The sequence below is a fragment of the Mytilus edulis genome, chromosome 10, assembly GCF_963676685.1.
Source record: "Mytilus edulis chromosome 10, xbMytEdul2.2, whole genome shotgun sequence".
Classification (NCBI taxonomy): Eukaryota; Metazoa; Mollusca; class Bivalvia; order Mytilida; family Mytilidae; genus Mytilus; species Mytilus edulis.
The window spans coordinates 51,224,882-51,369,060 of record NC_092353.1 but is presented as its reverse complement, the minus strand read 5'-3'; the positions used below and the strand labels follow the sequence as shown (position 1 = coordinate 51,369,060).

Sequence of the window (144,179 nt, the reverse complement as noted above, 5' to 3'; positions counted from 1 at the left end):
GATAAGACGTGTCACAGTACTTGTCTATCCCAAATTCATGTATTTGGTTTTGATGTTATATTTATTTTTTCGTAGGATTTTGTCTGATGCTTGGTCCGTTTCTGTGTGTGTTACATTGCAGTGTTGTGTCGTTGTTCTCCTCTCATATTTAATGCGTTTCCCTCAGTTTTAGTTTGTTACCCCGATTTTGTTTTTTGTCCATGTCTTTATGTGTTTGAACAGCGGTATACTACTGTTGCCTTTATTTAACAATTAACTTCGCCACGGCAAATAAAAAGGTAAAATGACAAACAAGACCACAAAATCCTACAAAGAAAAGAGAATTTCGCAATGAGGCGGAATGGTAAGCTGATCGTGCTTCACTAGTAACACCGTCGTGTTGATTATAATATTATAGGAGTTCAAACGGAACTAGCTAGTTCATTTGATATACAACTTCCAGCTAACATTTTCCTTTATTTTCAATCCCCGAATCATTTTTTTTTATCTAGTCTTGTATTTTGGAAAACACTGTTAAAGTATTATTTAATGTTTGAACCAACATACATGTAGGTCCTCAATGCTCAACTTAAAAAAAAAACTTTATTGGATTTGCGCCTCATTGATGAGTCGTTTGTAGACTAAACGCGCGTCTGGCGTAAATACAAAATTTAATCCTGGTATCTATGAGTTGATGGTTTCCTTGGAAGTCCTTTCTCCTAATTTTTTTTATAGACCATTTAATTATTAAAAGATCATGGGCACTATCTGGTACATCATCCAATAAACCAACGATTGAAAGCAAAACACATCGAAGTTTTTTTTTCACCCATTATGACAGAATGAATATGTTGTCGATAAAATTTTAGTTTGAAGCATTGTCAAATTAACAAAAAATATAGGCAGGTCCTGCAATAGTGTCTTATCGTGATGAAGAGCGGTCGATTGGAACTTTCTCTAGAAAACTACTGTATATTGTATAGGGGCAGAAATTAAGCATTACCACAGACCTTATATTGACACCTCATTAAGTGTTTGCAGGATTTATTAAATCTGCAGAGAGCGCACATGGTGCCTCATCTTCACAAAACAAGCATATCACAACTAACTTAACGAATACCACACGTTTGGAAAGGGTTTGGAGTTTTAATTTAATAACCTTTGGTCCATGTTTAATTTTTCAAGTTTACTGTTTAGTCCAGTTATAATTAATATGAGGAAGGCGCTACCTTAAATGCCAGCTTTATACTAAGACAATGTCCTATGTTTTGATTAGTTGTTGGCTGTTTAACGTCCAGTGGCAAATATTTCATGCATGTTCAGAACAAATGTCCTAGGTTACATGTCTAAAATGAAATTATAAGTTCAGATAGAAAATGTTTAGGGAACGAACATTGAACTTGAAAAGGCATGAGGGGTTATGGTATTTTTCCTGAAAAAATATTCTGGTTCATAAATTGATGAATAAAAAATCTGTTCAAGCATAGGACAAAAAAAATGTTTTTAATCCAGATCTTCACCAAAAATGATTTTATCTTTCAGATATATATGCAAATTAAATTTAACTTTTATATATATCTTAAAACATAAAAACTTCCCAAACCTCCCAAACCGCACATGTAAGTCTGTACACAGTAGTTTTTTAGGTGATAATAAAGGCCGTATAATAATTAGGCCGTATTTGCCAATTTGTTATGATAAACATTAATACTAGTGTTAAATTTTGACCAAATAATTTTAGTTGAAGGGCTTCGTTAAAAAAAATCTGACTCAAATAAAATACAATTGTGTTTCTGATCATCTTCAGTTTGTGAGTTGTATATGTTCTACATCAACTTCTTGTACTAATTCAGAGTCAGCTTTATGTCTTTTTTTGCAAATATTTTTTGTATAACATGCACATGATGTAGCTTACTTTTCAAGTTTTTATATGACAGCAAAATAAAATTGAGAATGGAAATCAGAAACATAAGCATGTAAAAAATTTGCTGAATGATGTCATAGTTGTTTTCAAGTAGACGCATTGGTTTCAAGACAATAACTTGAGTATAAGTAAATGGATCTCTATGAAATTTTACTAGAAGATTCAATACACAAAAGGAAGATTATAATTGATTTTGGGGTTATAGTACATCATTATTGGGGGTGGTTTTTTTCTTCAAAATTTTGAGTTTTTCTTCCAAAAATTACCTTATTTACATTAATTATACTCATCTAGTATATATAGATTCAACAAATACTGATTTGGCAGGAGATGCACTCAAAATAGGGTGTTTTAAATATTTTATCTGTAGTTTTTCCTATGATTTGTACTTCTTGATAATCATGATAATGTTGATGTGAGTATCATGATAAAGAAAATATATTTGGTAACTGTAAGTATATATTCACAATTGACATGCACCGGAGCAGGAAAAGGATCTTCTGTCCCTTTATTTCCAAAAATGCACATGATTTTTTTTCACAGAAACACAAGTTATTTGGTAAATAAAACATGTGTCAATGTTTGAAATTTTCAGCAATAAAAATTCAGTATAGCTTGTTTGAATGTTTCACTGATTGTATGAAAATTTTAACAGCAATGTACAAAACACTTGATAAAATTGCATTATCTGCAGAATTGTTGATAACTTTCCTCACAATAAATTCACAAGGACATAGAACTAACACATTGCCCATGCTATTCTGATCTGAGTTTTATACATACATATACTGGCATGGCTGTGCTGTTTCAAGTTGTCTTCTTTTTCTGTTTCCTAAGAAGTATTTGTTTAACCTGTTCAGTCACTATAAAGTGTTACAATTCTTATTTAGACGCAACACATAAATAGTGACCAAAAAGGTACTGCTTTCACATGAGAGGAGCTAGAAAAAAAATTAAATGTACACATTTTCAATAGTTTGTAGGACTTACTATCATATGAAATTAAGGAGATATGTACATGTAGTTCGAGACTTCTGCTGAATAGAAATATGTGGGTCTACCTGATTCCTGTTTTCAAATTAGTCCATATTGAAGGATCCGAAAGTAAAATATGTTTGATTTCAACTGACATAAAAAAAAAAATGGTGTTATTTATATGCTCAATATACATCTGCGGTTGTATCAGGCTGTACATGGCAAAGCATTTTATTGCCTTTAGGTTTGTACTTTTTTTTTTTGGTCATGAAAATAAATTTTTAAGTCTGTTGTGAAGTTGCTAACATGAGAATACTCTAATTTTACCTAAATTGTTAGTTTTTTTACCCAACTTTTTTATGTACCAGACAAAATAAAATTGAGAATGGAAATGGGGAATGTGTCAAAGAGACAACAACCCGACCAAATCAAAAACAACAGCAGAGAGTTTATTCTGTGCTTATTTTGTAGACTTCCCTTGTTTACAATAGAGTTACACCAATTTAATTTTGAGTCCATGTAGAGTCATTGAAAAATGAGTTTGAAATTACATCCAAACAATCCATGATCCTGTAATGAGACCAGTACCCAAATTCCATACATCATTACATGTATGGTTAATTTCAAATCCTTTAAACTGGGATATAAACAGAGATTTTGTTTTATTTCATGCTATAACTATTATTTTTGGAAGAAAAGGATATTCATGGTAACACATCTAATTTGCTCATTTTATTGAAACCCAATTGAACCTTTCCATAGATTCACCTGATAGTGACCTGTCCATTTAAACTTTTTGCAGTTCTATTGTCCCATTGAACAAATACAACAGGTATTGTTCTCTGTATAGTTTATAGTCACTCAGACCTTTAAATTTCTTCTAAGAGAAATCTATCACTCATTAATTAATCTACCAGAGTAAAAAGAAGATAATAAGATAATTGCACATGCAGGTATTTTTTGTTGAAAAGGTGCAATTTGGTTACTGAGTACAATTTTGGTACTGTGATGTTATATCATAAGTGTGTATTGCTAAATAGGTTGAAATGTGAACCTGATAGTGATATAGTGATAAAGTACTTGGTAGAGTAAAAATGTTTTGATCAGGGATAAACTGATGCATAAAATATGCAGGTGACTGCTGCAGCTTGAATTTTAAAGGATGTAGCCCACATTCTTTCAAGTAACATGCCCTGTATATACCTATCATGGACAGTGGTTTATTCTCATGGGTTATCATATTAATAACTCCATCTTCCCATAAAATCCAATTTTGGACAATATTGAAGCATACAATATATACAGTAGTCAGTTCTAAATGTACTACTCAGACTCAAGTCTCCTTTTATGATTAAACTTAGAGAGAGAAAACAAAACAGTTTCCATTTCCTGGGACTGTATAAGGTGTGACATAATCAATGAAAAGATGTCTTGAGAGTTTGCCATTTAGGAAGTACAGAATTAGAAGATTGTGAATTATTTGAATGTTTTAACTTTTGTTAAGTTTTGAATTAGTCTGTGGGCTACCATAGGATCCAGAGGGAGACCCTTTTCTTGGGAAAAAAATGATGATTATAGGGAATAACTGAAGCATGACTGGAGCGCACCGTCACCCTCCCCCCCCCCTTTTATGAAAAATGCTGGATTCGCCATTGACTACATGAATAACCGTGATCACATTCAACTGTATAATTATCACTGTTCCTTGGTGTGGGGAATAATGATATGTGGCAGATGAACATAAGGAGTCATGGTCAACCAGTGCACCGGAGTTTGCCCGGCATGGCCAATTTGTAAAAAAAAATGCGAAATGTATTGCTTGTAGAATTTTTTTCTTTGTTCCCATGGCTGGACGGAACTTTTACGCTAAATATGTTATCGTTAATTATGATTTTGTGACCTTTGAATGAAGTACCTGTGATTATTTAGGACATTTGCTTTGACCTCACTGATAATGGAATGTTGAAGCAGACGAAACATGGCGTCAGATGTTGTTGTCATAACTTCGGTAATTTCCGTGGTACAATAAAATTCAAATAAGCTACACAAGTAGCCAACATTTCTGAATTCTTGTTTTTGAAAACAAATAAAAATTCATGTCGTATTTAACATAGAAATTATTCCGATCTGTCCCGTTTTTTCAAGATCGCGTTAAAACGTTAACTTCGGCCGCCATTAAAAAAAATAATCGTACGAGATTTAGCGAGAGTGACGAAACTTTTCAGATGGGTCGTCTAGAAAGAGTTATCGTTCTTTGTCCCAAAACGATGCTTCTACCATAAGTGCCAGCATAGCTGGCATATAAACATAACATGCATGTAATCAGTAGCTCGGTACTTATACATCCCGCCAATGTGTATTTGTGCTTTCATGGTAAATTTTAAAATATTGTTTATCATTATTTCTTAAATATTTTGTCTGCATGCTATTTTGTGTTTCTTTTATTGTGAGACAGTTATTTGTTTTTAAGTTTTTAAGATTGAATTACAAGGTTGTCTGCTACATGTATACCACATCTTTTGACATTTTCACCTTTTACGTCTATTTGTTTTGCTCACACATTGATGTCAATATAATCAAATTCAATGCGACTGTTTCATTAGCGAGAGGTTAACCTCGCTATTCTAGATTTATGCAAGTTAAGAATACTAGTATCATTGTATCAACTCTTTAAGGGGTCTGTTCTTGATCTGTTACAGGGCATGATTTCTGTCCTTGAGCAAAACACCATCATGTCCCAGCCGCAGCCTAAATGTGCCAGATCTTCATCCATGATGGTCTCTAATAAAGTATATACTTATTATGTTCATTGTTGAATTTGTTATCGTTCTTCTTTCCAATTGCACTTTTCAAAATTGGCAGATTAATGAACCTGTTTCTTTTTAATTTTGAAGCATGCTGAACAGATTTAAATGTTCGTTCCAAAATGTTCAAAGACTGATGAACAAGATGTTCATATTTTGTCAAGCGTTTATCAGAGATGATTTGTAATATATATGCACTTTCTTTTGTCACCTCGCTGTTTTTTAATTCATAAAAGCAAATATGACAATCCGCTAAAATGACTACTGCTGTTGCTATTAATTTATTGTTACAAAATAGACCTGGCAATAGTGACTGTTTCGGTTTGCTGAATGTAAATACAATTCTAATGCAATATATATGTAACAATTTTTTTCATTGGCTAAAAAATGCCGTCAAATCCACAGTTGACCAGGCGTAACTAAGGAGGGACAACCATTTTGAAATGATTGAATCAACTAATGTTCGATAACTACTATATAATCGAAAATTAAACAACACCTACCTCGAATTTGCCGTTTTAATGTTATTTTATCCGAATTTGAAGCGTACATGTAACGCAATAACCTCCAGTTTGTAAGTTTTCATTTGTATGACGTCTTTACGCAAAAGTCATTCATGAAGTTTCGCGGATTTTTTTTATTTGTCAAATTAAGACATTTTTTCAAGTTTTATCGTATTATTTCATTTTGAAATGCATTAGAATCGGAATAACAGTACTGTAGTTGAAGAGTTGCCACCGTCAATTTTGATTTGACGGTCGCAAATCTCCGTTTTACTGTCTCCGCTACGCGTCGCCAGTTAAACTGCATTTGCGACCGTCAAATCTACAATTGACGGTGACAACTCTTCAACTACAGTACTGTTATTCCTTAATTAGCCATGTTTGTGTACATTTTAAACGTTCAAAAACATCTTATAGCGAAAATATTACACTCGATGAACATTAATTAACATTGCTTATATACATCGGTATACTACTGTTGCCTTTATTTAATAAACGTTCAGTGGCAAATCATAATATAGTTATAGAGACAATAAGTTTATACAATATAATATACAGTGCATGTATGAGGTAAATGATATAATTAACCAGGAGGAGAGACTTTTTGAAATTATAAATTTACCTCAACAGGAAATATTAAAACACTCAGTCAGATGAATACACATACACATCAGCATTACTACGATTGACAGAGGTGAGATTTGTAATATATTATATAAATAATAGAGAGAAAATAATAAAACTTCTTGATCAGCCAAAATGTACGCTTATGGAATTTTAATTTTCATTATTCTCCCCCGTTTTCATTTTTAACAATTATATGTGTGCTTAAAGTAATAAAGAATTGAAATGATATGTATATTTATAAATATAATAAGCCAAGACTAATTAACAATCGTTAACTGTACACGCGACACGCTGATTGCGGTTTTTCAAAACCAGAACTTAAAAAGAAAGGTTTCTAACACTCCAGCCCCAATCATGCTTGCGCCATGCTACCTCCACTGGGACGGTTGCTTCCACTTACCACCGATTTTTTAGCCACCTCCAGTGCTTTTTGGACGATATTCCTGGAGCACAGATTAGTGGCAAAAGCCTTGTTTTTGGCTCGGACGAAGAAAAGGCTTTGACGAAAGCAATACAGAAGTGCTTTCCAGATTCCCAGCAAATTCTTTGCACACGTCACATTGAGGAAAGTTTTAAGAGACATTTGCGGGAAGTCATTGACGAAAAAGACCCATATTACAACACTGTGCTCAACGAGGTTTTTGGCGTAGATGGTCTCCTCTCGTCTCCTGATGATGTAGAGTTTGACCTAAAGGTAATGGAGTTGGAAGCGAAGTACGAGTACAGTGTTCCCGCGTTTCAACGTTACTTTAGCAGTAGTACATCATCTCTGAAAAACTATGTCTGGGAACCGCCACAAAAAGACATTGCCCCAATTAACTGGAAGAACAATTCATGCGAATCGATGAACAATATTTTAAAACTATCTACAAATTGGAAAGCTCCCGGACCTTATAGGCAAACTACACAAAATTGTTCAATTACAATATCGAGATATACGACGAGCATTACATGGCCAGGGGAACTATGCGTTGGCTCCTTGGGCTAGAAAACTTCAAGTAACAGAAGTGGTATGGTCGTCGAAATGTGCAAAAGAAAAGGACGCCATTTTTAGAAAGTTAATGAATCTATGCAAACCTAGAGACAATTTTGTGGAATCATCTGACGGAAAATTAAAGATTCCTTAAATTCCAACCACCGCAAGGAAGCCAAACCAAAAGAAGCGTATTTGTAGCAACAAGACCACTACCTTGAAATTTTCAACATAACTATTAAATGTACATTGTATTATATTTGTTATGAACAGTAATGTAGTTGACAGTTAGTATGAATAGGTGGTAAGACGCATAGTGCTTTACTTTTAGTGCTTTTTAATAATTCAGTAAATGTTTTATATGCATACGCTGATATAGATTTATTATATCTTTTTTGTAACCTGAAACTGTTTAAATGGCTTTGTTTATCAGTGTTACTTTTTACTTTAGTGCTTTTTAACAGTTTGGTAAATGTTTTATATGCATATGCTGATAAAGAATTATTATATATTTTTTTTTAAACTGAAACTGTTTTAATGGCTATGCTTATCAGTGTTTTAATATTTACTTTTTACTTTTAGTGCTTTTAAACAATAGTAAATGTTTTATATGCAGATGTTGATATAGATTAACTATTTCTTTGTTTTAAAACTGAATCTCTTTTAATGGCTATGCTTATCAGTGTTTTAATGCTTAGTTTTAAAATTAAACCCAACTCCTGCTTTTTATACCATTGGTTTTGCTATACGGTACATGTATAGTACTGCTTTATTTGCTGATTTTTTTTTATGTGTAACTATTTTAATTTTGTATAAAGTAATATCTAACTGTGAATTTTAAAGTTTTCATTTTGATATCGTTTTTGAAAAACATGTCTTTTGATGTCTTACAATATATAAATCTTCAGCATTAACTGTGATCATTATTATCTGTCTTTCGAAATAGTAATCATATATTATTGTTTAAATTGAAACATTCTTAGTTGTGTTTGTGCTTTATTACAAATGTCTATCATCTTTATTTGCAAAATACTTGTCTAAAATTAAAAAAAATCAATTTGCATAACTTATTTTATCGTCACAAAGTTGTCTCATGCCAATTCAATAACTATTTATTTTCCCCGGGCGCATTTTAGTAGGATCCGAAACCGTGATATATAAGGAGACGTGACGCGTTTATTGCCAATTCTTCAGCGGTTGGCAAAATTATTACGATAGACATACTTTGGGAGGATTGCTTCGGATAATTCCGACAACAAATGTAGGCATGTTATACACCATTGTAAAGATAAATCAATTTCGATTTACGATATAACCAGTTTTAATGGGGCTGACTATTAAATCAAAACCAATCATATTATGTACTTTGTTTAACCTATTTTTAATTTACTTTACATTATGTCTGAAAATTATATTCTGATTATTCTGCTCATTTTGGGTGCATATGTCATTATGCTATATTTCTATGATGAATTAGGAAATACACGTTGAACCACAAACGTCAAAATTATTCAATCGCGTAGTGTGGATTCTTATACATTTTATATAACTTTTGGACTATTTTAAATCTCGGTCTATTTCTAAAATTAATTCTTACATAATTGGATATTTTAACCCTGTATGCTAACATTGCCAATGTGAAATTTTTAAATTGTTTGTATATACATTGAACGACAAATGTATGCGTCGTATAAAATTTTCTGACGTCAGACACGCGAATCAATGAATGTGTTTGTAGATAGATGTTTTGTTGTGTTCTGTTAAATTGTTCCTTTTATAAATTGTTATACGATGACGACTGCTGTACCCATATTTTGACTATTTTATTTATTATGTCTGTTTAGTTCACGCATCATTGTAAATATAACGGAATTTGATGACGATGAGTGAGAGATTTAGCGCTTTAAAACCAGGTTTAATCCACCTTTTTCTATATTTGAAAATGCCTGTACCAAGTCAGGAATATGACAGTTCTTGTCCATTCGTTTTTTATGTGTTTTGTCATTTGATTTTGCCATGTGATTATGGAATCTCCGCATATCCAGAAATCAACGCCACTTTGCTTATTTGAATATTATACTAAAGAAATCGGATACGGGTCACGGAAATTCCATAAAAAAGATAGGGAATTTTGAAAAAATGTCTGTTTTAATTTTAATTTAAGTGATAGACAGGTTGCCGGGGCAGAAAATGAATATACACAACAATATACACCATTTAAACGAAACATAATGACTGTTGTTGCAAAAATACCGGGTCCTGAGCTATTTTAAAAATCGAAGCGAGAGGCTTTTAACATTGCAGTGTAAAATACAGGCTAAAATGGCTGAAACGTCAAATTTGCAAACTTCGTGTTGAAAATTGGCTTACAAGGTCATTACAAAAACAGGTTGCCGGGGTGAAATATGAAACTTGAATTTCCAAAGAATAAGCAAGTCCAAACCTTGTATGTGTAGTCGTTGAACTCTAGGTTCCCACGTAAAATTAAAATGTCACTATTTCAAGAAGAATAAACTCACGAAAGCACGAAAAATTCATTAAACTCGCGTTCATTGTTTTGATTTTGACCGCCTGACAACTTTACGGAAATATCAAAGTGATTGTAAATAAGGACTCTGTGACGGGCAACTTATAATATCCGTGTTTTAAAGATTTTAATGATATCAAGCCTATCAAGCCAGTCCAGTTCAAAGTACTATCACGTGGTACAATTCTCATTTACATATTATGAATATTAATTAGCAAAACCACTACTAATTTCTGGCTATGGGTTGGATTCTCCTCTAAGTTCAGTATTTTTGTAATTTTATTTTTTTCACATTAACAGCTTTAATATATCGACATAATTTCTAAAACTAATATTATTTGAGGAAAACAGATTACATAATTTCAAGGTGTTTGGATCATTATACGTATTACATAATTCCTCTTCATATCGAGCATCAGTACAATTTTCAAATGCTTTATTGATTATATTCAAGATCTAGTTGGTTAATGTTTAATACAGAAACAAAAATAAATTGATACATTTGATAAAACCCAATATTTTATTCTAAAACTGATAATCAATTGATGCATTGAATATAATTTTAAAGACAATTGAAGCTGTTCAAACCCATCAAAACCGTAAAAAAACCCGGTATCAAATTTACACAGATAGTTAACATCATGATAACCTCGACAGGAAACGGAACAACTCAATGATTAAATGACATCTTTCATAACAATTAAATGGTATATTTGTCATATGTCAAGCTATAAATTCTACAGTATGTTAACAAAGTTGTAAACAAATTTAACAGAAACAATTCTTCGAATGACGATATACATTTATTGTTCACATTTCAACCCGAACATGCATGAAGTATTTGCTGCTGCACAAGAAGGGAAGCGAAACATATTGAAGCCGAAAACAAACAAACAATGCCGTGGTAACAGCCTGATCGCTGCAGAAGATCATATCATATATTTTTATTATGTTTTTCAATACATGGCATACACATTTCTCTTTACTGTGAAGACCCATTGGTTGCCTTCGGCTGTTAATTGTCTCTTTGACACATTCCCTCTTTCAATTTTCAATTTTACATGTACCTACTGGGTAAATGTGATCTCCGTAACTGCAGTTACGTATATCCAAACATGGCGGACGACGTTGCTGGTCAACATGGTTAGTGTCGATTATGTAATAACTATGTACTATTCTTAGGTATTTTGTGTCTAATAAGACTAACTTCCTGAATTTGAAACCGAAATACTATGAGTTTGTTCATAGTTCAACTTCTAACAAGAGAAATCGGTCGTTCAAAAAAAACCGCGATGATATGGGTAACTGAAAAAAATAAATTGCCGTTGATATACGTAACTGGAAATATAGATTTCCGTGACTGATTTCATTTATATACATTTGTCCTTGTTTGAAAGTACAAAATGTATTTAAGGAATTGGCAATATGTAATTACAATCTCTAGCACATCAGACTAATTGCTAAGAACTGTCATAAAATTATATTCCTGACTTGGTATAGACATTTCCTTATGTAAAACATGGCAGATTTAACCTAGTCCTATAGCTTGCAAAGCCTCTCACTTGAATGACAGTTGCCTAATAAAACATTATATTGACAACACTGTGAGAAAAATGAACACGTACATGCATGTATAACGTGTAAAAAATTGGGGTACAAGTCAAAAATGGTGTACAGCAGTCAATATTCTTTTATAATCTAGTCAACCAAGAAAAAACAAAAAGGCATATAGACCATGAACATGAGCGAAAATGAAACAGACGAGCATTTTAACACAATAGCGGGATGTATAGGTACCAAGCCACGCCAAAAGAATCTCCCTAAAAAATGGATCAGCCAGTAAAGGTTAAAAATATTCCGACAGACAAAAAGTACACTATAACACGTCTTTTAACTTGATTTGACTGTCCCTCTGATATCTTTCGTCCTTCTTTTAAGTGATAATCAAAGTCGGTGTTTTAACCTATACAACAAGACCATCATGTATTTTGTTTAAGACGTCTCAACACTAAATGCATTGGATGTATGATGATTAATGATGGATAGTTATAAAGTCTTAGATGCATGATATTATTTAAAAGCTGTTAATTTCCTTGAACAAGCTGTCAGTAACTATGAGTATTCTTTTATCTGTTCTTGGTTTTCATTTTGTTGTTTGGATGTACAAGTACCCTTCCACTTTGTGTTTTTGTAAGATGTATTTTTATTTGTATCTTTCTGATCATTTTAGGTTTTTTTTAATTGATTTTTATAGTACGTTCTTCTGTTGTTCTGTTACACCATTATCCCAGGTTAGGGGAGAGTTTGCAACCCGCCAACGTGTTTATTCCCGCTACATTATTTATGTGCTTGTTTTCAGTCAGGAGGCTTTAATTCAGTGGTTGTCGTTTGTTGATGTGTTAAATATTTGTTTTTCTCGTTTAAATTGGTTTTTGTCATTTCGGGGCCTATTATTGTTGATTATGCTGCATGGACTTGGGTCATTGTTGAAGGCCGCACAATGACCTATAGTTGTTAATTTCTGGAGAGTTGTTTCATTGGCAATTACACTTAGTTTTCTTTTTATACTTGGTCGATCATTTACGCAGTTTTTCAACTTATCTTTCACGCAGTTGTTCAACTTAGGAATTCGACGTTTACTCAGATACCCGATTGTTTTGACATGAATTCCTTAAAGAGATGGTATATTATTTTGAAATTTCAAACAATCGTCAATAAAGGCAACAGTAGTAAATGTATACTATATTTTTACCTCATTTTGAAGGGATGATCTTGCAAGGTATATGGACACATTTTCAAAACTTTTTTTCCATCTCTGAACACTTATTGAGCTACTGAACATCATATTGGACTTACCCTGTCCTCTTTGCGTCTACACCATAGTGATTTCTTAGTTAGTGTGGCAGTTTAACAGTTGTAAATTTACTTCCCATTTCTTATGATAGAAATAGCAATTTGCTTCTAGTAAATGCGGCAAAGAAAATTCTTTTTCTTACAAATACATTCTAGATCATCGTGTAGACTTTCTTTTATGTTTTAAAAGCAGCTTTATGTTCCGTCATATTTAAAGTATCATATGCAAGCTAATTTTTCTAGTTAACCATATGGTTAGCAATGCATGCTGAATGATAGTGGCTTATCCTACCAATTACTGTACAGAGTCAACGTACCATTGAATAGTCAGACTTGTCATTTCCACATTTAAGATATTATCGGTACGCTAAATAGATTGGACTAGCCTGTATTGCTCATCTCTTGTTTGCAGAGCATTGGTCTTTTCTTAATTGAAATCAAGTCACAAACCTTAAAATAATTCAATTTACTTTTTAATAAACAACAATATAAAAAAAAAAATATTTATGTGACCATCTCCGTTACCTGTAGAAGACGATTCGTGTAAACCTCAATTTGACAATCGATTAAGCTCTCCACCAGTGTATTTATATACTAGTATATTTAATCATTAATTATCCTAAAGGATATTTGTATTTACCTTTAATTTCAGAATCGACTAAGCTACCAATGATGGTATTTATATTTAAAACATGCTTTAGCCCTGGACTACACCAGTCTGTATCATAGTACATTATGAGATAATCGTTCAGTTAAAAGGGTCGGCAAGGGGGAATTATCCTATGTGCACCCCCTCAATTACAAGAGTCAGTGTATCAATTAAGTTACTTAATTAATTGAAGAATTTTTTATTTTGTTTTTTTAGGTTTCCTGCAATTTTTTACCTTTGAGCTTTCAACCAAACTACAGACAAACTTAGAAATTAATGATTAAAGATTTTTAAGCTCTATCTTTTTTAAACGTCTGTGTTTTAAACGGGACGAATTACGGTATACTGTTTTCTGATCGTCTCTGTATGTCGTTAACGTGTTGTACATTAACTGCAACCTGCCTTCACGATTTCCCATTAAATTTTGGTGAATTGTTTATAACTTTGGATGTAAGCTCCCTCTCGATTTTTATAAATTTCAATTTAACGTTTTGGAGCAATAAATGGGGGAGGGGGTTACAGTTTTTCGAAAATCAATCACTGTTATTTAAATATTAATCTAATTGATATAATTACAATAACTGTCGATTTGCTTTGAAGTAAAATTGAAACAGTGCTTCTTTCAAAGCGCATAAACCACTTTTGCATGAAGTTGTACATGTCACTGCAATACAATGAATCCCTGATACTTATTTAAATCTGATAGTCATCACTGCAATTTATTAGTATAAAAGAATAATTTACTTTGTAAACAATGAATTTAACTGAACAAAATTTACTCTTTATATATGCTCTAAATATGCATGAAATATTTGCGACTGTACATCAAGGAATCGACCAACAAAAATTAATGTATGTGTTATTATGCTAAATATATATAAACAACTGACTTTGAACAAACTAATGTTAATAAATGACCACGTAGTTTGAGCATTGAGAAAACTTGCACTATTCTATTAAAAACTCTCTCGCTTTAGTTTGCTTCATTCAAATGGTATGAAACTTGAATGAAATGATTAAACTTATTACCACAAATTACTGATGGTGTTTGAATTTAGGTGGCCTCACTTTTACTGTTCTACAGTTATATGCCCCTTTACAAATAGAAAAATTGCAGAATTTTGTTTTTTGTTTTTAAAGTTTTACCCAAGCAAATGTTATGAAACTAATACAAAACGCTTACTACCACAAAACACAGATTAAGCACACATTTTTGTAGTGTCGCATTTATCGGTATTGAGTTATGAACTGTGTATCTATAAACTCGTATTTATCCAAATGGAGGCATCATCTGTGTCCAGACTCAGCACACATGTTCGTAGTGTAACAATTACCGTTCTTGAGTTGTGTACATTGTGTATCTTTATATTCTAATATCTCAACGGGGACTTCATCATGTGTGTCCCATGTTCACATTCCCTATTTATCTTATTATGTACATAGATACTATTGGAAGAAGGTCTTCCACAACGGTGGTAACGTCTTTGCTATTTTCAATTATTTCAGCATTCTGATTTCCTTTCTTCGTATGTTCTATCCGCTCGGAATGTTTTCTGAGTTTTTCCTCTGTCTTTCTAATATTTCTTTTGATGATTGCGTCTCTTCTCGCAATCACCTGCTTCCTTCGCTCTTCCTTGTAGTATTACCTATGAAAAATAAATACGTAATTTCCGGTAATTCAATATTTTATAAATAAAGAAATAGAATGATAGATAAGTAAACGAACTAATATCAGCAATGTACATTTTCTGTTTCTAATCTTCACATGCCCTAGCAAAGTTTATTTCTCATGCCAGAACTTTAAGATAAAATATTTTGAACTACCAAAAAATTGTACATGCAGGGGCTCGGTTATATACAAAAAGAAGGAACATACAGTTTAATTGTTTGTAAAAACACGGCAAATCTGAAGTCAGTGGAATTTAGATACAGGGAGCGCAGCACAACTTATTGAGGTGAAAATTGAATATTAAAATTGCTGTATAATGAGTATTATAAAAAGGCTCGAAGTATTAATTTAAAACTTTCTTGCATATTAGTTGTCCATTATTCCTTGTTAAATTGACTTTTGGTGTTAAATATAAGAAATGTAATACATGTATACTTTAACGTACAGTATTAAAAAGATTGAGAAAAGGTCACATACAATTGAAATTAGGCCAATTCATTCAATATAATTGTTTCCATGCTATTAAAATTGAACTCCTTTTATAGCTTACTATGCGGTATGGGCTTTGCTCATTGTTAAAGGCCGTACGGTGACCTATAGTTGTTAATGTCTGTGTCATTTTGGTCTTTTGTGGATAGTTGTCTCATTGGCAATCATACCACATCTTCTTTTTTATACTTGCATAAAACTGTTTCATTTAATAACTTTTTACTGATATCTTAATCTGGAATAATGAAAACAACCCTTTTATATCGAAAACGAAATCGGACTTCATCGCAATATGTACATAAAACTGATCCGCTGGAAAATTCTGCAACACGACTAAGATGAAAGTATAATGTTAACTCTAACTTCATGTGGATTTTTATCTTAACAAAACTTGATATCTTTGACACCTCTTTAAAAGGTGTTGAAACACGTTTCAGATTTTAAACTAATAAGTCGTATTGTGACCTATAGCTGTTTATTTCTGTGTCATGTTAGTCTCTTGTGGACAGTTGTCTCATTGAATTGGCAATCATACCACATCTCCTTTTTTTTGTACTATGTGTCCATCCAATGGCACTCTATAAAACGTAAATGGCCTTTTATAACTACTAATCATACTATAGATATTGTTAGAAATAATGACAGAATAGAGTGACTATGACTGGTTGGATAACTTCAATTATAGGTATTCATATTTGATAATCAATACATAAATGTTAGTTTCATAACTTTTGAAGACCGTAAATGATGATTTATAAGAATACAACTACAAATTTCAGATAATAATTGAAGGCTTTGTGACCACTAGACGAATTAATAGCTCGTTATATCACCCTCTTAATCAATATTGTATACTTGAGCTCTTTCATAGGTCTATTATTTAAGAGCAATTCTCCGTAATCAACAAAAATATTCTAAAGGGGTCTATTTTAAACACGCATCGTGTCAGATGTCGATGAAAGGAAACTACATAAGAACAAACATGGACAAAAGTACTGTGTCCTCATATTGTCACGGTAACCACGAAACCAGATTTATGTAAAATAAGACGCTACCCCATCAAAACAGTGGGCGGAAGTTTAAACTTTCAAGTCGCAGAAATTCCAGCACCTCATTTCTTTAAAAAAAAAAAAACTATTTGAACTGTCAATTGTTTAAAATAACCATAGGTTTAAATTGCAAAAGGTCTTGTCATGAGTGGGAAAAAAAATCAATTTGAGGGAGAAATTGCGGATGGTACTAATTTTAAATGGTAATTATTTGAAAGAAAGTAAGTTCTGTGTATAACGTCATTAAAGTTCTAGTAAAACAATATTCAAAGGACAAATTGTATACAAAAATGATGTAAATACACCAATCCAATCCTGATTTGAATAAATATATCTAACGAAATGGTGAATATGGTAACCAAATTTGACTGATAAGTAATTCGACTTTACTCAGAATATCAAACTGAAGCTTCCAATTTGTTTACCTTGGTCACACAAAGCAGTCATATTAGACTCTTGTCCATATTCCTGACTTGGTACAGGGCATTTTTAAAGGAAAAAATGGTGGGTTGAACCTGGTGCGGACAATTCTGTGAAAATACCATTTCAACGATATATTCGAGGCATGTTTTGCCTTATGTTTAATGTCGGTCATGACACTAAACGAGCTTTTGCCATTCGGTTGGATACCTTCTTTAGAGGACAGCAATCATCACTGTAGTGTTGACAACCTTGTTCTGTTTTTCTAGCATATTAAACCTACAGTTAAGTTTAGCTGCCATCCACAGTTGGTAGAATTTATATACATCTTCAAAATTATATGTTGAGTCACTTTGATTGCGGACATGAGTTCTGAAACCGTTTTATAAGTATATGTGGCAGTCAGTTCTGCAAGTTTGTGTACCAAGACCTAGAAATATTAATCACCTGGTACTTTTACTCTCTTTGTACCATTAGTGTTACACCTTCAAAAGTGGTAAACACTAAGCATCGTTCCAATTCTATGGTATATAATTTATTGTCCAAAATCTATAGAACTTTTTTTATGCATACGCATAACTGAGCAAATTATCTATTTAATTATTTATGCATGTTGTGTTGTGAGCTTGTACATTTTTCTCACAAACTAATCACTTTAAAATTTCATCAAATTCTTTAAATATTTAATGTCTGTATAAAACTATTTACGAAAGTGAGGACGAGCCTTGTTTTAATCAAACTTTAACCACCAGCTGAAGTGTATATACATAACATCTCTCCATGTTGTAATTAATCGTCAGAGATTTCAATATGAATAAGTTCTTATTCAGATTAAAAATTGTCAACCTCACTGTCTGGCTAAAAATTCTGTTTCTCAGGATTACTAGAATATTCAGGGAGACTGAAGTCAAATGCTTGTGTGGGTTAATTTAAAAAAAAAATGACTGTCCCTAATCAAACTAACTGGACGTGTCTTTGTACTTGTACATTTCGCGATAAAAAACGGACGCCCCACTTTAACAATGAATTTCTTGCCAATCTGAAAACCTCTTTTCCCCAGTCACCCTTTTGGAGAGAGTAAATACCGTACCATAACTTTTTCAGCAGTTTTTGGTTTTTATCTGGAATACATGTATTGTTATAGATGATTGGATAAATTTCAAACAGCAGCAATGTTCAGGAAAGTAAGATCTACATGACCCCTTAAGGAGTTATTGCCCTTGATATTTAATTTATAACTTTTAGGGGTAAATTTTTGTGTTATTTTACACAAATCTTCTCCAACTTTTCTATCGGGGCTAATAGAATCGAAGTGAGCCACAGTCTTCAGTAGGGTATCTTGATTGAAAAATGTTTCGAACAAGACTTGTTTTCCTAGACACATTTCTTTTTACAAAATTAGGAATAATTTCTATTTATGGAGGGAATTCAGGGTCAAATTAAGGGGGATGGCTCAGGAAATCCTTATGAAGCCACATATGTGGTTAATGCATACAGTCCTTGGATGGTGTAAACTTCCCACTAACACCATACACCTTGTATCATTACACCATACACGTTACACCTTTGCACCATACACCTTACACCATGCACCATTCCCCATTCTATCATCACGATCCGAAATTACCCATAATGCAATTAATTTTCAAATATTAAGATTATTATTGTTTAAGTTTACAATTTGAAAATATAAAATAAAAAGAACTTGTTTTTCAACCAAAGAAATGTCGTACACCATCATTCACACCATTCTCGATCGCACGCACAATCACACCATTCCTCAAACACCATTACACCATTCCCCTTACACCATATGCCATACACCATTACACCATACACGTTTTTTTGGGAAGTTTACACCATCCAAGGGCACACCTTTCATTTAATGAATGACATTTTCGAACTCACTTTTTTAGAGATCAAAATCATTTGTTTTTTTTCAGTTATGTATGGACTTTTAAATAATTGATCAAAATATACAATGCCGATTAAACCATTAGCAGAATTATTTGTCCCACGTCGGAGGTAGATCCGTAACTGATGTAGGACTGGAGTTTAAAAAAAAGAAGAAACACATGTGCGAGACGAATCGGAGAGGAAAAGACAGTTAAATCATAGACTTTTTATAAAGTCGTTTGTGGAAATTTAAGACATAAATGGGATTGTACAACAAAACGACGATTGGAAGCTGCTTTTCCTATTGAAATAACAGAAGTTCGGTCACAAAATTATACCATAGATATTGATGAGTTAGCTTAGGCATTGAGACTAAGACATGTTCAATTTTGCAACTTTAGAGCAGTAAAAACAAACTGGAGATGGGAACTTGTTTTTAAATACACGAATTTTAGAAATGACACAGTTGTTTTTTTTACTTTCCTCGATATCTTTGTCAATACAAAATTAATAATCAAGCCATCTATTTATGTTTAACTTATTACCCAAATACGTTTTTCCATAACAAAATACATTAAATGAGGTTGTTGCTTGCAAACTAGTCAAATTATGTACAACAGTTGGACATTATTGCATGTGTTGACAATAAAATCAAAGTATTGTATTACATTTCACCTTATGTTTTTGGCAAACATTCCTATAGACATCATGCAATTTATTACCTATAAATAATAAAAGTACATATGTAATATTTGACCAGTCTGAAATTGAAACAATACGCTAGCAATGAACTGTCTGTTTAGTTTAATCCTGATAGGAACATTTGTGATGTATTCCGAGGTTGGAGCAGGCGGTTCACGTTTGCGACTTGGTAAATATTAAACTAGCTTAGAATTTAAAATATAATCTTACTTCATATCGTAATCCTGTATGCGATAAATAAAAAAAGATTGCTTAATTTCGAGTAGCATCCTTTTGTGTATATTTATGAAGACACATAAGTACGCAGAAAATTGTTTTACTTGATGGCTGAAATAAATTCTTCAATAGTCAATTTTATTTTATTCAACATGATTTATATGCTTTATGCAAACTAACAAAATATATTGAATAGACTTGTTTGATAAAAGGATTTCCTTATCAACATAATAATGGTAAATTTAGAAATAATCGCGTGCGTTTATTACTGTTTTACGAAGAATGGACACTAATGCGAGGTTAATTATTGCGACTTCAGGAAATTTTGCATACGGATGGATTGATCAAATATCTGAATGCGAATTCTTCATATATTGCGATACTAAGCCATTCTCACAATTAGAACTTGTAAAAACCTTGTAATAATATCTGAATTTTCAGTATGCAATTGATAATGACAATTAAATTTACGCAAATATGCAGAATTTCACAAAGACACATATTGAACATGTTGTAGATTAATATTGAAGGTTAAAAAGGGCATACTTTGATCAATTGTTATTTGGATGGAGAGTTGTCTCATTATCACTCACACCACATATTCCTATATCTATGTATATATACAATAAAATTCTATAAGAAACCATAGTATGGACAAAAAGTTAATTACTGAATGCATTTCGTCAAGTTAATCAAGAACCTTTTGTTTAATAGTTTGTTTTCACAAATATAGATGTATATTTAACGACTGGTTATTTTATTTTTTTTTTTTTTATAGAAAACAAGATCTTTGACAACCTATTGGATATGATTGTTGCCATTAAATCTGGATCTACCAATCAAGGTAATGTTAAATAAATCAATACATATCAACCTACAATAATGTATCAAAATCTTTCCAATATATAACTTAATAAAATTTTATTGATTTAAGAATATTTTTTCAGTTATTACAAGTCGTCAATTTAATATTTTGTGTTTTAATTTTATTTCAATAAAAGGCAACAGTAGTATACCGCTGTTAGAGATTCAGAAATCGATTGAGAACCAAAAAAAAAAACAAATCAGGGTCACAAACTAAAACTAAGGGAAACACATTAAATATAAGAGGAGAAATACAGAAACACAACATTAAAATATAAAACATACAGAAATGAACTAAAATGTAACAATGGCCTTTTCCTGACTTGGTACAGGACAATTTGATAAACAAAAAATGGTGGGTTGAATCCAGTTGTGTGGCATGCCAAACCTCCCGCTTTTATGGCAATGTTAAATATAACATTAAAATGACAACCTTACATGGAAAGACTTAACTACAAATAAATGGGAGAACATAAAGGACAGAGAAACACACGAATAATAGGAAACAAATGGTGCTTGGTTTAAAATTTAAGACGCCAGACGCGCATTTCGTCAACATACATGCATTGTTTCACAGTTAAAAGTATGTTTATAATGGATATAGGAAGTTGTGGTGTGAGTGCAAATGAGACAACTCCCCATCCAAATAACAATTTACTAAAGTAAACCATTATAGGTCAATGTTCGACCTTCAACACGGAGCATTGGCTCACACCGAACAACAAGCTATAAAGAGCCCCAAAATTACTAGTGTAAAACCATTCAAACGGGAAAACCAACGGTCTAATGTATATAAAAAAAACGAGAAAAATGGTTTATTTGTTAAGAAAAAATAAGCAAAGTTGAGAGAACATTTCTCCTTCTAACTGCAATATAATTCTTTACATCTCTGACCATTTCAGGTGGAAACAATAGACCCGCCTTCACAGCAACTCTTAAAACACACCCCCTGACGTTGAGTGGAAATAATGTCATTGCTAAGTTCGATAACGTAATTTTGAATGGTGGTAATGGTTATGATCCGAAAACAGGAAAGTTTACTGCTCCAAAGTCTGGTCTGTATCAGTTTTCTTTCACAATAATGTCGAACAATGGAGCTGCGTTGCATATGGCTGTGTCTATAAATGGAAAATCTATAATGAGGCTGTATGGATCGAAAATCCATGGTGGGACGGAAACTGCAAATCCAGTCCTGGAGCTCAAAGAAGGAGACAGCGTGTATTTGACACATGGGACCTCTACATCTCAGCAAATGGTTGGTGATAACTATTCTCATGTGTCTGGATATTACATAGGAGAATGAGATAGGTTGATCACGGTTCAAATATTCAAAATAAATGTTTAACTACTTATGTTTATAATTTATTAATATTCAATATAGAATTTGATAGCTAACATATTCCATTCAACAAATATTCACATTAAGTAGCTATCTCAAATTTAATTCACATTTCTTTTCTGGATTCAAAAGTTGCTATTAAAAAATTGGTGTAGTTAGTTCTTGTTTATGTAAAAAGTGAATTATCAGTTCAGTGCTTAAACTGACATAATTGATAATACACCTTTATCAAGTTCCCGATCATTTACCTATCACTGTATAAATCATAAGGAAACGCATTGGCCAACGCAGATAAATTTGCCTTGCGAAGATTTGTCATTTCCTTTTAAGTTATGCGTCTAGCTTGCGGGTCTTTATATCTATGTTATCAAATATGTAGGCCAGATGTGAGCGGTCCTGGTGACACTTAATCAAAAAATGCTCTTCAGACTGAAATCATAATATAAAGTCTTAGTTTTATTTTCTAATGCTTAGGTATATGAATTACATGTACAGATTTTTTAAAACTAATTTTCTTTTTTTTCTTTTATTTCATAATGTATAAACATTGGAAATGATTTGAATTTTAACCAAAGATGAAGATCACTGTATAGGATACCTAAACAATATAAGTGTCCTTACAAACAACGGTATATTGCTGGGTCGCCCAAATGCTCCACGAAATTTCTTCCTTAATTATTAACGTAATTTTTCTCAGCAGTCAAAGCCGGAAATCTTCGACACAAAATACATACACACTAAGACTCTTTTATCTAGCAATAGTAATAAAACATTTGACTTTTCAACACTATACACGCCAAGTGTTCCCCATTCCAGACTTAAATACAAATAAAAAAGAGTGTTTATTGATTTGTTTCATAAAAAAAAACACAATGGCCAACGTAGAACAGGTATAATGTTTAAGTATCATTCGAGCAGCGTCTGCATACGGAATATATATCTCCAAATAATTAAAGATGTTTCCGGGCTTGTATACCATTTCATATTTTTCTTAAAAGAGGATTCAAAAAGGAAAGTCCCAAATCAAATGGCAAAATCAAAAGTTCAAATACATCAAACGAATGGATAACAACTGTCATATTCCTGACTTTGAGTTCATTCTTTCGTAAATTTTACGGACGTCATCACGAGTTGGTTGTCCGTTATGGAATATCAGTTTCTCAGATACTATCTAGTATTTTCCGTTCCCTTTAGACAAATGTGATCTACCGAATTAGATTGTTTACCGCGTTTGTAATAACATGAGCAACAACACGTGTGTCACATGTTAAGCAGAATCTGCTTACCTTTTCCGAGCACCTGAGATCACCCCCAGTTTTGTTGGGTCCGAGTTGCTTGGTCTTTATGAAGTGTCTTGTATACTATTGTTTTTCTGTTTGTCTGTTTCTTGTTTAGCCATGGCGTTGTCGGTCTATTTTCGGTCTATTATAAGTTTGAATGTTTCTCTCGTATCTTTCTGTCTTCTTTTACATGCTTCTGACTTGCACATATGAATATGATAGGTTCACACACGTAAGCAGGCACCCAAACCTCTCCTTAAATGGAACAGTACAACATAAGAATAAACTATTCAAATCAATTGAAAAAGGTAAACTCATCAGATGGATACACATAGAAATACATATAAAAAACTCATCATAGATACCAGGATTAAAATTTCATATATACGCCAGACGCGCGTTTCGTCTACAAAAAGACTGATCAGTGACGCTTGAATCAAAACAAGTTTAAAAGGCCAAATAGAGTACGAAGTTGAAGAGCATTGAGAACCAAAAATTCCATCGAGTGGACGTGGATAGGTACTTGCATATCACAACAAAAAACACGAATAGCAGATTGGAAACTTCTTTTAGTTATTGCCAGCTAGTTCAATGCCAAATAAATCCACTATTACAAAAAATCATGCATCTGAGACTATGTTATCAATCAATGCTGTCCCTCGTCCCCCGAGTACGAAGTTGAAGAGTATTGAGAACCAAAAATTCCATCGAGTGGACGTGGCTAGGTACTTGTATATCACAACAACAAAAACCACGAATAGCAGAACGGAGAGTTCTTTTGGTAAATACCAGCTAGTTCAAAGTCAAAAATATAACTATTTAAAAAAAACATGCATCTGCCAGCTAGTTCAAAGCCAAAAATACAACTATTACAAAAAATCATGCATCTGAGACTATGTTATCAATCAGTGGGGTCCCTCGTCCTTTTTATAACAGTGCAACTTCGGTTGTGGGAGTGATTTACGCTTAATTTTGAGAAAAAATTAACAGTAACTATAATAGGTAGGTCCTGTAAAAGGGGTCCTCCGGGGTAAGATTGGTATAAAAAAAGGCCTTTACTGTTGAAATTAGAAGACCTAGAGTGACGATATGTTTATTCCCCAGATTTCATTCAGGGAAGTGCAGGAAAAAGAAATGCAAGTAATTATGTAGGAGTTGGAATTATGATACATGTGAGACTCCAATAAATTCTTATCAATTTCGTACTTTATTTGGCTTTTCTATTTTTTTTTATTCGTAGGTCTGTGACGATTCTTTTGTAGACGACACGTCTATTGCAATACTAAATTTCAATCCATGTATATATATATGATGAGTTTTCAAAGAGAAATATACCAGAGAAACAGTCAAACTCATAAATTCGTTCCGATGAAAATTCAAATGATTTAGGTGCGGAGACAGCTGATCCCTAGAGGAATTAATAATTGCATTTCATCATTTATTTACTTATAATAGTAGTATAGGGTAAAAAACATCTACATTTTAACAAACCCTCCTCTCAAACAAACCTACAATGACTATAATTATTAATCATATGTCTGTGACGTGCAAAACTACAGAGTATGTTACACAAATAACAAACATATATGAACGTGTACACAGAATTAAGCGCCTTTAAAAAATATTGTGTGGCTAAATTGTTTTTTTTCGCATAATTAATTGCCAATTAGGCACAAAACAAGAAAAGTTCAGATTACTCATTTAGTAACCCTCAATGGCATGTCGATATCACAAAATATTTGCATGCGAAATCTTGGATACTTTTTCCATCTGATGTTATGTTAGTATTGTGTTCCTAATATATGATATAAAATTTTGAATAATTGTCAAAATTAAGTGATGTATATAGAAGTTGTTTGGTAGCTGCATACCGAGTCAACACTTGAGTTTGTGGTATACATTTTAACAGTTTACAAATAATTCAAAAAAATTCTATGAGTTGGATGTAAAATGTATAAGGCTGTGGTCGCTATTCAGTGTCCCTTTCTGAAAAATTACAAGATCCCTTACTGAAAAATCAGCCTTCTGGCGAACTGTTGCGGCAGATTTGCCGCAAACACTGCGATGAGGTTGATGCAAATAGTTTGCGGCAACTTCACCGCGACTTTTTACCATGCAAATGAAGGTTGCGGCAAGTCTGCCGCAAAGTTTGATAGCCTTATAAAGTTTGTCGTGAACTTCTGGCGAATATTTGTGGCGACCCTCTGGCGAACTCTGATAGCCTTGTATAGTTTGTGGCGAACTTCTGGCAATTTTTGCGGTGAACTTCCGGCAAACTTTCAAAGCCTTATATAGTTTGCGGTGAACTTCTGTCAAATCAAGTGATAATGATGCTCTATGACTACCTTTATATGTTATTTTTTTTTTCAAAACTGTACGTCTTATTCAAAATGATGCACATGTGGATCAAAATTAATTATTATGACCAATAACTGATATTTACCTGTTCACCTTCTGTTCAAATTACTTTTTTAAAGAAATGTGAAAGAGCGAAATAAAAGTTGTGACCACAATAAAAACAATGTAGGTACATACATGTATATTTATTAATTTACTCAGTGTATAATTCAGAATGAGCTGATTAATTTCTTAACAGATTCATATGTATGAAAAAAAAACCAAGAACAGATCTGTCTTTATAAGGCCAATTATAAAGAAACTGGGATTAACATGATTAAGGGATTACAACATTAAGCATAAAATCATATCTAAAATATAAATCTGACGAAAGTGATTAAACAATATAGAATTACAAATTGTTTTGAAGACCTTTCCTGCAAAAAATCATTATCCACAAAGTTTAAGATTACAACTGTAATGATATTTCTCTAAGGGCAGTAAGAGTGTATAACACAATCTTTATTTCAAAATGGGGGTTCTTTGACATAATTTTTGTACCAATAATAGCAAATTAACATGCAAAAACTGTCTAAATTAACTTACAAAGAGATGAAGAGATGATCAATGATGCAAGGCCTGTTCCAGGAACTAATTGAATCATATATAACTCAGACATCTATCATATATATAACATCCATTTACTTTTAACATGAAAACACCAACATTAAAAACTCCCTTCGATTTCAAATTCAAAGAAGCAGGAAGTCTGATTTTAGTACAGGGAGCATGCTCAGAATGCTATAAAGTTTGCGGCGAAGTTCCAGCTAACTTTAGGACTCCTTTAAAGTTTGTTTAGAAATTTCCTTCAAATTTAAGAAAGTTAAGAGTTTGCGGCAAACTTTTAAATATGTTTGCCGAAAGGTCGCTGCTAGCGGCAAACACTGGTGAACAACTTTCAGGTCTTCTGGCGAACTAAAAAGATTGCCGCAAGGTTGCAGCAATGTTTCTCTTTTCATAAGGAATAGTCTTACATTAAAGATGCTAGGCGCTGATGTTGTATATCATTTTATTTACTTCACAGTTTCCTCTTGTTTGTATTTGTACCTTTACGACTCTGTCTTTGTCCATCCAAATGTTGGCTGTTCCTGGGTCCAAAATGTTAGATTCGGACTCTTAAGATTTATCCAGTGTTATTATTTTACTTTGTACTTAATCGGGAAATGTGTACATTTGTATTTTCGAAATGTGCTGTATGTGATTAAATTGAGAAAGGAAATGGGCAATGTGTCAAAGAGGCAACAGTCGGACCCCAGAGCAGAATGGGATGTATGCTTACACAGACAGTTGCGGCTGTATCCATATTATTGTTACGTTATCCGTTTAAATTGTGGCTATACAACATTAACAAACTGAGATTTGGTTGGCTAATAAACAAGAATCAACAAGGTTTAACCCTTAGTTTGTTTCAGACAATAAAATGAAGTAAGGATAATGCCAATTGCTTGCCATTTAACCGTTAGTTCAAATAATCGAGCGTCTAATTTTGTTTGATTTTCTAAACATTCCTTTTTTTTTTAATTTACCATCCATATTAAAAACCGTTTTTTGCATTTTGTATTCAATTTCTTTCTTTCCCTTTCTATGAATTTGTCAGATATAATGACATAACAGAGTGGTTATCAATGATTTGGTTTACTCACTCATAGGCATCATTATCTGTAAATGAATACATAAAGACTGGTTTCATTATTACATAAGTCTGTAAATGATGATTAATCAACATACAAGTGCAGTTATCAGATAATAATTAAAGGCTCGGTAACTTCTAGACAATTTAATATACCGTTTTATCACAATGTCTAAATCAATTTTGTATACTTGAGCTGCTTTATAGGTCTATTATTGAAGCGTTAAAACGAGGTATTTTCGTACGTTTGATTCAATAATAAACAACAGATCTATGTGATGTGACTTGAATTTACCCTTGAAACGCAGTTTTATTAAAACATGTGGGAATATCGTTTCTTTGAAAAGACAACCCTTTATGTATCCACATCATCAGAAAAGTACTGCTATTGAATTATCTTGCTTCACTTTTTTTGCCGACTTCTTTTCGTACTAAGTGACCTTTTTTTTAATAACCATGACTTTTTCCGATAGAAATTAAAGGAGTAGGTCCGGTAAGGACCGATTTTAACCTCAAATTTCAGGTTCATCTGACGAAAGATGTTGACCACTTTTTAAACACTTATGTGTCTATTTTATTTGATTCAATTAATTTATGTGAAAGATTTTAACTAATTTAGCCATTAAAAACGCTCCGATTCAAGCTCATATATGAAAAATCTACCAAATATGCTGAAAAATGTCACTTTTGAGATGGTTTTTGTCAAAAATGAAAGTGGCCGCATCCGTGTTCATCCTCAACCTTTATATATGTTATGTATTATCATCAAATACAACTTACATTTAAATATTTTGGATGAACACGAATGCGGACACTTTCGTTTTACACGGAAACCGTCTAAAATTTAACCAAAATGTTACAATTGTGAAGATTTCAGTAATTTAGCATGACTGAATGGTGCTAGTACTCTATATATGAACATCGTATTGTCAAAAACAGCCCATATTTATGTAGCAGAAGCATTCTACTGTCCAATAAATAACTAAAAGTATACATTTTAACAACTTTGTAAAACTGCTATATTTTGGGGCCAAAAAGGGGTCTTACTGAACCTACTCCTTTGACAACCGCAGAGCTGTTGTGCAAGTGAGTACTTTGTAAATTATAATATTTGTATATTCTGAAATGTAAAATCAAGAAGAAAAAAGGTTATACATTAAACCATCAATGAAATGGTGTTCATGCATGTAAATGTATCAGAATATCCTGAAATACACGTCTATATATTATGTCCCTAGGGAGAGAAGCCATACCTGAAAATTACAACGTTAAATGGCATATTTTTTTCACATTTTCTACTATCCAGTATTGAAAAAAGTAAGCTATCAATACTGAATATATGAATAGTTGCCACCATCAATTTGGGATTTGACGGATACAAATGCATTTTACTAGAAACATGTGTTAAATCCTGTGAAATATATATTTACGACTATTCAATCATTTAACTAATAACAGTTCCTTATTTAAAGGGTGAACGTTGCCACTGTGAATTGAGATCTCAAAATGAAATATTGAAGGGAATTCAAGCCGAATCAAAAATATACTTGTAAAATTGAGGAATATAAGTCATGTGGTTGAAGAGTTGCTGTCGTTAATTGACGATTTGGCAGAGAAAGTAAAACAGATATAAGTGACAGTTAAATCAAAATTGACGACCATAACTCTTCAACTTAACTTTTAAATAATAAGGCACAAGTCGAATTAGTTTAATAAAAAAAAAGTCAACTTTAAAATCTATTCCTTCTTAATTCTGATTTGAAGAGTTGTTATTGAAAGACAAGAAAATCTGATTTGTAGAGTGGTTATTTGAAAGACAAAAATTTATTTAGGACCTTGGCCGAACCAGTTTAGATGAAACCTTGAGGGATTTTATGCTGAGGTCAGACGTACTGGCGCCATCTTTAATTTCAAGGGTACATTCGTTGGAATAAGTGCATCCATCAACCGGCATTTGAGAGCTCCCCTTGTTTATATCACCTATGCACTGATGGACAGAAATCCATTGAAATTTTAGCTAACCGAAACAAGTGTTTGCAGCAATTTTAAAAAAAAAGCTTCAGCACGAGAGTTAAGATAAAGCCAAACATCTCCCCTCTATATCTGAAGGAGATTTACAAAAGATCAGAGAATCAGATGTCTTTTAAATGCAAACTCCGGAAGGTTTATAAAGGAAAGTTTGGTTTGATATATATTATGTGTTGGTCATCGTAGTAGAGAGAATCAAAGACAATTGACTGACGATACACTAGAATTAACAACTGATGACCGTGGCCATGATTTTGCACATAGTGAAACAACAAAACATCACGTGGAGATGTTTCAGATGATGATTTTGAAACAAAATCCCATGTATAAAACGTACAAACCCGATTGTCCTGTTCAAGCAGTAAGATTAAATTTGTCAAAAAAAAAATTCTACTAAATACCATTGATGAAATATGATATCTGTCAAGGCCACTTGGCGAAAAGATGTTAAATAACTTGATGAGGGAAATGTCAAAAGTTGCTAATATGTCCGCCCACACTTATTCCAATCATTATGTTTGGGCAACAACTATAAATATTTTTTACACATGCTGGTTATGAGACAGAGAGATCATGAAATTACAGGTCACAAATGAGAGACAGTTCTTTCGTCATACCATGAATATTTTTCTGACAAACAAAAAAGAAAGTATTCCGCTCTGTTACAAGGTCTTGATGAAACGCCTACTGCTTCAACAAATAATGTGAAGAAACCGAAATCAGGTACTGGATCGTCAAATACATATCCTTCAACAAAGATGGGTACAGCAACAGTCCGTGTACAAAACAATCATGTGCACCTTCGATAGTTCCTCTGTCGGCCTCTCAGTCAAATTCGTACCAATTTAACACACTTCAAAACAACATAAGCAACCTACCTCCGTTATACAACAAACAGTTTGAGACAAAAAACTCCCCAGTTCAGATTTACAACTACATGTACCTATTGCCACATTCTGAATGTCAGTGAATCTGTCATTCAATGCATTATTATTTTGCCGCTTTGAACTTCGACAGACATCGACACTTTTTGTGTGTAGATCGATTTCATAGCTGACTGCACAGACTAGTTTGTTGTTAAAACTAAAACCAGTGTAACATTGTAAAGCAATGTGAACAAGAGGCTGTCACAACGACAGCAAACCGGATTTATTAACATTTATTTGTATCCTGCCAATATTACAAGAACCATAACTGATGAACGGTGAAAGTGAAAATCGTCAATATCAAATTAGACCTCCATTTTGTCATCAGTATCAACATGTGAAAATTTGAAAAGTTCCGGTTGAATGGTTCATGAGTAAATGCATGGACAAGACTGGAAAAGCCATTTTTCAATCGTTCAAGAACCATAACTCCTGAACGGTAAAAGTCAAAATCGTCATTATTGAACTTGACCTCCATTTTGTCATCAGTAACAACATATTAAAATTTGGGAAGCTTTGGTTGAACAGTTCATGCGTAAATGCACGGACACGACTGGAAATGCCATTTTTCAATCTTTCAAGAATCATAACTCCTGAACGGTAAAAGTCAAAATCGTCATTATTGACCTTGACCTCCATTTTGTCATCAGTAACAACATTTTAAAATTTGGGAAGCTTTGGTTGAACAGTTCATGCGTAAATGCACGGACAACATTTGGTTTTATGTGTACCCATTATAGGTCATTAACTTAGTGTGTCGGCTGGAAATTTCATCAGAATAGAAATGACAGTACTGTATTTGAAAAGTTGTCGCCGTCAATTGTCCGTTCAGTCTGATTTCTGGAATATCTATTTGACATCGCTCGGTACATTTGTTTTTAACTTTATACATCAGGTCATTTTGTTATTGTGCTATAATGGTATCTTTTTTGTATTCTTCTCGTATGTTTTGTACATGTTTAAGGTTTAGCCTGATTTAAAACCAGGTTTTATCCAAATTTTTCTACTTAAGAAAATGCATGTACCAAGTCAGGAGTATGACAAGTTGTTCATTAGTATAATGTATTTTAGCTTTTGTTTATGCCATTTGCTTATGGTATTTCCGATAAGAATTTAATATTTTTGTTATTTTACTATTGTTTTAAATACATCAATCTAATCATAATAAAAAAGAATTGAAATTAATTCTTAGAAGAAAACAACATGAGATATACAGTGAAACTTGTTTATACATAAGCTTTTGTTCGGTTTCATCAGGTTCACAACGAATTCAATTTTACATGACGGTGCTTAAGCATATGTTTGGTTTATTCAAGTTATCGTTTTATGCAGGGCTCGGTTTACCGAGGTTTCACTGTAGAAACAGTTCATGAACATTATAAAGGCAAGTTTACAAACTGACCATATCACGATATTTCAATGGCGGTATATATCGCACCTGGGGTAATTAAAAATGTAATTGCAATAAGATGTAATTAATTTTGAATGTAAACCAATGTCATGTATAACATGTATAATTGAGCATATTTCCAATTACATGTAATTGAAAATAATGGACTATATTGACTTTTTGCCATGTAGTTATGAATTACATAAAATGGAAATTTAATACATTTTGGCTCTTCTGGTGTAATTGTTTTTTTTTATGTCCATCTATTTAGTTTGCCTTGGTTACTTTTATTTTTCTTCATTCTGGTACATTTGAGAACTGTTTTAAACATTTTTCATGATAAAACCCCTCATCATTCCTCGATAAATATTATTGACCATTATAGCATGTAAATTAATCTTTAACAGTTTTAAATTCACTAATTTTTTCATGTTTACATATAAAAATCTAATAATCGAAAAAAATACCAAATTAATAAATTTAATTTGTTATTTTGTTGTTCTAACAATAAACTATAATCTTGGCCTCGGGTTATTTATTTTACTCCACTAATCATTGAGTACAAATTTGTTCCTTGATTAAAACGCAAAATGCTAAGGTTTTTTTTTTTAACCATATTATTATATGTTAGAATGTATACAGATGGATATTATTTTAACACTTTCTATAAAATTTTGATATACAAGTCAAAACATACAAAATTGGAGTCCAATAAATGTCTTGTAAAAGCTATCATTACTCTTATGGGATTTTTTTTTCTATCGATTTACGAGTTTTGAACATCGGTATACTACTGTTGCCTTTATGTAATAAAAATTGAATCTAAAGTTACTTAAAATTTCACAGAAGGTACGATACATCAGAAAACCATTGAAATATAAAATATTTTTTTTTAAAGTAGAAGCTTTAAAAATCATATATATATATGATTTTTTTTTTAGTTTCTACTAAAAAAATATATATAATTGAATATTTATTTTTAAAATGTTTTCCTATAAAATAATAAATCTAATGGTGATTAAATGTTTAAAATAGGGATGTTAAAAGATCTGAAATTTAATACTCGGTCATGATACTCGAGTACTCGCATGAGTCTTAAACGTCTATTGAAAAGTCTAGACTTTAGGTGGGATGCAGCGTTTTGTGTTTACCTTTCATAAACATATTAACGGAAGACAAACTTACTACAAACATGGCTTTTTTTTTGTGTCTATGTTTAGCCATGACATGGTCAGTTTATTTTCGACTTTTGGGTTTGAATGTTGCCCTTGTACTTTCGCCTATCTTTAAATGGTAAATGAAACAATTATAGTTAAGTTTCAAATACAGAGAAATTGAATTTAATTTTAATGTACCAATCATACCAATGACGTTTACATATAGTTATCAAAGGTACCAGGATTATAATTTATAATCGCCAGACGCGCGTTTCGTCTACACAAGACTCATCAGTGACGCTCATATCAAAATATTCATAAAGCCAAAAGTACAAAGTTGAAGAGCATTGAGGATCCAAAATTCCAAAAAGTTGTGCCAAAATACGGCTAAGGTCATCTATGCCTGTGATAAGAAAATCCTTAGTTTTTCGATAATTCAAAGTTTTGTAACAGGAAATTTATTAAAATGACCACATTATTGATATTCATGTCAACACCGAGTCATATATAGTCATATAAGTCTTGACTAACAATCAAAGGTAAGTTTTTTACGGCTTGTGACGAGTAAATTATTAATCCTTGAAAGTGTTAATTCGTGTACATACACCGGTAACATATCTTTAATCAGTTGTTTAGGGTTCACGGCATGTCACTTTGATTTCGTTCTTGTTATATTATTTAATGATTTTATGATTTCAGACAAAAAACTGTTTGAATTTCGATTTTGTTACAAGTAAAGCACATGAATATATTCCCTTCGAAGGAAAGAACGTTGCTGATACTAGTATAACAAATAGTATCTTCATGATAAACATATTTATGTTGTTAATTGATTTTATTTAGTATTCACGGCCGACACGCGACTAACCGAAAGATTGGTCGGTTAATCTATATTGAGTATGCGGCTATATCGGCGGTTGGTCTGTTTTAAAATCGGATTGGCTAAAGTCTGTTAATCAGATGTTATCGAGAAAATCATTGAAAGTTCAACATGTTTCATTGTATAACTTTTAAAATATATTTTTATCATAAAAATTATTCATGTCTAACAAAACAATTCAATGTACTCAATCCAGTGGTGTAATTTTTATTTTGTTAGCTTCGATGTACGATCTATAAAATGAAAAGGCGGGTGACTCATCAATAAATTTATATATATTTTACACACTCAAAATGTACACAAAATGACACGTTTGTTGAATTTACTAGCATGCAATATTTTGAACATCGCAAAAATACAGGCATTATGGTTGTTTACTATATTAATATCATTGTGTGAAAAATCTACACGAAAATCTATTTTGGTGACATAAATAAATCTTTATTTAAAACCTGGTCTGTTAACACATGAGCAATGAAACATAAAATATACGGAAACAAGAATGTGTCCATAGTACGCGGATGCCCCACTCACACTATCATTTTCTATGTATAATGGACCGTGAAATTGGGGTAAAAACTCTAATTTGGCATTTAAATTAGAAAGATCATATCACAGGGAACATGTTTATTAAGTTTTAGACTTATATTTTTTAGAACCAAAGTACTATTTTGTGTCCTTTAAAAGATATCTAAAATTATTTGTTTCGCCTTTTATTAAAAAAATTGCTATGCGTATAAGCATAAATACTACATACTTGCGCGACGCCTTTTAGTTTTACTGAAAACTGTTCAGACTATGAAATGTTTTTTACAGGTGGAAAATGTTCTATGATAGATATCATTTTGCCAGACACTTTTCTTTTTATTATTTGGTTCTTATAATATGCAAAAAATATGTATATTTAATATAGTTTAGCATTAAATTGTTCGTTTTACTCTTAACAGACGTATAACACACCCGATTAACAGACCAATCGCCCAAATAGCCGCATACCCAATATAGATTAACCGATCTACGGAACTAAAGTGAGTGGACATGTGGAGAGAAATATCTCAAAATGTATAACTGGCAAACGAGTATCCGAGTACTAAAACTTCTCGAGTACTCGGCCTTCCGAGCGAGTACACGAGTACTCGTTACCATCCCTAGTTTAAAATGATGTTAGAAGTTTTAATTTTTTTTTCTTAACAAATCTTGTTCAAATGTTTTAATTGTAAACAAGAATGTGTCCTCAGTACACGAATGCCCCACTCGCACTATCATTTTCCATGTTCAGTGGACCGTGAAATTGGGGTAAAAACTCTAATTTGGCATTAAAATTAGAAAGATCATATCATAGGGGACATGTGTACTAAGTTTGAAGTCGATTGGACTTAAACTTCATCAAAAACTACCTTGACCAAAAACTTTAACCTGAAGCGGGACAGACGGACGGACGGACAGACGCACAGACCAGAAAACATAATGCCCCTCTACTATCGTAGGTGGGGCATAAAAAGTGAACACACCGGTTTATATGTATAAATACATTTGAACATGTTGTAATTTGATTCGAGTCTCGAAATGACAAATGAGACACAATTTAAACGAGAAAACTAACGGCCTTATTGATGTACAACACAATTAACGAAAAAAAAAACGACGACCATGATGCGCATTATAAATAAACTCAACATATATACAAGGATTCAATTTTTAATATTTACGCCAAACGGGCGTTTCGTCTACAAATGACTCATCAGTGACGCTCGTATCCAAAAAAGTTTAATATACTAGCTACAGTACTAACACGAAGAGCAATGAGGACCAAAAATTCCTAAAAGTTTTGCCAAACACAACTAAGTTAATATTCCAGAGGTAAAAAAGCCTTAGTATTTCAAAAAATCAAAAGTGTATTCATAACTATGACCATATCAATGATAATTCATGTCAAAAAGTGCTGAATACTGGGCTTGTGATACCCCCGTGGAACTAAAACTCCACCAAAAGTGGCATCGACCCAGTGGTTGTAAATAAACTCATTATTGATACCAGGATTACATTTTTCATTTATTTTGTATTTGTATTTTGTAAACGACAGTAGCAGAAGATAAATTTGTTAAGAAAAAAAAATGATGGATTAAACCTTATTTTATAGCTAGCACTCTCTTGGATGTATGACAGTCACGTAAAATTCCAGTGTATTGACAAAAATGAGCGAACAAAATAAACAGACATATTAGGTAAAACTGTAAATAAACTCATCATAGATACCAGGACTAAATTTAGTATATACGCAAGACGCGCGTTTCGTCTACAAAAGACTCATCAGTAACGTTCGAATCCAAAAAAAGTTAAAAAGGCCAAACGATACGACACAGCAATTAACATTGTGTTACAATGTTAACCGCAATGAAAAGAAACAAATACATTTGTATGTAACAAAGAAGCACAAAAAGCATACAGACAAAGCACATGGAAAATGGAAGACGAGAACACAAAATTACCATAGCACAATAACGGAATGTATAAGTACAGATCCACGTCAAATGGATATCACAAAAAAACTGACTAATCAGAAATAAAATTTATACATGTAATCATAAAGACAAATACAAGAATACTATAACACGTTATTGTGATGATTAACAACGTCGTTATCCAGAATCTATATTTCTAGACCATCGTGTATTATTTGTAAACTTTATCAAAAAAATGTTCTGTTTACCCTCTCTTTCACTCTATGTAGTCGTGAACGACAGCATGTTAACGTAAATAGTAACTTTTAGTACATTTTAGTACAGATGTATGTGAACAAACGGTTCACGATGTGGGAAATATAACTAAATGATGGCCAGATTCAGGGTTGACTGAGACAAAGGAATCAAAAGATCCGGTAAATTCCGACTCGTTCGCAGTATTTAAAGAGCTTATGGAGTTATCTAAATCTTAAATCATTGATACAGTTTCAGTCCCATGAAAAATCCTCTCCTCCACAAACACTTCAATCGGAAAAAACCAAAAGCAATCATCAACAGAAAGAGGCCGCAAAATATGTCTCCATTGATGAAGCAGGGTTGATATTTTATAACAAATCATGAAAATAAGGGTACATCAAAGAAGAAAAGAAGTTAAAGAGAAATACGTTATATTCAAACAATATGCTGAACAATTTTCTCAGCCAAGTTTTCCTAATATATGCTAGGAGAAATATTGAGAAAACTATGAACTATCACCATTGAAAGGCAAATTCTGTAGTTTCAACAGCTATATTCCAAGAGCGCTGTGATTATGGATATAATCTAACCAAGAGAATATAATTCTGCAAGACAAGATATACAGAAGCTGCTAAACAACCTTACAAAAAAATGGTAAGAGCAATGGATCTGGAAAGGTAAATGTATTAACTGATGCTGATGTTAATACCTTATTCAAGAGTGAACAACTGAGATGATCCAATCCACCTGCATTGGTTCTAGATTTGTTTGAGTGTACCTTTGGTATCTTTCGTCCCTCTTTTTTTAAACTGTTTACTCCGGGTATCGTGGTGGAACAGAACACATCAGATTAACTTGGTGATGGAAAATTTTGTAAAGATCACCAAGGCAATACATATGGGGGACATATTGACAAATGAATGAAACGAAAGCAAGAGAAAAATACCGAGAGAAGAACATGTAAAAAAATAATAATAAAAGGGAAATACCTCAGAGATCTTGGATTAATTTAAATGACCAGTCAAGATATCCCATCGGTAAAAGTCCAAGAGTCCTTCAAATTCGTCAAAGCTGACGATCCATTCAACATTCAAGAGAATACCTGCCTAAAATATCAATCCGTTGGTACAAAAGTCAGACAGTTAGTGTTAATAAAAATGAACATGTTTATAATATAAATAAAGAAAACATGCAAGGATTTTATCTAGTGCATTTTATTTTGAGTATCATTTATTTGAATTCCTTTTCAAGTTAGTTTTGTTTTCTATAAACTGTCTAACGCCTGCTTTGAGATGGAATACTAGTCGGCTTTACATTTGAGTTCTTCTATTTTTATCCTCAAGGATAAAATCGCCCCTTTCCCCTTTGCTTCGATGACCAGAACTTAAAAATGTTTTTTTTTTTTTTTTTTTTTTAAATATGAATGGACCATTTAAATAATAACTCAGAAAAAAGAAGTTGCTTTTGTACTTTTATGATTTCGTTAAACACATCCTCTCAAGTGTGTAATATAATGCCGATATAATCGTTTATTATGGAATAGTTATTGTTTGTCAGACAAATATGATTGAACATGGAGTGACTTGCTCTTCCGGGCCAAGTTCGACCTCTAAAGCTGCCAATTTTCTTTTAAATCCGTCCTACAAGGTGTTGGAAGTGTTCATGTCTAGACATCCGAATCAGTTTAGCGCTTTAAAACCACGAGTATACCCAGGTTGATGTTCAAAGCGCCTTTGCGACCTCGACCGAAGTTGACGAGAAAAAATCCAGAAAACGTAATGTTTTTTTGGACGATAATAACTTGACAATCGGGAGGGTTTCAATAGGATCAAGAGAGCTTTGGCAAACGAAATCTTTTTAAAAAATTTTGCCAATAGTTTTTGTTTACAATTTTGTAAAATAACTGATATTTTTTGAGTAATTTTAGAAAGCCATGAAGATTGGGAGGGTTCCGGATTTAAAAACAAAAATGTTGCTGTATTCGGAAAAATATGGAGAACGGTTTTAGTTATACTTGCAGTACTCTTATAATTAAAATTAATTCTGCCAATTTCGAGAAAGAATTTGGTTGTTATCAAAAAAGTAAAAACGTAATCATCTAGCGGTATGGGGTTTTCAGTATTACTTCAAAAGTTAAACCAATTTATTGTGAAGGAATAGCTTCGCTGTGCCGAAATATACGGATCGGTTCCACTAAGATGTCTTCTGTTAAAGCAAAAAATAATTAAATAAAAAATAACGACAAAAATGATCAATTCTAATCAGCATTACGTATATGTATTTGTCAATTGGTGTAAAGGCAGATTGGGATCTATTGGTACTGTATTCACGGCGAATGCGGTCGGTGGTTCTCGATTAATCTTCTAATAGGGTTGTTTGGACTATAAATACATTGCTCATTTTAGAGCAGTTTTTATTTACATGAGGGAATTAAATCTTACCATATATACATGTACACCGAGATTTCTGCTTTTTTGAGCGGAAAAACATGAGGTCGTTTTGTCGGCCTAACGTTCTGTTATCCAGCTGTACGCATCCTTGTCGCTAAAATAACACATCAGTTCTTGTTGATTACTTCTCAGTTAATCGTCTAAGCAAGCAATACACCATAGGTTGAATACAAATCCTAGTTCGAAAAAGATATAACCGTGTCGACAGTCCCTAATTTTCGCATATCTTCCTGCTTACCCTTCCAGAGCATTTAGTTTTTGGTGGTGTTCCTGTTGTGTTTTCTTTAGTTTTCTATGTTGTGTCATGTGTACTATTGTTTGTCAGTTTGTCTTTTTCATTTTTAGCCATGGCGTTGTCAGTTTATTTTAGATTTTTGAGTTTGACTGTCACTTTGGTATCTTTCGTCCCTCTTTTTTCTGATGTTTATGCATTTTCTTTGAACTGAAGAGCTTCTTAAGTAGGAGTTCATAATTACAGTAGGCGTGTCTAAAAAATTAAAACACTCATCAGAGATATATTAAATAGGATTGAATTTTGTATTTGCTCCAGACGCGAACTTCGTCTACAAAATACTCATCAGTGACGGTTAAATCCAAAAGGTTAAAAAGGCCTAACAAAGTTAGAAGTTGGGGAGCATTGAAGACGAAATACGTAAATAACTACCCTCGGTAGATACTGCCTTTGGATGGTTAGCTCTTAAGTGTCTGTGTGAAGGAATACGGGAATTGTCACTTGAAAATGGCGACAATTTTTATAGGGCAGAAATTTAGCTTTGCACCAAGTCCCCCTTAGATAATGTATGCATCATCATTAATGAACAACACTTGTAGCAAGCTTTACTGCAGGACGTGCAAATTCTATACTATCCATAATACTATATCTTTAACTCTAGGTGGTTATAATGTTCGACTTTTGTGGCAAAAAAAAAGCTTCATTATACCTTAGGTCAATTATTCTTCTCAATTGACTATTTTGAGGGATGTATAAGTACTTTGCCACGTCTCCTCCGATTGTTTGTTATATGTATATCTATTTTGAATTGATCTGATAAGTTAAGTTCTCTCAACAGTTTACTGATTTTCATAGTTTGTTCTAGTGCTGTAGTGTTACTGCACTGTCGCATGGTTAAAGCACAGATTGAGTAACTAGAGTAAACATTTTAAAACAGTTATACGACTGTATCATATATCATTCGATTCGAAAACATGTGTACTTAAAATTTAATTTGGTCATCAAAACTAAATATAGTGCAGGTTTTTTTCAATCAAGATGAAAGGGCAACCACCATTTTCCATACAAAATTGCAATGAATATCTAATACAAACTTAAATGCCTTTTATGGCGAGAAAAAATTTAGCAAAACAGCATGGCCTGTTTTCTCATAAAATGTTCTATCCCTAAAATTAAAATTCACCTTAAAGTAAACTGTACCGATAAGGTAAAACATTTAAAAAAAGTGTTGGTTTTATCTAAAAAAAGATTTTTTTTAAGCAAGTAGTATTAATATTACGAGCATGAAAACCATAATAAATGAATAGATAATACGAAAAAACATGTATGCTTGAAGATGAATATCTTTAATTGCCCAAAATTAATTGGACATTTAAATGCTGTATACTGGTGGTAGAATTGGTACACGACAAAGTTGCAATACAGAACATGTGAACAACTGAAATAAGTATTTTGGATAAATAGAACCAAATGTAACTGTGTGAAACTTTCAAATTTTAATAAAGGTCTTAGTGATACAATGTCAGAAATGCACATTCAATTTGCAAATCGCACCAAAACCTTACTGACACTTAAAATGTAGTTCGTAATTATACCTCTTCTGTAAGGGCATGTGTATAAACGTTCTTGCAGAATTCTGGTCCTTAGCCGGAACACAAGTCGTAATATGAAAGATTTAATTTGTTCGACACAATCACCAAACCTTTTACATTGCGTTTTTCCCTTACACGAACACACAAGACCATGAAGAAAAATTGCTGACATGGACCTTCAAAGTAAACATGATGCAATGAATCTTTGATTGAACTCCATTCGTATTCCAATGATGAAAGCAGGGGTAGTTTTGTAAGGCAGGAAACATGCCAAATTTTAGTCTGAAATGAGACACGAAGGATATGCTGTCGAAAATAATTGAAGTCTAAAACAATATCGATATTTGAGTTATTATATTGTATTTAAATATTAAATTCTTTTGTGATCTTCCCTTTGTAAAAACTACTATCTTTATTTTTTCAACATTCACCTTGAGTCTCCATATGTTACAATATTAAATTGATCCAAGGAGGCCTGGAGATCAAATTATGATCGTGTCATCAGCATAAAGAATACCAAATTATTTCAGATAAATATATAACTTTGTTTCAATGTCTTTGCTTATTGTTTGTAGATTAATCACATGTTCTTTGCATAGGACATTTTCTAAGTCATTTTAAAAAAAGTGAAATTAAAAAGGGGGATAGAATTTCTCCCTATCGAACAGCATTTTCGCATGGAAAAAAATCTTGATTATTTACCATTCTTTAATAAACTTGATTTTATATTTTGTTACCTATTAAAGATTATGTTGTACATGTTGCAATTTATATTACTTTAAAGTATCACAGAGCATCCTGTCGAACAGTGTCAAATGCCTTCTCAAAATCAACAAATACACAAAAGAGCTTGTTTCTTATTTCTTAGAATTTCAAAAAAAAGAACGCAAAACGAACATGTAATCAGTTGTCGAATAATCTTCACGAAAACCAAATTGATGTTTCTTAATTAGCAATGTTTTTCCGAAATTTTTTATTAGTCTTTTATTAAAGGTTGAAGTAAATAGTTTTCCAAAAAAGCTTACAATTGTTATTGGGCGATAAGTTTTAGGGTTGTATTTATCACCTTTATTTTTTTAAATGGTTTAATGGTCCCAATTATCCTTCATTTAGGAATTCTCCCCGATTCAAAGATAAGATTGAACAATTTGACATTAAGTTCCATATGCTGACCAAGGGAAGATTTTATGTACTCGTTGATAATTTTATCATCTGAACAGGCTTTGTTTTTCATTTTTTTAACGCACTTTATAAAATTTCATCTTCAGTTATCGGCACATTAAGGCTTTGATTGATGTTATTATCGAAATCGCAATGAGCTAAAGAAAAGTCTTTTGTATCATTTATATTGTCTTTAGCTGTATTTGGTTCTTTCAAAAATGTAAACAAATTTTCAAAATATATTTTTGGTTATTCAGAATTTTCCAGTATTCTTTCAGTGAATTCATTTTATTTCTAATTTTTTTCCTGTATTTCTTTTGCGCTTTATTCATAACTTTTTATATTGCTTTTAGCTTGCTTTTGCGAGGTTGTAGTAATGTGTAGAAAGATTTTTTTTTAGTTTAAACTTCCGAAATTTTTGTCTTGCCTTTTAGCAATCAAAATCAAACCAAGGTTTGTTTTGTGTGCCTCGTTGGTTTGTTGTTATACTAGCTTTAGAAACGGCCTTTTTTTTTTAGTACCAAACGTCTTTATAGCCTAATATAATAAGGTATTTCCTATGTTATATACAATTAAGTATATACTTAATTTAGTTCAAGTTCTTAATGTCATTAATTCTTTCATTAAGATAGCTACTATTTCCGTATCAATAATTTCTTCGAAATGCAATAATTATCTAAAATTTAACACTTAATTGATAGGAGTAAAGGGGAGGGAGTGAACATCCGAAAATAAACTGGAAAAATGAAGGCAACAGTAGTATACCGCTGTTCAAAACTCATAAATCGATAGAAAAAAACAAATCCGGGTTACAAACTAAAACTGAGGGAAACGCATTAATTATAAGAGAACAACGACACAACATTAAAATGTTACACACACCGAAACGAACTAAGCATTAGACAGAATCCGATGAGAATAACCAACATAACATCTTAACTAAATACATGAATTTGGGATACACAAGTACCGTGACACGTCTTATAACAATGTGAATTCACACTCAAATATAAGAGGAAACAAACGACACAAAATTAAACAAATACACAACGTTAAAATGTAACACACACAGTAATGAACTATAATATAACAACGGTTTTTGCAACGGTCCAGATCCCCACCCCTAAACCATATATATTCTTGAATGGGACGATAAAACAAATCAAATGAAATTAAATGGAAGTCCCCGGGGGTCAACCCCACCCCGTTCAATTTTAGAATGTGCTATTATCTTGTAAACGGTCCAGATCCCCACTCCTAAACCATATATATTCTTGTAGGGGACAATAAAACAAATGAAATGAAATAAAAGGAAAGTCCCTAGGGGTCACCCCACCCCCTCTGGTTTGAAAACTTGTAAACGGTCAACATCCCCACCCCTAAAATATATATATTCTTGTAAGGGACAATAAAACTAATCAAATGAAATTAAATGGAAGTTCCTGGAGGTCAACCTCACCCCGTTCAATTTGAGAATGTACTATTATCTTGTAAACGGTCCAGATCCCCACCCCTAAACCATATATATTCTTGTAGGGGACAATAAAACAAATGAAATGAGATAAAAGGGAAGTCCTGAGTAGGTCATCCCACCCCCTCTTGTTTGAAAACTTGTAAACGGTCAACATCTCCACTCCTAAACCATATATATTCTAGTAGGGGACAATAAAACAAATAAAATGAAATAAAAGGGAAGTCCCGAGGGGGTCATCCCACCCCACTCTTGTATGAAAACTTGTTAATGGTCAACATCCCCACCCCTAAACCATATATATTCTTGTATGGGACAATAAAACAAATCAAATGAAATGTAGGTAAAGTCCCTGGGGGTCACCACCCTCCCTCCTGTTTGAATACTTGTAAATGGTGGAGATCCCCACCAGTAAGCCATATATATTCTTGTATGGGACAAAAAATCAAATCAAATGAACATGGGACCATATGAATGGCGAGTTATGGGAGCTTTGTTTGGGAGACTTCGTAACAACATCCTGTTACAATTACTTCTTGTTTTCTACAGGATCCTCTTTCAAGGATTCTCTCGATTCATCCTACATATGGGTTGTTAAAGTAATTTCCCCGTTTTCATCTCCGACGGAGTAATTTTTCGAGCGTTTAAATCGACGTGGTGTAATTGGTGGGAATCCTTTAATTGCGTGAGGAGAGTTTTTGACAAGAAGAACATCCATTAATTCTGTTTGTTTGTTGGAGGCTGTTGTGTTATTGTATGGTTTTCCATTAATATGAAGCTAGTCTCGGACAAGCTTCACTTTTTGCCCTCAACTTTTGCCTTCGTCATAACTGGGTTTAATTTTATTTTCAATTTCTGGTGGGAACTGTTCGCTAATACCAAATGTGTTGCTTTTTAACTTTTAAGTTATGCTAAGGACGTGTTCGATTTCTCTTCGGTAAATAAAGCGTGTCAGTAAAAGGCGGACTCCATTTAGGCCTGGTTTGTCAAAGCGGTGAACTTTTCCAAATGATACGCGGTAGTTTATTCCTAAATCTTCTAAGAAGTTCTGAATTTTCGCATCACATATATAATTTTGTTGGAAATCTACTCAAGAAAAGATAAATTTTTTATCATGCTTCTGCATTTCAAATTCGTGATCGTGTCTTGCATTTGTCTGATTGATTCCTTTTGTTCTGATTTGCCTTTGGTTTCTATGGCCAGGAGTCTTTCTTCAATATTCATAATTGAGTCCGTATTTCTATCACAATGGTTTAACGCAGTATTTACTATTTTCCTATACTTTCGACACTTTCTTCTACTACTTTGCTGTTGATTTGGATGTCATTCAACAGCTCTTCGTACTCTAGTACTCTTGATAACATTTTTGTGTTGATGTTTTCCATTTTTTTAACATCTGTCTCGATTACTTCGATTTTTTCGTAAAGATGAAGTAAAGTATTCAATATTGCAATCATCACCGTTTTGTATCGATCTGATCAGTTTTTCCTAATAGCGTTGACTTAATCTTTTGTCGATCGAATATTTCGGTTACATCGTCCATTTTGTTTTATTTGGGTTTTACATACGACTCGTTTGTTTTTTTTTTGTTTATTCTAGCTCTTGATTTAAAATTACTGGCTGCATTGATTGCAAACCCTTAAGTGTTATATTACTGCTCATAACAAGGAGGATTAACATTGGCCTTGTTGCGATTGAATGACAATAAAAGGCATATTTTCGGGTATGTATAAAAGAAACTTCTCAATGCCTGTGTTACTTAAATAAATCAGCATTTATGAAACCACTTTGGAAAAAAGCTGTATTTATGGAATTGAGTCATTCCACAGTAGTGGTATGAAAATGTGGGACAGTGTTGTTTTTTTTTAAAGTGATAGTATCATGCAATAACTGGATATAACAGATAGTTTAAACATATAACTACATGATATTGATAATAAAAAGATAAAATAAGGCAGATAAAATGCCAAAAATGTGCTTCTGAAAAATGACTGTGGGAAAGTGACGTAGGTTACATTGGTGTCCAGTAAAATGATTTAAATACACATATTTTGTAATCTGATTCAAACAAAAAATTCTCTGAAACCGATATTATCAAGATGCTTGATTTCTTGATTGACAACATATTTGTAACGTTCGGAGGACGTGTTTTTCAACAGACTGTCGGCATCCCAATGGGAACAAACTGTGCCCCTCTACTTGCCGACTTGTTTCTTTAATATTATGAGGCTGACTTCATGCAGGAACTTCTGAGGAAAAAAGATAAGAAGTTAGCAATATCCTTTAACTCTACTTTCCGCTATATAGATGACGTTCTTTCACTAAACAATTCAAAATTTGGTGACTATGTGGAACGCATCTATCCCATCGAATTGGAGATAAAGGATACTACAGATACAGTTAAGTCGGCTTCATATCTTGACTTACATCTAGAAATTGACAATGAGGGTCGGTTGAAAACAAAACTTTACGACAAAAGAGATGATTTCAGCTTTCCAATTGTGAACTTTCCATTTCTAAGTAGCAACATTCCAGCAGCACATGCATACGGGGTATATATCTCCCAATTGATACGATATTCCCGTGCTTGCATTTCCTATCATGATTTTCTTGATAGAGGGTTACTGCTCACAAGGAAGCTATTAAACCAAGAGTTCCAAATGGTGAAGTTGAAATCATCCCTTCGTAAATTTTACGGACGCCATCACGAGTTGGTTGACCGTTATGGAATAACCGATTCACAAATGATATCGGATATGTTCCTTACTTCGTAACTACAATCCCCTTCCCTTTCATGAATGTGACCTACCGAATTAAGACTATTTACCGGATTTGAAATCACATAAGCAACACGACGGGTACCACATGTGGAGCAGGATCTGCTTACCCTTCCGGAGCACCTGAGACCACCCCTAGTTTTTGGTGGGGTTCGTGTTGTTTATTCTTTAGTTTTCTATGTTGTGTCATGTGTATTGTTTTTCTGTTTGTCTTTTTCATTTTTAGCCATGGCGTTGTCAGTTTGTTTTAGATTTATGAGTTTGACTGTCCCTTTGGTATCTTTTGTCCCTCTTTTCGTAACGGTGACTATTAAGTTTATGCATTTTCAGTTCTTTCCATTGAACCTAATGCACATTTTCTCTGTTTAGTGTCTCAAGACTATTGTTTGGGGATGTTTGACTCTACAGTTTTGACCAAGCCTCAGGAAACATCCTTATTCATGTTTAACCTATTATAAATTAACACAGAGACAACACAATATCAACTGCCTTTTGAAAACCATTTAAAGACATAGTTTTAGTGAATAATATATGAAAAGTTATTTTTTTATGAGTATGGAATAAAAAAAATAAGAAAATTTGTAAAACATGTAACGATCATTACAATGGACACCAAAAATTGTGTCAAAAACTAATATCCTAATAAAAAAAGTTTTCTTATATTTTGATAATGAATTTTATATAAACTCCATCAGAATAGTTAGACAAAGAATAGATATAACATCTACTAATCAAGAGGATGTTGAAATTCAATAAAAGTCTAAATAGTCCATGTAACAATCGTCACAAAATGTAATTGAACAGCCCCCGTACAGTTATAGAAGCTGTATGTTTAAAAAGTCATCTGAGTTTTGTAGAAAGCATCCATTGACCTATAAATGTGTAGAACTCATTAAGAAATCTTTCTTTTCAGTCTAAATCTAGGTTATTTAGACAAATTTTGGGCGAACCAAATGTCTGTTATACATTGAAATACCATTTGAATAAATTTAGTAATTAATACATTTAAACACCATAGGGGGTCTAGTAATTAATACATTGAACACCAAAGGGGGTCTGTTTTTTTCTGTGTTGAGTTTTTTAATGTTGTCTCTATCTAGAATATCTCTTTTGCTGTATTGATTGGTTGGTTTTTGGTGTTTTAATCACTGCATTTAGGCTTTTTTGTTTGTTGCTGCCAGTCTTTATTGGAGGACGACGGAGTGCCCAGAGAAAACCACAGACCTTGGAAAGGATATCTGACAATTTGCCTGTACCAAGTCAGAAAAATAACAGTTCTTGTCCATTCGTTTTTGATCTTATGAAATGTCAGTTCATAATTTTTTAAGGTGGGCAGTGATTTGCATTGGTCAATAGCATGGAACCGCTGGGAGGGAGTTTCGGTAAAATGAAATCTTGAATACAGTTTTAAAATTGATTTTTAAAGGGCTACCCAGAACACATGTACATTAAAAGTACTAATTAAAACCATGAAGAGATGCCAACACAGGGAATCAAGAATAAATTATCAGTAGTTAAAACTCAAGCATAAAAATGTTAACCAAATATTTTATTTGACATAAAACTTGGAACACTCTCTGGCACATATTCAGTTCAAAGATCTGAAAAAGAGGAAAATGGTACAGCATTAACTTTTGATATTAACTAAACTTTTCATCATAGTATTCATATATATATATATATATATATATATTACATTTTGCTATGATACTTGTGTGGCAAAATATCTATTGTAACCAAATTAATAAATGTATATGAATAAAATAATATTGCTCTGTGTGTGTGAACATATGAACTTTTAAGGTACATATATTCTTTCATTGTACAGTACAAACAATGTACATATTTCTTGGTTGTTCTTGGAAAGATTTATAACTTTATTTACATGTACATGTACTATGTACATGAATTTCCACATATTTTGGTGAACAAATGGCTCCAAAAATGTACATTCAATTGAGGTATTTGTTTCAATTGGTATCAGCCAGGACACAAATTTACACATTCAATATATATATATATATATGTCAATGTATGTGTAATAGATCATCTTGAATTTAGTTTAGGGTATAATTCAGAATCATCACTGAACATGTTTTGGAATAATAATTTATGACTTATTCTTTTTGTATGTGTGGACTTGGCCTATCACTCAGAAACATGTGACGTGAACTACTTTGTAAACGGGTGATCTGAGTTTAAACACTGTATTTTTTTATATCTATATCTTTGGAAAATGTAACCTATGTTTAATAAATAATCTCATATCTACCTTTAAATTTGTACATAAATCGTCTAGTTCCAATCAAACAGACATCTGGCGGGTCTATTGGTTTAACCACCTCTGATGAAATTATGGAATGGCGTATCGATGCACTTATCCACAAGTCCTCCTTCTTGTGGGTGTAGAAATAAACATAGGACCACACATCAACCTAAAACAACACAGTATTGATTTTTTATTGTTCAAAAAGGTATAAAAAATAACAACCACTTCTATATCGATACCATACAGTTCAATTTCATCAGACATGTTAGATCAGCAAAAAGTTAAAGAAACTGCTTATTACAACTGTAGGCTGATGTTGCAAACACCAATCACAAATAATTATGATATGTGTAAACTAACTATTTATCCCTCTAAATTTGTGTATTAAATTTAAAGTTACATTTTAGAAATTTATGTAATTATATAGAAATTATAAAACCGACTACATGTATAATATCTAATTATTTGAACTGAAGATCAATCAAGAATACAAGAACCCTTTATTAGAATTCAGGGAATTCAAACGTTCTACAAAAGTATGATACAAAATAGTGGTTAATTATACATTTAGAAGTTTCTGCAAAACAATCCTAGAAAATATAACAGTATAACATAATAAAACTTTAACTTAAACTGAACAAAACTGCAATACTTACAACAGCAGGGTATGTTTTTGTCCCTTGGGCAATAAGCAAATACTGCCCACTCATATAACTAATACAATGTAAATATAACGTTGAGTAAATTTGGAAAGCTGAATTATGTTATAGATAATGCATATTTTAAGGTTTTTCTTGTCGTAAAACACACCGAGGGGTGTCAGGATTGATCAAATGAAAGACCGACCGGAGGGAGGTCTTTCTTTGAACAATCCTGATACCCTGAGGTGTGTTCTACGACAAGAAAAACCTTAAAATATGCATTATCTGACTTATATACCGTCAAAAAAATATTAATTTTATAAAGATTGTAAAATTTAGTATCTTATTTTACCGACAACACTAAAGTGGGATATTCCTTTCTAATATGTTCAGATTTTAATACGCCCTGCGGCTCATTTAGGTATGTGAAATAACACTCACTAAATAATTTAGATATAAACCTTTTAAAAATAATTATCCATACATAATAAAAATATTATTTTAACTGCATGAAGTAAGACACAAATATATTGTTACCATCCGATAACGGTGTATGAAAAATACAAGACACATTGTAAGTACTTCATTGTACCACTTAGCTTATGGAAAAGGGGGAGGGGGTATTTTTTTTCTCTATTTGTTATGTTATTTCTATCGCGGAAAAGTGGTTACGTTTTTAACAATTTTACTTGAATAAAATGAAAAATTCAGAAAGATTGTCTTTTGAATAGCAATACATTTTATTAAAAGATAATCATAATTATATATCCTCCGCACCCGACCCTTTCGTGAGTTACGTTTATGTTATTCAATAGAATATAAGATTATCTTATTAGTCGATCATTTGATAGAGTTAAAGGTATACATAAATTTTAAAAAGTTAAGAACTGACACGAAGACGACTATTCAGTGTGTATCGTTCTGAACATGAATGAAATATTTGCCACTTGACGTTTAACAAGCAAGAAAAATCAACCTATTCAGTTTAACTCAATAAGATTTTCAAAATCTTACACACGAATATGTTAAATCTGGATTTATTTTATGAAAGTCTACATTAAAATTCATCTGACATATATGATAATGTTTCTTTATTGTAGCGATAAATTAACAAATCTTCACGTTATTTGTGTCTAAAATTAAAATGCGGGACTACAATGACGGTTTCTTTTACACCTATCATCGATTGAACTTTAAAAAATTAATTTCCAAATCGGCAACAAAAAACTATTAGACGAATAAAGATTTGAAGTAAATCATAGATTGCATGTTTATCAAGGAAAATAATGACCTCACACAGGTCATTATTTTATGCCTTGGAGCATATATCATTGAAACATGGTATCGTCCGGGTGGATTCTGAAAAAGAATGACTTGTCGTTCTGAAAGAAAATAACTCCATATAGGTATATAAGAACAAATAATTACTGATACTAAGTCAACTTCAATAATTTATGAACAGTTGCATACATGGTTATCAGACATATGTAGAAGCATTACTTGGACAGGAATTAGTCAGCACTCAAGACATTTTATCATAGCCATCATGAGCTGATCTGCTATTATGACAACACTGTGTCAGAAAATGTATCTAGTATTCATCCTAAGTCACAAGAAGTCTTCCATCATTAAAGGAATGGACAAAGAAATAACACAACAGGTGCCTTATACTGTGCCAGAAATGCTTACCCTTCCAGAGCACCTGCTTTCACTGCCAGTTTTAAGTGGAGTTCCTGTTGTTACTTACTTACTTTAAATGTTTGTAAATGTCTGTTGTTTACTCCTTGATTTTGAATGTTATTGTCTTATGTACATTAAAACAACAAATCGATTCATCACTAATATTTTCCTTACCTCTGTTGTTCATTGCATCTTTTAGTGTAATGCTCAGAGACTAAGAGCTGGTCATATAAGGGCTTCTCTTGGAACAGTACAATACTATTGTCCCTCTGTTCACTTTTATCCTGCAAGTTGGCCATCAAAGCCACTTCAGGTTGAACTGAGGCAAAAGGTTGGACATCCATGGGTTTAACTGTCATCGAGGACTGGTTATCTGTCAGTTCATCCAATAAAGAGTGTTGATGGTCTCATCCTGAAAAACAGCATGAAATTGTAATGCATGTAATGGCACAAAATTCTTGCACACCTTTCTTCATCAAAACAAAAAAGATCCACGTACCAAATGAAATCAATACATTAATGGGGCTAAAACAGCTTATTAAATTAAATTTTTTAAATGGGTGGCTCGGCTCCATCATTGTCCATTACAACTGTTTGATCATGCCCAAAGACTTGGTCTGCAATTTACATAATAAATATAGATACCTTAGACACCAAAATACTTTTGTTGCTCTGTTCACTGTTATCCTGCAAGTTGGACATCAGAGCCTCGTCAGGTTGAACTGAAGCAAAAGGTTGGACATGTTTTGGTTTAACTGTCATCGAGGACTGGTTATCTGTCATTCTAATATGACGTGCTTCTTTCGCTTTGTAAACAACACCGTGATAAAATTCTCCATATATCTATACTTAGCGCAGACTCAGAGGTATACATAATAATGGCTGTTACAATATACTTCCCACGTAAATCCACATGTATTTGGAACCTATTTGCAAACCATTTACTGATTTTATTGTTTTAAAAATTGCAGTTAAAAAAAGACCAAATAACTTTGATTCTTATTCGGACGCATAATAAAAAGAAGTAATAAACAAGAGCTCGGAGAAATCAACAAAATAAAAATAAAATAAAATTCCGCGAAAGACTTGTAATTTTTTTGACGCATTTAAGTCATTTCAAAACATGACGTCATACAAATGAAAACGCTACAGTTGAACGCGTTTTCTGATACGTGTACCATCGAAATTCGTACAAAATTGTATTAAAATTGATTTGTAAGGTAGGTTTTGTTTTGTTTTCTATTCTATTGCATTTTTTGCATATTTACTGATTTCTGCAAGTCAATATGGCGGCTCCCTAGTTACGAAATGTCAACTTTGGATTTGACGGTAGCTTACGAGAAAAAAACATGTAAATTCAAAATGGCAAATGTTGGGTTTGAGAATTTTAAGAATTAAACAATTTTTTTTCTAGCTGTTATTCACATAACAAACCACGCAAGCTACAGATTTTATGAATGTTTTAGCTTTATCGAACCGGGAGTAAAAAAAGAACAGCCACACACACAGCATTCCTACCATCGCTTCAGTTTTTTAATGACCGTATTTGACCTATTAGAATCGAAATAATTCATGGAAGCCATAGATTGTTGGAAATTTACACATGGCCTGGGCCGTGATATTCGTTAATGTTATCCCTCGCTAACGCTCAGGATAAAATTCGAATATCACGGCCCAGGCCATGTGTAAATTTCCAACAATCTATGGCTTCCATGAATTATTTCTTAAGTTTATCCAATAAGGAGTGTTGATCAGCTGTGGTCTCATCCTGAAAAACAGCATGAAATTATAATGCATTTAATAGCTTATAATTGCATATTTATAATTCTTACACACTAATAATCAAGTGAAAACAAATCCATGTACCAAGTGAAAGCAGTACATTAACTGTTTAAATACCTCATCATAGATACAAGGATTAATTTTGTATCTAGCCAGAAACGCGTTTCGTCTACAAAAGATTCATCAGTGAGGCTGGAATCCAATAAAGTTAAAAAGGCCAAATAAAGTAAATAACTTATTGAAAAAAATGTTGCTCCATTATTGTCCATTACTGTATATGATCATGAACACATCTAACATTATATAAATTTTTACCATATTATATTGGTTATTGCTGACTTCTGAATCACTGTCATCAAGTAAATCCATGACGTCACCCATGGAGCCAGCTGCTCAGATAACCCACTGATGTTTTCCAGGTCTATATCTCCAAGAGTGTCAGTACTGGGGGAACAAGCGCTTCTTTATCAGCTAGTTGTTCACCTCTCCTTAAATATGAATGGTCCAAATATAGCGGCAAATAGCATGCCAGTTCTAGTGCAATTCTGGCACGTAGTTCTGTATGATTATTTTCTGTTCCATACATTATCACACTAGCAGACCTAGGCAAGCAATTTCCATCACCAAGTACACTTGCAGGGAAATATCCTTCCTTCTTGACATCATCCGGCAACAGTTCCATGCCGAACTTGTCAATGTGTAACCACTTCCAGAAATAGAAATGTCTTCATCTTTGTTGCACCTAAGATGTGGTATTACACTTGCGAGTTCAGTTCCTTTAATTATGATGTCATCTATTGAAGTACAACTATTCAAAGTTTGTAATATAATTTCAAAAACAGAGTGCAATTCTTCAACTGTTGTGTCTTGTCTGTTAAATTCTTTTTGTTTTGGTAAATCCTGTGATCTTTCTTGTGAGTCTGCTGTTTTGTGGCTATTTGAACGAGTTGCTCTTTGTTTTCTTGGCGTTTCCTTTAACAAACCTTTGACGTTTTTCTTGTCCATTTTCTTACTTTTTTTAGCGGTGTCTGTCTTGTTCAAGTTCTGTCTTCTCTGTGTCTCTTTTATCCAACCTTCTACCATGTCTGCATTATGACAGGAACCAGATCCTTGTATGCATGTTGAGCAAAAGCAGCTAAGTGTGCGCTTTTCTAAGGAGGCAGAATCATCGGCAGCCCTCACAGAATGAAGTTGTCTGGTTTCAGGAACAGCCTTCACATTGGTCCTCTCTGGGCGTTTTCTGTTGACATCACCTTCCTTTACTATAAAGAAATTTCTTCTAAAATGACAACATTCATTCTGTGAGTCTAGTGTTGGACGTCTTAAATTTGCATCTGCAAAATCAAAGAATTCACTTGCATTTTTCACCATGGCTTTTCTGTTTTACAGCATTTGTTACAATTCTTTTAATAACCCCGAATTCACCATCACATGGTCCTTTCCCATGCCTGCTTCCAAAGAAGTGTTTTTCAATAGGAAAACCAAAGTCTGATTGGCTGTGAAGAGCATCTGCAAATGGGGTTTTTGACTTGAACTGTGAAGCTGCTCCATCACTGCATGAAGTGAATCTGCCTCTTAGATTTAATCTCATAAACTCTTTGTATATACTCGTTTGCCAATGAAATACAATGTTGAACATAATGAACATCATGTTTTTTGTCTTCTGACACATAGAACATGCTTTGAGTTACGACTAACTTACAGAATTTGCATCTGATGTACGCAACAATGCTGAAAAGTGTGACCGTGTCGTGAGACCAATGTGCACTTTGTGCTTCATCCTGGTATAAACATGTGTAATTTTCGGCAAAAATCACTACAGAAAACAGTCAAATCAGATGGCAAATTCTGTGTCACATGTCTGAATTGGTCATGTTGCCACCAGGCAGTATATCAGTGATCACTGAATGGCTGTAATTCTTTTTTGAGCTCTTCCAGGAAATTAGAGACACTCTCTTTCTTTAAACTTAGAACCTTCTTTGATTTTTTTTCATTTGCATACATATATGTCTGCGTTTCCCATTTATACCCTTGTATATTATGCCTTTTTTACATGTCTAACTGGGACATAAACTTATCCACCCCACATAATTTGCATAACCTTTTAACACATTCAATTTTGTAGTATCTAAAACATTCTGGTTTTGGGCATACAGTTCTTGATAATAATTCATATCTGGTTTTTATTCTTTGCATATTTAAAGCCTTTACCTTATATTGAATGTTGGTACAATATTCGCACAGACAATTGTTAAAAATTGATTTACTCATAGTCTGTACAGTCTTGGGTCTTAATGCAGTGAACTTGTGGAAAAACTTAAAATACATTCTTGGTTTTCTTTTAGGAATTCATTGTAGTTGTCCCTTAAACTGCTCTGCAAGATTCTTTTTGGTTCTTCAGATTTCAATGATGCCTGGTTTTTTTTATCCGGCAGACAAACAGTGTCAAAATCTCTGTAGAATTTTTCTATCTTGTCAATTGTATCTTCTGTCAAAACATCACTTCTTTTTGGGGTTTCAGAATCTTCTTCCCATACATCTTTAAGTTTTGAACATTTAACTGCAAATTTACAAGAAATGCCAGCCTTTCTCTTTTCAGCATCTTTAAGTATGAAGCTAGTTAAAAGTCTTCTTTTCTTTAAAACCTCCTTAGTGCGATGTTTTCTGGTTTTATGTAAATCATCTTTCATCTTGCAGATTATTTCTTGGCTTAGCCTAAGATGTCTTTTTTTTTGTTGGTGTCAGTAAAAGACATGTTTGGTCAATGCTTCTCTTTTTCTAGGAGTTGCCTTAGCAGTCAACCCCCCGAACTACAGATGCAAACTTTTCCGGTGATGAAAGTAGATGCAACGAGGCTCTGTATATAGCCTTTCTTTCTGCTTCCTTTGTTGAATACCCTTGATGAGTTTCTGTTGATGCAGCTGGCATTAGGTTTTCAGTTGTGCTCTTGGATTTATCCAATTTGTATTGCAACCGCCTTTTTTCATTAATTCTTCTTCTCTTTTGGCTTGAGTACTTCGCTCGTTGTTCTTCTTTTTTTCTCTGCAAGTATTCTCTTTGTGAACTTACTTGTGCACGTGTTTTTAGTTTAGTTTTTTTTTTTTCAATTTAACAATTTCCTCTGGTTTTCTTTCTTCTCTCCATTTACGTACTCGTAATCTCGTTTTTTTTCCTCTGATTGATTTTTTGTTCAGAAGACCAATTTTCCCTCTATTTTCTATTTCGTTCTTTTTCTCTTTCTAAGTATGTAATATATTTTTCAGGGTCTTGTTTTATTTTGTTCCTGTAATTCTTTGACCTTTGTGCAGCAGTTTTCTTTTGTGATGCAGATTCTGATATATGTATGGTATTTGTTTGGACATCATTGCTGATCTGTGGCCGCATTTGCGACCTCAACTTTAAGCGTATAAACGACCTGAAAGAAATAATACAGTGGCATTATGTTTTCTGGTCTGTCCCGGATGTTTTTGGTAAAAGTGTTTATTATGATGTTGAAGTCGTATCAATTTCAAACTTGGTATGTGTATGTTAAATAAAGGTTTTGATCTCATTCTTATGGTTTACTAAACTTAGAAATGTGATAATGTAATAAACTGTTGACACAGGGATATGTCTCGCCTATATGCATTTTTGAAAGTACGCCAAAAAAATGTCTGTTTCAGGTTACATGCTTTCAAAAATAGGGTGTAGATCGGTATTTCCATTTTATTTTATTTTTTATACCCCCGCTTTAAAAAAGGGGGGGTATACTGTTTTACCTCTGTCTGTCAGTCCGTCCGTCCGTCCGTCCATCAGTCCGTCCGTCAGTCCGTCCGTCCGTCAGTCCGTCCCATGAAACTTTCGTCACATTTTTCTCAGGAACTACACATCCACCCTTTCTGTAATTTGGTATCAACATTTATATATGTCAGCCACACCGTGTGATGCGTTTTCAGATTCATCACTTGACAACTTCCTGTTTACCGAACACTTGTCTGATTTTACACATGATAGCCAAGTTGAAAATTTTCGTCACATTTTTCTCAGGAACTACAATACAAGGATTTCTGAAATTTGGTTTCAAGATTTATATAAGTCAGCTATACCGTGTGATGCGTTTTCAGATTCGTCACTCGACAACTTCCTGTTTACGGAACACTTGTATGATTTTACACATGATAGCCAAGTTGAAAATTTTCGTCACATATTTCTCAGGAACTACAATACAAGGATTTCTGAAATTTGGTTTCAGGATTTATATAAGTCAGCTATACCGTGTGATGCGTTTTCAGATTCATCATTTGACTACTTCCTGTTTACCGAACACTTGTATGATTTTACACATGATAACCAAGTTAAAAATTTTCGTCACATTTTTCTCAGGAACTACAATACAAGGATTTCTGAAATTTGGTTTCAAGATTTATATAAGTCAGCTATACCGTGTGATGCGTTTTCAGATTCATCACTCGACAACTTCCTGTTTACCGAACACTTGCATCTTTTTACACTATTAATATTATCCACTTGCGGCGGAAAATCATCAGTGAGCGGTAGCTCGCAGTTTCACTTGTTCATTTTATTTTTTGTGATATGATTTTGAGTGCGATTTTGTCTTGTTTATAACAATAAGTTGCTAAGCATACCCCCGCATGTAACCTAAGTCAGAAAAAGGGCTGAACAATTTGAAAATTTTTCAAAGTATCGGGAAACATGAATTTTAAAAAATCTAAAAAGGGCTCACACGTTACAACTCATAACTGTTAAGCTGGTGACCTACTGCGTCATTCTGTGCATTTATTATATTGGAAAGGTGTTTGAGGAATAATTTTTAATTTTAGTTCATTTTGATATTAAAAAATATTTCAAAGTGTCAGCAAACAGGAAGTTGGTATTTGAAAAATCTGAAACGTGCTAACAAGTACCCGGCCATGTCCACTTACAAGTATAAATGTTTGTCCATCTGATGAGTCAAGCCTTTTTGAACTGATTTTAATACATGTAGTTCGTTTTTATGTTGTACTGTTATACCACTGTACCAGGTTAGGGGAGGGATGGGATCCTGCTAATATGTTTAACCCCACCACGTGCACATTAAGTACAAAAATGTATGTATGTGTCTGTCCCAAGTCAAGAGCCTGTAATTCAGTGGTTGTCGTTTGTTTATGTATTTCATATTGGTGTTTCGTTCATTTTTTTTAAATAAATAAGGCTTTAGTTTTCTCGATTGAACTGTTTTACATTGTCATTTCAGGGCCTTTTATAGCTGACTTCGCTGTATGGGCTTTGCTCATTGTTAAAGATCGTACGGTTACCTATAAATTAATTGTTAATTTCCAAGTTATTATGGACTCTTGTGGAGAGTTGTCATTGGCAATCATCCACATCTTCTTTTTTATATTCACACATTACAAATAATTACGTACAGTTAAGCTGGTGGCCAAGTACGGGTCATTCTGCGCATTAATTTGAAGTAGTGTTTGACAAAATATTTAACAGGCAAATGGACAAACAGACGGATTTTTATACAAGGTGATTGCAGTATAGCCCCCTACTCTAGAGTGGAAGTATCTATATAGTATATAAAAGTAGTCTATGCAAGTATTTGAAGCGGATTTAAAGTGGTTTCTTCGGTATCAGGCGATCACATCACATTTTTTATCCGATATTATTGTGCAAAGTTTATTTCAATAAATTTTTCCTGAAATATAATAATTTCTTTAATGCAACAAGATCTTTGTTTAAATATAAAATCTTCGTGTCCATGTGTAACAATCTTTAGGTGGACTTGTGTCTCAATGTTACAATCATCACATAAATGACAGTATAATCATTACAATAGTGGCAGTTCATTGGGAGTATGCAAAAATAAACTTTTGACATTTGAAATGCAGATGGCATTATAATATTTATTAAGTCTAACATAAACATGTTTATTTCTGCAATTCAAGATTTTAGTGTCCCTTTGTAACCATCACTTAAATTTTTGGAGTCTCAATGTAACAATTGTGTTTTATTCTGGCGTCTCCATGCTACAATCATCACAAAAATAGTGACTATATTGTCACTTCAATATTTGCAGTGCATTTTGCAAGTATATGTAAATGAAAAACATTGACATTAAAGTCCATTAAAATGAAGTTGGCATTACTGCACAAAAATATTTTCTAAATAAACATGTTTTCTGCAATTCAACATGATTGTTACAGAGACGCATAATTTTGGTGTCTCTGTGTTACAATCACTATGAATTTTTGTGTCTAATTTGTAACAATCGCTACATATTTTGGTGTCTCAATGTTACAATCATCACAGAAATAGGGAATGTATTGTCATTACAATAGTTGCAGTGCATTTGCAAGTATGCAAATGAAAACTTGTGACACTAAAGTCCGTGGTATATTTAACCATTATTATTTGCTTTAAAAGTAATGTGTTTTCCACAATTTTGCTTGATTGTTACTGAGACACAAGATCTAAGTGTCCGTATGTAAGAATCGTTTCTTAAAACGGTGTCGTTTTGCATGATAATATAAAAACAATTTTTTATTGTAACCGAGGGAAATATAAAGTTCGTGGATATCGATAGACTTTCTACATTTCTTCTTCATTGGACTGGTAAATATTTGCATTTTATACAAAACTTCAACTATTAATAAAGAACTGTGAATGATCGTTACTTGTGTCGATCGTTAAATTTCAGGACACAGAAACGTTACCTACCCATTCTCCGCCATATTCCATTTGTGTTCCCCGCTTGTACACGTCACTGATTCATGTGACCATGCTACGTCACTAAAACAAACATTGATGATTTGCTGATGCGCAGTAGGAAGATTAGCTTTCGAGACGCGACGGCTATACTTCCATGACGGCCCTAGGATGTGTCGGCCATACCGTCATATCGTCCATGGGACATATCGGCCACACATTGTGAGACGTATCGTCCACACTTTTAATTTTTTTATTGAGTTTATTACATAAAATATATAACGAAAAATAAGTATTTGTTCATCATAATAACATAAATATGATTGTGTAGTACTTTTTTCTGTACAGAAGATCTTAAAGGTGAATGAATGATCGTAACAAACTGGACGCGAATGTCAGCCGGTGCATTTCAATTACGATCAAGTGTCAACGGAACGTCTTTATGTTATTGTTTTCACATTTTACAAAGAGAAGACATAATTGGTGCATTTAAACATAATCGCTCATGCATGGCACCTACAATTACAAATCCTGAGACCATTAGTTTTGGGTTTAACAGTGGACACGACAGAAGCGATCGTTTACATTAATTTGAAAACAATATTTTTACCTTTTTTGTTTATTTTTCTCCGACAAAATCGCGTATAACGGTTTAAACCATCTACTTCACCATAGATTACTCAATAAAACATAAATAAACAAATATTACGTATTTGTGTATAATTGAAAATACCGTACCAGAGATGTCCCAGAAAATGGCCGATTATTTTACCCTACTTCATCATAAACTGGTTTCAAAATATATTTAAAAAAAACATTAACAACCGAAATTATATCTTCTTTTATTTCTTTGATATGTTATTTAAAGCATGACATTACGAATTGACCTTAAATATAGACCAAAGACTTATTTTTTACTTGTTTTAAATGAGAAGTCTATTATTAGACACTACCGTGGAATGACTCACTTATATTCTAAAGTTACCAATATTTTGTAAAGCCTCGGTCACACCTTACCGGATAGCACGAACGGCCGCCTAACGGATGAAAATAAAAGTTGTCCGTTGACAAAATTGTTATCCGTTGGGAGTCCGTTGATGTACTGACCGAATAAAACGGACGTTTAACGGATGCATAACGGACCCGGATATGCAACGTACGAGAAACGGACAGAACGGATGTCGAACGTACATCCAACGGACGAGTACCGCATAAAACGGACACCTAACGGAAGCGTACCGGATAAAACGGATGAACAACATATATGGAAAAATCAAAGGCGACAATAGTAATACATGTAAATCGAATAAATATTCAAAATGTTTCTGTGTAACTGGTTTTGGTTTGTTCTTCAAAAATTCCGCCAAAGGGCAGTGTCTGGACTGAATAAGAACTGCTTGATTGTGAAGGCGTGCCTATACTCTAAGATCGATTATGAATAATAAGAATTCGTGAACCTTAAGAAATCTGACATACCAATAATTGGCATTTCTAAATTTTCAATTGGCATTTATCCGTTTCAGATCCGTTCATCATCCGTTTTATCCGTTATACGTCCGTTTCTCATCCGTTCAACATCAGTTTTATCCTTTAAACGTCCGGTAGAAGTCCGTTGGTGAATTTATCATCCAGACCTCCAACGGATGTATAACGGACACGTTATGGATACAAACCGGAAACGAAACGGACGAGTACCGTACAAAACGGACGTTCAACGGACATTTTATCCGTTGGAGGTCCGTTCAAAGTTTTGAACATGCTCAAAATTTTCCACCGGACAGAACGGACGTCTAACGGATAAGAACGGACGTCTAACGGATAAGAACGGACGTCTAACGGACATGAACGGATTGAAAAAAAGTTATCCGTTAGGCGTCCTTTCGAGCTATCCGGTAAGGTGTGACCGAGGCTTTATGCACTTGTTATGGTAAAAAGCTTGTTCTTAAACATTGTCTTAATTAATTTGCGTAGCAAGTTTGAATCATCGTTATGGTTTGCATCTGATAAAAATTTCAAAAGTGTTTTGTCTTGCTTGTAGCTCTTCTTGTTGCAAAATATACGATTAATCATGATAGATCGAGTTAAGATATTTTTGACTTGACTGTCCTGGACTGCACATTCCGCCAATTCAACATATTGTCTCTTAGTAAACATCGCAATGTTGTGTTCTCTTGTATAATATTTGTAGTAGCTATTATGGTACACCATTTCTAAACTTTCCCTCGGTTCGGCATATCAATGAATAATATTCCCTCATCAGTTACATGTAAATATCCTCTAAACGCCTACCATCTACAGCAAAAAAAAAAACGCGATTTACTGTTATCAGTTAATAAAACAACTGTTTCATTACTGCTTTTCTGGCAAATTACACATTTTTCTAAGATTAAACTCTGTTTCAGTCGCTTTGCAGTACTAGGACCAAGTTTTAATGGACTTCCCTGTTGTGTCATCTTTAAGTGTTTGGCCAGATCTCTTCTTTTTTTTTTAAATAACTCACTGATGAGTTTATTTCCAACTGAAAAATGCATTTTCCTCTAGATTTAATAAAACCTTATCAACAAAAACAAAAAATCGAAGAAACCAAGAACCTTGAACCAAGTCAAGTAAAATCAATTGATGATTGCAATATATTAATCGCACATGTATCATGATGTGATGCGCTCGAAGGTCAAAATCAATATGTTAATAATCATGATACTATTCAGCTTAGCCGGAGGCCTGACACGATTCACATTCCTAATCAGCGTTTTCTTTAATCATTTTTAAAACTGAAAAGTTACCAATTTGATCAACAATTAAGCAATCATTATAATTTATGTTTACACAATTTTCACAGGTGTAGCATAGCGGGACAGCTTTCTAATTTCTACTGTTGCTGATTTTGAAGAACATACCTGGTGAATTTTTCAGTTTTCTTATACTGGTTTGAAATATCAATCTCGATTTCTATATATCGAAAAATCCTACCTTAACATTTTGAATCCTCAGAAGTTTAGCATTTTCTGATGCAAAGTCATATAAATTTCGTGCACTTTGTATCACATGCTGCACACGTATGATAGACAAGTCGGCTTGCTTTTTTTATGAAACCACTGGCTGCATCTTGAGGTCCACGAGCAAAAAAATTCTCATAATTTTGACATATCCTTTATCGGAAGACCCATAACTGATATCTCCTATGCATTGACGACTTTTGTACTGGGCACTACACCCGTCGGTAAACTCATGTATGGCAGACACGTCGCATAATATGAACCTCGTGTGTAAAATGATGATCATGGTTCTGGTCCGGACTGATAACAAGAAAATGTTCTGTTAAAATGTTTGGGTCATTTTCATTACTACATGTATCTATTCCGTCATACTCCAAAATCGCGTATCTATGTAAAATCGTCAAATGAATAGAAACTTCTTGTTTTTGGAAATAAGAAGACTGGATTTCACCCTGTTCTGTACATTTATCGTTTTCAGAGAAATCATGGATTGCAACACAATACGTGACCGGTCAATTGTTAATCAAAGTTTTCATTTGTTTTGACTGCCAGTAAGCCCTTAATTGGTAGGACGGAAAATTCTCAAGTAATTGTTTCAAATAATCAAACATGTAACATACCTTAGCGCTTTTCTTTACAAAAACAAGCTTTCTAACTACTTAGTCGCCTTTTATTTTCACATTTTGATATTTATATCGTTTCCATGAGACCTCGACTGCTCCATTTTTGTCCAATTCCTCTGGTAAAAAGTCAACTTTGTCAACACCACACTCCGTACATTCCCGATTCAAACAGGAAATTTTATGTTGGTGCGTATTGGCAGATCGGGAACATAAAGTTGCATCAACAAGTTCATTTTAAGAGCCATAAACACAAAACGCAGAATTTTCTTTTTCAATAACTGTTTTCTTTCGAAATTGCATGCATGAATTAAACAGACTTTTCATCTCAAAATGATGCCGACAACAATCTTTGTGAGTAGCCGGATTAACTAAATAAGGCTTACATCTTTTAAAGCACGCAGACCTATCTTTATTTCAGGATATTATCTTATGAAATCTAGATATATTTCAATTTGGTTTTTTTCTAGTATACAGCACTAGTGGGATGAATAAAGTGTTGGCCCTAGACGGACACGTTTAATATTATTCTTATTGTTCGTAGGTCTACTGCTGCTTTCTTTCAACCAAAAATCGTGCACCAGCTTTTTTGTTGTATCGTCTATCGCATCACGCCTAGTTTATCTTGATGTATATAAAAAGGAGGATTTTCCAGAATGAAGAAATTTTGCTCTGAATGATTTGTCTTTGTGGATAGATTTTCGATTAACCCCCAACTTACATTACTTACAAATTTTTTAACTGCCCCTTTTTTATAAGTTATGTTAGGACCACTGACAGCAGATGCAGCTAATTTTAAGCTTGCTATTGCATCTTTATTTCTTTTGTGTTTAACATACGTGATAATTTCTTTGATGCTTTGAATGGTCGATGTCTCTATCTTTTCTCTTTTGATCGATGAAAGAAATTTTATTGTCCTCTTTTCGTCGACATATGCCGAAAGAACAGCCGCTCCTTTGACTGAATTAACTGGTAACGCAAGTTTGAGTTTAGTAAAAAGAAAAAAAAGGATACACAATTCCGTGCAATTTTCAAGTTTTTTTTTTTTATCTACATCAATAAGTTGAATAACTTCCTTTTCTCTATGCAATATTTTGTATAAAAAATCTGACGAACTGCTGCATGTGTATATTTCGACTTTAAGCATGCCCCTTTCTGGCTTGGTTTATATGACCTTGTCCTAATTTTTATGGATCATTGATAATTTTAAGTTTATGTGATACTTGTGGGGAAACTTTATCTTTAGGACTATCAACATAAAACCAATCATGGTCAGTAAAGCAGGCGAGACATTTCAGCGTGTGCACTCTCGTTGAAATTAAAATGTGCACAATGTACTTTCTGTGCTTAAATGTTCAGGTCCTTCAGACTTTTCTATGCTGGTTCTGAAATGTCCACTGGCATAGTTTGTTAAAGTGGGATTTCATTTGGGTTACAGCCACACAGGGGCATCCAAAGGGTATCTTGTCCTCATTCTTTTTAAGAAAGGTCTAACTGTGTGACCAATTGCCTAACTTTTTAATTAATTTTTTTTTCAGACTTCTCAATGGCCTCACATGGAAGAGACAACAGCGAAGATCTGGTTTGTTTTAAATTTCATGAGGCCGAGTTATTTCCCCTTATGTATTTTTTGCCATCATGAAGTTGAATTAGTGTAATACTTTTAAACTTGTCAAAAACCCAGATTTTATGAGTAATGCCCAGCCCAGTGGGAAAAACTGGGCGATATGAAATACTGGCCTTAAGGCCCGTTGTCACTATCAAAGTTTTCTTGTACACGTTTTCTTTGATCAAAGATTTTGATCGATTTTTTTTAGTGACAACCGTCAAAGAAAACGTTTATCAAAAACTTTGATGGACTTGGATGGAACAGAATCTCATCCTATTTTTCTTGAAACTTGAATGGACTTGGAAGGGAATTGTCTGATCACAGTGCAGTTTTTGATTATGGTATACCGTTGTCTGTCCGTCCGTCCGTCGTCCACATGTCGAACAATAACTCAAAAACGCTTTATCCAGTTTGTATGAAACTTTGGTGGATTGAATATCTATTGACGTGAGCTCCCTTTCGATTTTTATAAATTTTAAAGTTTACCTGTACGAGTTTTGGGGTTTTATTCATAAAAAAGGGGGGATTTTCCAGTTTTCGGACAATAACTTGTAAGGGCTTTGAGCAGTTTTCATGAAACTTTAGTGACTAGTTTATTAAATTAACCTCCCTTTAGTTGAGTCTCCCAAACAAAGTTTGGAGACTTATTCGTTTTTGCTCAGTTCTTATTCTTCTTCTTCCGCCGTCGAAAGAAAGGGGGGTTTAACTATAGAGCTCTAAGGGATTTTAATTTTTTTAATTTTCAAATGATTATAACTTGAAAACAGTGATAGACACAATCTTTATAATTGCTAGTGTTCTACATGATGAAAATACAGGGTCAGTTACCAGGGTTCACCCCCACCCCCTGCCATTTGAGAAAGTTAATATCATGTAAATGATCGAGATTCCCACCCCTAAACCATATATATATATTCCTGTTTGTCATGTCATGGAGGTTTAAATGACATATAGGGTCAGTCCCCAGACGTACCTCCCACCCCAAATGTTCTTATATCTTGTAAATGGTCGAGATCCCAACCCTTAAAGCATATATATTCCTGTTCGTCATATCACGAAGGTTTGAATGATATAATGGGTCAGTCCCCAGGGGTTCCCCCCATCACAATGTTCTAATATCTTCTAAATGTTCCATGTGCATACAAACAATTTAAAATTTACATAGGCAATGTTAGCATATAGGATTAAAAAATCAAAAGTATGTAAGAATAAATTTCAGAAATAGACCGAGATTGAAAATAATCCAAAAGTTATATATAGAATTTATAAGAATTCACAAATAGTTAATTCCACTACGCGATTGAATGATTTTGACGTTTATGGTTCAACGTATTTTGTAATTCATAATAGAAATATATAATAATGACATAAAATAGAACAATATCATACGGACGGGATCTTTTAAAGTACAGAGTCACGTTATAAGAACCAAAGAAATACAAAAAGTCTCATATACAAAACACGCCACCAAAAAATGAAAGACAATACAAACACATTGACGAGATGTATAAGTACCGAGCCACGTCAAACGGATATCACATAAAACCATTCAACAGTAAAAGTAATATTAATAATAGAACAAAGACAAATGAAAGAACTATAAAACACGTTGTTAAGATGATAAACAACATCAGTACGCAGAATCTATACATCAAGATTATTTGTGAAGTCGATACGGAATATTTATCAACAAGGCTTGGTACCTTCCGATGAACTTTTTTTTAGAAAAAGGACGAGACGTTCTTTGACATACCCCTGGTTCATCAACTTTCTATTCAGACACTGATGACGTTTGACAAAGTCTGAGTATGAGCTGCAAGCTCTTGAATATCGAATAAGTTGGGAAATATATATCCCATATGCAGGTGAAGTTGGTATATTCCTACTAAGGTGGGGGAAATTTATAATTTTAAAATTAAAATCGTCTCGTTTGTCATAGATTCTGGTACTGAGATGACTGTGTACGTCAAATTCGAGATATAAGTCTAAAAATGAGGCGGAGGAAGCCGTGTCTGTTGTTTCTTTAATCTCTAGTTCTGGTGGATATATTAGTGGAACCCAATCAGAAAAGTTCGGATTGTTTATGGTACGAACATCATCGATATATCTGAAAGTGAAATTAAATAATCTGGCTTCTTTGATTCCTTTGTTTTTGACAAGTGTCTGGGGGAACTCAAGATTCATAACAAAATAAGAAGAGGCGCACAGTTTGTTCCCATAGGCATGCCGACAATTTGTTGGAAAAGTCTACCTCCAAACTCAACAGATATGTTGTCGATAAGAAGCATACTGACCACTTGTTCTTCTGTGTAGCATGTTTTACCTTTTGGTTTGTCACTATTAACGAAATATGCCTTTTGAAATCCCAAAGTAATAAATTTATAGCGTATGCTACCATTTTTATGTTGAAAGGCATTGTGGATTATTTCTTTAAGGCGATTTTTCAATTTCACATGGAGAATGGTGGTATACAGGGTTGAAAAATCAAAAGTTTTGATAGAACTAATTTCTGAAAAAGACCGAGATTTAAATTTGTCTAAAAGTTCTTTAGAATTTTTAAGAAACCACATATGGTTAATACCACTACGCGAGTAAACAGTTTCACAGTATTTTATTTTATGTCATTTTGATATATTTCTATTATGAATTACAAAATACGTTGAAACATAAACGTCGAAATGATTCAATCGCGTAGTGGAATTAACTATTTGATTCTTATAAATTCTATATATAACTTTTGGACTATTTTGAATCTCGGTATATTTCTGATATTTATTCTTTCATACTTTTGATTTTTTAACCCTATATGCTAACATTGTCTATGTAAATTTTAAAATTGTTTGTATGCACATTGAACGACAAATCTATGTGACGTATAAAAATTTTCTGACATCAGACACACAAATCAATGAATGTTTTTGTAGACAGATGTTTTTGTGTTCTGTTAAATTGTTCCTTTTAAAATTGTTATACGATGATGACTGATGTACCCATATTTTGACTATTTTATTTATTGTGTCAGTTTAGTTAACGCATCAATGAAAAATATAACGAAATTTGATGAGACTGTCATCAAACTGAGAGGGTTAGCGCTATAAAACCAGGTTTAATCCACCATTTTCTACATTTGAAAATGCCTGTACCAAGTCAGGAATATGACAGTTCTTGTCCATTCGTTTTTGATGCGTTTTATTATTTGATTTTGCCTTGTGATTATGGACTTTCCGAATTGATTTTTCTCTAAGTTTAGTATTTTTGTGATTTTACTTTTTTACTGAAGACCCTCTTCACTGCGGACAGAATTTTAGCCAATCTAATGGACAATTCTTTAGTGGAACTTGAAGATGAGCCAGCAATATACCGTTGTTGGTACGGAATTTTATGACGCTTTGGTATCCAATACAAACAAGGTAAGTCCTCCGATTAGGTGTTCAATGTAATGTTTATTGAAGCCATGACGGACTTGTGATTTGCTAAAATCTCATCCTTGTCAAAATGATATTGAAATATTTATCAGTAAAATAGTATACAAGACTTCGACACAATACTTCCGAGTTTTTACAACAAAAGAGTAAATATTTTAGTATATTGTTTCCAAAATAAAACCTTCATATTTCAGCAAATATCAATATATTTCAAAAAATAAAATTCTGATAGGATGGAATAAGAGCTTTTGCAATCAATAACACTTTTCACTATGCAGGGGGTCTCATTGGGGGGTCCCGATCCCGGATCCCGCTTACTGTTTTGTCAAATTCCCGTATCCCGCTTACACTATGTATGTAAGCAATTCTCATTTTTTTGTCATTTCCCGGGTCCCGCAAGACCTCATTTCCCGTTTTCACGACACAATAATTTGACTTTCACGTGTCACGCTTACAAAAAATCGGCAATCCCGCGTCACGCTTAGACCCCAATGAGACCCACTATGCAAATCGATAAAAAGGAGAGGGGGTCGGAAGCTAACTCCGTACAGTGATCGTTTCCATTCCGGAACTATTTTCCTTTACTCCATACGATAGGTGCAGACGACAAACGTAAACACAAATAAATATGATTTTCTACTGCATACTGTGAAGAAGAACTTTTTCCTAATAAATAAACAATTATTTGTATTATTTTGATTATATGCATTTTTGTTTTTAGCTTACAACTATTGTTTTGTAAACACAACTGGTGACGGTGATTTTCTAAAGCTAATAAACTAGTTATCAGCCATATTGGCTTCAGTAGCAACTAAAGATCAATCCGGGTCAAACATCTGGAAGAGCGGGCTACGAAAAAAGCCGAAGGCAGTGATTAGTGTAGAGTAGTATGCGGATCGGAGCTGGAACTGCCGCGGAGTTTTGGTCGGAGGGTCCTGATCCCGGGCTAAATAAAGACTTGAAATCCCGAGGTCCCGAATTTAACAAAAACTTAAATTCCGACATCCTGAAATTCGGAAAAAATATTTTCGGATCCCGACGTACCGAAAAAGGTCCTGCCCCCTCCACCCTTATTAAACTATAACTGTTACTTTACAACACATACAAAGGGTAGTCAAGTACTTCCAAGCAACTTCTTTTAACGTCTTGCACATAAAAGTCACGACTAACACCCTGTTTAATGACGTCATATAATTTGTTCAGCACTTATTGAAAATAAAATAAAAACATTGTTTTTAAAATGTGAACTATGTTAACTCTATATTTACAAAGTCAAGAACATTAATAAAGACATACGTGGTCAGGAATGTGTATTACAATTAACAAAAAACAAATAAGACACAGTGTATATATCTGACAGTATTCGCATGTTCTGAAAACTAGTTCTAAAACCACACAACATAAACTGTTCATGTCATTTCCGAAATCCCCAATAAATTTATAAAAAAAAATGTTTTTATGATAGATATCGGATGCATGTTCAAAATCAGCTTCTACAACTGTTCATTATATAAATGTTAATTTTAAAATAGTTTGGATTTCAATTACACATACTTGATATATAAAATAGGCCTAAATGTTTATTTTTCGATATTCAGGTTTAACTGATTTTTTTTATTAGGTTAAATTTGAAGAAGAAAAAAATGTATCGCTTAAAATAACTACGGAACCCCTCCAAAACTTAGAACCCGCCTTTAATTCTTCTGCTGCACCTCGGATCAAAACGCTTTAAAAAATCCAAGATAGTTAGTGTTCGCACGGTACATGATTGTATACCTCCAGTTGTGCTCCTCTCCGTGACGCGTATTTGGAATATCAAGTTATTTTTTAAATAAAAAAAATTCTTACCGATTCTTCCATTCGAATATTAAAATTCGTCCGAACTACTATTTCTTACATACATCTAAATACAATCCAATCTCATCCACCATGGCTGGTTTGGTTTTTTTTTTGCTCTGAATTTCGTATGACGTCATAGTCCGAATACGGGAAATTCTATTTCACGAAAATGCGTGGAAAATGTTGAATATTTTAAAAATATGAGGTTAAAAACTTTATTTTATGCTTAATTAAGGTTACAAGTTACACGCATTTTTGACGTTTTCTCTATGTTCGTTTCATACTTTATAGATTTAATTTTTATAACCTTACTTGTATTGTGGATTTCAATGGCTAGCATTCATAACGAATTTATACCCGGTCTTTTTCCGAATCAGGCGATTATAGGAAATTCGGGTACAAAGTGTAACGTGAAAACAACGTTTTTTTACATTTTAATAAAAAAAAAATGAAAATTTCACATATTTCTTACGGGGTGTAGGGTAGAATCCTACAAGTAGTCAAATATAAGACGTTTCTAATCCAGAGACAGAGAAACTGAATAAATTCATATTTAGCGGTTAACGTCGTGAGCGTAACGTCATAGACGATGTGACGTCAACTTGGGTCATTTACATATCTATCTCAATAGACTACTGAGCGCTGCCGAATCACATTTTGGCCGAAAAGGTACATCCGGTTGTCCTACTGAGTGCCTTTCATTAACGGCGTGGTGGACAAGTGATGCATTTGCTAAAATCAATGTAAATGATCGGAATAATAGGATAAAATCGTTAGGGGATTACACATTTTAATTGCAGATATTCATGTATTATCAACAGAGTTTATTTTTTTTTCACTGAAACAACACGAAATTTAGGAAAAATAGACTGTTATTGTTCTGAATGACTGAATAACGTGGATCAACTCAATATTCTTTACATACGGACTTGAAAGTTATTTCAGAATTAAATCCAGAAAAGCGCTTCGGACGTATGAAATTACTAAACGTGTTGTTCTCCACTATTTATTTGTTGTTCATATTTATGATGATGGATCACAGGCACTTGTTTCTGTCAATGTGGGGTTCACTATCAATACCAGAACAAAAAAACACAAGGTAGCTAACGGAAATTTTCAAATGTGTTCGCTTCAACCAATATTTTTTTAATTTCCCTTGATTTTTTCACAAATAAAAGTACACCAGTCTGTCGGTAAATGATTTATCTTTACAATGAAACAACTTTCACGTACCTTGAGAATACCCCTCAAACAGAATAACACACTTCAGAATAAGAATTATTGACCTTTTTCTAGACCATTGAATTTGTAAGGACTTAACTTCCGGCTAACTTAGGAAGTTAATATTACTGTGTAATCCCATTGGTCACATTTTTCTGGTTACTGGTAACTAGTATAAATAAACAGATAACCAGATGAATTAAACCAATGGGATTGCACACTTATATTAACTTCCTAAGTTTACAGGAAATTAAGTCCTTACAAATTCAATGGTCTAGAAAAAGGTCAATAATTCTCATCTGAAGTGTGTTATTCTGTTTGAGGGGTATTCTCAAGGTACGTGAAAGTTGTTTCATTGTAAAGATAAATCAATTACCGACGGACTGGTGTACTCTTATTTGTGAAAAAAATCAAGGGAAATTAAAAAAATATTGGTTGAAGCGAACACATTGGAAATTTCCGTTAGCTACCTTGTGTTTTTTTGTACTGGTATGGATAGTAACCTCCACATTGACAGAAACAAGTGCCTGTGTGATGGATCCAATGTAACAACCATGGAATACTGGCATTTGTGAAACAGTGTCATGGTTGCTGAACAACTCATTAAAGTGTATACCAGAGAGTTGATTTCTAGACTCTGTCATTTGCGTTACTTGTGAAGTGGACGCCATTGTTGAGGATCTAGCCGGAGTGGAAAGTGTCAACGGTTGAACAGGCGAAAGCAATGTTAGTTGTTGATTTTGGGCAGGTAAGGCATTTGCATCAGGATCTCTTTCATTCATTGCAGCATCAATCATTTGTCCAATTTTAAATTTTGCCTTGTCGGAAGTTCTTTGATACATTACCAAACTCGACACACTTTTGTGGCCAGTGACAGACATGATTTTAGCATCAGCAAAGTACCTGCTTTCTGTTAGAATAGTGGCACCGGTCGCTCGGATTGAATGGTTTGTGTAAACTTGTGATAATAAACAAAGTTTACTTAACTTATTCATAAATTGAGCCAAAGTGTCGCGACCAACTGGAGAATTACAGTACTAAGAAGCAGAATCTTTATAAAAGGATCCCAGTGATCTTTGCCATAACCTGTTGCATTAAGGATGTTAAGGATGCAATTTTGAAATGTTTTTCTGAAAAGCTGCCACTGGACAAGACGGACTGTCATGTTGCTCTGGCATAATTGCAGTGACATATTCCTTGTCATTGAAGCGGTGATTCTTGGTAAGATCGTCAATAGTTTGTCACGTACTTTGTTTTTGTCTTTTGGATCTGTTTTAACGGTAAAAGGGTGTCAGCTTATCCATATTTCCAGCCCCTCGTCTAAAGAAGTACATTGTTATGTCAAATTGTACCTTATTTACGAAACCAGTAGATGAGCATGGTTGCATAAAATTTAGAGTGTACAATTTTGTCCTGTTAATTTCTGATATTATTGGAAAGTGCTGTGTGGCTCCTTTTCCGATGACTTTTAATTCTGTAAGGGCGGTTTTAAATACTTGATTTGATTCAGTAAAGGCTTCATGTTTCATGATGTCAAATTCCTTTTAAAAAAAGGGGGAGCCTTAAGATAGCTATCCAGAGAGTACCGGAATGAATCAAGCGAATTGACATTCTACATTTTTTCCATCAGGTTTACGGGCGTCAAGATAAAAAAAATTCAGAACATCATTTAGCCGACCAGGACTATACTGTTCAACGTGTGTATTCTCGTAGTAAACTACCAGCCCTTTTGTTTGCTTTTTCTGTTAATGACGCAATGTTTTAAGATCTTTTGTCCCGAATTTCATTCTCTGTTTGAGAAGCAAAACGCTTTTCCATTTTCAATATGGACGCCGTCAGAGTATATACGCGCGTGCCATCTCCCGGGTAAATGGATAGCAACGTCCGGGTATATGGGTTAGCAACACCCTGGGGCTATGGGTTTTGTAACGACATGTGTTAACCAATCGAAATCCTAGAAATATACTAAGCCAGGGATAATGTCTCATTGGCAATTCTTCCACATCATATTATTGTATCCTCTTCAAAAAATCAAGGACAAAACATTTGTCATACACATCATACATAGAATGAGGTTGACGTTTGACAGTAACACATTTTAAACTTGAATTACGGTCAGGTACATGTATGATTGCATGTGTTAACCATTTTTCAAAAGTATTTATTACATGTAATTAAATGTCACCTTCTGTTTACTTGGCAAACATTCACGATGCCGTCATGCAATTTATTAATTAATAAAAATAAAGTGCGAAATAGGACCATGATCTTCAGGGGTTTCAACAATACAATGTCTATGCACTATCTGTTGCATTTAATCCTGGTGGCCACATGTGTGTTGTATTCCGAGGTGAAAGCAGGAGGTTCATGTCTTCGACTTGGTAAGAATTATACTAAGTAAACTTAGGTTTGAAAGATACAAAAACGAATCTTTTGTAACTTAAGCCATTGGCTTGAATAAAATAAATCTAATTATGTTCTTCGTTTCATTTTATGTCGACGCATTTGCTGAATTAAACGCCATTCCGTAAACAACATGTGCAATTAATTTAATCAACCAAGACCATTGAACTTGTTGAAACTGCCTTAAAAATTATCTACAAGTTCTGAGACAAACTATAAGGGCATGTGTATAAACAATAGTCAACTTCTTATTGAGTTTCGTCGAAAAAAAAGAACATGATTACCAGAAACCATTTGTATAATATTTCGATCATCACAAATGTGTGTATGTAATAATGTATAAATATTGAACGGTATTTTTGTTGTTTATGAATATAATTCTACAGTGTATTGACGATCAATTGTTTTTAGAAAACAAGATATTAGACAACCTATTGGATATGATTGTTGCCATAAAGTCAGGATCACCCAATTCAGGTAATGTTTAAATTAAGTTGGGAGAATTTGTTACAATCATGTTAATTACCTGCAATCTATATATATAGCTAGTACCGACAAAAAATATTTTTTGTTTAGTGATATAAAGTTTGTAATCATAAACTAATTAAGAAGATTTTTTTTTGCCACAAAACTTCAATTTTATATTTTGCTATTTATTTAAAAAGTAAAATCACAAACATACTGAACTTAGAGGAAAATCAATTCGGAAAGTCCATAATCACATGTAGTCCAGCAGCTAAGTCAAATATTTTGGGACAATTGATCACTTTGTGGTAAAAGCATGAAACTTTGCACAGTGTTAGTTATGATGCTTATAAATATTTTTTGATATGGAGCCATAAAAAAAAAATCCACAATGGCCGCCAATTTCAAAATGGCCGCCAACAGTCATAATGCAGAGTCGAAAAATATAGTATAATTTATCATTTGAAAATAAAAACACAAACTTTTGCATATTGCTAGTTTTGAAGATAATTAATCTTTTTCTAAATATGGAACAATCAAAAATAATTCCATAATGGCCGCCATTTCAAAATGGTGGCTAACAGTCATGAGGCAGAGTTAAAAAATATGGTTTAATTTATCATTTGAAAATAAAAGCACACAACACTTTCCATATTGTTAGTTATATTGCTTATTAATCTTTTATGAATATGGAACAATCAAAAATTTTTCCATAATGGCCGACAAATTCAAAATGGCCGCCAACAGTTATGATGCAGAGTCCAAAAAAAAATGGTATACTTGATCGTTTGAAAATAAAAGCACAAAACTTTACATATTGCTTGTTATGATGCTAATTAATCTTTTATGAATATGGAACAATAAAAAATAATTCCATAATGGCTGACAAATTCAAAATGGCCGTCAAAAGTCTTATTATCAGAAACCATAAACATTCTTGTTTTCAAAAATGACACTGGTCCTGCATTGAAGAGAATCTGCTTAGAAGACTTTGATAATCAATTTTAACCTATCAAAAGCAGCTACATTTGTTTCGTACAGATGTTTTCGCATCAAATTAGGAATTTAAAGGAACCTTCCCAAAGTGATGTTAGGAAAATTCTGTAACCCAGTCATTGCTTTCTTTGGTCAGTATGATTCAGTTTGGACCAAACATTTAGGATCGTTTATATTCTCAGTCGACATTAACGATAGCACAGCGCTTCTGATGTATAGATGTACAAAGAAATTATCAAACCGTTGCATAAAAGATCATGAACCTACAGTTTGTGCATATTTGGGAATCATGATCCTCTGTAAGACTAGAAAACGTGATCTACGTGTAGTAGATACTTTCTTCAAACTTGGACTATTTGTCTCCTACCACCGAGTGTTAGAAATTTCTACTTCCATGGCTTATGATCGTTATGTAAAAGACGGTATAGTTAGCCCTACCAATCTACTACAAAAATGTATTTACTTCATCTGCTGTAGACAACATTGATCACAATCCAATCAGTATATCGTCAAAAGATTCATTCGATGGTACAGGTATATCTTTATTCCAACATATTTCAGAAGATGTTCAAGGTGTTGTTCAAACATTTCTCCAATCTGAACCTATGTTGTAATGCCAGTCAAAGAGAGTTTCTCTTTTACCATTACCAGAGAGTTATTCAAATCTTCCACCAGCTGTACTAACTTAAAGATTCAACGAACCAGATATCCCATTTGTTGAAGGAGAACTTTCAATTGATATGTCCTCATTCCCAGCTGCATTAAAAGGGAAACTCAAATGGCTGAAACATCTAGAAGAAAATTCAGGTGTTAAGGCTAAAGTGGGTAAAAATATTTCATGGTCCGCCTATCATGCTGTAGTACTGCCAGATGCGAATAAATTACCAGCAGTGTCTGCCCTTCTACCTCTGTTTCATGAGCAAGCAAAATCTGTTGCAATGATACGACACTCATTAAACAATATTCGTAACGCTGTAAGAAATCTAAATCCATGCCAAACTCCAGTTGTTGCTTTTGACCAACCCCTTTTCACAATAACAAAACAAATATAATGGAACTGGCCTCAGATGTATTGCAAGTATCACTTTGTAATGATGTTCGGCGGCCTACACATAGAAATGGCTGCGTTCAATGCATTTGGAAGTTGGCTTGGAGATAGTGAATGGACAAGTGTTTTAGTAAATGCACAGGTTACATCACCAGGTACAGCTGATTCATTCATAAAGGCTTCTCCTGTTACAACAACACGTACAACACACTATGTTACAGCATACACATTTTACCGTCTATTGTCAAACGCGTACTGCCAGTACAAAGATGTTTTCAGGGATGCTGAGGTTATCTTAGAATTTGAAGAGTGAGGCTATCTTTTTATTATATATTGAAGCTCTCTCAAAGATCATTCCTTGGTCCTTTGCCTTAGATCACACCAACTATTCACGATGGCTGCCAATTCGTCTGCGTAATATGCTTCAGTTGACAAAAAATAATCCCGAAACCCACAAAGCAATCCTTAGCGGCAACCCAAGACCGAGAAGAAATTTTCATGTATGGCTTTTAATCAAGCCGACAAACAAAATAATACGTATGTTAAAGCAGATGGTGGTGCTGTTGGATTGACGAAAAATCAAGGAGCGCTTCATAGATGGATGTTTTCTATAGTTTGGTAAATGAATTTGAAAATGTCACTGAATGCTTTGTATACACTAACGAATCTAAAAAGCTTCATTATGAGCAAATATTATCCTGTCAAGAATCATTCCAAACAAACTGTAGATTGAATAGCTGTGGATAGGTTTTGGTACTAGGAAGAACTTCCGACATAATAGTTCATGCATTGTGCTTTGCCCTAGGGCCATTGAATCGAAAGTTTTCCACTGTGCCATGCCTTTAACGGTTGTGAAACAGTCTTAGCTTTTTCTTGGAAAGGTACAAAAAATCAGCTTGGGACACATGGTCCGTATATATGAGGAGTTTTCAGAAGCATTTCTGCAGGTTATTGAGAATCCGAATGAAGTGGAAATTTTATAATTGTTAAAAGTAGTAGGATGGTATGTTGTGCTTTTGTATGATTGATCTAGTACAAATTATTCGATGAATGAGTTTAGATAGTTATTCACACAGAAGACAAGAACAATTGACAATATCCCTCCAACACGTGATGAACTTCTTCAACATACGAAACGTACAGCTTACCAAGGAAGTGTTATTTGGGGCAATTGTTTAGGTGCAAATCCAAGTATGCCATCACCAGATTTATTCGGTTGGCAAAAACTTGATGGTACTTGGGTACCACTCTTGTCTGTGCTTGCTGCCGCTTCACTGTCATGTCAAGATCTCATCCACTGTAAGAAAGGATATCGAGGAGCATGTAAATGCTTGAAAGCATCATTAAAATGCACAGCATTATGCGACTGCTCAACGGACTGTGAAAGAGAAACTGATTTTGTCACTGTGCTTTATTTTGATTTTCCTGCATTTTGATCATATTGTCATTATATTTTAATCTATGTTTATGTTAAATAGCTACTTGGGAGTTTTTATTTATTTCCTACCTCATTTCTGAAAATAAATTCTCTTTATAGAATTTAATACTACATATGTTGTTTTTTTTTATTTCAGGAAAATTGTTAATTTTTCTAAGGTTACCTGTAACTGTGGAAAATAAAAACTCGTCAAAGACCCCATTTTAAGTTCAATCGACCATTTTTATTTCATAGCTAATGTCACCTGTTACATTAAATAATAACAGGTTTGTATAAATGTGCTTGTATTGAACAAATGATCCATTATTTTTTAATAATTTTTATACCATATTTAAAAAGAAACGTAAAATATTGACATTTCAAACGGCGCCATTTTGAATTTTGCCACCATTTTGGAAATATAATCTATGCACCTATGTATTATTGATACACTGTAGGCCTTTATTTATATCAAATTATCACTTTCACGGATTTGGTAACTTTCTATCACACAATGATGGTGTACACATACGAATACTGTCAAACTTAGATATTTTGACGCACCATTTTGAATTTGGACGCCATTTTGATTATTTCTGTATTATAAGGTTTACAAAAATAATTACTGACATATCTTAATTGTATTTCATTAAGTTTGTGACATCTTCTCAACTCATTAAAATTGGAAGTCTTCATCAAATGAATGATGTTATACTTATGTCGGCCATCTTGAATTTGCCAGCAATATTGGATTTTTTTTTCGTGGCTCCATATCTAAATTTTGTCTATACCCCTTAATCTTTCACTATGCCAAGTTTCATGCTTTTACCATAAAGTGATCAATTATTCTGATATCCGCTGGACTAATGGCAAAATCAAATAACAAAACGCATCAAAAACGAATGGACAAAAACTGTCATATTCCTGACTTGGAACAGGCATTTTCAAATGTAGAAAATGGTGGATAAAACCTGGTTTTATAGCGCTAGCCCTCTCACTTTGATGATAGTCTCATCAAATTTCGTTATATTTACATTGATGCGTAAATTTAAACTACGTTTAATAAATTCAGTTATCTACTATGGTACAATTAAAAGTAATTATCAACAAAACCAGTTGTACAATTTGAGGAAATTGTTTCTACCTTTTTATATTCTATTCAATTATTCAATACATCGTTCAAATTACAGGAGGAAACAGTTTTAGACCCGCCTTTACAGCTACCCTAAATACTCACCCCGTAACAGTTCATTCCTAAGTTCGATAACGTTATTTTGAATCGTGGAAATGGTTACGATTCTAAAACAGGAAAGTTTACTGCGCCAAAGTCTGGCCTCTATCAGTTTTCCTTCACAATAATGTCAAACGGTGGATCCGATTTGCATATGGGTGTGGCAAAAAATGGAAAATACTTAATATCTTTATATGCGACAAAAACTCACGGTGACACTGGAACTGCTAATCCGGTCTTGGAACTAAAAGAAGGCGACACCGTGTATCTGATCCATGGAGCCTCTGCAACGCAGAGCATGGCTGGTCATCACTTTTCGAACATGTCTGGATATTACATAGGGGAATGAAGTGTTGGTTCAATTATTCAAAATAAATATTATGTTACCAGTTTCTTTTTCTGTTTTTTTTTCAATTACAGGTAAATTATACCTATCATATTTACAACGATAGAAGTTAAACGTAGGAATGACATGAATAATTACAATAATCTTCATTTAAATATGATTCTGGATAACAAAAACTCAATATCAAATTTGAATTTTTCAGTTATAGCGAGACAAATGTTACTTCATTAGGAGCGCGATTCTACCAAGTATGTCTCTTCAATGATGCTCGAGTTCAGCAAAATTAAAATTCAGACATTTATGAAAATATTTTTTTTTATTATTACGATATTAATGTGTTAAAAAAAACATGATGCCCAGAAACCCTCTAAATCCTGACTAGTGATAGAAGTGTGTTCGTTCTTAATCTATTCCCTTCCGGCGGTAATTCCATTGCCAAAGTTGGTTGTCCGTTTGTCTGTGGGGGATGTACAAGTACTTGGTCACATCAGAATACGAACGTGAAATCCGATGCCTCATGCAAAGAGATATGCATGTTCTTTCCGTTTAGAACCAAAGATTGAATGATTGATTGTTGGTTACTTAACGTCCAGTGGCAAATATGTCATGCATGTTCAGGACGAAAACAGTTAAACAATAAATACAATAGGTAGGTCTTGTAATAGAGGCCATCTGGGATGATGGTCGGGAAAATTTGAACTGTCACTGGAAAATGAGGGTATATTGGATAGGGACAAAACATTTGCCATGGAGCAGGCCACCTACGGACCCTTCAAAGAGTATTTGCAAGGGTTTTTAACGTGCAATAAGCGTGACACTCTCTTTATCTCTTTACACGAGACATATGAATTAACGTAATGCAAGTTATTGGACAGTAAAAAAATCTATTGGGATCAAGCCTTGTGAAATTTGCATTTACGTAATTTTATATATATAATGTATAATTTGGTGTATATAGGAAACTTGAACTGTTCTGTTCACTACTGTTCTTGTGAAAAACCCTTGGCAAAAGAATTGTATTCATTTTGGACTCTTGTGGAGGGTCTATCCTCTCATTGGCAATCATACCACGTCTTCTTTTTTCAACTTATCAACTTATTATTTTTAAATCGACCTTATTTACATAGTTATGGACGACTATATTTTATGATAGCAAATACAATATGAATATAATAATACTGTGCACTGTAGTACGAATAATCATTTTTTTCTTTTTTTTTAATGGCTTTGTCGTCTTTCTGGGAGTCATTATTATTTATTATCGACTCTTTCAGCTTACTCACAAATAATTTAAAACCAAGTCTTACATTGTAAAAATTTCAAACTTTTTCCTTTTTTAAACATACGCCCAAGCCATAGATAAGGACTTTCATTCGCAAGGTCTTTCATTCATTTTAGCGAGTTGACCTTAGTAATATTGCGGACCATTTGTCTATGTGGTTCCGTGTTTTTTTTTTCTCTCTCTGTTATCATCCTCTCATCTTTCGTGTTTGCAATATGCGAAAACCTTTTAAAGCTTTCGTGCTATACAGTATGTGTTTGCTTATTTTTGATGGTCATACGGTGACCTATAGTTGCTAACGTCTGTTGGTCCCTTTAAATGATTTGTCTGATTGTCTATCACACCACATATTCTTATTTCTATATGCAGTTATATCTTTAATAAAATTGAGAATTGAAACATTTTTTCTGTTTTTTACTTATAAATTGTCTTAGATTTTCTGCCAGGAAACATTACATTCACTCTGTGGTTAACATTTTTAGAATTTTAATAACTTTCTTAAACAAGCCTGGATTGTACCAAGTTTGGACAGAAGCTTGTTTAAGAACAAAAGCTAGTATATAGAAGGAAATTTTGTTAGCATTTTGTACCTGTTTTATCCGTATTTTATGTATAAATGGACTTAGTTTGTCTTCCGGTAACATTACATACAGTCTGCAGTTAAAGTTTTTATGCCCCATTTATGGGCATTATGTTTACTGGTCTGTGCGTCCGTCCGTTCATTTGCCCGTTCATTCGTCAGTTCGTTCGTCCGTTCGTCCGTCCGTCCATCTGTCCCGCTTCAGGTTACAGTTTTTGGTCGAGGTCGTTTTTGATGAAGTTGAAGTTCAATCAACTTGAAACTTAGTAAACAGTCATATTCCCTATGATATCATCTTTCTAATTTTAATTCAAAATTAGAGATTTTACCCCATTTTCACGGTCCACTGGACATAGAAAATGATAGTGCGGATTGGGCATCCATGTACTTGTGGCCACATTCTTGTTAAAACATTTATTAGATTCATAAACTATCCTGGATTTTTACCAAACTTGGACAGAAGCTACTCACAATCTAAATACAATATTGAGTGGAATATCACCCCCCCCCCTCATTTTTGTTGAGCCTGCGATTAACAGTAAAAGTAGGCGAGACGCTGGGTTCCACGCAACCCTTATGCATTGAAACTATTGTATGTGATGGTATAAAAATCATTAAAAACAAATTCCTTTAAAGCTTTGTGAAAAGAAAGTTTAATTTTATGTATCGAAATGTGTAGCAAGTGGTTATTTAAATCCCCAACTGGAAGGCCTCTGATAGACTGAGTGAGCATAAAATCATCGCCAATGACCAACAAGTTATAGGTAAATTTTTCAGTTCAATAAATAACAAACGTTTTACAGTCGACCACACTGTTATGAATTTGATTCTAATCTCTCTGGTAAGTTTTGTATGGTTTATGGTTCTGGAAGGTGATCTTTTTTACTACATGTAAACTAGTAGATAATGAGTACATTTTAGTGTCATTAGGTTCAGTGCATACAATATATGGGAACAATGATGAAAACATTTGATACGAAAATTGTCTTTATTTTTTTTAGGAAAAATATGGTATAAATGAATTGATTCTGGATCTTTTGATTTTTCTGGTGTTGATTTTTTTCAAGATATGTTAGGTTTTTGATTATCAGTACTAGTGCAAATTGATATCCTTTTCAAACTTAAATGACCTTCATAAATGACTTTTAAATATATATTTGACAGACTAGAGTGCCTATCAAGGATTTGAACAACTCAATATAGACATTATACTCTGTTATGATTAATAAACAGACACAATTAAGTGCAGTTATCAGATAATAAATAAAGTCCTTGAACTTAATAGACAATTTAAAAGCTCAACTTCTCATTTTGTCTAAATCAATTGTGTATACTTGAGCTGCTTCATAGGTTAATTATATTTAAGCTTGAATCAGACATGAAATAGTTTTAAACTATTTTTATTATGTGCAGTCCAATTATTTAACACATTCATCACGATTACAAACCTAGATTACGTGTGAATAATCATATGCGCAGTTTGATTTAAAATTAGCACAAAATTTACAATAAATCTTATAAACTAATCTACGCTAAATGTTTTAAAAACAAACATACATTTCCTCATTTTATTATTAGAGTCGACGGCGATTGATACCAAATCTGACATAGACATTGTTCTCTAAAGACGATTTTCAATATATTTTTTGCCTGTTTGCCTAGTATCTTGTAAAATTTTAATACATTAAGATACACAGTCATTTTAAGCATCGAAACTGATAAACGTGGGAATATCTACAAGAAAGTCAATATACTTAAATCGTTTGTGAGATATTTATTAGTGTTAGGGTTGGTAATTGGTTTTTTACAATTTTATGCGTTTTTGCCTATCCTTTTGAAAGCCATTTATAGCAGTACATGTAATAACATTAACGGTACCAATTTTCCTGCACCAGATGCGCATTTTGACAATACATGTCTCTTTAGTGATGCTCGTGGCCAAAATATTTGAAATCCGCAACTTATATAAAAGAGGAAGAGCTATTATCCAAAAGGTCCAAAAAGGATAGACCAATCCGTGAAAGGAATAACAGCATTGCATGAGGGAGATACATTCCTTAATTTATAATAATTTCTAACATTTTGTAACAGCAAATTTTAACACAAAAACATCCTCATGCCAGTACCGAAGTACTGGCTACTGGGCTTGTGATACCCTCAGGAACTAACAGTTCACCAGCAGAGGCATCGACCCAGTGGTATTTATAACATTAACGGTACCAATTTTCCTGCACCAGATGCACATTTCGACAATACATGTAAAAGATGGTAAAAAAGCAAACACGATCAGCAAGAACAGGTACATGTACTAGGATTAGATGTATTGCCCTTGAATAACGATTTGTATTTAACACTTTTGTTTTGTTTTTGGTCAACACTATATAAGATCGAGAAAATCAGTAAAGAGTAAAATTAACAGTCATGAATTATATAATTTACAATGATTGGTCATTGTTAAAAATATTAATGCACATTTATCTAAATGAGCGAAACATGCCCATTAGAGCCCCTTGGATTTTTTTTGCCCCAGCTATAGGCATTATATTATCTGGTCTGTGCGTCCGTTCATCAGTCCGTTCGTTCGTCCGTCTGTCCTGCTTCAGATTAAAGTTTTAGGTCAAGGTTGTTTTTGATGTAGTTTAAGTCCAATCAACTATAAACTTAGTACACATGTTCCCTATGATTATGATCTTTCTAGCAGTAATCCCAAATTAGAGTTGTTACCCCATGTTCACGGTCCACTGAATATAGAAAGTGATAGTGCGGATGGGGCATCCGTTTACTAGGGACAAATTCTTGTTTTGATAATTTTCTACACTGCTAGTGCAAAACTATTTGAAAGAAAAATTTACTGTCACTCGACTTTAAATCAAATTGTCAATTTTATGTTTGTCATCAACAACACAAAAGTGAGAAAAATTGTCATTTTATTGAATTTGTTATTTTATAAATTGTTGTTAATAAAACAAGGGATTTCCTTAAAAAAACATTGGTGAAAATGAGAAAGTTTCAGCCAGTAGTACTCTTTGAAATGCGTTCAAAAGATGTTGATTTTTGATATTTTGCACTACATTCTATAATTTAATTTGTAAGTCAACAAATTGATGCATCATAATACCGTTAGGTACTAGAATAAAATAAGGTTTATTCAGTTCAAATACTTAAATTAAAGATTCAGTATTAATTCAGTTATTAGTGCAAGCATAAAGGTTGGTATACCTGTTAAACTTGTTTTACACTTGTCATTTTTGGAGCCTTTTATAGCTTTCTGTTCGTTGTGATCCAACGTTCCATGTTGAAGACCGCAGACCTATAAAGGCTTACTTTTACAAAATGTGATTAATAAAGGCAACAGTAGTATACCGCTGTTCAAAACTCATAAATCCATGGACAAAAAACAAAATCGGGGTAACAAACCAAAACCGAGCGAAACGCATTAAATATAAGAGGAGAACAACGACACAACACCGAAACGCAACACACACAGAAACAGACCAATCATCAGACAAAACACCACGAGAATAACAAATGTAACATGAAAACCAAATACATGAATTTGGGATAGACAAGTACCGTGCCACGTCTTATCTCAATATCTCAAAAATAAGAGAAAACACAAACGACTCAACGTTAAAATGCAACACAAAGAGAAACGAACAATATTATAACAATGACCATCTTCCTGACTTGGTACAGGACACTTTTAAAGGGGAATAATAAGCTTTTTCTACCTCAGGAATATATGACCTTAGCTGTATTTGGCAAAACTTAAATGAATTTTTGGTCCTTAATGCACTTCAACTTTGTACTTTTTTTTTGTCTTTTTAACTGTTTTAAGTCGTTTGTAGACACCGGCGTCGTAGCTTTGCTTTTGCGCCAACTGGCATTTCATTTGCGCCACAAACCAGATTTCATTTGCGCCAATATAACAGGTAAATAGTATATAAATAGGATTTGTTTGTGGTTTTTTTTTTCTTCAAAAAAGACTTTCAATAATCATGAAAGGCAGTTTTTGTATTCATTATTATAAAACATAAAACATAAAAAATAAACATAAAAGAAAGCACTATATACTGGGGTAAAACTTGTAACGACGGTACTGGTGTATTCGGGTCTGGAAATTTCGCATCTCATGTGCATAGATTGTCTGTGGTTGTCTTTCTTTTCCGTCTTTCTCTTTTTAATATATACCAGCTTTGATAATTGTTTGGTATGACTATAAATTTTCACTCCTGTTCTCGTACCATGAGCAACACAATTTATTTAGATATTTTGTAAAAAATATTTCCGTTCTTCATTACTGTACTCATACCACATCTTCTTATAGATATAGTAAATACTATATATGTCTAAACCTTACTGACTCTCAGTTTTGTATCATAAATGAGTATGAATTCACTCAATTATCCAGGGTGGATACTGTAGAAATTAAACTTTGAGAGCAATGATTATTGAACTTTTCCGTTATATCTTACCTGTAATACCTGTAAAATGGCGCAAATGAAGTTTTTATTTTTTGGCGCAAATGTAATATAACCTAGTGGCGCAAATGAAAGATTTGATTTTTCAAAAATTGGCGCAAATGCAATGTGCCCACCGGCGTAAATACAAAATTGCAATCCTTGTATCTATGATGAGTTTTTTATGACTTGTTATAAAAAAAGGCAAAACTGAAAATAAAATTGAGAATGGAAATGGGGAATATGTCAAACAGACAACAACCCGACCAAAGAGCAGAAACTTGTTCTAAAGAAATATAATCCAATGTTTCATAGGTTAATATTTATTAATCCGACATTTTTCTGTAATCCCCTTTTTTAATGTGATTTGTATTGTTTGGAGGATACCATGGGCTCTGTCCTTATTGTAATTTTATCGTTAGGATCTAGACTCTTCACATATTGCGTTCTGTGCTTCTTTGGGTAATAGTTTAAGGTTCTGGGCTTAACTGTTAAAACACCTCGCTCCACTTATAGGGTTAAAGGTTCCAATGATAGGATAATCATCTCCGAACGTGTAGATCTCAGTACAAGCTACGTAGGCTCCGGCTTCTTCGTAACAGCGTTCGAGTATTATAACACTTCATCAAAGATTAGTTTTTAATTGTCTACTATTATTGTAAGTTTCTCTGCATGGTCATCTTCGAACTGGCATGGACTTTCGTGTTTGTTTACTTGTCTATGGAACTTTTAGAATTAACAATCGCCAGACAATAAATATAATAATGTTAGATATATATGTTTTTCAATTGTTGTTTTGTAAATACAAATATCTTTTTTATTGGTTTTCTGACTTTAAATGTTTAGCCGTCTGTCATGTTGTCTATCGCTTGCTATGTGGTATAAAATTGGGTTTGGCTCATTGGTGAAGGCGGTACGACGACCTATAATTATAGCAGTTCTTTTAACATTTACATCAATTGGTCTCCCTTATACATGTATTAATTGTCTAATTGAGAACCATACCACGTCTGTTTTTTAAGGGTTTTTTTTGTAAAGAAAGTTGTTATTTGGTTATCATGGTACAGTCAATGTCTTATTCGTTCGGGGATAGACATAACATATCTACAAATAAACTATTTGTTGCGTTAGCCTTTTTTGAATAGAATAAAGCATAAAAAGATTGTTTTTAAAGTGACTGATTGAATTAATGTCATTTGAAAATGTATAATTCTCAAGATATCGTTTTTTATTTTATTCCCTGAACCTCAAGAAAAATTTACTTGAGTGAAATAATGTATAGCAAAACAACAAAAAACTTCACAAAATTTCTTTAAATAGTAAAGATGTCTCATATTTCTTAAGTTTATTAAGTATAAATTGACTATTTTATGCATTTAACACGTATTGAGTAGTTTTATTTTAATAGAAAATTTGTTGTTTGTAATATGAACTGTTTCTCTAAATTTAAATGCAAAGGGATGGTACTAGTATTTTTTAAAAGAATTAATTATTATGTACGGTTTGATTTTTGACAGCTTCCTGATAAAACATCATTTTTTGTATTTATTTCAACTCGTTTAGCGCATTTGTTCAATCTTATTTTAGGGTCAGTTGGATTACAACGGTTGTATTTTGTATTTCTAATTTGTTTGTTAAAGAACTGCTCTGAATTTGCGAAAACTGTTACGTGAAAACTTTTAGCTATTTAATTGAATGTGTATACTTCTTTTACATAAACATGATAAATATGAGCTGTTTTTGACAATACAATGCACATGTATCGGGTACTAGCATCATTCAGGCATGTTAAATTATTGAAATCGTCACAATGTTAGCATTTGAGGTAATTTTTAGACGGTTTCCGTCTTAAATGGAAGTGTCCGCATTTGTGTTCATTCTTCATGTTCTTAATATTTAAATGTAAGTTGCATTTGATAATACAACATAACATATATAAAGGTTGATGATGAATACGGAGGCGGCCACTTTCAATTTTGACCCAAAAAAAAACATAGGAAAAGCGACCTATTATGGCATTATATTTGATATCTTTCATATAAACTAATTGACTCTAATGAAGTAAATAAAGGCAACAGTAGTATACCGCTGTTCAAAACTCATAAATCCATGGACAAAAAACAAAATCGGGATAACAAACCAAAACCGAGGGAAACGCATTAAATATAAGAGGAGAACAACGACATAACACTAAAATGTAACACATATAGACAAAATCCCACGAGAATAACAAATATAACATATATATATAACATCAAAACCAAATACATGAATTTGGGATAGACAAGTACCGTGACACGTCTTATCGCAATGTGAATTTACACTAAAAAATAAGAGAAAACAAACGACACAACGTTATAATGCAACACACACAGAAACGAACTATAACATAACAATGACCATATTCCTGACTTGGTACAGGGCATTTTTAAAGGAAAAAATGGTGGGTTGAACCTGGTTTTGTGGCATGCCAAACCTCGCACTTATATGGCCATGTGAAATATAACATCAAAATGACAACACAGGACTACAATATAAATAAATTGGAGAACACAATTGACAAAGAATCACACGAACAACAGCCAACAAAAGGCAACAAGTTCAAAATTTTAATACGCCGGAAGTGTATTTTGTCCACACAAGACCTATGTGTGACGCACAGATACAAAAGTTTGAAAGCCGAAACGAGTACAAAGTTGAACAGCATCGAGGACCAAAAGATCAAAAAGGTTGTGCCAAAAACGGCAAGGGTTTTCTGTTAAGTTACCAGAAAATCCCTATAATTTAGAGTAATTTATACTTTTGCAAACAGTAAATTTAATAAAATGAATATTCAAAAGATGTACATGATAAAGCTGAAGTATTAACTAATTACAGGAAACAACTGAAATACATTTACATAACCAGACATTTGAAACACAAAAGTAGACACATCCGAATACGTTTAAACCTCTACGCCAAGTGACGTCCTATAAAGTAGATACTGTTTAAAAAGTGTCTAACATCTTTCATCAGATGAACCTGAAGTTGTAAGCCAAACGTGGCCCTTACCGGACCAACTCCTTTTAAAACTTTTTTCATTTTAAGCTAGACCACACGTTGCAGTAGCTGTATTTGAAGGAATGTTGTTTAAGACCTATGTTTGTCAATACTGTCAAAATTGAGAAATCAGGATTAGAGAGGATTGAAATAGGACTTGTAACGTTTCTGTTGGCACATTGTATGTATTTACGTGTTTTCTAAAATTAAATGACATATAGCTTCCTGATAAAAAAAATAAAAAAAAACACTTTGAAACATTCACACGACGAGTGTGACGTAACAGCAGGTACTTCTTATAGTTATTAGGCACATGAGTTCAACCCAGTTTTTATTGCATGAAATACTGCAGTCTTAGTTTTCTATATAAAGGTTATTATTTGGTTATTTTTTATTCGAATTTGCCATAATTAAATGTATTGGTTATGGTTTTGCCTTGTTATATTGGATTTTTTACCCCTCTCTTTTACCAAATTGCAACATCACGGATTAGCGAGATTAAAACGACTTACCTTCCAATTAATTGATCATTTGCAGTCTTTTAAACCAAATGTAGTGTCCGTCACATCAGACCACGTGGTTTACGTGGCTGTAAAACATGGCTATCATTTTTCACGCAATACCTTTCCTTTTCGGAGTTATATAATGATTGTTACTATAACCAAAAGTTGCATGTTAATACTATGCCTTGCAGACTAGATGGTTTTTGTCTTTCGTGAGAGATGATGTTACATCTAATTAAAAATACAATGAAGTAATGCTAGTTAAGAACTATGATCTGATATTAGCAGTTATGATATTGCTTTCGGTATCTGCACGATTCAGTCTATAGCCGTTCAGTCTGGGTTTTTTTTTTTTTTGGTTTGATTGAGTCGTTGCGTTGTACATCCATCACCTTTAATCAAAGCGTAGACATTTTGGTAAAGGCACCGTACTGCCTTGACGATGAACAAAACCCATACAGCGTTGTAAGATTGCTTAGCCACAAAATAATAAACAACAAATATTAAATAATTCACACAAGAAAACGGTGGGGCTGATTTTTTGATTTATAGACAAAATAACAAACGTGAACACTTATTAACAGGCACCTGATTTGGGGCTGGGACATGCACAATGTGGCGAGATCTAACCTAAGACAGTGGTTTTAACTTTAACATCACATATTTAGTTGAAAAGGGCTCATTTTGGAAAATGCATTTCGGAAAATGTAAAACCATCATGAACCAACACAAAACAAAATTATTCCTTTTATACGTTTTTTTTAATATTGTTTTAAGAATTTGAATAATGAACACAGACATATATATTAAAACATGTTTGAATATGAAATGTGACATATATTAGCAACCACAACTTAAATGGTTTATTTCAATAAAATGCAGTCTTTCTTATACATTGTTATAAACGAATTTGCAATTAGCGAAACGAAATAACATAAACCATTGAAAAGAACTCTTGATATTTTCAATATTCTTCCACAGATTAAATAGATCAGACGAAAATAATACGAAGACAATGAAAATAGATATAACAAATGATAAAATTATATTTCAGTCAATCAATTCAGATTATTTCAATGATGGTTTATTTCATTAGGAGCGCGTCATGGAACCTTACATCTTTTTTATATAATGTAAAAACATTTCAAAGTTACAAACTTGCTGGTGAAACTCTTGATGCTGTTATAATTTAAGTGCAGTTTAATATAGTTTGAAGTAATACAATACTTTGTTATTTATGATTATTAGTATACTGTTATTTGAAAAATACTGAATGCGTTTAGAGACCATTTAGTCTGAATGGAAATATAGCATTGACAATTTTCAAATGTTAAACATTATGAACACAATAAATATTGATACAAGTTTTACAAATATAAATTTTGCAATCTGTTAAATCAAACAAACATATAACTGAATTCGCCGTTTCAGAATCTAATGCATCCTGGGTAATATTTTCAAAAGTGTACACCACAACGTCCTGATTGGTTAAAAATGTAATAAACAATGGAAATTTAACCAATGACGTGGCGCTATTTTCACTTTGGGGTACGAACAATGAAATTACCAATGATGCTTTAGATTCTGAAACGGCCAATTATGATGCCCTCTAACTCATCACAATAATGTTATGGATATTACAATCTGATCATTAATTCATGAAACTGAGTTTATCTTAAGGCAACGTTCTTTGAACATTATATAAGTTGCTTTGTTTTTGTGCCATTCTTGCAAGATGATGTTGCTTTCAAAAATTTGTCATTTGTCATGACAGATTATTTTACAACATTTTTCTATTGAGTGGGTAAATGTCATCAGAAACGTAATATGTCCAAATCATCTAAACCATGCTTCGCACACGCACATAGGAAATTGAAATCAACTTGACATGACAAGTGGGCTTAATCTTTAATATAGTAACAAATACTGTAATCCTTTGAATCCATAGGACCTTTTCACTACAATAAAACACGAGACTATCGTCGGACATTATATTTCCTGTGTAATTCGTTAAATTGAAGTCGAACGCCTCGTGTTCGTTCCCAACCGGAAATCTTAATCTCCAAATGGTTTAAACGTTTATGTTGATACGCATTTACAACAAGGTTTGTTCTTGAGACTGACTGTTGGTAACCAAAGTTCGTGTTATATTTATAGTTTGCTTTGCTTTTGTAATGAGCTCCTTAAAATGATATCTGAACGACCTAGAGACAATCATATAGACCAATGGTTTGATGGCAAAGTAAGTGTAAAATATATATTGGATGAAATTTTCGATGATTATATCCTTGAAATTGTAAGTTGGAGTTTTATCATGTGTCATCCGGAATAAAACAAGTATCTTCGAGATACATCCCGGACCAACAAATATATGAAAACAAATAGAATATGCAAAGATCACTTTGAAATAGTCCCTGCAAAGATATGATCTTCCAATACTCTTCGTAACAACAGTCTTCAGGATAAAATTGATAATTGTAAGAATTTGAAAAAATATTAACAAGAAAAATGGCAAAAGGAGAAGAACAACCATATCCAAAATATTTAAGATGCTCATGGCTGCTTCCGTTTCCGGGAGAATTGTACAGAATTTGACTCCATTTACACTTACAACTCCGTTTGTCCAAGTCTTATAGATGTATATAGTAAACGTAAATATCGAAAGAGAAATTACTAATGTTCTTGCTTTGCCAACATTGTTACACGTATGTGTCAAACAATGATTTTTAGGACATATCATTATGATGAAACATGTAGCAATCATATGCCAAAATGACAAAAATGGAAAGAAATGGCTCATGAATATAACCATTTGACATAATCCGGGAACTCTATATATTTCAATACCCTGATCCTTAATCCAAATAAAAAGTAAAGCAACTAAAAATCCAATGTCGCAAATTGCAATGGCCGCTACAATATGTGAGTGAAATCTCTTTCGCAATCGTGTTTTCAACAAAACCAGAGTAATGAACAGGTTTAAAATTGTCCCGAGACAGATGATAAATGGAACATAATATATGTATAAATCATGTGCAATGGTAAGCAATGGTAGAATGGAATCGTCATATGCTTCATTGTCGTCTGCTAATGTGAAATTCCCGCTCATTCTTCTGCGTTCATATTCTCGTAGTTCTGCTAAGGAAACCCACAACGGCGTCATTGTTAATTACAACATGAACGTTGCTGTTTTCTTCTGTGCAGTTTATCAAGTTCTTTTCATTTCTAAAAAAAAGTAATAAAACTGTTACACATATTCTAATGCAATTGTTTTTGTTTCAACTGTTGGTTACATTTATAGGATTTTTTTAATGTATTTAAATGCAACATGATATATATGGTCGTGGTACTGTCCTTTTTAAAGGTGAGCTGACAATATTTTTTGCAGGATATTCTAATAATATTACACGAATAACACTAACGTGGTATTATTATAGTTTATGAGATTAGACATAGTACTTTCTTTATAGAGCGAAAAATTTGTCATTAATCCTGCCTGTTCACGCAAACCTTCAATGTAATCATGAATGGATAAGTAAACCAAAGCCGCAGGGAATATAGACGCTTAAGTGAATTCATTCCTGCAAATATATTTTTTTGGTAAAGTGAATAATTTTAATTATATACTATAATCATTGATAATATCGTAAAAGATTGAATGGATATATCGACCAAATATGAAACAATAACTTACTATACCAATACAGACTTTTGTTGTATGTTTATACAAACCGAAATCACTACTAGACGAGGGGTTGGCACGTTCAAATTAACAAAATTGAATTTCAAAGAACCAATGCACCAAATTGATTTTAAAGGATTTAGTTTAACATTTAAACATGTTCAAGGAATGTATTACTTGACAGGAACAATTTTTAAATGTAGGACAAAATCGGCTTACAACACGACATTTGTTAAAAAAATAGTACCAAGCATGTGACAAAATGACGGGTATGAAACAGAGTTATTCATAGGCGGATCCAGGGGGGCCTGTGAGGCCCTTTTCCCCCCCCTTTCGTGGGAAACATTTGGTTGATTATATAGGGAATCATTGAAGCATGACTGGAGCGCCCCCGCCCCCTTTAGGACAGTCAGCGGGGTCCCCCCTTAGGAAAAGTTCTGGATCCGCCACTGGTATCGCAATTGCAGATGGAATGGTGGATAGTTACTGTTTGTTCAACGTTCAGTGGCAAGTATATCATGCATATTGCATAAGACCAAACTAAGTTGGCCAGACGACAAAAGCAAAATTTTGAGAAAATTCGTTGTTCAAAATATATTTCCAAGTGTTATTTTAGGAATGGAAAGTATATTTTACTATTAGTTATTGAATAAATTAAAAAAAAAGATCAAAACCGGTATAAAAAAATAAACCCGGTGAATGACACTCCTTGTTGTTGAAATTTGGTTTGGCTGACCTTAATTTATATTACGTTTTAAAACATTTATTTAAATTAAATATACAAAAATTTTTAATTTTTTTTGGGGGGAGGGGGTGTCATTGACCCTAAAAAAAATTACAACAATATAGGCTTATAGTATTTTGAAGCTTTTTTGAAGCATTCAAATATAATGAAACGTAATATTTTTTACGAATAAATAGAAAAAGCAAGTCTACTCAAAAATTATTGATATTTCAAAGAAAAATGTATAGTATGTTCATGGTTAACTTAAACCAGAATACGTATAGATGTCTCTGTTTATAACAGTCAAAAATCACTTCTAGAATTATAAATCATCGTTTTACCATTCATGCAATAATATTTTGTCGAAAGTGATCGAGATGCCTTTATTAGGTAATTCAAATTCTCGGACACTTATTTTTTTTCCAGAACACGTTATAGGTAATATCGGAGCCATATCATATATGTATTATATCTGGGACTATAATACTGAGTACTAAGAATATAATCTTTCAAAAAACAAATTAAAGTTTCAACCTTTAAAACTTGTATGTCAGATAATTGGACCACATGACAAGAAATTCTACAATAAACATTGGTCACGCACGACAGATTCCGATGTAAGACACGTGCAGTTACAATGTCTAGTTTTCACGCATCAGCGCACACAGGTTTGTTGAATAGGCCAGTTGATTGGAGGAAAGTTACCAAAAACCGCGCCTACCTTAAACTAATACCCAATCAAACGCCTTTGACAGAAACATAAATAATACATGGATAAGATTACAGAGATTTGGTTGCGTATTCAATATTTGAAAAAGTTTAGACTCTTAATTCAAACTTAGAAGTATAGAATATGCCCGTTATGCAAGTTTCGCAATTTTACAATAAAATTTTATACATAATTTCACCTACCTAGTGAGAAAAAATACAAATTAAAAAAAAAATGCAAATATTTAAACTACATGTATTTCGAATTGTTCTCTATAGTAGTCTCAGTCTATTCGGTATAAAAAAATCACCAGCAATTACAAAATTAAATATTTCTTTCACCTGTATCCAATCAGAAAAATAAATCATTTTAGTCTTTGATCTAGATGCAAAATACGACAATGCTCCTTGCAGTTAAAACAGTTGTGACACAAACAACATTGGTGACGAGTACCATTACATTATGAATTGTAGAACATTTAAACTATAGAAAGAAGGAAATCTTTACGGAACTAATGTTAGTCAAACCCTAATATTTTTAAAGATAATCAACAGTTTAACTCATCAAATATTGTAATATTAGAAAAACTATGTAAAAGTTATAAATGTGAAAGTCAGTCGTCCAAGTTAATCTAATTGTATCGTTTACACATGCATGTAATAATTTTAACTTATAGTTATGTTTATGTATGTTCCCGATAACTAGTAATTGAAGATTTATGAAAAATAAAGTATTCGTATTCCTTTAAACCATAAATTACACGAAGTACAAGTGAATATATCACAAAGTATATATTTAATCCTCATCCGTCCTTGTAAATGCAAAACACTAGATTCTCTTTGGTATTTACCTGAGAGATCGTAAAAGACAAACCTAACAAGACTTTCAATGGTGTTTGCCAAAGATGAATTGAAATAAAAGATTGTTGTGTAGACGAGTAACAACATTGCATTATTATGATTAGGAAACATGACCAAATTAAAGAAATAAACTTTAAAAAAGTAAGTGCACATCTTTCTAGTGGCGAAAACCACGCATATAGAGTTACGTCGACGAAAAAGAATAAGTACATTAGTCATAATTGTGGTGTCAATTTCATGAAATTATAGGATTATAATTAGAAAACACGATTCGTGATTCCCCATGTATATAGATTAAAACAGATTTATAATTTTTATTTTGAAATTAAATTCTGAAATACAAAGGAATGGCTCTGATACTTGACGGTTCAGCGAACACTATTACATTAAATACACGATGTTATTGATCGAAAACAAAGGTGAGAGATTCAAATTGTAAAATCAGCCGATGGACGGTAGAATTTCTATCAATCATTCAACGATAATAAAAGACTTTTGAATGTAAAAGTATGATAGAAATACTTTAAATTTATTGAAATCACATTTTTTTTATCAAATGGAATGCTTGTTAAACTGTTCGTCATGGTTACTAGTAACTGTCAGTCCTTTGCGATATTTCATAGCTCTTTTCAAAAATAATGTTCCCATGGAAAAATATCTCTTCCCATGGGAAGAATTAATGTTCCCATGGGAAAAAGGGAAGAAAAATTAGTTCCCTTGGGAACAAAAAATCGCTTGTGAAATTTAGAATTTCCCATGGGAAGAAACTATCTACTAATGTTCCCATGGGAAATTGTAGTTCCGATGGGAACTTTTACTTTTCCCATGGGAACTTCGAATATTCCCATGGGATTTTTAAAATTTTAGTCAACTGTGGTGACAACAGTGACAACGGTGACATGTTGGGACATATGGGGATTTTTTTTTTTTTTATCTATCACTTAAGCAAAAAATATTTTTGATATCTTGTAAACCGACAAAGTCGGATTTGCCAATTCTGGAATGGCAAATTTGACCCGCACAGTGTTATACTTGGCCCAGAAACACTCCCAAAGCGGCAGTTTGTTCACTCATACCTGATTCCAAACACCCAAGATTGCCTTTGGTATAAAATCTGATAAACCGCACAGTTCCTCTCCCTACCGACACTAACATCCCTTTGGAAATAGACTATGCTGTTTAATGATACAACCCAACATGATCAATATATGTTTTAAAAATGATGGTATTTCTGATGTCTCGTGTAGGGATAAATCAAAAAAATATGTGTGTGTTTTTCGGTTTAATTTTTAATTTTACTCGCTATTCAAAACAACACCCCCTTTTCAAGTTAATAAATCAAGATGTCACCCGTTATTCAATTTGACAGACCTACCCTGATATTGCATGAACTATTGCTACTGAGGTAACGATTATGTTAACAATAAACCAATCAATGTACCCTGTTTTCCGCTATCTGTCGTAGTGCATTTTTTAAAAAAAATAATATTAAGTGGCCTCATAAAGTAAAATGTTATATATTCATAAATTCTGCTGAGAAAATATGCAACATAAAACATGACCTTGATACAAATAACCAATTACTATCCTTCTTTGAGGTTGTTTGGCTATTATCTACATATACTAAAAAGACCAACATTATTAGGGGAATGGCACTAAATTAATATTTTTATAGTTTATTAGATAAGGTCAATTACTTCTATAGAACAGAATAATTTTTGTGATTGCTGTTTGTTAAAACCTACAATACATTTATGAATGAATTAGAAACTCGTATTACCAGTAGAAATTGACACTTTAGCGTATCTATAACTACAAACACAACTTTGTTTTGTAAAGGGAATAACCTGTGAAACCTGAAACAACTTGTAATAAGATAAAATGGATGTTAACTTTGGTACAAACATGATTTATAACAAACCTTTCTGTAGATATAAAAAAAACAATTTATAAATTGCATACTTCCGAAGCGCTTGTTTCCATATTAACCTTATTCAGACACATTCATTGTTTAATATTTGAAAGCACAAAGTATATAGGAAGGGAAACAATTTAAGGGCTAAAACTGTTAAACGTTTATATATAAAACACTTTATTTATTATACATTTTAAATTAAAAAAGTCAACACCATGGAGCAGAGTTTACCTTAAACTATGTATTTGACTATATTTTAAATGTCATTTTGGTAATCCAGCGTTTTATGTGCTTTGTGCGTTGCACTGGCTTTGGCGAACACGGCTGAGTATTTTTGTAATATATCCGTTTTTATTCTGTAGCTAGTCACCACTTCATTTTAATCATGTATATCTATTATATAGTCATTTTATAAAATTTACTGTTTGCAAAAGTATGAATTATTTTAAATAATAAGGATGTTCTTGTCCCAGGCGGATTACCCTGGCCGTATTGGTCACAACTTTTTGAAACTTTTGGTCCTCGGTAATATTCAACTTTGTACTTATTTTGGCTTTCAAACTTTTTTTCATCTGAGCGTCGCTGGTTAGTCTTGTATGGACGTTACGCGCGTCTTACATATTAAATTTTTAACTTGGTACCTTTCGTTGGCTATAATTCGATTGTTCCCCTGTCCTATATTTTCTCCCATTTATTTGTATTGTAGTCCTGTCATGTAATGTTGTCATTTTAATGTTATGATTAACATTGCCATTAAAGCTGGAGGTTTGGCATGTCACAAAATCAGGTTCAACCCACCATTTTTTCTTTCTTAAAATGCCCTGTACCAAGTTAGGAAAATGGCCATTGTTATATTATAGTTCGTTTATACAAGTGAGAGGTTTAGCTAGCTATAAAACCAGGTTCAATCCACCATTTTCTACATAAGAAAATGCCTGTACCAAGTCAGGAATATGACAGTTGTTATCCATTCGTTTGATATGTTTTAACTTTTGATTTTGCCATTTGATTTGGGACTTTCCTTTTGAATTTTCCTCGGAGTTGCGTATTTTTGTGTTTTTTCTTTTTTCTGTGTGTTTAACATTTTAATGTTGTGTTTCTGTTGTGTCGTAGTTCTCTTATATTTAATATGTTTCCCTCAGTTTCAGTTTGTAGCCCGGATTTTTTTTTTCTCTATCGATTTATGAATATCGAACAGCGGTATACATGTACTACTGTTGCCTTTATTTTTGGTTCTTGGACACGTTTTGCTTCAAAATATTTGGCTTTGAACGTTCATGATGAAATTAGTCTAGAAAAGAGCTATGAATGCATCACTTTTACACAGTGTTGTTATCGGGTTTTTTTTATCATCTACATCTAAGTCATAGAAACACACATATATATAGATAAAGGCTATAGGTCAGTTTCATTGTTTAATTTCAAAGATGAAGAATTGCACGGGAACGGATGTATACACTTTTTAACCGGATTTTTGTGACAAAAATGTCGGTAATTGATTTCGGGATGTACGGCGGGCGACCGGGCGGGCGGGCGGCAATCAAATGTTGTCCGTGCATTAACTCATGAACCGTTCAATCAAAGCTTTTAAAATTTTAATATGTTGTTACTGACAACTAAATGAAGGTCAAGTTCAATAATGGCGATTTTGACTTATACCGTTCAGGAGTTATGGTTCTTGAAAGATTGAAAAATGAAGTTTCCAGTCGTGTCCGTGCATTAACGCATGAACTGTTCTACTAAAGCTTCCGAAATTTCAATATATTGTCACTGATGACAAAATGGAGGTCATGTTTAATAATGACGATTTTGACTTTTACCGTTCAGGAGTTATGGTTCTTGAAAGATTGAAAAATGAAGTTTCCAGTTGTGTCCGTGCATTTACGCATGAACTGTTCTACGAAAGCTTCCCAAATTTTAATATGTTGTTACTTATGACAAAATAGAGGTCAAGTTCAATAAAGACGATTTTGACTTTTACCGTTCAGGAGTTATGGTTCTTGAAAGATTGAAAAATGGTGTTTCCAGTCGTGTCCATGCATTTTCTCATGAACCATTCAACCAAAGCTTTTGAAATTTTTATATGTTGTTACTGATGACAAAATGGAGGTCAAGTTTAATAATAACGATTTTGACTTTTACCGTTCAGGAGTTATGGTTCTTGAAAGATTGAAAAATGGAGTTTCCAGTCGTGTCCGTGCATTTACGCATGAACTGTTCTACCAAAGCTTCCCAAATTTTAATATGTTGTTACTGATGACAAAATAGAGGTCAAGTTCAATAAAGACGATTTTGACTTTTACCGTTCAGGAGTTATGGTTCTTGAAAGATTGAAAAATGGTGTTTCCAGTCGTGTCCGTGCATTTTCTCATGAACCATTCAACCAAAGCTTTTGAAATTTTTATATGTTGTTACTGATGGCAAAATAGAGGTCAAGTTCAATAATGATGATTTTGACTTTTACCGTTCAGGAGTTATGGTTCTTGAAAGATTGTAAAATGGCGTTTCCATTCACGTTGTTGCATTTACTCATGAACCATTCAATCTAAGCTTTTCAAATTTTTATATGTTGATACTGATGACAAAATGGAGGTCAAATTTGATGTTGACAATTTTCACTTTCACCATTCATCAGTAATGGTTCTTGTGATATTGCCAGGACACAAATAAATATTAATAAATCCGGTTTGCTGTCGTTGTGACAGCCTCTTGTTTTAAAGATATTTAGCTGCAGTCAAATAACATTGTTTGTTTATTATAAATTCGTACCGTTTATGGTCACATACCATCTTTACTTATTGTAAACAATGATAACAAACAGTAGGTTTTACAATTCCTCATACATAATTAATGTTATGAACCTAGATTCTGCAGCAAAAATATGCATTAGAAAACATGACATTGAAACAAATCAAACTACGTCAATGCCCTTTTTGAAGGTTAGCTGACTAAGTGACAATCTATGTGTATCAACACAAAGGGGAAACAATCAAATATCATACGAGGAATGGCACTGTTATGGTGTAATAATAGTTTAAAAGTACGCGTAATGTTATCTATAGAACCAAACTAGATTTGTCATAGCTGTTCGTGCATACTAACAATACAGTATATGAATGGATAATGAAATCGTTACCTCGGGGAATATAGATATTGATGTAGATCTATTACTTCTAATACAGAATTACATTGGGAATAGAATAATCAGAATGCACAATAATGTACCGTAACAAGATAAAATTTGTGTTTCCTGATACAATTTGCAACCTGGTCAAAGAAACAACTAAGTTTGTAAAAAGTAAAATCACAAAAATACTGAACTCATGGGAAAATCAAATCGGAAAGTCCCTAATCACATTGTCGGGTGTAAGTGTGATGTTTATTATAAGTAGAGGAGAGATATTGGTACGTCAATTTGTCTACCAGTTATGAATATAAAAAGTTTTAAAAATGAATGTTATTGAATATTGCTAGAAGTAATTCACTAAACGAACTTTTAAATATCATTGTCTGACCATTACAGCTATGAAATCCAACAAATGTATTATAAACCCATTATCTTGTTACTTATTTTTCCCATTATTATTACAAAGGTTTCCTATATTTTTATACAATTCAAGTGTACAATTCTAAGAGGTCAGCTCTGTTTCACCTAAAAATGAAATTAAGACTTTCTAAATTAGTGCGTATTTAGCGCTGTCTTGTACCATCTGATTGCTACATCAATGTTATCGGAAGATTTGGCTGTCCAATATTTAGTTTTAATTGCCGTGAGGCTTTTAATGTGCTTTTTAACTATTATGTCACAAATTTTCTCCCACTACGAATGTTTGTAAATGTGTTTACAGTTTTTTACAGATCCTTTTTTTAAATTTTATTGTCATTGTTCTGCAAAATAAAAGGTGTTTAACCTTAAAACATAATTTTTATTAGTTTCTATGTCATATTGTGAACGATAAAACCCAATAAATCATTGGGATTGATTTGAAAAATATCCCATAGTGGCAATATAAGACATTAACATTCAACTTGAAATAAAAAAAGAGATCACAAACAAATTATTAAGAAGAAGAAAATATAACGGTAAATAAACTCATCATAGATACCAGGATTGAAATTTTGTATTAGCGCAAAACGTGCGTTTCGTCTATAAAAGACTCATCAGTGACGCTCGAATAAAAAAAATTAATTAAATGGTATATCGATGAAAAGAAATTATGAAGTTGTGAATTATCTGTTCCCTGAAGCTTTTCTCATAGTATATGATTGGTCAATGTAACCAAGAAGCCCATCTACTCATATTTGTAATAAAATGAACGAATTTTATTTTTTCTGTATGATTGTGTACCAAAGATAGGTCACTTTATCGATATGATATATTTTATGGACAGCACAAAAAACTCAATCTGACAAATGCAAATACGAAGTCTAACAAATGATTTAGAAAATATTCATTATCTTGTAACTTATTTGTTCATTTTACTTGCAAAGACTTCATATATTTTATATAGTGTTCAACCATACTTTGTATTGAAACCAGTTGAACAAGAAAATGAAAAACAATGACACACTTTATATATTAAATGCATTCGAATCGAATACTGGAAATTTTTAAAAGAGGGACGAAAGATACCAAAGGGACAGTTTAACATGTTTAATACCATATCCCTTAATTTTGATACTTATAATGCATGTTTTTCTTCTTCTTATGAAAACGATTATATAAGTCCAAAATACATGAACATAAAAATAAGCAGATATGGCAGGATTTTCAAAGAGACAATTATCCTACCAGAACCAAAGATGTGAACATTAACCGACCTTCAACAATGAGCAACACATATAAAGTTATAGCACACACACCCACATTTTACATTGAGAAATAAAGTCATTTTTAACTAAGAAATACTCTACACCCTCTGTAATTATTCGAAATGATTAAACCAACATTGTACTAAATCATATAAAGTATTCCGAATATGCAAATTATTCCGAAAATACAGATGACAAATGCAAATCAATTCAAATATGTCAACTTCGAATTCAACGGCGAACTTTATATAATCAAATAGCCTCATTGCTTATTTATGTACTTGTACTCTTAGTCCTTACTGCCCTTTTCCATGACTGCACGGTGATGGATTATACATTTTTTTATTTAACTAATGAGGATTCGTAGACATAAACAAATAAGATTAAAGTGCATTTTTTTCAAACTCAATCAAATCGAATTCCCAAATAATTAAATTTGATTCCAAAATTTATCGCTTTCCATACTAACACTACAACAACTTTTCAACTTATATTAATTTAAAAAAGAGTTAGAGGTTCTAGCTCGAAAGGTTTCCGATAAATAATTTAAATTTGTTTACAGCATTCAATATTATATGAGATTTACACAAACTGTAATTTTAAGCTTTTCTATAATTATGTCGATATTACTTGTAAATCAATACACTTCCAAGATTTATCTTCAAGATACAGATCTTGTAACCTTAATTAATTTCTGGCTTAGTTGTGCACCCGAAGGATATATTTTTTTATTTCAAAATAAAATTCAAAGTCGTTTGGAAAACCGATGTTACCAGGCTTTCCACTCTCGCTTATACATCCATTATATCTTATATGGTCTCACAGTGTTTAAAGTAATTTCTTTATTTCGTTAATTACCGATGCATGGATTTCCAACTTTTGAAGAACAATTGCTATAGTCATACCTGTCTGTTGTTGTTCTATGGCATTTAGAGAATGTTGATATGTTGTCATTCTTTTAATACGCTCTGATGTTTTTAAGAACTGTTGTAGGAACTTATTTACAGTGTAGCTTATTTCAAACACATTTTCTATTGACTATCTTGTCAATTTTACGGAGTTTGGGTTCTTTTGGTGGCTGATGAGTGCATATAAAAGACGTACACCCAGTCAATATACCTCAAATCGCTACTTTTAGATTTCATCCGATTCCCTTATTTATTGTTTTACCTTGATTTGTTTTGGTCCTTTTTGAACATCACTAAATAAACTCAACATAAACACCAATATTCAAATTTGGTATTTGCGCCAGGCGCGCCTTTTGACGTTTATGACTCAACTATTGTACTACTGCATACGTACACCTTGGTATGATGTCTCCTAATAGTATCTTATGTAAGTACGTGTGTACCCCAAACCTTCTTTGAATCAATCTTTGGTTCTTAAAGTTTGTAAACCTCGTCAATCAGTCTAAGATTCATAGACTAGAACATGTCATTGACTTCGGTAGAGAAAACTATAAGGCATCACACAATGCGTTAATAAGACCAGTAAATTATAACCAGCTGTCTCGTGGAATCCGAATGTTCATTGCATGAACAAATAACGAGTTACTGATATGCAAAATACTAATTTTATAAACAGTATTCAAATTTCTATCAAAGGTAACAATCTACCAAATGTAAAAAATATTTTCCAAAGAACAACGAAAAATTATATTATCTGGTTATTCTGTTTTAATTTACAGTTTAACATTTTTTTTTTCATAGGATACTTTCATATGCATATCAGTTTGAACGTTCTTCTGAATGGTTTTATGAGAGAAAAAAACCCATTAAAGATAACACTATACCTTATAGTACAATAAAAAACTACCGGAGTTTGTGTTACGATGACATAATAAACTGATAAAATTTACGTTTCAGAATGTACTGTACCGAAAAAGTGGGTTTCAAATCCTTGTCGTTTATATATTAAAAATGTCCATAATTAACATGTCTAGTAAAATGTATGTCAACAAAATTTCAAGATACATGTAATTATACTTCCTTTATCCAGACACAGAGCGGACGGATGGCTGTTCAGTAGTACAGTACTGGATTAAAAATACCCATACTACTGCAAGCTTGGATTAACATGACACATGATACATGACAGTTTTACACCCATACTTAAATAAAGGCAACAGAAGTGTACCGCTATTCGAAATTCATAAATCGATTTAGAAAAAAAAACAAATCCGGGTTACAAACTAAAACTGAGGGAAACGCTTCAAATATAAGAGGAAAACTACGACACAGAAACACAACATTAAAATGTAACATACACAGAAACAAACTATAAGATAACAATGGCCATTTTCCTGACTTAACTGTATAAATAAAAATTTGTGAATACAAGTATGGACCTCCGTGTCCGAGTGGTCTGAGAAGTCAAACATCATTATTGTTAACCGCTCAACACTAAGGTTGTGAGTTTGATTCTCGCACGTTCCAGGTGCGATCTACTCAATCTTTATTGACTAGTACTACCGATGGTAAGAGGTACTCTCCAGCTTTCAGTTTACCCCCCCCCCCCCTGTTTTTTTCCCAAAAAAAGAAAGAAAACCAACTGACAAGCACGATAGATTACAATACTTTGAAAGTGGTGTTTAACATGATTAAACAATTAACGATTACAAATATAGTTTTTTTTTGCGGATACAGTGCCCTATACTTTCAATTGGATAAACGCTGTTGACATATTTATTTATAAACATTCAATGGAAATGATCATGTAGCTAATGCTCAGGTTAACTTCACGTCAGATAAATAGTACCAAAGAAACAATTGTACATAAATAGATAATTAAGCCTCAATATAATTAGATAACTTTGAAACGTTCAGATATAGAATACGGTGTAGAAATCAACGGAAAGCTTTAGGATAAATTACGAAGAAAGATCTCGAGTGATAAAACATGGTGCGGTAAATTACATTGAAAGGGATCAAGCTAAGACAACCATACATTTAAATATACTTAACGGTCAAGCAAAAATCATCAACCAAAAAGAAATGGAAAGAAACAAAAGAATCAAACAGCATAACACAGAAAACTAATCGAGAGGAAAACATCCAAGATCTCAGAGCTACATGAATTATAAATTAGGGGTAGTTTTTTTACTTTAGTTATTAGACAAGACATATTTTTTGATACTGTAAGTTATAAGTTAGAATACATTAAACAAACAAAAAGTATATACAATTGTAAAATAATACGTGATTTTGAATGTTCTAAAACCATTATGTTTACTGGTCTATTATGTTGAAGGGTTGTCCTCTCCTTGACATTTGGTTTCATTTTCTCCTAATCGTACCAGTAGACTTGAAAGGAAAAAGGTACATGAACATCTTGTTTAAATAGATATTTAAGAGAAAATACCTTCTTCATTATTGAGTTAACCAAGCCATTTTTCTATTTTTGTCATACAGACATAAACCATTACATAGATAATTAGAAGAAAGTATCTATTTAATCAATCGCTAGATAATAAATTGCTTGGTGACCTTTGGATTATGTATCATTTCAAATCAATCAGTCCACATCTGTAATCAACCTGTCAGTCCTGGTCTCTTCGCTTTTATAAAGATTCTCTTAAATCACATTTTTAATATAATAAGAAGAAATTAGATCGATAATTAGTTTTGTTGGTTCCCTATCTCAAAGATACAGTAGGTTTCATGTCAAGACTTTACCGCAAATATAAAAATGGGACGAAAGATATCGGTAAATAGTTTAATTCGGTAGGTCACATTTATGAAAGGGAAGGGGATTATAATTACGACGTAAGGAACATATCCGATATCATTTGTGAAACGGTAATTTCATAACGGTCAACCAACTCGTGAAGGCGTCCGTTAAATTTACCAAGAGATGATTTCAATTTCACCATTTTGAACTCTTGATTTAATAGCTTCCCTGTGAGCAACAGTCCTCTATCAAGAAAATCATGATAGGAAATACAAGCACGGGAATATCGTATTAATTTGGAGATATATACCCCGTATGCAGGTGCTGCTGGAATATTACGTGTGATACAATAGAAAAGTATTAAGAAAATACCGAATTCCAAGGTTAATGTTGAGAATTCCCCTAAAATTGACAACATTTACTTTATAAACCAACGGTATGATATATAAAAAAAACATTTGTACACATAAAAGAAATAACGACTATAACCTATAATAAATTCGCTCAGCAAATTCCTTTAAGGAAGCGGATTTTGCCTTTTTTTTATCCTTAATTGAAAACTTATTCGAAAATTGCACAACTAAAATGAAACTCGACCTCGATCTAACCTTCAAAAGGAGGCGAAAGATACCCGACGGACATTTAAACTCATAGTTCGAAACCAAACTGACAACGACATGGCTATAAGAGATAACAACTAACCGATAGGGTAGATCCTGCTCCGTATGGTGCTCATGTTATTACATACCCTGTAAAATAAATATACGACAGAGGATTCTTACTTTGGAAATCGATTGCATGAAAAAGCAACATGGTATTAGTATTGAGTAAAAGAATAAAATATTAAATAATATAAGTAACATGTTTGTATAGAAATTATACATCGCATCATAATCTCTTATTTTCGACTTCTTTCAAAAAATTATCAAACGGCTTCAGAAATTGCCGACTGATTCTCCAATTGTCCAATTGTAATATATGTGAAAGAGAAAAAAAAAACAGATGTTGTAAAACCTTATTATTCTTCATGAACATTTCTTGTATATACATTTGGAAGTGGGCAATATCGTTTAGCAAATTGACAGCACTTTGGTTTTTATCAAAATGTGATTTTTCAAGTAGATGTTTATACGTTCTAAGAGGGTACTTTACATCTACAGAGACCAGTTGCATGCAGTCAAATCATAAATTGAGTACTTTAAACCGGTTTTAGAGCTGAATAAATAAAAATAATAAGCGTTATAACAGCGTTAGCACTACAAGGATATGCCTGAGTACTGTAAGTGTATTGTATTTGTATTTTAACGGCAAGAATAAAATTGAGTAAACTATTGCGTCTGTTTTTTAAAACAAATATGAAAGTATATATAGTTGATTACTAGCGTAGCTTTTTTATACGCATTTAAAAATCAAAAGTATAATGCATTTGAAAAAAAATGTTTGGTCAATCATGTCATTATCATTCATAATTACCATTTCAACACCTTTTTCTGATGCCTATCATACCATCAGTTTGAACGATAAACTTTTTGTTCTCACACTGTAGTTATTTATATTTCAAAACCTTCGATAAAATTATACCACGCTTTAATAATTTACGAGATGTGGTGAGATTTTAAAGTTTCAGACAGCTTGCGTCAATTTATTAATATTGATACCATCTTTTGACAGACTATCCTTTTAGTGATAGTGCTTTTTAATTGTAAGTTAAGCCTCCATTTAGATTTTTCTACAAAAAAATGTCCTATGACAATAACTAGAATTAACGAATTCATACGAGACCTTGACCATTATAAAAACGATCACTTCCGTGTGTTCATTTAAACGTCTGGGTCTTCCCAGTGGAATATAACGAAGATTGGTTTCCTAGTGTTTTATCATGAACAATTTATATAACATCTTTTGTAACTTTAGCTGTGCTAGGTTATTGAGTTCTGAAATGACAGTTCCAATATTTTGCTATTTTAGTCAGACACATCCGTAATAATACATCCTTGTCTGGATTTGGCAGTCTTTCGTAAATAGTGACAGTAATACATATGAAAGCCTTTTGTTTAATTTCAATTAGATGATTGACATAAACCAGACCCAAGTAATTTACATATAATATCTCGCAATGTAAAAAACGATAACCTACCCTATCTTAAAAAAGAGTTTGACTATATTTAATTTATTCTTATAATCCAATAGTGTTTTAAACTGTGTAGAGGAGTTTCACTGTAATGCTGTTGAGAAGGCGTTTAGCTAAGAAGACGCACAGAAAAACAGATAAACTAACGGACGGAACAACATAGTAATTCCTATATACAATTCAAAACTATGGCAAACCATGTATATCTTAAAAAACAAAAACAAAAAACGTATATGTAGTATATAAATAACCACTTTATCACCGTAATTATACGAACAGGACGACCAAAACAATGTTGTAACTAGAACGTCCAACCTACGGCTCATCGTGTCGGTCTAGTTCAAATCAGGGATACTATTCATATCTCAGTGATGTGCTATGTTTTCGGTATGCATTTTATATTTGTAAACAACAGAAACGTCATCACTATTATCATTATTATTTAGCAAGTTACAAGTACTAATTTTGCATTGATATTACAGTATCGTCATCATCTTGTAATAAATATAAAATAGCAATCCAAACCTTTGTTCTATGTTATGTGCGTGAACTCCTACAAGTAGAATACATTCCTTGATTTTATTAATTTGATGAATGAGTCAAAACAAAAAACCTCCGAACTATTGTTTGTCCGTAGCATTTTGGAGTAAAACAAGGACTGTTTGGCTCTCAATCAAAATTATCTGTTTGCGTTAGGTAATCTTTATTCCTGGATAACGCTTATAATTTCGGCCATGAATAAAACTGGAATAAATGTATATGAAATATTATCTTTGCAGACGCATAGGACAATAACATCAATCTTGTACTACTTTCAACATTTTATTCCTTCAACATTAAATCCAAATTTTATTAAAATATTCTTATAGCTGATAGCTAAATGAAAACTGTAATAAGATAGCTTTTATTACATATAACGATGATTTAATTGGCTTTAAGAGCCTATTATAAATAGGAATTTTTAATTAATAAACTTAATAAACTCCGGTTACAATGCTTTGCTTAATTTCAAAATGTATAACATTTAATCAGAGCGATGAAAGACATAACTTATGATATGTTTCTATTGCACGTATTAACAATATGAACACGAATTCATTGTTCAATAATACTATCAATTCTTTACGTAGTTGTAACAGGCAGTTGTTAAGCGATTGACTTGAAAACACATCACACGCGTTCTGTAAAGGTTGATACCAATGTCAGTAGGTTATAATGTGTAGGTCCTGAGAAAGATGCTACGACAATTTCATGGAACGGACGGACATATGATAAGCCTTGTAGACCTGCCTCTGAATGGGATTTAACTTCCATTATTTTTATCAAACTTTTAAGTTCCTTTTGATCTATCCGCGAAATTATTTTTTAAGTCGTATACTTCATCATCTGGGAAGGAATATAACTATGTTTTAGTTGATAAATCTATTGTTGTTTTTCCTTCGTGTATAATCCGTGGATAAGATCATAATTTATTAAATATATTTTGATATTTGACAACATGTTTGGTGTAAATACGAATTTATAATTGAAAAACAACCACCTTAGTGTTTATTTATATCACTGGTTTTACATACGTTTTAAATTACGAATTTTCGATTGAAAATGTTGAAGAACAACATTTGAACAGAAATTTCTGACAGTGTCAAGTCGAGTAACCCCGAATGTTTTTCTCTGGTGTATTTCTTTTGAATTAAGGCGTAACACAATTAGAACATATTTTGTTTATATATAGAGCATACGAATGATAAGAAGACAAAAGTAAAATATGGTTAACATATTTTAACATTATGATGACTTTAGAAAGAAGAAACTAAATCCTATAATTTCATAAACGTTGACTTACTTTATATTAAACAGTTAAGAAGACATTACCGTATACCGTTTAAAGCCTAAAAAAAAACACTTCTTTTAGGCGGAAAAACCAATACATCACATTTATCATGTGAAGCGGGGGGGGGGGGGGGAATCACTAACGTACAATTTAAGCTTGATAATGTGAGATAAATATAGTAATTTGCGACAAAGTAAAACCGGAATTTAGTTATAAATCCATCCCTTCAATGATAACCAGATTCATTCTTCCCTAGAGGTTGTTACCCTATTGTTCTTTTCGGAATGGGCTATTTAAGTGAACACCCCGAAGAGGGCGAACACTCTTAAATTATCATGTCATCAATTATAAGAATAAATAATTTTGTTTATTACATGTGTTTGAAATCGTACATGTAGGATACCCTATTAATATTTAATCAATATCGATTAAATCAGTAACGCCACTGTACTTGATAGTCAAGTTTCTTAATGTGTTTAAATATTCATGCGATACAGAATTAAGTTAATCCGTTTTACTTAGAAGCTAGGAACATACTCTGAATGGGATTTAACTACGATTTGAATTGATCAAACTGCTGGTACATTGTTCACGGCCGACACTCGGCTAACCGAGAGATTGGTCGGTTAATCTATATTGAGTTTTCGGCTATATGGGCGATTGGTCTGCTAATCGGGTTGGTTATACGTTTGTTAAGAGTAAAACGCTTAATTTAATGTTAAACTCTATTAAATATACAGATTTTTGGCATGTTATAAGAACCAAATAAAAAAAAAATAAAAGTGTCTGACAAAATGATATCTATGATAGAACATTTTGCACTTGTAAAAACATTTCTTAGTCTGCGCAGTTTTCAGTAAAACTAAAAGGCGTCGGGCTAGTATGTAGTATTTATGCTTATACGCATAGCAATTTTTTTAACAAAAGGCGAAACAAACAAATTTAGATATCATTTAACGATGTTTGCTTCTCCTTTTTTTTGACTTTTTGCCAGATTTTCGGAATCCTCTGGTTTTATCCATGTATTGTCATTAAAAACTTTTGCCCACTAACCCCTACTTTCTATTAATTTATAATAGTCTTTTAAAAAGCTTGTTATTTTTTAACAGAGTAGCGAACATCCTTAAAGGACAAAAAATAGTACTGTGGTTCTAAAAAATAAATTGACATTAGTAAATATTTCATAATTGTTAAATAACGTAAATAATACCACGTTTTAGTGAAAAGTCTGTTGATGGGTTGGACAATTGAAATTGTGTCAGTTAAGAGTAATTTAGCCACGACAATACTTTTGCTATCTTTATATTTTCCCCTTGAAAAATTTAAGAATGAGATGTTCCTGAGTAAACAAAAATGACAATACGGTGCCACAGTATCCTAGAAAGAGCATTTTTATTTTGACTTTCTTTGCATTTTATTGAAGGGTGTGTCACTTCAATATAGCGTGATATGGATTGGCCTCTGGAATATGCATATATTTTTTATTGACGTTTTCAATCAGCCTTAATTTTTGTGTCTGTTCGAAGTAGCTCGTTCTTAATTCCGACTGAAAGTGTCTTTCTAATACAAAACAGGGTACATATTACGTGTTCTCGTTCACATATGAACATGATATATATCACTGGACGTTAAACCCTAATTCGTCAGCATCATCTAATTGGTTCTTTTCTTCTTTTACTTAATCATATGTTTTTTACAAATCACTCTAAAGAAGTAAACGGAAAGGAGCGAATGCAGCTACATTTGGTTATTTTAAGTTTCAATTCATTTTATTCCGTTTAGTTCCTTTCTACATAAGTGCAGAGGAGAACTACAGTTGTCAATGGTGGCCGGTGAAGTCCATTTCGCGATTTCGTCTTTCATATTCTATAGGGCGAAAACGCGAAATCACGAAAAAGCGAAAACAAGAAATCGGTTTCGCGTTTTCGACTTCGCAATTTCGCGTTTTCGCCGTATAAAATATGTAGGTCGAAAACGCTAAAGCGCTAAAACGCAAAATGGCATTAACCTGCCATGTAAACTTCTAGAATTTGTCAAAAATATAAGTACATCGCAATCCGTTACTGTTTCAACAGCCATCACTGTTTCATATGTGTATTCTTCAACAAGTATTATTTTTTTCTCGTTTTTAGCAATGTATCACTCTCTACGGTCCTTATATATTATTCTATATTCTGCGTTTCCATCCAAAATTCTCGTGTATACCATGAGGGTCCGGATTGGGGTATTGTTTATTTCTGTATATTCTTATAATTGTTATGTCATTTTTTTCTACATTTTATTTATCATATTTTGTCATCCAAATATATTTTACTTACTGATGTTTAGTTACATTACGACGTTTATCTCTGATTTATATACTGGTTACCAATGTAGATTACAAATTTGTGTCATTCATGACAATAAAACAGAATCAACATGATATATATGATCATTCTTGGATGAAATTAATATTACTTTAATATTACACTTTTTGAAACCATTTTTACCAATTTTCAATTTCATTTGTTGTTTCCGTATATGTTATGTTTCATCGCTCATGTGTTGTTTTCGGATATTTTAGCCGCTCGTCTTGAGCCGACTCATCTCGGTGCATTACGTTTGCGCGCATTACCATTACATTTGCGCGCAAAAATCATTACTTTTTGACAGGTAAACTCAGGTAAATTCAGATAATACTACTTAATTATTTATAATTGTTCAATTATTTACACGTGTAAGTACTCATTCCCTTAGTTTAAGTCCCCTGCTCACCAACGATGAGGTGGAAGTGGGATTTCGAGCAAGATAAGTCCATTTTATTATGTACAAGCACTAAATCCTAGAAATTTATACAGATGAAAATGTTAAAATGTTATTTGAATTAAAACATAGCTTATCTTTAATAAAGGTAAAAGTATTGATAAATTCATTACTTTACATTTCGGTACTTGCCAAAACTCCATGTTTGTACCTTGGTGTAACTTTACAAACTAACTTAAATTATTTACTAATTCTAAAAATAAACACTTTTAGTTGAAACACTTTTCACCCTGAAATATTCACAATGAAGTTACATGTATGCCTTAGGCTAAGCTACGGAGTTTATAATGATCACTTTATAATTGGTTTTAGAATTCAATATGAACTATATATATTTTGAATTAAGAAATATTTTCAAAATTAATAATGAATAGTCATATTTACTATGGAAATAACAAAAATATCATTTACAATTTGATTTAATTTGTATTTATATTTTTACCTAAGTTTACCTGTAAAATGAATGCGCGCAAATGTAATCGAAAGCTGCGCGTAAACGTAAAACATTTCAATCACCAAATGCGCGCAAACGTTTGATCATTTGATCCGATAACACCCCATATAGCAATAAAATTATACTTTTATTGCCATTCATAACTCTTAACAGACCAATTAACAGACCGGGTTTTATACATCCGACCTATTAACAGACCAGGTTTTAAATAAAGATTAATTTATGTCATCAAAATACAGATTTTCGTGTATATTTTTCACAGAATGATATCAATATGGTTAACAAACATAATGCCTTTCTTTTTTCGATGTTCAAAATATTGAATGCAAGTAAATTTAACCAATGTGTCATTTTGTGTACATTTTATGTGTGTAAAATGTGTATAAATTTGTTGGTGAGTAACCCGCCTTTTCATTTGATAGATCGTACATCGAAGCTAGAAAAATAATAATTACACCACTGAATTCAGTACATTGAATTGTTTTGTTAGACATGATTACTTTTTATGATGAAAATATATTTAGAAAGTTATACAATGAAACATGCTGAACTTTCAATGATTTTCTCGATGACACCTGATTAACAGACTTTAGCCAACCCGTTTAACAGACCAACCGCCGATATAGCCGCATACTCAATATAGATTAACCGACCAATCTCTCGGTTAGCTGAGTGTCGGTCGTGTTGTTATTCCCTTATGAATTATCCGCTGTAGTAATAACTTATATTTTTTTTTAAATTGATGACAAAGTCAAATATTGACCTTTTTGGAGGAAATGAAGACCAAGCCCTCAGTTCGGTTTTATTCATTAAGAATGATGGATTGAAAATCATTTATTTTTACTGTTATAGGAAGTTTGCTGCTGAGATAAAAGTTGTGTTACTTGCCGAAATTAATAGCAAATTAATTTAGTAACACAATTTGTTACGGATGTAGTTTGAATGAAATACTGAAAATAATGGATTAAGATCAAAATAAATGTTTCCGACCAGGAGTCGCATAAAAGCTGAAGTACTTATTAGGTTTGATTTGTAAAAAAGAACTTGTACTTATAACGTAATACGACATAAACAGATCATATTTCGATTTTTACAGAGTTATCTCCCTGTAGTGTTAGGTACCACCTTACATTTTTTATCTACTTTTATTCTTATAAGATTTTTGAAAATTGTCTGTTTCATATACCTGTAATTTACACCAGATTAAGAGTTACCAAATAGCACCTTTGTTAATTTGAAGAAAAAAAAGTAAATGCGTTTAACTGACACTTCCCATTACCATCAGATGCGCTGTTTACTTCCTCTAGACGCTAAGCAAACAACACTCAATCAATCAAATGTGATTGATGTATTTCAAGAAAAGGTGTTAAGTTCTTTTAACCCTCCGCTTAGGAAATTCCATATAATAATTAATTGTCTGACTTCGAGTTTGTTTCGAAAGTTTATTGTTCGCCGTTCGTTTTTTATCTATAAATTTGATTGATGTGCACAAAAATAATTACTATCGCAATTACTATCAATAATAGAGAGGACTTATTTTAACTTTAATCAGAAGATAAAAGCGGCAAATAGCCTTGGATAAAATCATTTCAAAAGACTTTTATTGAATAGGTTATTACCAATCGATTGTTTAATGACATTTTTGAAAAACAAGATAGTATATGTCAAAACTGCTTGTTTACATAATTGTTTCAATCTAAGATTTAGTAGAACAACATATTATTCAATTGATTGGTTGCCGTTTGCATGCTCAATCATGCCTCAAGTGTATATTATTTGTTGATTAATTTGCCGTTGTCGTATTTGCTTTGACTTACGTCTTATGCAAGTGAAGTGATCAAGGAGAAAAACATTTAAACTGAGTAGTCTGTTTTTGTACACTTTTGCAGACATACAAACTCTCTCTCTTTCTGTTTTACTGAAGTGAATTAGTGCATGCAAGTATTATCTCAATAAATTTGCGAATGTTTAAGTTTTCATTTCTTGGTTCAAGTAAACATAAAATTCCCTTTAATTTCTCGAAATTTTACTTTGTTTACTGCTAGTGATTTGAATTACAAATCACGCATCTTACAAGATTAAAAGATTGTGGTATATGTAAAACAATAAACTATTATAACATTTTATGAAAAATAAGATAGTATATGTATATGTCAAAACTGCTTGTTTACATAATTGTATCAATCTAAGATATAGTTGAAAAAAAACATAGTATTCAATTGATTGCTTGCCGATTGCTGAATCTCAGCTTGTTACGTTGGCATGCTCAACCATTCCTTAAGTGAATATTGAGTGTTGATTAATTTGCCATTGTCATTGAATTACTTCTAATGCAAATAAAAACGATTAAGGAGAAAAACATTAAAACCGAGTAGTACACTTTCGCAGATAAACATACTCTCTCATTCTGTCTCTGTTTTACCAAAGCGAATCACTGCATGCAAGTATTATCTCAATAGTCTTGGACATATTTAAATTTACATTTCTTCTTTCAAGTAACAGTAACATTCACTCTCTACCTTTTCAAAACATTTACTTTGTTTCCTGTGAGTGACTTGAATTATAAATCACTCATCTTAAAATTTTACAATTATGCAATCAGAAGGATATGTCTGTTCAATTAGGTTTAGTTTAGTAACAAATAGTGAATGCAAGTAATCAATTAGAAAACTGCATGTTTTATGTCATATAGTGTTTATTTTTATTTTTAAGTAATTAGTTAAAATTAAACTTGTGAATTACGCTGAAAGAAAACATTGACATTTTAGTAAAATAGTTGTGCGTTTGAATTAACATTATCGACAGATTCGCTTCTTTGTATATCTAACTTGTATTAAAGGAGGGACGAAAGATACCAAAGGGACAGTCAAATTCATAAATCTAAAACAAACTGACAACGCCATGGCTAAAAATGAAAAGGACAAACAAACAACAGCACACACGACACAACATAGAAAACTAAAGAATAAGCAACACGAACCCTTAATTGTTAACTAGTGTCCAATTAAGATTTTAAGATTATGGTATTCTGTATGTATAGCAATATATTGTAAATTGGTAAAGTTAAAACATTTGAGCGGAATTAGTCCAGCTTATTCGTATACTAGTTATCAAAGGTACCAGGATTATAATTTAGTACGCCAGACGCGCGTTTCGTCTACATAAGACTCATCAGTGACGCTCATATCAAAATATTTATAAAGCCAAACAAGTACGAAGTTGAAGAGCATTGAAGATCCAAAATTCCAAAAAGTTGTGCCACATACGGCTAAGGTAATCTATTCCTGGGATAAGAAAATCCTTAGGTTTTACAAGTATTTAAAGTTTTATATTCAGGAAATTTATAAAAATGACCACGTAATTGATATTCATGTCAACACCGAAGTGCTGACTACTGGGTTGGTGATACCCTCGGGGACGAAACGTCCACCAGCAGTGGCATCGACCCAGTGGTGTAAATAGTTATCAAAGGTACCAGGATTATAATTACATACTTTTAAAAGAAACATACACATTGATGCACTCTAGTCGTATTTTATTTTTCTTTAATTTGACATTTAAAGAATCTAACATTCAGCCGCACAGTAATCTACAATTCCAGAATGTCCATAATTGTTCACAAAAGAGGGGAGAAAGATACCAGAGGGACAGTCAGTCAAAATCATAGATCGAAAATAAACTTACAACGCATTGCAAGTAGCTTTGAACTTGTTGTTAAAAAATATAAATCACGTGATTCAATAAAACAGCTGGCTGTCAATGACTGATAACAGATATTGCGGGTAAACCATTCATTATGACATTTATTGATTATATTACCAAATCTTTAATCGAATGTTGACTTAGCAGCAGTGTCATTATACTTGTTAATATCTGTATAGAAAATAAATAGATGTGGTACGATTGCCAATGATACATTTATTGCAACAAATATCAACTGACAGAAATGTCATCAATACAGGTCACGAACTGGCCTTCAAGAATGAACAAAGCCGACATCGTTATTTTCCCCCATGTTTATTTAATTTTTTTTGCATCAAAAGATAAAACCAACAGCCTGATTTTGGAATGTTATTCAGAATACAGACTATAATCAATCAAGCAAACAATTTTCAAAATGCTTGATACAATTTTCTTAATTTTTGGTTAAATATGAACTATTACAAAATGTTTAAGAAATAGTTGATGCAAGCTATACTTTATTGTAGTTTTTATATAAGTAGGCATAATATTCGTAATTATATTTGCCCGAGCGATAGCTTGCATCTATTATTTCGATTCTTATTAGGACAATTAAGGTCATTTCTATGTCCGATGTGTATAAGTGTAAAGCGATTGTAAAGGCTCTTCCATGAACCTCTCTTTTTGTTTGTAAAGAAGCAGACCGCTGGCACTGTGATTTTTCAGAGGGAACAGTTTTGAACAGCCAGCTTGAGCGGTTGTCGAATCTAGGTCAAATATGTCAATTTCGGAATGCAACACATTACAGTCATAATAAATGAATTAGTAACAACATGTGCATCATTTAAGAGTTTGGAAGTGTTTTAAGTTAATGAAATATATCAAATGCATACCAGTTTGATAAAATTCATTATTCTGCAGTAGTCAATTTACGCATGTGCAAAAAACAATTATTGGATTTAGAGCATGGGTTTATTCATAAAGCGAAAGAAGCACTTCATATTAGAATAACACATTGGTACAAATAAAATGACCAGCTTTTGTCCATTTTAAAGAGTAATTGACAAGTGATTCAGGGTACATCAATCATAATCTATGGTCTTAAAACGAAATTTCACACAATATGGCAAATACAGAAATTGATTTGAACAATGTTAGCTGTGATGCATGAAGTGTACACTCTATAGGTAAAAGGAGCAAAGATTTTGATGTGGTAGCCTTTTTATTTGGTTTAAAAGATGCAATGAAAGAGAAGTAATCCCTAAATACTTGTTCGAGCTGACACGAATTATTAGTTGAAATTTGAAATCACATGACTGACTTATTTCTGTACAGTTCATGAGAGGTCAGATTTCTTTTCACATTCATAACTCTTACGAATATGCAACAAAATAAATAAGCACAACATAAGATGTGTCTCTTATTATCTGATCTAAAGTGTTCTTATTTTGGTTCCTCATAATATAATTCCTGTTTTAAAATAGCTGTATGGTTATACGCTACTAATTACTGTTCAAAGTGTTGTAGTTTCCATTCATGTGTCAGTAGAACCTTATCATGACAAAATTTATCGTCGAAGATTAGCCTGACCATACTTTATCGTTGGCGGTTAATGTAACTTCCTGTAAGGAATAAGTCTATTAGACTAATGTAGCCTGGTATAAACTATGTTACAAATTGATTTACGATATGATTGCCTGTCGTATAGCTATTTAAAGGATGGTTGCCTATAAATGGTAACATATTACATAATTTATTGATTGTTTGAGACATGGACAGTAAAAATAAATAGAAAACAACCTTCACTATATTTTATAAATTACAAAATAAAACAATAAATAAAATCAAAGTATACCATCAGAATTATTGTTTATGTTTTATGTTTTAGTGTCTTTTTAACAACATCTAGTGTTTGACGTATAGAATAAGTCGTATTCTAATAATACTGCAAACACGCTATATAGTGAAAAAAACTTATTAAGGTAAGAGTTAGCTTTGTCGTAAACAATATAGTAATGTACACTTACGGTCTTGTCGATATATATATTGACATTGCACAATTTTTTTCATGCAGCTTATGGCATCTTAAGATGCGTTCTTGATTGTTTACTATAGACTGGGAAATATGTTTTATTCATAAATTATAATCGTCTGCAAACTAGATTTCGATAAGTGCGAGTGTTTTCCTCAAAACAACTTTGTGTAGATCCAATTATCATAATCTTCCTTACTGATTATAACAGTTTGGTCTTATGTAGTACTGCTAATCCATCATACAAAGAGCAAACGAGAAAATAATCGCAATGATAATGGGCGAACAGACCCGGTTTCAAAACACACAAGCTTGCCAAATGTCAAAACAATTAAAAAATGACATCGAACGGACAATGTAAGTTGCGTAGCAATCAATCCGGGTTTGGTCACAAGTGGTCTCATTTTTGTTTTACTTAAATATGGCAATTCGTTATTCTTCTTATTATTAAGGAACAAAATATAAATATTTTATCTGTGGTACTGGTGTAATTGGATTTGCTTGTTGTATTGAAAATTTTACTTTTCAAGTTTTTTAGCCTATGAATATATGTGTTTTATCAGAATCGCAAATCAACACCGAGAAGATAATGCAATTATTGTACGAAGCAAACAGTTTTTTGGGATGCATCCGGACTATAATTTGATGGTATGTGACACAGTAAAGTACTTCAAAGTATTACCGCGATAATCGAGGTTATGTAAAAGTTTAGCCAGCAATTTGACGAGTTATTTCATATTTGTGGTTATGTATGATAATAGAAATTTTTTATATAGGTTTGCGGTATCATTACTGTTCATTCCTCATTTTCATTGATCCATGAACATAACAAAAATAATTCTGATTCACATGTACTTATTTATAACTGTGTATATAACCTTTTTAGTGTTGCTAGAAGATCGCCTTTGAAGACTCACTTTCTGTAAGGTTATTGTCTGGTTTTCTTGGCTATGGGCAAACTTGCAATATTCGAACGATCAGTAACAAGGTGATTAAGTTCTTCATTGATTACATTTACTATATAAAGATATATGGCAGGTGTCATATATTGAATTTGCCAGTTAGATATCAAGGCATCATAATTGAAGAAAAACAATAATAGAATGGGATAAATTGACACGTATTGGTATGTCAAGTATTATAAGGTCAGTTCCAAGTACTTCATAGATTTCTATTGTCCTTAAATCGTATTTCTCTGAAGTATACCACTCAGATCCTGTTTTTCATAATCTCTAAATCTATTTTCAGACTTCCATCTCGAAAGAATTGTACTTTACTATTTAATCGCAAGTTCACAATATTTAAAACTGACATATGTTTTTATAGTTGTTCAGAATTATTTCAAAATAGCTACGGTTATTCAGGGTGTAGCATATAAACGTTTGCGTCATTTCGTTAGAATGTTTACAACTTATTAACAATTGATCACTTGTACTTTATTAAAGCACTTTACATTATAATCACAAATGGATACCTTGGAATGTTGGTGTGTCGATTGGCGCTAAACGGTTCTACATTAGAAAATGCCTATACCAATCAGGAATATGACAGTTATAATCCATTTGTTTGGTGTGTTTTGTTTTTTGATTTTGCCATTTAATTAATGAAGGACTTTCCGTTTTGAATTGTTCTCGAGGTTCAGTATATTTGTTATTTTATTTTTTGCTAAAAGTTTAGGAGTAATAGTTAAAGCATATTAAGGACGAAAACAAGATTACAATAACTCTGTTGAGTTATGAATGAAAAGTTCATCGGAGAACTTTGGTTACCACTGGAAACACCAACCAAAAAAGGTATATTTGTCTTTATTGTAGCCTACCAAAGTCTTATTCCGAAAAAAATATTTTTGTTATTTCTTTTGAAAACATTTTTTTTACAATTTGCCAAGCTGTACATGTAGGTTGAACATGCATTGTCAAAATATGGTAAAAAGGATGGATCACTGTGCTGATTTTTTTGCAACAGCAACATTTCCTTAACTTATTATAACAACTCATTTTTTTGTGAAATAAACTGATCTATCAAATGGAGTTTTTTTTTATATAAATATGACGGATATGGTTGATGATATGCTTTTAGAAAATAGAAATTTTGGCAAACAATTATTTTTCTTGCGTCGAGAAAAAAAAGTTTTATTTACTTTCCATTAAAAAATAATAACAAGAGTTATCTCCCCTCGTTGAGATAAATTGTAAAATTGAACTAGAAAAGAAAAATACTAAAGAATACAATAAAAAGTTTTATTTTCTTAGCAAATACATATAAACTCTGTCTCAAATTTGCAAATTTAAGCAGCAAACTAGACAACTTGTGTACTGCTGTTTTTTAATCCAAGATGGCTATCAACAGCAAATATACCTTAAATATACATATTCCGACGGGTCAAGTTGAGTATCCCGCACAGCTAAACCTCTGAACCTCTTCGCAAGGTTGACAATTGGAAGTCCAAGTGCCAATATTTCTATTGTTGTGATATCGAATGGAAGTCCAACGGGCAATATTTCTATACCTTGGTCTAGAATATACTTTTCAAAGTGTTTTTCTCTTCAGAAATACGTTTCCCATTGGAATAATTATCAAATGCTTTATTCTCGCCGCTGTCACGGGAATAAATAACTTACATATAAGACATGTTAATCAAACATGGTTTTTTTAATATTTATTTTATTTTTAAAATACCTCCGATGCAATGTTAATCTTCTTTAAAATTGAAATTTTATTCTTAATAAATATAATTCAAAATCCTATTAAGATAATGCAAGATTTGCTGAGGACACAGAAAGACACAAAAAACGTGACATTTAGTACAATGTTCGCATTAATTTGCGCTTTTCAATATTTAGTATTACCATTACATTGCTCATAATGAATACGTTCAACATGATGAAATATGTTGTCTCACCTTATTTTCATTACGAAACCGGTAATTTCGCGGAAATGTGTAACCAAATCATGTTTAATAACCAACTTGTCAAATTACAACACATAATAAGCCCATTTGTAATGCATTGTAACACATAAACATATAATATAGGATACAATTGAATAACGCAAATCAACCAAATGTTGTCATGGATGACACAATGTGTCTGGATAAAGAATTCGTTTATTTGATTAGCTGGTGATTTTGATATCTATGAATCGGACATTAGTCATGATTTCATGGTTATTTCATGTTGAGTCAATAGCCTTTTAAAAAACCTTAATCTTCCAACGTTTTGAACGTCATTAAAAGTCAACATCTGGTTTTAACTGTATTTGTGTATGCAATCATATAGAACCATGTTATTAGTACATGTTAAATGTTTCTTTGTTCATTTGTGACATAAATATTATATAACCGACAAAAAAGGGAAATTCAGAATAAAGCACTTATGATGTAACAAATTAACATAGTGGTATTCTCATTTTCAGGTACTTGTACCAAGTCAGTAATAAAACAGAAGTTATCAATTCGTTTGATATGTTATCGCGTTTAAAATTGCCTTTCTATTAGGGCCTCACCGTTTAGAAATTTCCTCTTTTTTTGAGATTTTACGTTTTGCTGTAAAACAAATCATTGCTACATCTATAAATAAACTGAGGAAAACAAAAAAAACAGACATGCTGGATTTGCTTCTAGCCGGAAAAAACAATTACTCTTGAAGTTTTCCCATGGTCAATGCGTTAAAAACAAATTCCAAAAACACGATTTTAATTAAATAAAGTGTTTACGCTCATGTTATTTTCTTCCCAATGATGCTTTTTTAAACACTTAAATGACTGTAACACAAAGTTCTATAATAAAGTAATGGAGAGGAAGCAGTGAAATTTAATTCTTGCAATTACCGAACAAGGAAGAAAATGCAAATTTAAATGCCAGGGAAAACTGCCAGATGCAACATTTTCCCTATCAGCGACACAAAAATAGCATCCAATTTCAAGCACGGTAGATAAATTAACAATCATTGTAATTAAGCAAGGAAGAGACGGAGACATATAATGTCAGTGAAAACTGTAATATGCAAAATGTTTCCTTCCAGCAAACTGAAAATCTCTTTGTTTCATAATCGATTGACACCTTTTTATGAGGAGTGGAACTATTTAAGATATATAATGTATATTCCTGATTCATTGAGGAACATGTTTTTTTTTTTAAATACGATTGTTTATTATGACGTCATACAAGCCAATACAAGTAACCATTTAAACAAAAATGATCGTGACATGAGGATTAATTATCAAAGCCAAAAAAGGCCTCCGTGCTGATAATTTTGTATTTATGCTAATAATACACTTCTAGGCAGACATATGCTTTTGATAAGTGGTACCAAAACATATTCACATTTTGATAAACATACCACATGAAATTTTATTTTCGGGGACACAATATAGGCACTTTCACAATGCTTTTTGCACGGGACTTAATCCTACGTATCAAAATACTAACAAAGTACATAATCTTGTTTTAATGATTCTTTCAGCTTAAATAAATTTTTCCAACCATTAACACATTATTCTTTGTTTTTTTGTAACTGGTATATTGCGCTAATAGCCAATTATATAATTTACAGTGATTTAATTTCGATCGGAATCTCACACGCAAACCATAAACTGTCTCATTTGTACTGATTCATTTTCAGTTGTTCTGTTTAGAACATAGGTATAATCAACTAAGTTTTGTACCCATTTATTGATAAACAAAAGAAAATTTTCTGTTTTCTAACAATCGTTTCAATTCAAGTGAATATTTCAACAGCCTTGTTGGTTTTTATTTCTAATTGATGTAATAATTTGATATCTGTATCGCGATCGGATTTACTGTGTTAGTTAGAAACTCTAAACAGCTGACTATGATTTATATCTTAATTAATCCTGCGAAAGGAATCATATTTCTGCTATAAATCAATGTATGTGTAATTAACATATTTAAATCTTTTAAATATATTAACCATTTAAAAGTAAAATTACAAAAACATTGAACTCCGAAGAAAATCTAAACGGAAAGTCTTAATCAAATGGCAATATCAAAATCTCAAACACATAAAACGAAGGTTAACAACTGTCATATAAATGACTTTGTGTTTTCTAATGTAGAAAATGGTGGATTAAACCTGGCTTAATAACTGTCTAAACAATTCACCTCTTAAAAAGTTCCATAGTTACATTGAGAACAAGTGAACAAAACAAATAACCATAATAGGTAAACATGTCACAACTAGGGATGTATCAGTCAACAGACCTGTCTTTTGGTCCTGTCTAGAACATAATCAGACAATTTTTCAAATTTTTCTATTCATATGACAGATTTATTCGATCAAAAAACAAACACAGAAAGCATGTACGAAGGAAACATGTCTCTTTTTCACAAATTCCTTTGTTTAAACGCGAAGGCAACTTTTCATTGTACATATTCGTCTGATGATAAAATCATTTTAAAAATATAATATATCCGAGGTTCTGACAAAGGGAATCCTGAAGACCCGATCAACACTCTTGCAAAAGTGACTTCATACATTTATGAAACAAACGTTTACCCATGTTTAAAAATTATCAATCGATTAAGAATACAGGGATTCATATGAACTTGTAAAGACCTGGTGCGTCGTCATGATAAATGTTTAATGCTTTGCACGAATCATTATCTCTCAGTTACAATTTTCAAATTATTTTCTTAACAGATGACTACCAATATACCAGCTGAATAAGCATGATAAAGAAATCAATAAATTAAAAAGAATTAAAAAAAAAAACCACACATTTAGGTAATAATCTTTAATAAAACACTTCAATTGGATTATGGCTTTGCTTTTGTTGTATTGATTTTCATAAAAAAAAAACATTGGCTCGCTTGATCCAAAATGAAGAGTCATAAGATCAATGCGGATCCATCTAAACACAATGTTAATGATAAACCGATCGCACACAGTTCCTTAAATGTACTAAGTTTGCCGTTTCTTTAGGATAAATTAAGGAAAATCAGTACAGAATAAAGTTTGAATCACCTGCATTTCTCTTTGCCTACTTGTTTTGATTATATAGCTTATATGTATTCATCAATTTTGCATCTTTGCTCAGTTTGGGGGTCAATCAAATGCAGTACACTTTTATGTACTATAATATGGTTTTTGTTAGGAATTCATAACTTTATATAAGAAATCAAATTGCATAAGAATATTTAAATTGATCAATATATTAAGCGACAATGTGTAAAACATTGAAACGAAATCCAAACAACACTGACAATAAAACAAATCTGCTTCCTATACTTTTTGATCAGACATATTTCCACCATTCTTTTATCTGTAAAAACCTATCAAATATAGCAGCAGTCTTGTACAAGTATACAACATGCGGTCATTTCTTTACACCATCAGTACCGCTCAAATTAAAACAGTTATAATAACGTAGTAAGTGGCTGTACTGTTCAGCATTTAAAAATCACAAGTTTATTTTATAATTGAATATCGACAAATAAGATTCTATAAGATATATTGTTTTGTTATGGATCTATAATCATCTTCTGATTCATGAATTCTAACAGTTAGAAAACATATGTCATGCAAACAATATAAACTCGTTCAATCTTGCGTGGGAAAACGTACCGTAAAGTGCAAATAAATCAACTGATTGGTGATAAGATCATGAACTTTCGCACGTTTCAGTTGTAGTCTTAAATGTCATTTATCAAACAAGATTACTGCTATATTACGTTTTCTTCAGCATTATGTAATAAAATAGTATGTTTTCTTTCCATTGCAGTTGATACATTTGATAGCGTATGGATTATTTATTTGTGTCGAAAATATAATTTTAGAAACAAACAATACTCTACAAATTATCTATCCCCAAATATTCAAATGTTGAAAAAAAAGGAAAAAGGTACATTTTTATTTAGCTAGAAATTCATGTAATTTTCTTAAGTGTAGATAGAAAGAAAAACAAATGTTAAAACATCACAATATTTGAAAAACAAACACTAAGCTTGAATTTCTGTCTTTATTTTAGGTAAATCATTTTGAAGAAGAAAAACCATTTGTTAAATATCAAATGTGACGTTAGAATATCAAAAGTGTAATGATATTTTGTAAGAAAAAGGAGACGGAAAATAACAAAGAAATCTTCACACTAATGAATCGATGACAAACTGAAAACGCCTAGGTTAAAAACGAAAAACGACCAACGACAAATCTGTAACTAAACACAAAAACTGAGCAACACGAATCAAACCAAAAACCTGGGGTACTCTCGGAGCATAAGTGGTCTGAAAAGATAAGCAGATCTTGTGTCACATACGGCAGAAGTGTTATTGAGGCATTTTGTTATTCTGTTTTGATATAGGGATTCCTTGACCATGTTTTTTAATGACGAGGGAAGAGCCAACGTGTTAACAAAAGAATTTAAAAATTGTGCAAATATGAGTATCGAATGTTCCTTAACCTGTTAACGTTATATACATGTATACAATATTAAATTGTGTTTTCTTTTTATTCCTTTAGCAAAAAAAAAATACGATTAGAAGGAACATTTGTATGACAAAATAAAACCCAGGTTTTGTTAATGAAAAGTCAGATTCTTCTTTATCAGGATATTTGTAAATATTCAGACTTGTAAATCTTTTAAAAACGAATTACTGTGGATTCATTTATTTTGTTGAATGAAAACTAGCATTTTCAAAGATATTTGATTTCGTAAATTTGCCAAAGTCTGCACACATTCCTATAGGAAAGTTGTAATTCGTTGTATATTGAAATTCATGGTTCCCTTGTACGTTTAACCACAAAATCGACAAATATTGGTTTCGAATGAGTTCACAGTATAATGGAATCGAAGGGTGGTATATGCTATTAAAAAACTCATCAAAGATATACCAGGATTGAAATTTTTGTGTTTACGCCTGAACCGCGTTTTGTCTAAAAAAGTTAAAAAGACCAAAAAGTACGAAGTTGAAGAGCATTGATGACCAAAACTTCTTAAAAGTTTTGCCGAATACAGCGAATATGATATATTTGTAAGGTCGCAAAACTTTAGTATTTCTAATATTAAATCTCTTTTCTTAAAATACCAAATAAAAAAGCCTCATTTTTATTATCTTAAAAATATGATAAAAATGCGATGTTACCTATACTGAAAATAACTATAATATAATAAAATGGTTTGGACAATTTGAGACAGTCATAAACTGATTTTGTAATCGATATTTATGACAAGCGAACCATGCTATAATCGGCAAGTCAATATTTTTATCAGTTTTCATTCGGCATTTGTTTCAGTGTCAATTTTACACACATGGATTTTTTTAGTTTTTTTTTAATTTGAACAAGACAAAAAATAGAGCATATAATACTGTTATAGTAAAAAAAAATTTCATACTTTATTATACAATCAAAACAGATCTATGATTTGTTCTAAATGATTATTCAATAAAAAAATAAACGAATACAAAACCAAATATATCAATAAACAAAAAAAGTTGGCGTCCTACCTTAAGATCTATATAGAATCCCTTTCTGAAGTTTGCTGCTCGAAGCTTTCTTTTGAAAAAAGTAATTTCTTTTTATAATTGTGTGGGTGACTGAAGAATTCCGACGTGTTCGCTTTTGGAAATTAAGATCTGTAATGAAGAATCTTCGATCGGATAGCGGAGTATATGCGATGACTAGGTATTGATAAAATTATCCGGAAAATCAGATTTTTTCTCTCATTTAATTGATTACGATCTTCTCTTAGAACTATCTTCAACCAATTTAAGAGTAATTTTGATATAGAGTTATTAAAGATAATGATGAACAGTAGATTTATTTTAGTCATCATGACTTAAGGTCTTTTAATTATGTATTTCAAATGAAGTCTTAACGGAAACGATAATATTCAAAGAACAAACTCGCTGATGTAACTGTTTTTCGACATTAGTAGTCAAATAATAACTACATAGATATAGGAAGATGTGGTATCAATGCCAATGAGACAACTTTCCACCCAAGTCCCAATTTATACATTTAGAAATTGATAATGAGGGTCGGTTGAAAACAAAAAAAATACGACAAAAGAGATGATTTCAGCTTCCCAATTGTGAACTTTCCATTTCTAAGTAGCAACATCACAGCAGCACCTGCATTCGGGGTATATAGCTCCCAATTGATACGATATTCCCGTGCATGCATTTCCTATCATGATTTTCTTGACAGAAGGTTGCTGCTCACAAGGCTGCTATTAAACCAAAATCATCCCTTCGTAAATTTTACGGAAGCTATCACGAGTTGGTAGAGCGTTATGGAATAACCGTTTCACAAATGATATCGGATATGTTCCTTATGTCGTAACTACAATCCCCTTCCCTTTCATGAATTTGACCTACCGAATTAGATCATTTACCGGATTTGTTATAACATGACGGGTGCCAACGGTGAAGTAGGATATGCTTACCCTTCCGGATCACCTGAGATCACCCCTAGTATTTGGTGGGGTTCGTGTTGCTTCTTCTTTAGTTTTCTATGTTGTGTCATGTGTACTAACCCCTAACGGGAAGGATTGTGCCTGATGTTCATATTATGATGAAATCATAATCTTTCAGTCAGTTTAATTGAAGTCTGGAGCTGGCATGTCAGTTAACGGCTAGTAGTCTGTTGTTATTTATGTATTATTGTCATTTTGTTTATTTTCTTTGGTTACATCTTCTGACATCAGACTCGGACTTCACTTGAACTGAATTTTAATGTGCGTATTGTTATGCGTTTACTTTTCTACATTGGTTAGAGGTATAGGGGGAGGGTTGAGATCTCACAAACATGTTTAACCCCGCCGCATTTTTTGCGCCTGTCCCAAGTCAGGAGCCTCTGCCCTATGTTAGTCTTGTATTATTTTAATTTTAGTTTCTTGTGTACAATTTGGAAATTAGTATGGGGTTCATTACCACTGGACTAGTATATATTTGTTTAGGGGCCAGCTGAAGGACGCCTCCGGGTGCGGGAATTTCTCGCTACATTGAAGACCTGTTGGTGACCCTCTGCTGTTGTTTTTTATTTGGTCGGGTTGTTGTCTCTTTGACACATTCCCCATTTCCATTCTCAAATTTATTGTTTTGTCTGTTGGTCTTTTTCATTTTTAGCCATGCATGGCGTTGTCAGTTTATTTTCGATTTATGAGTTTGACTGTCCCTCTGGTATCTTTCGTCCCTCTTTCAAGTACATTTAACAGTTATCTTATAAATATACTAAAAGTCAGGTACATCTATTTTAACATTTTTAATTGCTATTTAAAATACAAGGATGATCACTTTATGTAATTTCATCTTTAATTTGAATTGACATTCCATTAGCGACTGGATAATGTTTAACATTATTCATAGTTAAATGAGACGATTTAGACATGTACCAGCTATTCTCATTTGATGTGCATGTAATGCTTCCGACTAACAAATGCCAACCTTTAAATAAGACCATGTATATTAACTTTTTCTTGTTCACTGAACGGAGAGTATATAGTGATAGTCATGTCAGTCCATAGTGTGTAACATAATCATCATCCTAACCAGGACTTGAATAAGTGTTTCACAGAAACTAACAACATAATTCCATTCTTCATTGCAATTAGTAAGTCTCGCTTATTTTGTTTCTCATTTCCAAGGGGAGACTTTTTTAAAAGAAAAATTAGAAGAATATCACAATGATTATGGGTATATTGAAATATTGGTTTCATAGTGCATGAGTGCAACTTTTATTTTATGATTTAATTGAAATATTCATTAAATATATTTGTGAACTGAGTTGCTTTAGTTTTTCAACGTTACTAATACACAAACATTTTTTGTTGCATACAGCCAAGAGATCTGCAATTTAAATTGCTGATTCAAATGTTAAATGATGCATCATGTCTGTGTTAATCTTTTATTCTGCAGAGATGTAATTTATCTTTCAGCAGTTTTGAACTGGTGAAAAATAATCTGTAAAAAATGTAGAACAATAATTTTTTGTCCATACAAAGTTAATGACATCCAAAAGTGTGATCCATGACCATACTGTGTACATATAACACCGTTTGTCTTCATTGTTATTACGAAGAAGGTAAACGACGTTTTTTGTTTGTAATATAAACAAATTAGACATGAACACTTCTTAAACACGTTATTTAAAATTGCCCGGAATTTCCTAAATATGTTATATATCTTCTGAATTTTTTAAGAGGCAACACGTTTCCCATGTGATAGTCTTACCGGTACCATTGAAACTGCAGCAGATGCGTATTTTGGTAACTTAAGTCTCTCAAATTGTGATCGGAACCACACTATTTGAAACAAAAAAGGTTAAAGAAAAGCGTTGTGGTATTAAAATAATAAAAGAACAAAAAGAATAACTCAAACCCAATAAGGAAGTAATGCTTAGCATAAGGAAGATGCGTTACGTAATTTTGAATTATTTTTTTCTAATTTGATAACAGCAAATTATCAATAAAGTAACAGCCGATCTTTCACAATAACAATATCTTAGTAACAAAATATGTGATGAAAAATAGCGCGAAGACGACTTACAATAATACACGATGGTCTTGACGTATAGATTATAGGTACTGAAGTTGTTTACGATCTTAATAACGTGTTATCTTATTCTTTTATTTGCCATTATAAATATTACTTTTACTGTCTTTTTTGTTTGTTTGTGGTATACATTTGCCATGACTATGTACTTATACATCCCGCCATTGTGTTATTGTTCAATTACAATTTTTGCATTATTGTCTTTCATTTTAGCTAAAATCATTTTACTGTATGCCTTTTTGTGTTTCTTGGTTGCATATGACGTTGATCTGTACTTATACATCCCGTCATTGTGCAATAGTTCTATGATATTTCTTGTTATCTTGGATTTTTTGTGCTTATAAATGTGCTTTGTCTGTGTGTCTTTTTGTATTTCTTTCTTTCATGTGACGTGCCTCTTTACTCTGTACCGTCATTATGTTATTGTTTGTTTATCAATCTGTTTCTTTTTATGATGATTAAGATAATAACACATTTTTACCTACTATGTTTGTTTGTTTTGTTCACACATCGTTGTCCATATAATGAAATTTTATAGACTGTCATACAAGTGAGATGTTTAGCTAGCTACAAAACCAGGTTTAAACCACCATTCTTAAAGCGTGTACCACGTCCAGAAAATGACAGTTGTTGTTCGTTCGTTTGATGTGTTTGAGCTTTTGATTTTGCCATTTGCTTAGAGCTTTCCGTTTTGAATGTTCATCGGAGTTTATTTTTTTTGTGGTTTTATGTTTTATGAATTCACTTTTGACAACCTATTGCAAGCTTTTTATTTTTATTTTTTTTATTCATAGTCTAGCATTCATTTTCATGTAAAAATGTGGCTGAACTCTTTTTCTACCATCGAATGTAGCATTTGTTTCAGTAAAACAAAAACACACATTCAGCTACATTTTCTATATTTTATATGTATTCTAAATAAAAATAATCCATTTATAACATTTTACTATTGCAATTTTCAGCAGCAATCATCTTTATATATACTTTTTTTTCCCAGCTTTTCCATTAGTTTACAAGTACATGTACTGGCTTCTTGGGGTTCTAAATTATGAATGTTTTTAAGAGTAGATGTGCATGTGACATGTTATTTTAAGTACCATTAATTCACACATTAGACAATAATATACATACGAACATTTCACAAATAATGGCAGTTGTATGTAAGATACAAATTTTAATTGATTCCAAAAAAGAAACATATTTTTTCCTTCGTTTTAGCTATTATAACTACTAGTATGAACATTAAGCCATACATTTATAACAAATTCTCCTGTTTATACATATTGTGTTTGCAGCATGTTGATCAGTATCAGTATCTGCCTTTTTTTACGACACATGCCATCAACAGTTCAACAAGCAAATAACTCTTCGATTAGGTAATGGGATATTTATACTATGCACTTTAAGGATATGTAAGGGTTTTCCCCCTCTTAAAACTTGTCAAAGCACGTTTTAGTGCCACTTGTCACGATATTCTGATCTGTTACTGCCTCACGTATAATTTTTCTTACGGTATTTTTCCATATTCGAGGAAAGAACAGCGTGAAAATGATTTATGTTTTTGTTACTGTGTGATGATATTATTGCCAAGAATTATAAAAAAGAAGCATATAGAATTTCATTTCTAGCATACGGGAATACACACAATTATACCAACGATGGTTAATCTCCAGACAATTTTAAGAAATAATTAAAGTTCAAATTTGCTGAGCAACACGTGACCCAATGAACCACTAAAAATCGAACGAATTTGATAAAACGAAATAAAACCCGAATAATATTGGGCACTCTAAGATACTGGATAACTAAATGATTGATTTAAGTGCAGATATCTAGTTAATTAAAGAACACATATGAGTTAAAGTAGTTGTCACTTAACAGGAACTGTTTACTTTACGAACCATCTGGAACACATCCAGTTTTTATTTATGTTTTACTTCGGCGTAATGTTTTGTGGCAATGTTTATTTTTTTTCATTGTTTTTTTCGTTATGATGTTGCCTATTTTCATTCGACTAATGAAAGCATTTTCTGTACCGAAAATCTTGGTAGAGGAGACTATCGTGTCATTACGCTATTATTACAATGTTCGAAATGTAAACTAAGTTAAGGTTGTTCCTACAGATTTTTAATGTAAAGTTTGAAGGGTCATTTTTAAAGGAAACATCTCATCATGCATGTAACTAGACGAAAATACCAAATGCGTAGATATAAGAAGATGGAGTATAAGTGCCAATATAACAACTCTCGAACAAAACTACAATTTGCGAAAGGTAAACCATTATAGGTTTAAGTACGTCCTCCAACACGGCTCACACCAAATAGCAAGTAATCAATGGCCTCCAAAATGGCAAGTGTAAAACCATGCAAAGAGGAAAACCAATGAAAATTCAAAATAAGATTCATATTTGGTGCAGGTAGAAAACATTTGCAAAACTGTGAAAACATGTGAGGAATGTAAAATACATAATTATTCTACTTTTAATGAATCATCAAAGTGCAGTATTTATTTTTTGGCGTGAGAACTTTAAACCATATAACCTCAACTTCCAAAATACTCTAAAGAAACGACAACAAAAACAAAATTCGGAGTTCGAATCACCCAAGATATAGGTTGTGTGCAACAGAATGTGACGAACTATGATGCGGTGGGATTTCACCTAAAGAGGAAATGCTAAAATTTCATTATGATAGCATTCAATAATTACCATTTTAACGATGTGAAGATTCTTAAAATTTGAGAACAATTGGTAACCTTTCAATTTCATTATATTTATATTTTGTTGTTTTCTGACTATTTTTTCATGTGACATTTCTGTATGAACTAATTTGCTCTTACATCTATTTGGTTCGTGCCGTCGCAGTCTTGCATTTTTTAACATTGATTTTCGACTTGTTAACACCGTCTGTTTGGTACCCTTTGGTTTAATTAGTGTTTAATATTTTTCTTATTTATTATGTACATTATCTGGACGTTAGGCTATCATTGTTTTTTATTCGAGCTCATGTGTTTGTAAAATGTGTTTAAATTATATAGCGCTGTAGACAAAACTATCGTAAATTGTTGTCTGGTAACAAAACCAATTGGAATTAAAATCCAATAGTACTTCACTGTTCTTCTCAATTGCGTCGTGAAATTAGCAGCTATTCACAAATAATTTTCATGTTTAAGTTTCTAAACATAGAATTCTAATTAAGAATCAAATGTTAACAACCTTTAAGAAAAAACTATTTGTATCCACATAAATTCATTTAAAATCAACGTCTCTCAGCTGACACTATACCTAATTAAACAAAAGAGTTATATTTATCTTTAAGCTGCAGATACAAATACCACTTTAATTATTTAAAAATATCATCACGAAATTTATACCAATGCATGATTTTAAAAACCAGTCACAACATATTTTGCTCGTTGAAATCATATCGAGAGCAATCATTTGCATATAAGCGGTTGTCAAAGTATCAACTAAAAATTACTATAGCACATCGTACATGTACAAGATTGAACATATAAAGTTACTACAATTAACCATGTAGCTATACTAAAATTGTAAAGTTGAAATTTGGTTTTCAATTTTATTCCTACGTTTTGTTTGTGGTATTATTTTTCTGGTTATCTGATAAATTTATTATTTGGTTTAGTTTCTTTTAAATTCTTCAATACCACATGAATTGGAATTCTCTGAATATGCCATAATACTTGTTGTGATTAGAAATATTTTGATACAACATAGTTGTGCAATGTGATGCAAGGATATTCTAAGTAGCACACAACTAAAATATTACAGTGTTTGCAGCTTATACACCATACACTATTAGCTTCTTATAAACTGCTAATAACAAACCATAAGTTTTACTATAAAATAAGATTAAGTGTACGCGTAAAACGAAAACACATTGTTAAGTCAATACTACTGAAGTACTGTAGTGTATGCCCGTATATTCTTACAGTAAGGTCTTTTGGCTTGTGAGAGAACTGGATTGTTACAAGTATACTATTTTATATCGGTAAACTAGTTTAAACACGGTCAATGCTGATTGTTTCATTATTCAGGTTTGAGTGGAATAAATCATGATCTTTTATGATTGCTGGTCTGATTATTTGTCTTTATTGTCGTAAAATACACAGTATAAGGAGATTCATTTAAAATGATATATTTTATAAATAGATTCATACAATTACAAACCGTTTAAAATAAGAAATGCACAACACATCTAAGGAACGTAGTTTTAAAGGTCAATTATCATTATAAATATAAGGGATTCTGTATGTTGTCAATAGGTAAATTATGTAATAAAATTCAAAAGATAAAGATAAATTCCAATTTTCCTTGTGACACTAAAACAACATGTATAACACAAACAACAAATAGTGCTGTATTGATTTCCCCGCTTGAAATAAAGGTGAATCATCGGTATATATTTCATCGGATATAGGTTTCTTATACTTGCCGAAAAGAAGATTTTACCATGCTTTTTTGAAACAATAACATTAAAAAATTGGCGCATCGTTCTATTTTTCGAGCTACAAGTCTTCCAAAAAAGCTTTCACTTTCATTCGAGTATACAATTTTAACTATAAAAATTACCACACCAAATAGAAGTTGCTAAGCTGAAACATTTATTCATAAAGACACAAATGCTGGATATTTGTTTAAAATGATTAAATATTTTGTAGTCAATAACTTATTTATCATTTATAAAAAAAAATTCTTACACATATATATTACAGTCGGTCTCATAATTTGCAATTTTAAGCAAAGAATTAAACCGGTTGTGTACTACTCTTGAACATTTCAAAATGGCAGTATACAGTGAATCTACCTTATTAAATCATATTTTTTATTCCTCATCCAGGATGAGCAACAATCATGATTTATCAGTCCTTCGACGTTTATACTAGGATTTTTCATTTTGAAATATTTCCGTCTCCAGCAACACTAAAGGTATAAGTTGCTGGATGTTATGATGCAGCAGTAAAATTGATACCTGTAATGCTGTCTCTGTGAATATATTAACCAACAAACCCTCTTGAATATGTTTTCAATTTCATGATTGAACTCCTTATACTTCCGTTCCATCTATTTCAAAGTAAAAGCCATGATAAAGATAAAAGTAATAATTTTCTGTCGTAACACCAGACAGAAAACCATAAATTATGTATTGATGATATGTTTTTACTTGTTTTTATTTCATGGAAAGACAGTGTCAAGTTTTTATGTGGTAATGAAACTTTTTCTAATAAATTGCATTTCAGAAATTGATTTCATAAGAAAATTTGAAAAGCCAGACACGTAAATAAAATTTTATTTTTCGAAAATGCTGCTCTCTAAAAAGCACAGATAATACTGACAAAGAGATTGATAGCAAAACTGAAACACTAACTAAGACTAAAATGTCATATACATAAATAAACTATGGCCTGTAGATGTTGCTTGATGACCTACAAACAGGTGATGGGTGCCATTAAATTTAAATTATGTACATGTAAAATCAATAGCAAGCTGTAGCAGTCAGCCAAATTCAATAGTCGAAGCACAGACAAGACATGGACATTGTTCAAAGAGAAAGACAAATAAAGTACATAACACACTACGTAGAAGTTTCTAGTTTAAGTACGGGAATCGGGTCTAATTCAATAGCGGTATTGACTATTTCTGGAACGTAACACAGTATTTTAAGACATAATTAAGAGATAGCTACAAGTAATTGACCGTTTGTTTGTCTCCGTTCTCAAATAAGATTATCTTCCCTTGATCCTACACTAGAACTCAATCTTATAAAAGTGTAATTAGTTTTTATAATAATGTCCCTTGCAGTAGCATTTCAATATGCATTTCATAGTCAGAAATCTTGTAGTCAATTCATTAGATTATGTTCGGTCTATTTGCAGATTATCAAGTAGATATTAGTTATATACCTGACTGAACGAGACATTTAAAAGTTTTATTGTCTAAATCTAATAAGTTAAATGACTTATTAGTAAAAAAGATTACAATAAAAAATATCTGCATAATTACATATTAAGCTGTTACTGTTATAGGGCTCGGATTTTGCAGATTGAGTTATGATTGAAATGGCTGTTTTAATGACAGATCCTGTATTGTCTCTTCAATTATTACTTTTATACGCCGATTTTATAGACTTCGGACAATTTTAAGCTTGACATCTTGCAACCTCGGTGTATTTAATCTTCATGCGTTCTCTTACCTGCCTAAGATGTAGCATTGTTATTTTTTTTCGTTCAGTTTCTGTAACATTGACTTACGTTTTACATATCATGTCCGCCATGTACAACAAAAGGAAACTATTACTTAATTATGGATGGTTTATAGACGTCTGTAGAAATAATTTCTTTTCTTTTAAGGAAATATGTGTATAATTGTATAAGAGATGTTTCACAAGTGGCCGTAACGCCAACAATACAATACACACATATATATATAATATAAAGACGATATCAGCTCAGCTAAAACTAAGACAAACTGATTTTCTGAAAGAAAGACCAAATTAGAAAAAAAGATAAAATCGTTGAAAGGTTTGCAAAAATAGAACGAACGATGATATGGGTAAATATGTAAAAAAAAAAAGTCAGAACTTAAAAACTAAATATAGCAACAACAACAACATGAGCATAACAAGGTAACCGTGTATCATTTGAAATCATCCATCAAATCACATTAGTTCAGGATAAGCGAGTTTAAAATCATCTTTTTATAGCAATGTTTAGCATTTGAAATACCGAACTCACGTTGTCAACGTTGTTAATATAGAAAGATCTCCCCGCAAAAATATGAGCCTGACTGTCACTATAGCAAACAAAAATGTTGCATACACAGAGTTGCATATTCACACATCTACATTGCAACATGTTCATTGTGACAACAAAATCGCATTTAAGGTAAATTAACTGATAATGAATCTTACCTTACGATTTTCCATAGGCGAATTATTCCATTTAAACGATATCGTGCATGTAGATTCATTTTAAAATTTAAAAAAAATTAAGACATTTTGACGTTTACTATGAAATGTTCCGTTACGGTAATAATTTCCTGCTCAGTTCCAGTGATAATTAAAAAAAACTCTGCAATATGATAATAAGAAAAGAAACGATTTGCCGATTAAACTCCCTGCTTTTTTATAAGTTTTCTTTTCTTATTTATTCACTACAGCACAGCACTTGAATGTAAAACAATTCATTGCATCTTGTTTATATGTAAATTAAAGGTTTGCAAATGAGAAATATAAGCACCCATTAACGTTGCATATTACTGAAATGTCATTAGCCGACTTCCTGTTGAATGTTTTGAATATTTTGCATGAGTTTAATTCGCCTGTCTGGACGTTCGACATGTAAATTAGCTTTTGTTGGTTAAGTTACGTAATGTTTAAAGCCATTTTATTCTTTGGTTTTTTAATTTATGATCAATTTTGTAAAAGGATGTCAGACTTCCTTGTATGATAGAAACAATGTGCTACAAATGTCAAAAATGTACATCTTAGTGTAAAAAATTTATTATAGATACCAAGCTTAGAAATGTGTTTGCCAGACGCACATTACGTCTTTAAATGACAAGTCAGTGACGTTACAATCAAAACATATTTTGTAAAATACAGCATAGATAATCCATTCTGCTGAAGTAAATCTTTAGTACTTCGAAAAAGAAAAATCGTTAATATGTTAATTAACAATAAAAATAGCTCTAAAAGGAAAGTGCAACTCAAAATTGTTTTTTTTATCATTGGATTCACTCCTTTATTAGCTGTATCTCAAGGATAGAAGTTATCGTCTATTAAATGAATTACATGTGAATCATTGACAATTTAAATATACGTTTTTATAACATACTTAATATTTCTAAAACAGGATGTGTTTGAAGTTTGGTTGAAATCTAGTTATTAGAGTGAACTTTTTAATTCTTACTTTGGATGTAGGGGATTTTTGCTTTTTTTTTTTTTACAAAATAAATCGCTATGAAAGTTAGCAGAGACTATTTTAGACAGTCGACAGGCATATACTTGTATCATACACACAATAAGGTTGATTTTGGACAAGTGGTGTAAGAGGGGAAAATTTTAGTAATCGCTGAATATGACTTGCTTGACCTGGTTGATTATTTCAATATTATACATGTTTTAATCATAATAGTTGCAATATTGGACAATTAACAAAGTAAACATATCACATTGATTTCATCTGCTTCAGAAATAGCAAATTCAGTAATTTTGCAGGTTGTATTAATCTGACGTGTTTGAATTTGTCCTGTCTTCTGCAAATACATTGTACCGAAAAAACAATGAATATATTACTAAGCTTAAAATGGTACGATTAATTTGTGTCCTCTGATTGAAGTGATTTACTAATGCTTCTCTGCTAATAAAAGTTTGATGAAATGTCACACACAAATATACTTTGAAGATGCCATATTGCATTTGAACATATCTTGTTAACGCTGGAAATAATTTAAAAGTGAGAGTTTGATTTGCATTTGTGAAGGCGGTGATCAAAATAAAGATATGCACTTTTAAATTAGCTGCAAAGGTACATGCATTTTTTACAATTGACTAAATACAAATAATGTAAACTTGTATTGACGAAAGCAAGATAAAAAGGGGAAAAGTAACACCGTTTTTATTCATTTAAAACCATCTGTAGAACTGAGGTAGACTTTAACAAACAGAAAAACTAAATTTTTCTAGGAAACAGTTCTTCAATTAAGATTTTCCTGATTGTACAAGGTGTTTTGATGAATCGACATTTTTAAAAAAGAATTGAAAAGAATAAATATTTGATCAAAGAAAATAAATTTTATTTTGCATTTATTTTAATATAAAATGAGACTTACATATATAATGTTTCTGCCTGCTTTTGTTTTGTAAATATTAAGTGGAGAGCTTCTCTAATTCATGTCATTTAGAACAATTCTGTTGACCAAATTCTGATAATTTTCTCCAGAACAAATTTGTACAACTCTATTTTAGAACATTTTGTGAGAGTTTCGACCAAGAACAGATTGGGTTGCAGTAACGAACTGATTTTACTAATGCTATCCCATAAGGTACTCTACCAGTTATACCAAACAACGTATTCGTGGAATTTTAAATATATCAATTTGAAAAGTCTGCTTAGAAACAGCACGCGAATAATAGAACCATGTCCATTATATAATCATATCAAGTAGAAAAAAAGATGTATTCAAACCGCATCTGCTTATTCTATATAGTTTAAATCGACTGAGTAATTCAGTCTTAAGGAGGCTCGAGGGTACAAAAAATTTAGCAAAACATTTAAACATTTTTTTCATTAAAAGTTTTATTTGTTACTTTATTAGTTGTTACTCTAGCATATGGTACAAACAATCAACCAAAAAGATCATTTTGTTTGCCTCAGATAACTTTTGAAATGTATATGTCATTGAAAAAGCTCCAAATTATCTTTTGGTATAAAAATGGAAATATCTTTTTTAAATCATCGGTGACCTATATTTTCATATAAAACTAAACTATTGTAAAATTTAACCGATTTTTGTAATTAGTTCTATTTTATATCGATATAACCTCTATTTTTCTTATTAGTTCAACAGAAAAATAGTACTTCTACAAAAATGCAGGCTTCGTTTGAAGGCAGATTATGACCTTAATGAACGGTGACCCTATAATTTTTATTTTATATTTCTATTAAGTATATGACAAAACAAATCGATTTATACCCACGAGCCTTAAAGTATTTTCGTTCGTAATATTCGCAGTCTATCAAAAGTAAAGGAAGTGTAAATTTTTTCTACTAGTTGAACTTCTTCAGTAAAATACATTGTACCGGCTACAAACAATAAAATAGTATAATAAAAATTGGTCAAAAGGAAGTATACCATTACATCTTCTCTGCTCTAAGCAATTTATTGAAATATCATGCGAAGATATAAAGAAGCCACATAGCATCACCAAGCAAATCCTGTTTCACGTGAGATTTGAAACCTCAAACGTGATTATCAACAATAGCTGCATTTTTGCACAAGTTTTATATATCATGCCATACCAAGGTTTTTGTTTTTTTTAATTTATATATATATATAGATATACCAAAGCAAGTGTCGTAATAATTGAAAAGTTGCACAAGGATTATTTTGGATTTTGAATGTACACAGAGTTAATTTCAATGTATTTTGATGTAATTTCAATTTTGTTAAAACCACATTCAATTTGGTTTCTCTAATTAAAAAATAGGGAAACAAAACTATTTTGTATAATTTATCTTTTTATCATTTATAACTTTTAACTTAATTTCAGAAAGATTGTAGTATATACTTCATGTACTTTTCAACTTTTTTTACATTCTTTTTTATCCGCATAATACGGCAATATATAAGAAAGTAATACAAATAAAAATACTGAAAATATATTAACACCATAACAATTTCGAAAATCGGATAAGACTCAGAAAGCGAACAGTATAACCATATAAATTATATAATCATGTAAAGACAGAAAAGGTATTCATACCGCTTCTGCAGACACGATATAGTTTAAATCGACCAAGAAATACAGTCTTAAAGTATTTGCTTTTGGAATATTCATAATCTATCAAAAGAAAGGAAGTGTAAATTTGAAATTAGTTGAATTTCTTAAGTAAAATACATTGTACAGAAGACAAGAAGAAGACCCGTTTCTAGAATAGTATAATTATCTTTGTCAAAAGGAAGAGATCCATTACATCTTCTTTGCTCTAAGCAGTTTTTCGAAATATCATACAATGCAAGAAAGCCATATAACATCATTATGCAGATCCTGTTATATCTGATTATAACTTGAAACGTGAGATTTGAAACAACAAACGTGATGGAGAAATTATCAACACTTTCTGCATTGTGATTCCTACCTAACTGCATACTAATATCATATAAAATTGTCTAACTATAAATTATATCTGTATTGAATAAAGTAAAAAGATAAAGTTGTTTATATTATACCAAACAAACGGTTCTTTTATATACACCAAAGCAAATGTCGTAATAATTACAAAGTTGCGAAATGATTATTAAAGAGTTGGAATGTACACAGATAACTGTTATGATTTCAATGTTTTGGTGTAATATATTTTTTCATAATAAATTTGGTTTCTCTAAGGAAACCAATTTTTTTTGTATTATTTAGCTTTTATGATTTGTCATCTTAAGGTTAATTTCTTAAAGATTTTAGTATATTAATTACACTATTTTCTTTACATTATCAAGCAGTGTAATTTCCCATGTTGTTTCATACTACCGACACTTTATATATCATTTAAAATCTACAATGATCTAGGTGTAGTTGTGCGTTAACAGATTTATGATACCAATTTTCTTAGAGACAAAACACGATTGTTTACAAAGGTGATAACTGATGTTGGTAACAAGCTGTAAATAACTTTACAAAAATGTGTTTTTATGATATTGCATCAATTGTGTAGCTTGTAAACAAACACCAGCTGGTGAAGAAATTCATATTTATAAGAGTACATCAGCATTGCACTTTACCATTAACCTATTACTAAGTCAGACTTTCCGGTCTTCATCTTGTACACCAAATATAACTAGTATTACTTCACAAGCATTATCATTTCAAAAGAATGATGTTTTAATGTAACGTTTTCCAAATATACTACATTTACATAATAGAGTCACCCACGCCTTTCAGAAAAATAACCTTCCCTTAACAATTTTCCTTTATATAAAATTACGGCTACATAATTGTAGTTTTAAAGTGGGTCGTAACCGCTGCTGATAGCCTCTCAGATATTCGTCAAGAGAAAATAATACGCCTAAAAGCGAGTGGTGAGTTACATAATGAATTTCAGTGATACCTTTATCTTTTTCAGTTTATCAATTAGTAAATATAGCTGAGCCTGGTTCATGCAAAATTTTCCTTACTATAACAATCATTAGATAGTATTTTCAGTTAATATAAGATTTTGTAACTCTTTACAAAAGTTTGAATCATTCAGTAAAATACTATCTATATATAGAAAAGTGAAGTTAAAGTTAATAATAGTTTATTTCATTCTTTCAACAAAGCTCATGTTTGAAGTCTGCCTCATATGAACAATGAAACAATTTGCAAGCAGAGAAGCACAGTTGATTCCAGTTAGAATGCAGATTGTTTGTTAAAAAACGACTTACAAACACATTCCGGTCTTTACTTTGTACACCAAATATAACTGGTATTGCTTCACAATCATTATTTTTTCAAAAGAAGGATGTTTTAATGTAAAGTTTTCTAAACAACTACATTTACATAATAGAGTCACCCACGTCTTCAAGAAAAATAATCTTCCCTTAACAATTTTCCTTTATATGAAAATACGGCTACATAATTGTCTGTTTAAAAGTGGGTCGTAACGTACCACTGCTGATGGCCTCTCAGATATTCGTAGAGAGAAAACCGCACGCTCAAAGACTGGTTTTTATAGGAATGATTTTAGTAATAACTTTAAAATTGTCAGTTTATCAACTAGTGAATACTGCTGAGCCTGGATCATGAAACCTTGTTCTTACGATAACAATAAAAAGAAGTTAATAATGATTTTGTTGCTCGTTACAAAAGTAATATGTAATGAACTTAATGGAGTACATGTATATTTATTACATGTTGAAAGACTTAAGATAACTTAACAAAATGTTTTACATATATATATCTAGACTTAGTTAATATTTTGATCAATAATCTTCAATACAAAAAAATAATATCTAAATATATGAAAGTGAAGTTAAAGTTTATTATAGTTTTTTTAATTCTTCCAACAAAGCCCCTATTTGAAGTCTGCCTCATATGAACAATGAAACAATTTGCAGATAGAGGCAGTTGCTTCTAGTTAAAATGCAGATTGTTTGTTAAGACACGGCTTACAAACACGTAACAACATTTTTCCTGAATAACAAACTATCAATTTGACATCAACTCTTTTTCAAATTCAAGTTTCAATGGTTATATGTTTTTATTTTATTTGGCCATTAGCCTGTATTTATCCTGATAAATAATGCTGATTATTCGAAATAGTAAGCTAATATTTCACCAAATAAACTCATCATAGATACCAGGACTAAATTTTGTATATACGCCAGACGCGCGTTTCGCCTACAAAAGACTCATCAGTGACGCTCGAATCCAAAAAAGTTAAAAAGTCCAAATAAAGTACGAAGTTGAAGAGCATTGAGTACCAAAATTCAACAGTGGGTTCGTTTTCTTTTACAAAATCTGACTAATAAATTATTATATGAGATGTGTTATGAAAAATACATAATATATTATAAAAAAATATCAGCTATAAATGTCGCACAAGATATAAGACAAACGATACAACCAAAGTGCTTCTATAATTATGACAATTATAATAACAAAAACTCATACCGCTTCACCTTAGAATCTGTAGTTTTAATGTTCTAATGAATAACGTCTTAAAGTTTATTTTTTTTGATATTCAATATAAAAAAATACCATAAAATATTCCTAAAATAGTGTAATAACTCTCTGTCAACGGAAGGGATTCATTACAGATTGTTGTTATTAAACAGTTTATTGAAAGATGATGCAACGAAACTCATCGGAAACCACATATTATAACAAAGCAGATCCTAAAACGTTATTATTGATTTAAAGTTAGAATTGATTCTGCATTTGGTAAGGAGATATTCAGAAAAAGACGCACTTGAGCCGAAATCCATCAATTGGAAATACAACTTTAAAATTTTGATGGATTCAGTCGAGGATTATGCCAGGCAATGGGCTAAGCGTGAGAAGGAAGACGTAGACACTCTTTCCGAATGGATTAAGGCAGTGAGGTCGTTGATACAAATCAGAATTAAGAAACTGAATGAGTCTAACAATGCCCATGCTACGTCAATCTTTAAAGACCCTAATGTTGCAAAACACTTATCCTACCTTCATGACAAATATGTTGCTGTCCCCGCAGATAAACCCCCAAACAACATCGTTTTTGTGTGTAAAACTCATTACATTAACTGCTTGGTTAAACAAATTAGGTATTGACAATTCACTTGGAAACCCAACATATACCCTCACGACACTTACCAAAGAGGAAATCCTGGATAATCATAGGTCTTTGCTATGTTCCTTTAAAATTTCAACCAAAGATGATGAACTGAATCTTCCATCACTGTATTGGATACCTAAACTGCATGAATGTCCTTACAAACAACAGTATATTGCTGGGTCTTCCAAGTGCTCCACGAAACCTCTTTCTAAATATTTACATCTATTTTATCAGCAATCAAAGACGGGCTTCAAAGTTACTGTG

The 144,179-nt window shown here is 32.3% G+C and overlaps 2 protein-coding genes and 2 pseudogenes across 2 annotated transcripts; 2 read left to right on the top strand and 2 right to left on the bottom strand.

Annotated features, from left to right (window-relative positions):
- Positions 1-20,091: 20,091 nt before the first annotated feature.
- On the top strand, positions 20,092-22,469 carry LOC139492481 (heavy metal-binding protein HIP-like). The gene is made up of 3 exons (XM_071280658.1): positions 20,092-20,208; positions 21,034-21,099; positions 22,022-22,469. Exons 1-3 carry the CDS (start codon positions 20,124-20,126, stop codon positions 22,420-22,422), a joined length of 552 nt encoding a protein of 183 aa, XP_071136759.1. The 5' UTR covers positions 20,092-20,123; the 3' UTR covers positions 22,423-22,469.
- Positions 22,470-53,488: 31,019 nt separating this feature from the next.
- Positions 53,489-55,590, bottom strand: LOC139492815 (uncharacterized; annotated as a pseudogene).
- Positions 55,591-73,535: 17,945 nt separating this feature from the next.
- LOC139492480 (heavy metal-binding protein HIP-like) lies at positions 73,536-79,250 on the top strand (annotated as a pseudogene).
- A 10,562-nt stretch (positions 79,251-89,812) lies between these two features.
- Positions 89,813-136,946, bottom strand: LOC139491442 (relaxin receptor 2-like). Its single transcript, XM_071279139.1, has 3 exons — positions 136,814-136,946; positions 90,665-92,295; positions 89,813-90,483 (listed from the first exon to the last, which is right to left on the bottom strand). Exon 2 carries the CDS (start codon positions 92,231-92,233, stop codon positions 91,166-91,168), a length of 1,068 nt encoding a protein of 355 aa, XP_071135240.1. The 5' UTR covers positions 92,234-92,295; positions 136,814-136,946; the 3' UTR covers positions 89,813-90,483; positions 90,665-91,165.
- Between the last annotated feature and the right edge of the window lie 7,233 nt (positions 136,947-144,179).

Excerpts from the sequence above, each read along its gene's own strand:
- LOC139492481 (XM_071280658.1), top strand. The coding sequence starts at position 20,124 with ATGAACTGTCTGTTTAGTTTAATCCTGATAGGAACATTTGTGATGTAT. Across the intron at positions 20,209-21,033 it reads CGGTTCACGTTTGCGACTTG|AAAACAAGATCTTTGACAAC; the intron begins GTAAATATTAAA and ends TTTTTTTTATAG. Across the intron at positions 21,100-22,021 it reads ATCTGGATCTACCAATCAAG|GTGGAAACAATAGACCCGCC; the intron begins GTAATGTTAAAT and ends TGACCATTTCAG.
- LOC139491442 (XM_071279139.1), bottom strand. The coding sequence starts at position 92,233 with ATGACGCCGTTGTGGGTTTCCTTAGCAGAACTACGAGAATATGAACGC.